Source organism: Columba livia, chromosome 3 (genome assembly GCF_036013475.1).
Source record: "Columba livia isolate bColLiv1 breed racing homer chromosome 3, bColLiv1.pat.W.v2, whole genome shotgun sequence".
In the NCBI taxonomy this organism is placed as follows: domain Eukaryota; kingdom Metazoa; phylum Chordata; class Aves; order Columbiformes; family Columbidae; genus Columba; species Columba livia.
The window spans coordinates 7,165,594-7,309,772 of record NC_088604.1 but is presented as its reverse complement, the minus strand read 5'-3'; the positions used below and the strand labels follow the sequence as shown (position 1 = coordinate 7,309,772).

At 40.7% G+C, this 144,179-nt stretch overlaps 2 protein-coding genes across 6 annotated transcripts; both read right to left on the bottom strand.

Annotated features, from left to right (window-relative positions):
* Positions 1-17,854: 17,854 nt before the first annotated feature.
* Positions 17,855-30,615, bottom strand: ADGRF4 (adhesion G protein-coupled receptor F4). Of its 4 annotated transcripts, XM_065055736.1 has the most exons (10): positions 30,081-30,615; positions 28,618-28,795; positions 27,050-27,151; positions 26,062-26,098; positions 25,761-25,921; positions 24,889-25,179; positions 21,890-23,254; positions 21,042-21,083; positions 20,884-20,943; positions 17,855-18,838 (listed from the first exon to the last, which is right to left on the bottom strand). In XM_065055736.1, the coding sequence occupies exons 3-10, from the start codon at positions 27,125-27,127 to the stop codon at positions 18,833-18,835; spliced, it is 2,040 nt and encodes a 679-aa protein (XP_064911808.1). In that variant the 5' UTR covers positions 27,128-27,151; positions 28,618-28,795; positions 30,081-30,615; the 3' UTR covers positions 17,855-18,832. The 4 variants fall into 4 exon arrangements, with proteins under 4 accessions (XP_064911808.1, XP_064911807.1, XP_064911806.1 ...); XM_065055735.1 differs by lacking the exon at positions 28,618-28,795 and having other exon boundaries at positions 27,050-27,160; positions 30,081-30,614; XM_065055734.1 differs by lacking the exon at positions 28,618-28,795 and having other exon boundaries at positions 30,081-30,613.
* A 2,413-nt stretch (positions 30,616-33,028) lies between these two features.
* Positions 33,029-119,839, bottom strand: CD2AP (CD2 associated protein). Of its 2 annotated transcripts, XM_065055738.1 has the most exons (18): positions 119,616-119,839; positions 96,558-96,718; positions 75,910-76,063; positions 71,973-72,073; positions 67,519-67,639; positions 64,854-65,038; positions 62,771-62,879; positions 58,596-58,687; positions 56,218-56,322; positions 53,450-53,486; positions 53,017-53,079; positions 49,102-49,261; positions 47,239-47,381; positions 39,989-40,104; positions 38,175-38,261; positions 37,361-37,545; positions 36,461-36,524; positions 33,029-35,321 (listed from the first exon to the last, which is right to left on the bottom strand). In XM_065055738.1, the coding sequence occupies exons 1-18, from the start codon at positions 119,617-119,619 to the stop codon at positions 35,280-35,282; spliced, it is 1,929 nt and encodes a 642-aa protein (XP_064911810.1). In that variant the 5' UTR covers positions 119,620-119,839; the 3' UTR covers positions 33,029-35,279. The 2 variants fall into 2 exon arrangements, with proteins under 2 accessions (XP_064911810.1, XP_064911811.1); XM_065055739.1 differs by lacking the exons at positions 96,558-96,718; positions 119,616-119,839 and adding an exon at positions 90,173-90,489.
* Between the last annotated feature and the right edge of the window lie 24,340 nt (positions 119,840-144,179).

The window sequence follows — 144,179 nt, the reverse complement described above, 5'->3', positions numbered from 1 at the left end:
CATCAAACAAAAGGATTACCTTTTAAAGACTATTTCTTGTTCATGTTATACCAAGTACTGAACAGATAACATTGTTACTGTCCTCAAACTTTGAATGATCATTAAATCCCAAAATCTTTAATATAATATAAATGAAACTATGGATCACGGTAAGGATTCATTTACTTTAACATGCAAAGAAGCAGAGCATCTACTTTCTGATGTTATAATATACCAAAAATATTAAGCAGATATTTATCATAAGGAAGTTCAACATGCTTTTAAATTATTCTACTACAATATATACAATTTTAACAAGATGACTGAAGTTCTGACTCCAAAGTAGATTAATTGAGAGATGGTAAAATTAACAGAGTGAGAATTACAGAGTGAATAAAATAAAATGAGGCATTGCAACTATATACGATACTCATAGTAGATTATAATCACTAAGAGACATAGACCAAGAGGTAGAGCACTGAATGACCACAACATGGAGAGGTGAAGATGTAATCAGAACTCATGGCCATGGTATACAGCTAGGCCTGGTTCAGTCCTGTAAAAGTCAACAAGAACAGACCAAATTCCCTTTTTTCTGAGCTCTTCTTTTATGACTTTCTCACTGCAGCATAAACCATACTACCAGAGGGATGGAGAAAACTTCTGCATAAATAAGAGAGCCCTCTGCACTCAGTGGATTGATTTTAGTCTTCACACTATGAGAGCCTAATGTCCCACATAGCAACTGAGTAAAGTTCCACTGAAAATGTGTAATCTGAAGTGTTATCCTCTAAAAATATTTTCTTCCTAAAGGAATAAAAGATTTGAAAACATGCAAACCCACGATGCTGGATAAGCCTTCATCTTAACCATTGTAAGTGTTCAGAAGAGGTCTATATATTTATTTTAAATCCCTTGCCGTTCACAGTCTCTCTCTTTCTAAATGGTGACATATTAATGTTACAATCTCAGCTGGGGTACTGGGAGCTCCTAGCCAGAGGACTGGACCTTATAACACGAACTGGAACTTGAAAATAAAGTCTATCAAAGAAGCAAAAAAAGCTTTGACAAATAACTTATTTGTAATTGTAAATACATCGCTTGAACATAATATTCCCTGGAAGGCACAGAAGGAAAAAAGATAATTACTGGAACACTAGGTAGAATTTTCACAACTTTCAGAACAATGTCTTGAGGACTGGTAAATGGCTAACACCTTCCTATTGAAATAAAGGGATTAAAAAAACGAGAGACTCAGTCATATCATGACAGGGAATCACACACTAACCAGCTACTGCTGAACTTGCTTAGATTATTTCAAGGGTATCAACATAAATTATAGATGCACTGCCCATCTGCACACAAATATGCTGGTAGGAGCTGGTGTGATACTTCATTCCAAGTTCACTGAGCGCTTCTCCAGGAAAAAGTGTTTTGTCATTCACGTTTAGAGTGAAAAAGAAAGAAACCATGAGTAAATTCCCTAATTATATCAAACCCACCAAAAATGGGAAATGCAGATCAAACTGACTGGAATGGCACATTGGCAATTTCTTTCACCAATAGGAACAAAAAGTTTTCCAATATTTTTTTTTTTCCAAGTGATAATAACAAAAGTGAATTATAGTGCTACTATGGAAAGTAGCTCTGGAAACAGAAGCACAAATACAGGAATGAGTGAAGCATTCAGGAGGCAGAGTATTTTCCTTTACTCCTGAGAAACAAAGATTGATAATATGAACTCAACTTTGTGTTTCAGAGGAGGGATGGGAAGCAATGCAGCCAGGGAGAAAGCCAAGCAGTGCGCACATCCCATACAAAACGCAATAACAGGATCCTGTGTTCATGCAATACTGCTCCAAGGGAGGAGAAAGAGATATTCGGATATCCTGTGGGAGAACCTGAGCCTTCCATATCTTGAATTCAGTAGGAGTATTAATGCTTTATAGTTCTTGGGGCATTTATCTGCCATATTTTGGAAAATGTAAGAAATGGCCATTGCATTACAAAGAAAATTGTAATTTCCTCTGCACATCCCAATGGCCCTTAGCTCAACCTGCCAGCTTTGGGTACCCAACAGAACATCCCAGGGCACTGTGATGTCCCACCTTGAGCAACAGCAATCAAACACAACTCATGGGGAAGAACACCTGACACCCCTGTGTACTAGCATGTGTCATGATACACAAAAAAGGGCAAGAAAGTGGGATCCATTTCCCTTAAACCTAAGACATCCAGTTCAGGGTAGTCCAAAGAATCATAGAATCATTTTGGTTGGAAAAGACTCTCAAGATCATTGAGTCCAAACATAACCTAACTCTGGCGGTAAACCATGTCCCTAAGAACCTCATCTACACATCTTTTAAACACCTCCAGGGATGGTGACAGCACCATTTCCCTGGGCAGGCTGTTCCGATGCTTAACAACCCTTTTCATGAAAAAAAGAATTCTAACACCCAATCTAAATCTCCCCTAGTGCAATTTGAGGCTACTTCTTCTCATACTATCACTTTCTACTTGGGAGAAGTCCATAAGCTCCATAGACAAGAGGACACCCAGATACCTCCAGACCGAGGTTCAATCCCAACTCAGCATGGAAGCACATAACAATATCCCATGGAGAGGACTTCTGTCAAGAACATTAAAGTTTATAAATAAGGCACTATTACAGAGAGGACTTTTGGAGAAGTTTGCAAGGAATTCAAAACATTCAAAATATAGGAATATTTTGCTCCTGTCACACAAATGTAATTCCTGCTTCACAAACTCATTATCTAGGAGGCAGGCCCTCATGCCACAATGAATATTTATAGGTACTTCCCTGAAGTATTTTTCTCCGTGCTTTGATGAGGTCCCTAGTCCTTCTATGCCAGGAAGAGAAAATTGATTTACTTTTGCACTCTCACAAACAAATACGGTTCAGCCATTAAAATCCCTACCAGGGCAGACCAACTTACTCACCACCTGACAGCTACTTGACAACATTGGAAGCCGTAGTCTCCAATTCATCACTGGAAACATGTCCATCTGTCCACATGCACAAGGGAGAGGATTTCTTACGATCATTTTATTTTGGTCCATTACCACATTATGGTCCTCTAAAGTACTGGTAAAAGAAGTGTCCACTTACGCTTGAAAAGGTCTTCTGGCTAAAATCTATAGGATGCAAAATAAATGTGCTTGAGAGGTGCAATATATATTTGTTTCTGAATCACTTATTAGGACACTGTAAGTCTTGTTTCTTACTTCAGGGTGTAAACCTAAAGAGACTACTCTCAAACTCTCTGGAACAGAAAGATGCATGTAATATTTTTTATTTTTATTTTAATTCTCACGCAACTCTATTGTTCGATTGAAGACTCACAGACATTGCACAGAAACATTTTCTCCTTACACCTAAAATTAATTTCAAAATTATTTAAGTGATTATTTTCTTTATCTATGATACTATCCATTTAATTACAGGGTGTCTCCTCTTCATTCAGTCTCCTTGAGATTTTTGAAGTCCTGAAACACAGTTATAATATTTCTAAGTTTCTGAGTTTACTGTTCCCAAGTCATCATAGACAATACTACAGAAAGAGACACTTCTCAATACCATTGTGATTGGGTTTTCACAGTTTTGCTAAACATAATTAAGGTTTGTTTAATCAGCAGTTTGCCAGCAAAATTAGTGCATACCAATTAATGCTAAAGTTCAAGATGATCAGTACATTTGGGAGATTTTTCTGAAAAAAGTTCACAGTCAGAAATGTTGCCTCAAGAATGTTAATTTAATCAAGTCATGCTGACATTTTCCCCTAAAGAGAAATCAGATAATAATAGCAAAGTCACATCAACTCCTATTTCTAATGAAAACAAATAAAACATTTCTAATGTATCTCAGTACAAGTGACATGCCTGTACAATACCAACGGCATAAAATATTTCCCTGATGCAGCTATTTTACAAATACAAAAGTGAAATCATGCATTAACTTGCCAAGACAAAAAGATGTTTCCATTATTCTCCCTGAGGAATTTCTTTAAGCGTTTTTTCCCTGATACATGGTTACATCTTATACTACAACAGACAGCCCCAATGAAAGAGGACTTCATAAAATCCCAAATAGCACAGAAAATCTAGGAAAAAAATAAGATAAGGTGATTTTCTGAGAGTATATTTAATGCCAGAGGCAAATCAGCAAAATCATATCTTGATACTAAGAAAGAGAAGAACATGTCAAGTGTGGAGGGGAGGGAGGTTATGGATTAATCAGAAGGTGTATGTTGGGGAATTTTTTTTAGATTAGATGCACTTTTACTAAATTTGAGTTAAACCTTCAATCAGACAGACACCAAATTGTTCTCAGTTACTCCACGTGGGAAAAGCCTGGAACAAATACAGGTGTCAAACTAAAAAATGGAGCAAGAGAGGAGTAGCTGGCCTTCTAAAACATCTGCTCATAATTGCCCATAATGCAGCAAGCAGAAATTAAGATGACATTTGTTCTTCATGTAACATGTACAATCTGTGGTAAAACTACGCTGCCAAATCTTTCAAATTCTCTCTGGACTTTTATTAAGAGCAGCCCCAATGACATCAGTGAGGAGCTCAGCACAACACAGGTATGCAAGTTGAGTTCCAGTAGCAAGTAAATCTGAAAATTAATGCTTTCAGAGGGAGACTGCAGACTTACTGTTTTCATTAAGTCTTCACAAAAATGTTCACAAATTGAAAAGAACCCCAACTTTTTCCACAAAGGATTGGTGACATGAAATTCTGAATAAGAGTTCCAGTTCTATTCAAACTCTTTGTTCTGTCTTTTTTTTAATCATCAATCAGGATACAGAGAGAAGACTTGTGAGTCATATTGGACAACATCCACATCGAAAATTAACAAATCCATATGTAATGGCTGTAGATCTTCTTGTGTAGATGATCCAGGATCCTCCTTCTTCTCCCTGTCCATCATTTGGCCCATCCCATGGCACCAGCAGATATACACGGTGCACACGACTGCCCATGGGAGAAAAATGCAGTTATGCCCTGGAGCATTACCAGGCTCATCCCTGCAGGAGGACAAGACAGACATGTATTTTTTCCAGGGCAATCGCATTTTATTCATATGATGCTGCATAATCACTCACACAGCTGAGGAAGGGCCAGAAGGGCCCCTGCCAAAAGCGGAGGAAAACACTCAGCGGCAAATGCCTGCATCTGCAAATTTCTTAATTTCGTCAAAATTTCCCTGTGGGAAAAGGCAATAACACATATGTGAAAGTCCCAGGGAGAGGAGGGCAAAGTGCAGACTGAAAGACAGGTGAGGTTTTTTTTTCCTGAGCTAGATGTGGCTTGGGATCTTCACCTCATCACACTCACTCTAAACAGACCTATATTTACAGAAAATACAAAGTAAATTGGAGATATCAGAGGTTTTTGGAAGTTCCCAGTAAAACACACTGAATTTACTACATATTTCATACCAGTAGTATCATGCAATATGTGAAATAAAATATTACCAACTGTACTGATACTTATATAAGGTCCATCATTCAGTTCTCAGATTTTAAGTCTGTAAATCCTGCGAACTCCTCAGCTTAGCTGGGCTTTCTTACCTTTTTGTGCAATGCAAGTTCTTTGATAAACATTATGAAATAAATGCAGCATTATAAGGTAAATCATAGAATCACAGAATCATAGAATGTCTTGACATTGACAGGTTTCACCTTTGGATGAGCGAGGGGAGTTTTTTCTGCCCCATGGTAAAGGCACAAAGAGCTGTAGGTGCCACTAAATCATCTCTACAAATCCTGAGCAAGGGAGTGGTGCTTGTTAGTGCTATTCTTGGTATATTCAGTTAGTGTAGGAGATCCTTAGCATGGATTATTACCCTACGTACCAACAAGACGACAATAATAGATTATTGAACATTTAATAACCTCATGAATGTTTTTCAGTACGCGATCCCTGTGAAGAATTGGACTCAATGAGATGAAGAATTGTTTTACTGGGAAGAATGCACATTCCTTGTATTTTTCTTACAGACATATGGGGTTCATAGAATAACAGAATGGTTTGGGTTGGGTTGGGAGGGACCTTAAAGAGTCAAACCCCCTGCCACGGGCAGGGACACCTTCTACTAGACCAGGTTGCTCAAAGCCCCGTCCAACCTGGCCTTGAACACTTCCAGGGATGGGGTTCCACAGCTTCTCAGAGCAGCCTGCTCAGTGTCTCACCACCCTCATGGGGAAGAATTTCTTCCTTGTATCTAATCTAAATCTCCCTTCTTTCAGTTTAAAGCCATTACTCCTTATTATATTCAAACTGGAACACAAGAGGTTCCACTTAAATTTGAGAAGAAACTACTTCTCAGTAAGGATGACAGACACTGGAACAGGCTGCCCAGGGGGGTTGTGGAGTCTCCTACTCTGGAGACATTCAAAACCCGCCTGGACACCTTCCTGTGTAACCTCATCTGGGTGTTCCTGCTCCGGCAGGGGGATTGCACTGGATGAGCTTTCGAGATCCCTTCCAACCCCTGACATTCTGTGATTCTGTGATATGACTGACATGAACAACCTGGATAAGATCTGAGACTATAGCAATATCTGATACCTCTCCAAAACTGTTAATATGGGAGAGAAGATTTAAGGTTATGGCATGGTCCCAGGGATTAAAAGATCCATCATTTTGGTTTAGGGTCTGGTCAATAAAGAGGGCAAGTTTGGGGTTTTGTGTGCATTATCACTTCAAATATGTATTCCTGTGGTTTAAAAAAGATTACATTTTGAATTTCCTGTGTGTAGATTACTCTGGTTGATAAATGAGGTGCTTCACAGGATGGAGAGCTCAGAGCTCACACTGCAAATCCCCTGTGGGTCTGTGCTAACACCGATGAAAGAGAGGGAAAATCTATGACATTAAAATGACAAATTCCATTATACTTGCACCTTCAGTGGCTGTCTGGTCAGGAAAAAGAAAGTGTGAATGTGCTGAGCAAAATGACTTTGACTTTTAAAAATGCTTTTATCAAGGTCACGCAAACAGCCCAAACTTTAAATTGGGCGTTGTTCCCTGGCCATGGTGATGCTCAACCTGCCCTTGGCTCATCTCTGGCTTTGCACAGTGTTAGTGAGATGCTCTCAATACGACAGAGAGACAGAACAGCCATTTCCAAAGGTGCTCAGCTCACAACCCAGCACAAAAAGATGTTTTAGACATGGTTGTTATTGCTGTATCGAGCACAGGTGCATAAGTGATCTGAGAAAAACTAAACAAACCTCGCATCTGAAAGTATATCAGAAATTGCAACAGTGGCCCAAGGGTAAGAAAAGCCATTATTGGGTTCACACTACAGACACATGAAATATTGAATGAGAATTCAAATTCAGATTTTCATCTCAAATTCAGTGCTGTCAAAGGGTGCACAAGATTTGTTTCACTAACTTTTTCTCATTATGAAGCTGCTTTCAATTCTTCTCTTGAATCATTTCAGAGAAAGGGGAAGAGCCTTCTACTCCCCCAGAAAACTGCTTTTTTATTATTAATAAAACAGAAAACCTCTAAAACATTCCGTTTGCTAACCAAAAGTTAAGAATTTTGTGAGCGAAATGTTTGATTTTTTTTTCCATATTGTTTCCATATTTTCTTTCTTCCTCATGGCTTCCATTTTTTAAATTGTTCAATCAATTTTTAGGGAAAAAATCTTGCCTTCACTTCAGCCTCTCCAAGAAGTTACTGTCTGTGTCTCTGATGATAAAAGAATTAGAATAAGGAAATTAATTCATGATTTTCTTCATCTTTCTCTTACACAACTGCAGGCAACAAATAATCACATTACTCTGTAGCCCCAGCCATGCATGGTCTAACAGATATCACATCTTTACTGCTGGCCACAAATTGGTACATTTTAATCCTATCAGAGATATTTCACTTTGTTGATGCAGTGGTTTATTTTTAATTACTCTACATATCCAAAGCCCCATAAAGATGTTAACAAACAAAAGAATGTATTCCCTGCACAGACGATATTGATATTGCATAGAGAGATTTACTTTCTCCTGCACACAGAAAGGTTGTGTAATGTATTTTGGTACGTGCTCACACATACACACACCTTCAAGTCTGGTGATAAGGCCAAAGGCTTTCATCCACAAATAAATCTACCATTTCATATCTTTACAGCATCTTAGTAAAAATATGAAGTTAATGCACTGAGAAGTGTGTATATTTGTTTCTATATTTCTCATTTGCATGGTTATCTTTACCGCACCAATCAAATATCTTTGGTCTGAAATGTTTAGTAAAGCACGGTGTAAATCATAGGTTTACCCTGAAGAAATCCAATAATTTGTTTCATACTATTTGCTTTTATTTGTATTGTCATAAGATCTGTCTCTGAGCCTTACGACTTGTTTTCATTTCCTGAAAACAATGATTTAGTTATCTCAAATCACATCAAGCTAACTGGAGTTCAAGCCCAGATTTCACCATTCGAAAAGGATATAATTTTAACAGTTTCTTTCATAAAAACACAAGACTCCAGACATGTCTGTGGGATTCCCTTTGTCCCTTGTATCAGGAAAATTAACAATTAAGTATCTTGGTGACTGTTAATCACCTGCTTTTCTGGCTGCAGTGGAAGATTATCTTATGTGACTAAATCAAATCACTTCTACTTAGAAATGCACAGGGCAACAGTTTTGTTAGGCAAGTTCATATTTGCAAATATTTCTCTTACCTGACACTAACACCTTTCAGAGTCAAATTTCATAAATACATGCATAATGAAAAATTTTCAAGAAGCAGCTTTTAAAGTTACTAGGATTAGTATTATTCACTTATACTGTGACATGTAGGATCTTGAGCTACAGTCCAGAATTTCAACATGCTGAGCTCTGTGCAATCATAGCACAAAGTAATTGGTCATATTCTCAATATTTATATCTGGTGCTTAGGTCAGGTTTGTGTTACCCCATTTTACTGAGGGAGAAGTTAACAAAAGTCAGAGAATACAGCTACCAGTTCAGAGACCTTCAAGAAATAAAATGCAAGTTTATAGTCCTAATGTCATAAGTAATTACCCACATAAATGATTGGACTGGTCAACTTTTATGAAAATTGGGTTATTGAGTTTTCACTAATATAAATAGCACACCTATTTTTATTTTAGCAGAGTTAAAATATACAATCATATGTAAGTCCTTGTAAAAACATCTAGGTAGATCCACATTTGAAAGTATTCATGCCTTTCTACAGGAATGATTAGATTAATAAAACATTAAGATTCTGAATGGTTTTAGTATGAGACGTGGCTTGTCCCAGCCCTGATTACGCTCAGCCTGGTGTGTCCAGCCACGCAATCAATAAACATTTTGCTTTCTTTCTGAAGGACTGCATCCTGCTCAGGGAGCTGCACAGCAGGACTGGGCTTGCGAATCAGTATCCCACCTTCCCCATGGCAAACATCTTCTTTTTTTCTCCAAAGAGCAGACACCAAGATTTCAGCAGCTCTACCTGTGAGCATTTCTGCTTCAGGGCTGGTGGTCATGTCCTATACATCCAGTGTTAAATTATACAATCAGATCCCACATACCTTCTCCACAGAGGACACTGGCCTTGAAGCTATTCTTGAATGCAACCATCCATACTGATTTTAGAAAAGGAAGACTCAGGCTTATGTCCCACTTACTTCTTGAGGTTCCCCAAGAGAATTCACACACTGGGAAAAATTAGAACGGACTGACAGTAGTTTAGATAATCTCTAAAAAAAGACAACTATTTCCTCATGAGATCAGTTATATTTTAGGCATATTTCAGCTGAAAGTCATGCTCATTTGGCTTACACAGCTTTCCTTTACATTTCTCACCTGCCTGCAAACTGGAATTCATAAAAGAACTGGAAGCAACAATAGTGTTCCTCACTCAGCCCACCTTCTTTCTCCCCTCTGGCTCTAAACTTCCATTTCCATAATGCACCTTTATTTTTAAGAACCTTGTAGCAGCTCCAGTGAGCAGGAACACACATCAGTTCTTTATACAGCTCTGTAATTCAAGTAATTAAGGATTGTGACCAGCAAAAAGGGAAGCATTTCTTTAGAAAAAATAAGAGTCATGCATTCATCCAAGGCATCCCATTTTGGATGCTTATTCCTCAGAACGACCCATACTAAAGTGTCTTACACAGAGGCTGAGTTCTGCTGCTGCTGAACAACTGCAGAGAACCAGATTAGGGGAGAGAAAACTCTGGACATCTCATCACCTTTTGCATCACCCTTACTTTTGGTTTCAGGCATCTGCTATCTCACATCATTCTATGCTATCACCCATTGAGCCCTCAGACATCCCAAATGCCTTGTGACAAAGCTCCCCTATGCAAAGGTCTCCATGGTCGTACCAGCTAGTAGACTTCCCACCTCTCCCCCACAGCACACTCCCACTTTGCACCATTGCAACCTCTGTTAACCTCACCGGGAAATGGGCCTGGGGCAAGTTAGGGCTGCACAACCCAAGATGATCCTCACTACACAATACAGAATCATAGAATCATAAAATAGTTTGGGTTGGAAGGGACCTTCAAAGCTCATCCAGTCCAACCCCTGCCATGAGCAGGGACATCTGCACCCAGATCAGGTTGCTCAGAGCCCCGTCCAGCCTGGCCTGGGATGTCTCCAGGGATGGGGCATCCACCACCTTTCTGGGCAAACCTGGGACAGTGTTTCACCACCCCTACTGGAAAAAATTCCTTCCTCATAATGTCTGGTCTGAATTTCCCCTCCTTTAGTTTAAAACCATCACCCCTTGTCCTGTTGTAACAGACTCTGCTAAAAATTCTGTCCCCATCATTCTTATCAGCCCTTTTTGACCGCTGAAAGGCCACAATAATGTCTCCCCAGAGCCTTCTCTTCTCCAGGCTGAACAACCCAAACTCTCCCAGTCTGTCTTCACAGCAAAGCTATTCCAGACCTCCAATAACTTTTGTGGCCTCCTCTAGACCCTCTGAAACAGGTCCATGTCTTTCCTGTACTGGGGGCTGCACAACCCAACGGTGAGTTACACAACAACACACGCTCTTTTGAAGCAGCCTGACTGCCAAAACCTTGCATCCAGCTACAGTCTGGTTATCACAGAAGGTCCCGGATTGAGTTTCAAGTGCTAGCTGGTGAAATGCAAAGCCTCCCATGAGCTAGTAAAAAAACCTTCAGGTTTTCAGCTTTTTTCTTTGCTAACAACACGATTGGGTTGTCCTGTATCTGTTTCAGATGTCAGCCACTGATTTTTATAAATTTCACCCTGTATTTGCAGCTTAAGACTCCATAACCAAATATTTTGTCTCGACTCTCCTTTTTATTTTTCTTGCGGGTTTTCACACACATTCATTACAGGAAGAAGAATCAAATTCCTGTTAGTTTAACACAGCTTGTAACCTGAAGGATGCATTTGTGTGCTAAATTAATTCTTCTGTCTGCTAGCAGAAATGGAAATCAATACAAATTCAATACTACAACTACTCCTCTTCTGAAAGGAAAAAGACAAGTCAATCTATCTAGCTTGCCCGAAAGAAGGTGGAAAGGTGGTTTGGTCACGTCTGAGAGGAGCAGGCTCTCATTAATCTCAACAGTTTCTTTTGGCCCAAAATAAATTGAAAAAAAAAAAAAAAAGAAAAAAGAATAGAAATAAAAGCTTAAAAAATTTATATTAGTGAACCTTTTCCCAAAAGCAGACATTTTCAAGATACTTACAGCTTGGCAGTTTGTTTCTGATGTCAGTGGGAATTTTAGTACTAATCAGCACACTTCAAAGTCAGGCTTCGAGTCTTGTCTTCAATAGATCTTTTGGCAGATCCTGACACAGCTTATTGATAAAAAGGCCAAAACCCTGTGTTCTACTGCCCTATTCCTGCTGTGCCCAGCAGCCCCTCTACTTGCAGTAGAGGAGATAAAGAGGATTTCTGCTGCACCTCTCCAGCTGGCTGGATGAATACCTTGGACTCTCTGCAGCGAGCAGAGATTAAGATAAAATTTTGCAAAAATGCAGAAGCTAAGCAATCCAGGTTGTCTAAGAGGTCCCAAGCCAACCACCTCAGCAATGTGGGAGATTTTCAGATACAGCAGAGCAGAAATTGCATGAGTAACTGTCATTATCTGGAAAAAATGAATTCTTTACTGTGGAAATAGCAACTGCTCAGAGAGACACACAGCAGTGTAATAGATCTGATGGGATTTAAACAGGCAAGTCGTACCCTAAATGCAGTTCTCCTCTCTCATAACACAACAAGTCAGGATTAACTACTACCATCAATGGAGTATTTCTGGAAGAAAAACATTCTAACAGCAAGAATGGGGCCCAAAGATACTGCTAATCAATAACAGAGTTTGTTAAAAAGGTTGTCACCAATGCAATTATGTCCCCTTCGTTTTCCTTACAATTGCCATCAGAGCCAGTCAAAGCAGAGAGCTCTGCCTCAGGATGGTCACCTACAACACTAGAAATCCACATTTATCAATACTGCAATGGAAAGAAAGGCCTGGGATAGTTATGAAGTGTTAAGGGCTGAAAGGATCATTCCACAGACTGGAAAACTGCTTTCACACTCTTATACAGATCCCAATTACTAGTATTTACAGAAAGCCTGGTTTAGCAACACCAGAGGAAGGAAAACTCACTGCTTCTCAAAACGCTTGCTTTACTACTAACTTAGTGCTTAAAGAAGGGTATTTAAAGTCAGACAAATTCAAGCTAAACATAGCTCAATCTTCCAACAGCCCAGTAATTGCAAGTGTCCCTGTTCCCTGACCACAGGCACTGCATCATGAATAAGAAGTAAATTATAATACTTGACTTGCACTCCCCAAGGGTGAGAATGATCTTTCTAATCAATCTGATGTTCAACACTTAATGTTCAAACAGCCCAAACAGATGATATATTACTGGGATCAACCTGAAACAAAAGTACCCAAAGTGTACACGTACATCCTTCATGTGGGTCGAAGAGGTATAATTAAACACTGATGTTCAAGTAAGCAAGAGAGCACTGGGCTTTTCAAGTTTAGCACTGCTGAGGAAATAAAAGTGCAATTCCATTTACTGGCTGCAGTTAAGTAAATAAATTGATCTAAGATGACTTTTTGCAGTTGTGAAAAAGAATGACCTTAGCACATGGTTGCAGTAATTAGTGACAGATGAACGAATTTTGTAAAATCAGAAGAGGCACGCACCTTCTCCCAGACCTTGAACTAGCCCCAAGGTGCCACTAAAGTCAGGCTGGGTTTGAGATACAATGGGAACCTGAGGGGCCTGAAGAAACCTGGTGTCCAACCAAATTTGTCCTGAAATATAGATTACATGTAAACAAATTTACAAATGTTACAACATTAGAAAGTTTTGTCTGCTATGCCAGGATGAAGCCATTCAAGAAAAACAGCACTAACTACAGTGTGCAGAGCAAAACTATGGAGATATTTGATTACATCAAAAGATAACAAAAAAGTTAAGCATATATATAACTCCAATAGCATTTTATATTGATTATGTCCCCCTTGGCAGAATGAAAACTGAAAAAATAAATCTAGTTTATAGTGCAGAACATGTTAGAAATCATAAACTAAGTCATTAGCATCACTGTATACAGGACACAAATAGGATATCTAACTTGGGTATGGGGAAGGGAGATACTGTTGGGTTTATAATTTTTACCTGATCGCATTCACAAATGTGCTAAAAATACACTTATACAGTGCTATTAGCCTAAACAAAACCATTGAAACTGGAGCCAGGGAAGGAGGCAGTGCTCCCAAGGGGCTCTCTCCTGGGAAATCACCCACAAAATACTTTAGGTGCATCTTCACTGTGGGGCCAGAAGTGAAAAAGTGCTGGGTGTCCAAAACTGTGCTTCCCCCTGAATACCCTAAAATGAGATTTAATGTTGGGAAGGACATTACTATACAAACCATGCTTACCTAACACTGTGTACTGTTCACACCTAGCACCAAGCAGACTGACCTCAGGGTATCACGACACTTCTCAGCAAGGCAAACCAGCGAGCCAGACACGGAGCCATGCGATGTCTTTGTGAAGGACCACAGGCCAAGGACCACAGGTTCTTGGAGCTGTGGGCAGGAGGCTGGAAGCGTGCCTGGAGTTAGCAGTGCTGAGCACCTACCACAAGCACATTTTACATGGCAGCCCCAGCAGCCTTGTTAACAGCCTGCCAAGTCTTTGCTTGTTTGGCACCTTCCTCTCTTTTGATTCACCAGCTGTGAAGGAGATGCCTGCGTTAGATAGAAAAAGAGGGGGAAAATTGCCTGGCTCTGGAAAGGCAACATAAAACTTGAGGTATTTGAGGTAAATTAATGTTCTGTCCAAGAACTTTTTTAAGGTGTCAACCTTGACACAAGAAAATTCTGTTTTCCTGCCTGGCCAAGTAGCTCTTGATACAGAGAATTAACAATTAATTAACTAACAATTAACTAATTAACACTTAAAGAAAAATAATAATTAACTAACTAACAAAGACACTTAGAGAGCTAACCCTTTAACCTACATCACTATTGCCTAGCCTTGCTTAGTTTTGTGTAACTTACTGTATGAGAAACAGGACTTCACTGACACCTTGCAAAGATAATAACCCTTGGGTGCATCCTTGGGTGAACTAGATAACAGAAACTTGGGCACAGGACAGGAGATACACCAGTTTTAACCAACTCAGCAGTCTGAGTCTAACCAACTCATCACACTGGACTAAAGGTGAGCATGTACAGAGAAGAGGATTCGGGTTCACGATCACTGTGCAGCTGCAAACAGGAGGAGCCGGAGATGGAGACTATGGAAATGGTCTCCCCGAACTTATTGTAATAAGAACCGCCTTCTGGGGGAAAGGTTATGAATATGTATAGGCGTTCCTAAAACTTTCATGAATATGTAACAGTTTACTGTATTTAACCAAGCTCACAACTACTGTAAAATACACACACATCTTGGGTGAAGATATTCCCTGTGTGTGTTCAACGTTGTAAATACATACCTTCTTTACAATCTCAAGGGTTGTAAAGTAATTTCTGCGCCTCACTCCGACATCTCTCTATGACTGGCCATGCAACCAATGCTTTAAGTCTACGGGGACAAAAACAAGGGTTGTCCCATTAATTGTGGCACTTTGTGAAGAACACTTGGGGTTTTCAAGTCTGAGCACTTGACAGGCAGGGTAGAACAGCTCCAAAACAAGTTCCTGCACATCAAGGTGCCTATCTAACCAAATCAACACTGATATTAATAAGCTGTTGCTACATCAATAATTTGGGAAACTGGCAGAATTCCAGCTCTAGTGATTTTCCACTTCTCCCTGCCCCAGCTACAATTAGAACTTGACCATCGGCCCACAGCATTTAAAGAAATACCGGTTCACAACCCATAGAGGACAGCTACAATTTTCACCCCTCAGAAACATTTATTCATTAAATGCTCTCGGTCATTTCAATTTTTGGGTATTAAAAATAAAACTTCAGTGCTCATTCTGTACCATTAACTGGATCTCTGTAAACCCCCAGTTATTTTTAGATAGCTACACGACCATAAAACATGGGGTAAAACACTTCTCTGTATGTCAGCTTCTGAAAATAAGCATAGTACTTCAAATACCCTTTCATAAATCACCTAGATACTTTTCTCAGCAAACTGCAGGTGAAACAGATTCCTTCTGCAGTGTTACTGCCTGGACAAGACTCCTGCTGAAATTCCTGGGATTTTGGAGAAGGTATATATAATACATAATATGGGAAGCCTCATCTGAGACTGTCTGTAAATCCACGTTTGGACCGTGTTTTCACACGCACATGTGTGCACATGTGAGAGAAAGATTAAGTGTCCGGCTGAGGCAAGTTTTCTTAAATTTTCAGGTGTTATCAAAAAATCCCAACATTTCATTGAATCATAGAATAATTTAGGTTGGAAAAGACCTTTAACATGAACAAGTCCAACCATTAACCTAACACTGCCAAGTCCACCTCTAAACCATGTCCCTAAGCATCACATCTAAATGACTTTTAAACCCCCCCAAGAGATGGTGACTCCACCACTTCCCTGGGCAGCCTGTTCCAATGCCTGACAACCCTTTCTGTGAATAATTTTTTCCTGATATCTGATCTAAACCTCCCCTGGTGCAACTTGAGCCCATTTCTTCTTGTCCTATCACTTGGTACTTTGGAGAACAGACCCACCACCTCCATGCTACAACCTCCTTTCAGGTAGTTGTAGACAGTTATAAGGTCTCCCCTCAGCCTCCTGTTCTCCAGGCTGAACAGCCCCAGTTCCCTCAGCCGCTCCCCATCAGACTTGTGCTCCAGACCCCTCACCAGCTCTGTTGTCCTTCTCTGAACTCGCTCCAGCACCTCAAGGTCTTTCCTGTAGTGAGGGTTCCAAAAATGAACACAGTATTTGAGGTAAGGCCTGACCAGTGCCCAGCACAGTGGAATGATCACTGCCCTGATCCTGCTGGCCACACTATTCCACACACAAGCCAGGATGCTGGTGGCCTTTTTTGGCCACCTGAGCACACACTGGCTCATGTTCAGCTGCTGTTGATCAACACACCCAGGTCCTTTCTGCCAGGCAGCTTTCCAGCCACTCTTCCCCAAGTTTGTAGCATTGCATTGTATATTTCATTAACAAAATTTCACTGTTAAGAGTAAATGAAACAAACAAAAAATACCAGCCAAATTAAATGTGGGCCCAAGGGCTGGTGGGAAACAGAGGTCTATTTAAATACATTGCAGCAAATTCAGGTGCAAAGCAGTTACTTTCTCTGTGCTGCAAACTGCACAATGTGCACCTTCCTTCAGAGGTGACAGCGGTACCTGTACAAAGGTTCGTGGCTGCAAAGGATACATGCTGGACAGTGACCAGCACCTTCACCCGACTCTACACATCTTGTGTCAGCCTTTGAACTATTCTTTAAAATACAGCAGCTGATTCAAAAATCAGGTGTACAATACCACCACAATGAAATAAAACCGTCATGCATGAGAGGCAAGTAGCTCTGATTCCACATTAAAAAAGTCCATGCATGGACTTGGAGGAGATGCTAATGATGCTAAATAGGTTTAACAGAGACAATTCCTAGATAGATGTAACTTATATTTAAGGGCAGAAAGAGAGGGAGGGAGGGAAAGAAAAAACCCTCTAAGCACTTCAAGGAGAGAAAGAAGCTAAAGCACAGAAGATGCTGCTTGACACTAAGAAGCAGACTTTGGGGTAATGGTCTTTTTAAATTTATGTTACAGCAGAACACAAGCCCAATTTTATCTTTATTTGATCAAAGCTCTCCAATGTGCAAATGCATTGTATGAAAGAAGCAGGGAAAGTCACTTGTAACAAGGAGAGGAAAACGTAAGGAAACAGCAGAGTCCTGGGGACAAGAACGGTCTGATGGCCCAGGGCAGAGCTGTACCCTCCAGAGCCCCAGCTTCTCCCCCTGAGACATCTGTTTGTGGGTTTTTCCATGGCACGTATCACATGCCCCACATCCTGCAGTTCATCTGCCAGGCCATTTTTATCCACCTTCAATAAAGAGGTGTCGGTGATATTAAACAGTATTATTTTAATAAAATCTTCTATATTTTCATAGAACAGTAGAATCCTAAAACGGTTTATGTTGGAAGGGACCTTAAAGATCATCTGTTTCCAACCTCGTCCAACCTGGCCTTGAACATCTCCAATGATGGGGCATCCACAACACCTCTGGGCAGCCTGTTCCAGTGTCTCACCACCCTCACGGTGAAGAAATGTATGTGAAACCACAGGGCAATGAGCAATTTCTGACTACAGTAATTCCAGCTAATTTTAAAGGACATTTATCTACTCCTTTTGGTAGAGGGAGATAATGACCATTTATTAGAAATAGTCATAAAATTTCAACTTTATTTCCATTTGAAAGTATCAATTTGTCCTGACAAGAGACAATAACATTTTTATCAAAGCTTTCATTAGAAAGGGTTTCTCAGACCAAGAACTGTTTTTCTAATGAACCCAGATGAACTACTGAACTACATAATGAACTACATGGATGAACTGTTTCCTAGGTTAGCATGTTGCGTGGGACACAGATCTCCATCCTTCTGATTCAACTCCGAAGCATATGCAAAGCTTGCCTTCCCATATCTAAAGAGGGAAGCTAATCATTTGCAAAGTGCTTCTTCTTGTTTATCTCTGCCATCATCTTGCAGAACTGGAAAAAGAATGAAAATTCTGTCCAGACAGACCAAACAAGGGCTTTGTACAATTCTTCTGGAGTGAACAAGTATTGAAGTGGAGATGAAATGCAGAAAGAGAGTTACATTGTCCATCTGTCTGGGAGAACAGATGAAAATTTTTAATACAGTGCCACCTGATAGAATTGCTTCTGAACAAAGATAATCCAAACCAGCTAGATAATGCTTAACATTTGTATATCACATTAAAAATGAAATAATTTTATAACAGCCTCACATGTTGTACTGTTCATTATTGCACTGACATGAGGGAAAAAAAAGGAAAAAAAAAAAAAAGAAAAAAGAAAATAAGAAACTGAAGTGCTGAAATGGCAAAGAAGGACAAACTGTCCTCACAGTAGTTTTCACAAGGTAAGAAACAACTTTCAGGTATCAGCATGTTTCCTCCAAGAGCTGCAGTAACACTGATGGTTTCCTGATCCCAACAGCAGGTTCAGGGCCTTTTCTCTTCTGGTTTTCACGACACTTCCCATGGTAATGTTCTAAGACATTGCTGTCCATGCTCTGAGCTGCTCACCCACTTCAGCTTGTCTCAAACCAGGATTTCTGCACAAGAAGTGCTCCTTTTCCTCTCACTGGTCAGATCCACTGAAGACAACTGTCCACTGCTAGGACTAGGAGAAAATAAATCAGCAGGTCAGTTTACATATATCACCCATGTAGGTGGAGGTTCTATTTCAAACAGAAGGTGACTCAGTGTTCTTCTGCAAGGAACACTACCAGTCAATTTAAAATCTGAGCCAGAAGAAGGGCTCTAATGTGTCTGGAGAAACTAGGAGACCTGAAGCAAGAGTCTGCAACACTCTTCTAGATGTTTTATGTACTCACCATTAAACCCCCATATACAAAGTCCCATTATGAAGCTTTCTGAAATAAGATTATTTTTTTTTTTAAACAATTGTTTCAGGTGTGACAAACTTTTCCAGCTCTCACGAGTTGAGTTCCACGTGTACACCCAAGTTTACAAAAGTGGATGACTAATATTTTCCCCCTCTCTGTTATGCAATGGTAAACTTCTACATGCGGTTTCTTCCACCCAGGTGAGAACATTGACCCAAGTCCTTAGGCACAGGCACCCATGGTTTCCACATCAAGTCGTGCCCAATGAGATCACTTAATACTCTTAGTAAATGTTGCTGACTTGTGGCACTAGTGATATTTCCACCTGTTGTCTCCAGAATATTATGTTGGTTGTGACTTGAGAACATTTTAACTTTAAAACTTTCAATCCTGACCTATAGCCTGATCATTTGTACCTTTACATTATTTGGATCTCAGATCTGTAAAAGTGGGAACTATAATCCCCATTTATTAAATATGGAATAATCTCAAATACTTCCCTTCTCTTTTTCCTCTATTATGTAGGAAACAGTTAATTTCAGCACAAGTTTTGAGGCTGGTCTTGTTGCTAATTATTTATTTTTATGTTTTGTTTTGGGTTGTTTTGTTGGGGGGCGGGATTTATTTGGTTTTAAGAGAGGACCTTCTGCAGTGCATTTAAACTTAGCACATAACAGCAGTGCTGGATGCAACTGAAGACCAAATTGGAGAGGAAAGATGCTGGGGAACCAGAAGCTGCACAAACCCATGGCCTCTCTCAAATCAAGTGACCCAAAGAGCACCAGGCAATGCTAACAGCAGAAAGGAGGTATAGTTTCCATAACCCCTTTATTTTATCCTCATAAACCAAGAGCATTTGGACACACTATCACTAAAAGACACTATGCAGCTTTCAATACTTGAGACAAAACTGATTAATAAATAGATTGTAGAAAAGCAAGGAAATAGCTTTATTTTTCCAAAGTCCAAACTGAACTGACGGTTTCTTTTGGTGGATAGCAGGAGCGCTGCAGGTGACTCCTGTGAGACAGATAAAGGGAACTCCCTTCCATAAATACATTGTGAAACCATTAAAGCCTTGGTACCAAAAGAAATCTAATAGCAGATGAAGTTTTTCCAGCAGAGATAGGAAACACTAATTCAATGTCAACACATCAATTCTGCCAGCATTTTCCTAGGAAGTAACTCAAACACAGTTGTTTCCTTAAGGTTTAAACATTTCCTTTTAATTATTTGCCCTGATATTCAAAAACACTCAAGATCCTGTGAGTACACAATATTATCACCAAACATACTGACTGGGGTCTGAGTGATTTCCATCGTGAGCTGACATTCAGCTGGAATTAGAACAATCCTCTGATATCCTAGAGCAGCCCTGCTGTCATACAGATCCATGTTTTTTGTGAGGGTGACAAACAGGTCATTATATTGGGATTTTGGACTCCCAATTCTGTTCCTTACTTAGGCAGTAACCTTTAAGTAGATCTATTATGCAGATGGGAAAAAAAAGTCATGGGCATTTTCACCTACAGGTGAAGAGAGTAGATTAAAATAACATTTTTCTTTTTGTAACTGCAGCAGTAGGTTATGTAGCGTTCATAAAAATCTATGGATTGCGACTTCTAATATTTAGAAGCTTGAGAACCTCAACGTACTTTGAAATACCTGTATTCCCTTCAGCAAGCACTTGCCTTAGAAAAATATCAAACTAGGTATGTTTTAGTGCATAGTTCCACTCTCTCCATGTACAAATAAGAAGGTGTGTAAGTTGGTATAAATTTTAAATTAAGCCATTAAAGGGGAAAAAAAGAATCCTCACCTTTGCTAGACTACACTTTCGCTTTGATGAAAGGCAGTTCTCTCGTAAGGCTTCTCTTGTCTGTAGATAAAAGAAAAATAAAAAATAAGGGGAATAGCTTCTCCAAGTGTAGAAAATGTTCATATAATCCAGAATAAGTGCTGAAGTGATCCCAGTACCTTTCTGTCAAGAAGTGTCCCAAACAACAGGATGAAGAATCCCTAAAAAATTGCAAAAATAGTTAACAAAACCAGAATAACCACACAATGTTTCTTAAATCTGGGTGCTATTTCCTTAAGGACAGATAAAATAATGCTTTTGTCATTGTAATAGATCTCAGCACCTATAACTCAGAAAACAACAATGTGCAAAATGAGTCTATCCACCCAGGTCACATGGGCTCCCTGGGCATGTCAGGAATGGGTCTATAACAGATGCTAATCCTCATTACTAACTGGACTGATGGGTTACATACCAGGACTTTCTCAGCCCACTCAGTAACTGTATTAGCCAAGAAGAGCTTAGGCAGCCTGGGTATACAACGGGATGTCAGGCAACATTGGATGTTTATCCTGATGAGTTAAGCGAGAATTTTCTGTGTATAATTCAATCATAGAATAGTTTGGGTTGGGAGGCACCTTCAAAGCTCATCCAGTGCCACCCCTGCCATGAGCAGGGACGTCTTCACTCAGATCAGGTTGCTCAGAGCCCCGTCCAGCCTGGCCTGGGATGTCTCCAGGGATGGGTCATCCACCACCTCTCTGGGCAACCTGGGCCAGTGTTTCACCAACCTTATTTTAAACAATTTCTTCCTCATGTCTGGTCTGAATCTCCCCTCCTTTAGTTTAAAACCATCACCCCTTGTCCTATCTAACAGATCCTGCTAAAAAGCCACACTCCACATTGACCAGTTTGTTCCAGTACCCATCTGCAATGTCAATGCAGGATGCCAGCCCCTCTTTGATCTGCTGCCTTTGACAGGGCTCGAAGTTTGAGCACATGCTATTCCCAGTCTCTCTGTTTTTACCTGGAAGGCGTTCAGTAGTGCAAACGTAATGTGAAATGGCAGAGAGCGACTGTCGACAATAGTTGCTAATCCAAACCCCCAGGTGAGACCGAGAAGAGGTGTCAGAAGGGCAACGTTTTTGCTAATTCGGATCATGTTGCTCAAATCTTGTGACTTGCAGCTTTCTCCAACAGAGGATCTCCCAGTCTTCGCTACAACCACCCCCACCACCACTACATTCACAACAATGATGCTCAGGGCAGGTACAATAAAGGCCAAAAGGGCTTTTGTCTCATACCAATTGAGCCAGCAGGCTCCGCTCCTTAAATACCCGTTTTTTGGTTCAGTAATAGCAACAGTGAGGACAGATATGACCAAGGGACATCCATATCCAATAGAGAATGCTGTAGCTATGAATACCGGTCTTGTTATCTTAAAAAAAACTAATAATAATCCATAGAGAATCAAAAGGCCCAGGGTAAACATCCAGAAAAACAAGGCAAGATAGAAAAAGTGCAGGAAAAAAGTGGCTGCTACACATAACGGGTAGTTTAGGGCTGTATTGTGCACAATAGCTGCCAAGATGAACAAAACATCAGCAATGAGAAGCGATGTAGCAATGTTGACCAAACAAAAATGGCGCATGTAGGTTATTTCAGTTTTTGTGACATGCTGCCAGACGACGGCCTCGATGGTGAGGCAGAGAGCCAAGCTGAAGATGGAAAGACCCAACCCTATGCGTGTAATATAATCCAGCACCGCGTTTCGCAGCACGGTGGGGGACATCAAAATGGAGAAGGATTTGTACGTCCGCTGGTGATGCCTGCAGACGCAAACGACACTGCTGGTGTTGTCCAACTTCATTGTGCACGCCCTGGTATCCCATCTCCTTTCGGTAGAGTGCCACCCAACACACTGAGCCTCGACGTTCTCCACTTTGTTCACCTTTTCGAAGGTGAGTAAAACATGCCGTAGCTCTTCCGGCAGAGACACCGATAACACCATTCCATTCACAAGACCAGGATCCAACCTGCTGGCTTCTATAATGGCTCCAAGCGTTGGAAATGCAATGCTGATGGCTTTGGAAGTCTTGGGTAACTTCAAAAGCTCTTCTTCTGGAATGACCAGGTGCCCAGTGATATTGGCTGTGCTATTGAACTCCATAGAAAAATCAAAGCTCTTCCCTGAGGTATTTTTATGGATGCTGTAGCCTTTGGTAGAGATGAAGTGTTCCTGTATACTTTCTGATCCATTCCTTAGAAGAAGTTTCCCAGCAAATGCATTCACCGAATCTAGTAATATTGAACCAGCATTTCTGTCCCTTACAAAAGCCCAATTGGAAACAACAGAGCTGTTCAGAATATGGTTTGCTATCCTGCTGTAACTCTGAAACAAACAAGAAAAAAATACGTTATTTTTCATGTTAAAAGAAATCAAGCATTATTCTACTGGCAGAGCCTCCAGAAAGGCTCATTTAATTTTAAAGTGAATTTTACGAAGGGAGTATTCTTTGACAACAAACAGGTTCTCATGATCCATGTTGGTCAAACCTGAATACCTTATTGGCACGGTTACTACCAGAATTGTCCTGCCCTCTTGTGACAGACTGCAATTCCCCCTCCTTTGCAGCACGGCACTTCTCTCTCTTCCTCTGCTATTTGAGGCTAACAGCTTCTTTTGTCTGGCCCAGAGCACCCTGGCTCCTGGGACATTAGCAGAAGGGAATGCCAAGGCACACTGGGCCGCGCCCAGTGTGGGGGATGTTTGAGGGCTTCAGGGGCACCCACACTCAGTGTGGGGGGTGCAGAGAAGCTTATACAATGCCTACAGTCAGGTCTGATCAGATAACAAAACGGGACTCTCGTCGAGACTCCGCCCATTGCCGCGGGTCTCTTGGAGCACGAGCTTAGCCACTGCCGCCAGGAGAGCCCCCTCCCTGGGATGGAGACTCCGCTTGCCTCGCCGCCACGGTGTAAGTAAAACTTCTCGCAGGATTGCGAGTATATTTTCTTTCCGTGCACACTTGCACAAGTACTTTATTTCCTCGCACAATCGCGAGTATATTTTCCTCCCGTGCTTCCACATAAGCACGTGTAGGATTCCGTGCACATTTGCACGTGTAAAATAACTCTCGCAGGACTGCGAGCGTATTATAAATTTACTCTCGCGACATCGCGAGTGCACACTTTCCGTACTCACTGCGAGTACGTGTATCTCTATAAAAATAATCCCACACCGTGCTTAGGCAAGTGTGTACTCCTCCGGGACTCGGGGACGGCTCCGGCACTGTTTTGGTGAAGCCACGTGCATGCACTCTGTGGACCTCCTGTTGTATTAGTGGCTGCCCCTCTCAATAATTTCCTCCACTGATATCCGAACCTGTATTTAAGTCACATTCGGAGTGCTAAAACCCTGTGCCTCACTGGTCTAATAAAAGTTGGTTTTGGACCTTGTGGTCCCTAAAATTGACCTGTGGGTTGCTCTGTGACACCTCTTCACATCATAGCTCAAAAGGCGCTTGGAGAAGCAAATAAAAGGCAAAAATCAGGACATTTAAGTTCTGTTCCAGATGCAGACCCACTAAGCAGGTCTGCCTGCATCACCCTCCCTACATTTCTTTCCCCACATCTCTGATTTCTGAGTTCATCAGGGAAAGATTCCAGTTTCCGTTGTGCAACACATACCAATGCAGCTGTGGGTCAGCTTCTCCAAGGCTGCCTTCCCTACAGTGTCACACTTTGAAGATTAATCCTTCCTTCTACTGCTCTCCCATGTCTATAATAGCAGTTCCTGAAAACTTTTGCTTTTAAAGAAAGTAAATTCGCAGAGTATTTTCACCATATATGAGTAGGTCAAACAATGTCTCTGACAAAACCTGGCCTTCTCTGGACACTCCTTCCAGGTGATCTCCATGTGACTTGCAGTCACCACTTCATTGGATAGTGGCTATAAGGACAAAACACTGTATGGATGCTCTGGTAGGCTCAGAAACACCTCTTGAAACCCATGAAAGTACATACCTGCATTTTTCCCCTATTGACATTCTCTGATAACAGCTGGGAAATCTTCTTCAGCAATTCCACTATATCTGCAATGTTTCCTGGAATGGCTGGTGAAGACAGGATATCTGGGATGATGCATGAAAAATCAGCTTGGCAGTTACTGCTCTCATGGTCATCAGCACCAAAATATTTTGCTCCATCTCCAGGCTTCCCAAGCACTGGCTTTCCTCCCCCAACAAAAGGAAGGTGTCCTCCAGCAACACTAACATGTCCACCAGAGCTTGGAACCAGTTTATGTTCAAAAATCCTCTGGAGAAAGGAAAATAAATTTGAGAAAATTAATTAAAATGAAGCTACAGTTACAACCAGGCAAGAGGTACAGTGCTGGGATGTGCAATGAATGTGTCAGATTGTCTGAAGTCCAGGACCAAAGCTCACCTGAGAAGAACATCTTGCTTGTAAAACATGCGTGAATGAAGAGGCCACAACTACACACAGTGCTTTATTCTTGAAATGACTTGAATAAGGTTCTTTATTTTGTAGCTGGGGGAGAATTTACCATGAATCATCTGATTGTTACAGGTATTTGTGTTGCTCCTTTCTCAGGTTCATAATAATGTATCTTTGTCTTTATTTAGATCCACGTGAAGGACACTAACGAAGTGAACAAGGCAACTTCGTTTCTAAATTATGTTTCCATACAGGAATTTCCCAAATTCATTTCCCATTACTTGATTTAAGATGAAGTCAAAGCCTCTTACCAAATTAATCTGTATTTTAGGATCTCACCTTCTTCCCTTTGCTCAGGATTTAAAAGGTATGGAGGAATGGGTTGTCTTTGCAAGAAATTACAAGAGCAGGTCAAAGTAGATGCGGAACAGTTACCTCACCTGAAAAAGCGACTGAACATCCAGGCTTGCACAGGCATCCGTGAACATTTTCCACTTTGTGTCTTCACAGACAAAACTTGTCTCCCCATGGAAGGAGGGAGAACAGGACTGAATACAAATAGCTCCGTTATCTTTGCAGGGAATTAGATTTATACACTCATCTGGAAAACAAGTCAAGCAGATACTATTACAAGATGTAAGACAGCATACTGTGGTCCATGAGGTGAGTATCAGGGGAGTAAAGTATTGATAACTGATAACACTTCATTAAATTAAAAAGACACATAGATATTCGCTGTACCTTGCTGATTACCACTCTTTGATTCCTTACTGAGAACCTGAAAAATAAGGAAAAGTGGAATGTAGATTGAATGTTAATATAAACAAGTAAAAGATGACTCCTTGGCACAAAATAGAAAAGTGATTTCAAGGGCAAAATAGTCCGTTTGAGGTCCAGAAGTCTTCTCAAGGTCCAGAATGCAGAGCTGATGGCCCCTTGCTTGTACAGATCAATTGAGAACTCTACTCACGGTTTGTGTCTCTATATCAAGCCTTTGGTTGCATCCTTTGACTGAAGTGACAGGATCACACATGCCTCCAGCAGTTATTCCTCTGTCAAAAGGCCTGTATTAGGCTTAAGCTCTTCAGTATTTCTCATATTGATGAGAATACATGACTTGTTGGTGAGACTATATGATCTACATGACTTTTGCCATAAGATAGAGCTGTAGCTGCACAGAATTACACTGTACAGAATTAGCCACTCTGTTCCTTCCCAACTGGGAAGCAACCCCCAGGCAGGCATACCAGCCTTTCGCAGGTAGGACCACTTGCTGGGACTGCATGTCCTACAGCCAGATGCAACTAGAATGGCTGGTCAGACCTGGTTTTCAATGCTTGGTTAACGTTCTATCATCTATAACCAGCCAAACCTTTCAGTCTGGAGGCAAAGCTTGGCTACACAATGCCTTGGAAATCAGAGTTATTGCTGGAAAGAACAGGCCGAACAGGAGATGTCTAACACTGCAAGAGTTGTGCTGGAGGTTGCTTAGCACATCCAACTTCTTGAATACTTCAAAGTATTCTCTCCTGTAGTGACAGGACAAGGTGCAATGGTTTCAAACTGAAAAAGGGTAGGTTTAGATTGGACATAATGAAGAAATATTTTACCATGAGGGTGGTGGGGCACTGGAAGAGGTTGCCCAGAGAAGCTGTGGATGTCCCATCCCTGGAAGTGTTCAAGGCCAGGTTGGATGGGACTTCAAGCAACCTGGTCTAGTGAAACTTACCCTGAGAGCTGTGTGTGGCACGGCTGGGAAGACGTGCAGAGCCCAAAGGACGAGGCAGTGGGCTACCCTCACCATCATCACTTCACATTTGCTGCTTTCCTCCTGGAAGAACTAGATGTTAATGAAGTTTAGACACATCTGTTTTCACGTGTGAACTTAGTCCAGATCCTAGTAAGAGAGCAGCTAAACCTATCCCAAAGACTGTCCTTACTGGGTTTGCAAGGTGATTTTCAGACATTTACAATTTATTAACTTTATTAATGAGAATTATTTGTGAACATTTTCTTAGAAATAATAATTAAAAACATCTGTTTAGCACTGTTACTGCATTAATAATTTATTGTAAACTGCAAGGTGGAAAGTTTATGAAAGCAGTTCAGTCTGTGGGTTCCTTTTGGAGTGATCTAAGGCAGCCTCATCTCCAGCGGGTTCAGTGCTGATATTCTCTCTCCTTGGGCAGTTCTTGATGAGATCTGCCATGTGAGGTAGGAAACTTGGGCCCCTGGGGCTCAGATATCCAAATCTGAGAAAAAAGTACCAGATTGAAGTGTTATTTTCTTTGCAGGAGGATTTGGGCCTCTGCCGCCTCCATGAAGTTTCCCATGGTCCTTGATAAAGGCTTAATATCCTGGCATGCAACTTGTTACAGGTATATTTGCTGGAGGAAAATAATGCAGTAAAGGGAATGAGAAGAAAATCTGCTACCTCAAATCTGATTATTAGATGCCAAGATTATTAGATACCCAAGGCAAAAGCAACAGCTGCTGTGGATTCAAAAGAACTGAGACACTGATCTTCCACCACTGGATGTATAAGGAGATTAACCCATGTACTAAAAATAATAATATCCATAAAATGGATGCAAGGCAACAAGGCAGGACAATGGGTGGTTTTCACAAGCTGCACACAGAAGGCTTGTTGAAGCACCATACTTTGATAAAAACCACTCAGATTTCTCCCTGATAGGTACTGATCAGGACAGAGGATGCTGAAACAGAAAGGGTCCTGCACTGATGGAGCAGAGAGGTGTTTTCCTACGCAGGACACCCCAAGTTCTCACCATCTGATGGCATCAAAGGGCCAAACACACAACTGGCTGCCCCTTTCATCTGTGGCATTTGTTCACCTCACTGTATTTGGAGATCCACAGGTTTATTACTTAGTTATGAGAAGACCTAAACTGATGCACTGAAATTTTAAGTTAAGTCTAAAGGAGAACCTTGTGCCAGCCTCTGGAACTCAACTGATATTAGTAAGTGTTTTCTGGCTTTAAAGAGAGTTATCATTAACTCCTCTAAGAAACTAAAATACATAAAAAGAAGTGAACAGAAGACCTGGATCAATATTGCTGAAGAGCAGAAGGCAGCTGGGAAACACCTACAGGTTTGAGACAAAGGATTGTATTGAATTCTTTTCTGATTTCTGCAGTCATTAAATGTTTATTGTAGGCTTATAGCCCTAATTCCACTTCACAGCTGGGAATCATTGAACTCATCATGTTTCATCATTAATGAATTCATATTCATTTTGTATTTAATCACCGATGTGACTCCACCCAGGGCTGTTACCTTCAAGGGAGGCAGGAATCTGGGACAGCTCCAGGTATCTAAGGCTCATCGAGATACCGGCCCAAGTTGCCAGCTGAGCACTGATCTCGCTCACTTGCTTTGCTTGACTCATCATGGAAACCACCCTGTCTCACCACCACAAGAACTTGTCAAGGTAGCTACAGTGCAGCAATAGAAACTGAGCAAAACAAGAAATACGGCAGCAAGTCACTGTCACTTTAGGGAAAAAACATGGATATACAGACATAAGGCCATGTGGAAGCATATACAGGTATTCTTGTCCCACCAAGGCATCCAGTTATGGTACTTTAGATAGAGACAATATGTATCTAATCATAAACTGTCTGTTGCCATTAATAGGAACACACAGTGTGGATGCAGAATACCAGACAGTGATACCGGTGTGAACACAGGCAATGCACTTATTTTGGAGAAAGGTTGAAAAAAAGAGCAACTGAGCTGTTAATCCAAGACAACACAATTAGAAACTGAGCACTTGTTGAAAATCATCCCCTGGATGAAGAACACCTTGCCCCTCCATGCACCCATCCTTGCTGGGATTCATTCACTTTGGAAAGGCAATGGCAGGAGCACTAGGCTATTAACTTTGAGTCATTTTTTAAGAAATTGTAAACATGTTACTCCTCTTTTCCAGATGTTTCTGGTCCATCAGGGCACACGTAAACAAGCAGCTGAGTCACCAAAAACCTCTCACCTGGAATGGACTTTACTAGAAAGAGGAGAATTCTGTACCCTCAGGTATCTCCCACCCAACACAGGAGATTGTCACCAGCTGCTGACCCTCCTTCTCCAGCTCATTTCATTTGGTCTCAGCACCTCAAGGGGGAAAAGCCCTCAACAAGAGGGAAAGAGTGAGAAGTGAGTGGCTAGATGGTGGTTAAGAGAGAGAAAAGAACCTCTTAAAAAGTAACCTGTGACAGAACCTTAGCTATTCTGTTTAGGGCTTGAATGGCCGCATGGCTAGCTTAAAACCCTATAAACCACCAGAATGCACTTGCCATTGCTGTCTAGCAAGTTGAAAAGTGTACAGTAGGAGACTTAAGTCTTTAACATAGTCATCTAAGGATAAAAGTTAAAACTCTTAATTATATAGAATGGTATTAGTTGTATTTTTTAAAGGGATCACACTTGGAGAATGCAAATTTAAGTAAAGCAAGATCTGAAAGTGATCTTTACAGTAACTTTAGCTCTAAGAAAATCTCATATTTCCTTAAAAGTGACAACACTGTGATTAGAGACCAATTACAAAACTATGAGCAAAAAGATCAGGGGATAAGTAAGGTAACTAATTATTACCACTGATGTAAGGAGAATATAAAACTGAGGAAATACGTGCCAAATAAATACAGTTAAGTGCATTTGAGTTTGCAAAAGAACCAAGTTCACAGATCACTGATAATTTTCAAGCAGTTCTGGATAAAATGATGTGTGTTAGTACTTACTGTTTTCAGAAGTCTGGGATCTGCTGCGAGCAAAATTAACACAGGCAGAGATGCTCAAGATACCACAGGCAAGCGTCCGACCATCCCTCTGCTGTCAGCATGCTCCAGTCTCACGGTCTCACCCAGTGTTGCTTGGGCGCTCCGATGCATTCAGTTTTTCCATGAAGAAATAACCTTGGTCATCAGGATGTTTCTTTTCTTGTCCAACTGGATTAATGCTGGGGAACCTGCAGATGACGGTGAAGGTGTTGCACTGCAAAATGACAAAACAGGTTACGAACACACCCACAAAACTGCTGGGTTGCCGCCTTTGCCAGGAGTCCACAGGGATGAATCACGCCTGTGTGGTTTGTATCCTTCCCCCTGGTGGATGAGGCATCTTCTGCTCTGTTCTTAACAGATCTTCTAAAGACCAAAGGGGAAACAAAAGAAAAAGATAAAAAATACCAAAATCTGGCCAAGTTAATGCATTACCCTTCATAAATCAAAGATGACACTACTAACAGTATCTGCACACCTCAAAATCTCAATGTGCAAGTAATAATCTTTTCTTTATGAGCTGCACCCATCTGCTGAGCCTTGTGCCATGCTCAGTGTTGGCTCTCCCAATATCACCTCCATTTCCAACAGCCAATAATTTGCAATTAGTAGTTATTCACAACAGAAGAGCAATTCTAACACTCTTTCTACTCAGAGCTGCTTTGGAAGAACTTACCACTATTCTTTTCCCATAGTCCTGCAGTGTGTTTGCTATCAGCTTACAGGGTTTCCTGAAGTAACGTCTTTTTGTTTGCTACCACAACTTCAGTCAGTTCCCAGCCACAAGGTGGGTATGATCTACTGGTCTGTTTTGATACAGCCCACCTTGCATCTCACATTGGTATCAAGTAGAAATTAAGCCTAGCACAATCACACTCAGCCAACACAACCTACCTCAGGTTAAATGACTTTCTCTTGATACGGTATCAAGTAGAGATGAATTGAAAGGTGGCACCTTGGCAACTCTAAGTCAGAAGAAAAGGGGCAAAGACCAGATCACGTCAAGGTATGGACACAAAAAGACTTTTTTCCCCAAGGCACCAGGAGCTGTGCTTCTACACATGCACACACACCCCAAACCTCTGCTGTGATAGCAAGACCAAACACCTCGTGATTCTCAAACACCTTCTCAACCTGAACATGAGCTAGTGATGTACCCAGGTGGTCAAAATGTCAACAGCATCCTGGTGTGCATCAGAAATAGCATGGACAGCAGGAGCAGGGCAGTGACCATCCCCTTGTACTGGGCACGGCTGAGGCACCTTGAATCCTGTGTTCAGTTTTGGGACCCTCCATGACAAGAAAAACCTTGAAGTTCTGGAGCGAGTTCAGAGAAGGGAAATGAAGCTGGTGAGGGGTCTGGAGCACAAGTGTGATGGGGAGCAGCTGAAGGAACTTGGGGCTGTTCAGCCTGGAGAAAAGGAGGCTGAGGGAGACCTTATCATTGTCTGCAACTGCCTGAAAGGAGGTTGTAGCATGGAAGGGGGTTGGTCTCTTCTCCCAAGTAGCAAGTGATAGGATGAGAGGAAATGGCCTCAAGTTGCACCAGGGAAGGTTCAGATTGGATATTAGGAAACATTTCTTCACAAAAAGGGTTGTGAAGCAGTAGAACAGGCTGCCCAGGGAAGTGGTGGAGTCACCATCCCTGAGGTGTTTAAAAGACACTGAGATGAGGTTCTTAGGACATGATTTAGTGCCAGAGTTAGGTTATGGGTGGACTCAATGATCATAAGGGTCTCTTCCAACCAAAACCAGTCTGTGATTCTAACCTAAGCAATGGTGTTCTGAAGGACACAAAGGCTCCAACACTCAGACACAAGCACATGTTTCTCCCGGAGGGGAGAGGTGTGATCTCACCTCCTGGGGCCTAGGGAGATACTCAAACCATGACTTCCATCAAGCAAGGAGAATACTTTGAACTCAGGAGCATCATTCTCACGCTTTACAAGTTGGTGGAAGCTGTTTGCATTCTTCACGCTGGGAGGGATGTGCCTGGGCACCCAGAAGGGAGTGGTTTGTCTTTTTAGCTCTTTCTCAATCCGGTTACCCAAGAGAGATGAGCAGCAGCTTTGACACTGCTCTGAGAAAGCAAACACTCAGTAATTAGGAACATCTCAGACAACTTCAACAGCAGCCAGAAGTAAGGCAGCTCTAAGAACCTGTTACTATCATTTCCTTTGGGAAGAGTTAACACTTCTGATTTATTACTTTGGTGCATACAAAGTATTCATTTAAAAGTGTATTGAATACTTTGCTACACAACTCAAAGTCAAACCTTGCAATATATTACATCTTTTCATCAGAAACTTAATTCCCCTGAAGCAACATTAATGAAAAATGTTGTCTTTATGGTGATTGTTTAAATTAAAAAGAAACGTAGACCTTTTTATTATTATTTTATTTGAAAAACTGTAGCTCATATACCAAGAAAAGCTATATAGAGGATGTTATGAAGACTGAATAAAAATGCTGCTGTTTAAAAATGTGCTTCTGTTTTTCCGTCCTTTGATTTTTCCCTCATCCACGCCCCTTTTAAACACGTCATACTCAGTCATTAGTTCTTCACTATATATTTTAAAAGTGATTCAAACACGCATTTATCCACAATGGCAACGGGGATCTAAAAAATGGCTTCGAAGATGCACAGCAAGGCCAGTTGAATATGAACCAAGAAGTTAAGACTCCCTGCCGCACTTGCAGAGAAAAACATTAAGTTTTCCAACTGTTTGGATCCTAAGTTATCCTGACAGTGGGGAACCAGAGCATCCCAGTGAGTAAATTAAAATCTGAAAGCCTCAAGGGGGGTTATGTAAATAGTAATGCACTTTCCTCCCACCCTGCCCCCCCATACTCTTGCTGCAAAGAATTGAATGGCATACAAAACGTTCCTGAACAGAACCAAGACGACGTTTCAATGGGTTTTTAAACTTATTTTATTTGCAGATTTTGGATAGCATGCGTCATTTTACAGCACCGGTAAACAAGTCAGTGTAGCATACTGCTTTTAGGAACTTGAACTGTGGAATGTCTTCAAAACTATCACCCTCCTCCCTCCGCTCCAGCCCATAATACTCACTGAAGACAAGACAGACATCAGGGCAACTTCCTTATGGCTAAAACACTCATAGCAGCAACTTTTAAAGGAGGGTTTTATAAAATCAAGTCATTGCACTTGGATAATTTATTGCTATAGCAAAACAAAGGACATTATATAACAAACACTTTTTATTTGTGGCTTTAACTGATTGTCTCGTTCTGTTTGTCTGCTACAACCTGACGCACGGACACAATTTCTGTAGATCCATTCTGAGAATTGTTTCATGCTCTAACCACAGTGACGAGCCTGTGTAACAAAACTGGCTATTCCATCAGGCTCAACTTGCGCTTTTTGTCATCTGACCTAGAGCTACAAATTCTAAGAGTTTAGTGTCTGTCGAGAACTGTTACTGCCGCACGTTATTCCTCAGGATAAAGATCTGGCTCAAGTCTTCATTCATGATGCATCTAGTCATTCAGAATCATCTTATTAGCAATGTGACTAGCAAATATTACCTAATACCTGCATAGTATATCGATCAAGTTTTATGAACAATTTAAGTCGGTAACTGCGAACATCCTCCAATTGACTTTCTGATGTTTGTATTTTATGATGCATCAACTGTGAAAAAAGTAGTATATTCTCAAGAAGTAACACTGCCACGTCACTTGCTCGAGTGACACATCAAATGATTTCTATATATATATATGACTGTTCCCATGAATGGAAACTTAATTACTTCTCTTACTGGTGAAGCTGATGAACTACGTGATATGTATTTGCAATTTCAATTCTAGTAGACCAAAAGGAGATAAGGCGGTTACTAACAGAAGTAACGCATTTGACTGGCTTTCTGAAGTTGTGGTTTTTAGTTCTTTAATCAAATGAATATAGCGATAAATATAATTGTATCTCCCATTACTCTGCACATTATTGGTATATCATTTTGGTGCAATGTGTTGAGCTTAGGGGTTAAAGATAACGGCAAACCACAAGATTTCGACTGTTTTCCATAAAATGTGATGCCGTCTTGGGACCACAGCGCAATGCTGTCAAAGCAATTGTTCCAATCACACAGGTGTTATTAAATTTAGAGGTACACAATATACTGAGAAAGTTTATGGCATAAACAGATAAATATTGAGACCTTTTGAGAGTATCAAAGTTCCAAAGGTATTTATTTGGAGACATATTATAAACAAAACCTGACTACTGTAAAAACACATCAAGATGCATTTTTAACCACCCGAAAGACCGATGACTTCAGTTTAGATACACAGAAGCACAGACAGTGTGATTTAAGGTTTATTTTTTCATGCTGTATGCTGTAATATTTTAGGCACAACAGATTAAGACTGGATTCTAGCCTTGTTTCTGTATTTCTTGCATTTTGTAGTTTTAAAAGTTAATTTCATCATCATTTCATGATTCTGTCCTAAATCCCTTTTTAATCCAATAGTGCAAGTGACAAAACGTTCTGCTACTCAGACTAGGTCATTCCTTCTTGATACAATGCACAGGAGTTTCACTTGCTTCATTGCATTAACAAATTCCTATCTCATGACTCAACTTATAAACAGCTTATTATTAACATTCTCACTGCAGACAGGCACAACAGCATAACCCTGGGTAAGACGGCCAAAATTAGACAAATATCATATATTCCCTTTTGCGTGTAGAGGAAAAGTAGTGCCTACAATTACAATACCGGTAACTCCATCCCCCCAATAGACTATTTTACAGATTAGTTGTAAAGATAGATCACCCTATTTATAGTATAGATCTCTTTAAAAATTAAGCTACAGGTTTTCCATAAAAATCTATTAAGAATTCCCTCATCTTTCTATACAGATTCAGTAGTATTTTCAAGCAAACCAAAAAATAAGGTCTGCAATTCCAGCACAGTAAGAAATAAGGCCTCTTTTATATTGGCAAAAAAATTACACCATTATTCTTTTTTGTTTTATCTCTCTGAATAAAAGACTATATTCCTTTTCTTTATTATAATTTTTTTCTTTAAGACTGCAGAACACCAGCATCCGTTATTATGAAATAAGAGTCAGTTCTCCTTGTGTTCAGCTTCGAATTCCTGGTGAGTTAAAAACATTAAGTCCATAGTTGTCTCATGCAGACATCACTGTTTTCTTCAATTTTTCTATTTCAAGCTGAAAAATGGACATTTTGAAAAGAGAGTCAGTACTAACGCAGCAATTATCCAAAGTCTTCAGAGCTTTCAACAAAATTATAACCTTAATATTTCAAAGACACTTCAGTAAATAAAATCATAACACAGAAGCATTTCACAGCCCAGCATTTACATTTGATTTTAAACTATTATATTGTTAAACAAGCAATAATTTAACATCATTAAAAATGTGCCTATAGTTCTGGTACATCAAATTGGATAAACCACTCCAATAAACCACTCAGTTAGAGTCGGGTTGTGGAATCACCTGACATGTCCCCATGTAATGCTGCATCATCACACCAGCCTAATTTCCTAAAGCAGCCTTCACGCAAAATATTGTGTCATAATTAATTTGTATTTCTTGAAATGGACTTAGAGGATACATGGAAGTTACCTCCTCTTCATCCCCAGTGCCTATTTCAGGCAGCTTCGCTGATTGCTTTAGAGATCCATTAAATAAAAGGACTTGAGAAGTTCTTCTCAAGTTTCCAAAGTAGCTTTGTAGTCAATAAGAAACACTGTTTCACAAATAAAACGCCCTTTTGTACCAGTCTACAATGATCTCATCCTATTAACTACTGAATGGAACCATATTGTAATGCAGGCAGCCTCCTTCATTAAGGAATTGAGAGGAGTGGCATCCGTTCATAAGGAAATTTTTCAGATGCATTCTGTTCTCTCTGTAAATTATCCACTCAATATTTAAACAGTATCAACATTTTAGGCAAGTTTATGTAATCAAAAGAAAACACAAGGAAAAAGTAAAGTAAATTTGTTCTTCAAGTCTTACAAAAGCAAAGTATTAATCTCATCTCCCTTGGAACGTGTCCAGTTGGACACATCTCTAGGAAAGAACAGAATCTAGTAATGCTAAACTGAACTCACATCCTAACACCCAAATATATTGTTAAAAATAACTTTCCAGATAAAGAAATCTGAACTACGATGAACTGTGAATCTTCTACATACATCCAACTGCCTCGTGAGGGATTCACTCAACCACACAGTAACACAGAGATAAATCGGAGGTTGAGCGGGTTTGTTAAGACCTTCCTGTGGCAACAAATTCAGAATACATACTTCTAAACCTCTCTCTCCATTAATTGCTAATATTACCTCCAGATTACTTCGCAACAGCTTCTCTTCTTCCAAATCCTTCTTTAGTTTTTCCAGTTCTCTCCTAGTAGTAGTTAAGATAAGGGAAATACAAAAAAATCACATTACCGAGAACCAGAAGCACAGACCTAGTCTGAATTTTACAAGAGGAACTCAAATAATAACTGTCTGATGCTACATCTTATAAATAAAACTTACACATCAGTATATGCCAAGTGGTGAACAGGTACTCAAATCTGGGGGAGCACAAGCTTCTACCAACTCTCAACACTTCTTGCTTATTACTGTGAAACTACCTCTAACTTATAATCACAATTTTAAGTAGGCTAATTAAAAATCTGTTCTCTTAATTTACTTGGAGAGTCGAGTTTTAACCAAAATAACCCTGCAATTTCTATATATAGAAGAGAAACTCTTTAAAACAGAAAGTTCCTAAGACACGTTTGGTTTTTTTTTCAGGCAAGAAAGTGCTAAGAATTATCGTCAAGTTGCTGAAGAACCAGTTCATTAATCTCCAGAACTCATAACTTATTAGTTTGCTTGGGAGACCAACTGATCTAGATCCTTTATAACCTCTCAAGAGGGCGCTCTAAAAGCCATTTTGGCTGGCAGTAGTCATCATTTAAATAGTACCAAAATGAATGTTTGCGCTGTAAAACTAAATAAATAGAAAAGAGAAATTTCCCACAGATCAGTCTTTACTAAAGGTACAAATTCAAAAAATAATCAGACATCAAATTTGTACACATTTAAGACATCTAGTTGGATCAACTTCTAAAGAAACAAGTTCTGATAAATATTAGTATACTAATATAGTTTTTTTTTTTAAGAAGCTTAGCATTAAATACATTTGGAAGATGTCTATTTATCCCTTTGAAGTTTGAGACAGAAAATATTTACCTGTGTTCTTTCTTTAGTGCATCTACTAAACTCATCAAATCATTAATCTGAGTCCTGAGCTCTTCCACAGAAATCTTTTCATCATCTGTTTCTCCTTTAAGCTGGTTGTCTCCAGGAAAAAAGTTGAGGATAACAGAACTTGGTCTCTGAGATGAAGATGGAATTGGTGGACTGAATGCAGATGGCTGAAAAAATACAGCAGTAGAAAGCTAAGAAATTAAAATCTTTATGAACTGACCACTTACAGCATACGTGTTGTGCTGGTATGGGTGCTACATGTACACAGATTTCCTTCATTTTCTACCCAAAAGGTAAAACACGATGTTCAGTTCAAAGGGAGTATTGTAGTATACGAGATAGTTATTTTATACAGCTCTTTATTAAGCGTTTTGCTGAGGTTCCTGTAGTCACTAAAAAAAGTGCTCACGGTGCAGTTCTCTACAGTTAAAAAAATAAGTGATTTATTAGAGCCCATTGGTTCATCACAAACAATATCTTGTGCATCTTTCTGATCTGCTCAGTTGTTCTGTCTGTCAGGAGGACTAAAGGCTGAGCAGACATGAAGCTTATTTGTCAAATGACACCACAGTTTCACGCTACCTGACACAACAGTTCTCATCAGAACGGGTGAACTTTATACTAAAATTTCTAATATGAACTCTACACCGAATGACATGGCTCATTTGCATTTAAATACAATAATTTGTATTTAGGCGGTTGCATCAATCTAAAGAGGAAACATGAGCAAGAGGAACAAATGACCAAGAAAAACAGAACACCCAGCGGTTGGTACTCCAGCTCCTTGGTATCATACCTTTTTTGTTTCAATTTGCTTTGGTTTGGCACTTTCTTCTTCTTTCTGCACCTTCAAATTTTTTTCCGGACTCACATTTTGACTTGCCTGGTAAACCATTCATAAAACATGAAAAAGTTTTCAGAATTAAAAAAAAAAATTAAAAGTAAATAAAAAAGAACTGTCATTTTTCTAAAGATGCGATAGACAAAAAAGGAAAAAAAAAAAAGAAAAAAGCACAAGCAACTCAAACTTGAATTGCTAGACCACCATGGTTTTCTTTTCCTGCCAGTCAGAACTTTCGTTCCCCACAATACTCTGAATTCATCTGAATTTAAATAATCTGAATCTAAACCAAACATAGGAACCTTGGGAAGGATTTTCAAGCATCTCTGCAGTACTTAACAAGTTCTTGATGCTTCTGGGAGCCCGTGGGTGCTTCCATAGAACAGCAGTATTAACAGGCAGCAACTGCAGATGGTAATGGGTATGACTGAACTATACATCATCCAATGACAGAAATAGATTTCAAGGTCTCTGCACCACCTGGTTCTCCTGGCCTGAGAATTTCACGTCTTAGCACATGAGATAACAAGTCCTGCTTTACAGCAACATTAAATTACAAATTTGTTGTGGCCACAGACTGTATATTGTTAGGCTTGTAAGGCACTAAAGACACTCTCTGAGTTATGTGTGTGTGCACATATGTCTGTGTCCCATAGACAGTGGGATCAAGTGCATGCTCAGCAAGTTCGTAGATGACACCAAGCTGAGCAGTGCAGTTGACACACCTGAGGGCCAGGATGTGATCCAGAGAGACCCGGGCAAGCTCGAGAAGTGGGCCCATGTGAACCTCAGGAGGTTCAACAAGGCCAAGTTGCTGGGTCAGGGCAACCCCTGGTATCAATCCAGCCTGGGGGATGTAAGGGATAGAGAGCAGCCCTTCTGAGAAGGACATGGGGGGTGCTGAGGGATGAAAGATTGGACATGAGCTGACAATGTGCACTTGAAGCCCAGAAGGGCAATTGTATCCTGGGCTGCATCACAAGCAGCGTGCCCAGCAGGTGGAAGGAGGTGATTCTGCCCCTCTGCTCTGCTCTGGTGAGACCCCACCTGCAGTTCTGTGTCCAGCTCTGGAGCCCTCAGCACAGGACACACATGGACCTGTTGGAGAGGGGCCAGAGGAGCCACAGAAATGATCCGAGGCTGGAACAGCTCTGCTGGGAGGACAGGCTGAGAGAGCTGGGGTTGTTCAGCGTGGAGAAGAAAAGGCTCTAGGGAGACCTTATTGTGGGCTTTCAGTACTTAATAGGATATTCAGACCAGACATGAGGAAGAAATTTTTTACACTGAGGGTGGTGAAACACTGTCCCAGGTTGGCCAGAGAGGTGGTGGATGAACCATCCCTGGAGACATCCCAGGCCAGGCTGGATGGGGCTCTGAGCAACCTGATCTGGGTGAAGATGTCCCTGTTCATGGCAGGGGTGGGACTGGATGAGCTTTCAAGGTCTGTTCCAACCCAAACTATTCTATGATTCTATGACAACACCTATTTCACCATCAGTGATGCCAGAAGACGTGAATACTTACTGCAGTAATACACCAGAGTACAGAAATAATCTTTCAGCCACAATGCAGTCACATTGTCTCTCTTATGTACACTTCCCTCCTGGGAACGGATATTCCTCCAGACAAGGTCTATAGGAACTGAACCTCTGCGGCATTTTGCATTTCCTTCTCATGTAAATAGTTAATTAGACTTTCCCAGTTCAACCCTGTTTCCTGGGAAGTTAGTGCTTAATTCGCTACAAGGAAAACACACCCAATGTACTCACAGGACTACTGCTATTGAAACGTGAAGGCAGCCTCCTACCAGGCATCTTGGGTCGGTTTGCAGTAGGGTGCGATAGATTATCTGAGGTAGCTATTACATCATCAAAGCTTAACAGATCTAGAAGAAGATGAAAACACAGACCACCATCAAGACCAGTAGGTTTTGCTGCTTTCTTTTTTATCACTTCTTTAAGCCATATGAAACAGCTACATGACCTTGGCATATCTGGGAAACCACATTTTACTCCTTAAAGAAGAGGTGATTCAACTAGCATTTATATTCAAGTTCTCAACCGAAAATGTGCTGCAAAATATGGATTTGTCTCTGGAGAAAAGTATATTTCTGACTGTTTTTTGAGAGGTGTCATATCCAAATATTTAGGAGAGCACATTTTCTTGTTGCTAAACTTGCAGGAAAAGCATGAAAATCCAAGTTTGGTGACCAAGAGAAAAATAAAAGCAACATGCTAATGTCCACAGGATCACTAAAGTAAGTTAACAAGACATTAACTGCAAATATTTCTGTGTAGGGTATTTTTTTGATATGTAGTTATTTGCCTAAAGAAAATATATGACTTCATAAAGTCTGTAAAAACATTGCAAAATGCTTTTCTCATACTTTACTAAATCATATAGATATCTCTGCTGATCGGTCTCTTCATGATCACAGCTCTAGGTAAACTCTCTTAGATCAGTAGAAATTCTTTACACCCTACAGGATGAGGCAACTTTAGAAAAAAAACAACCAAAAGTAATAGAAAGAACAGAACATATCTACACTAATAATATAAGCAGTTCATCATGTTCATAGCTGGACTTCTTAACAATTTCTCCACAAAAATAACAATAATACTTACCTGTGAACAGATGTGCAATGAGGTAAGTTTTTGATTTAAGCACTGACATAAGATTTTGGATACTATGTACAATTATACAACACAAATTCATTCGACTCATTTTAGAGACTCAAAATGTTCAACTAAAATACCACACAACATTCGCTGTGGGCATCAAAAGCAACATTAAAGGTTTGGGTTTTATTGTTGTTTTGGGGGGATTTATTTTGTTGTGGTTTTGTTTGTTTCTTTTGCAGGGGACGGGGTGGGGGAAGGAGTAGGATGGCATTGGGTTTTTCTTTGCAATCTCTGATTTTTACATGACATTATGATTTATCAATCAGAAGCTATGACACTTTCCTTATTTTTTCATTAATTTTGAAGCTACAGCAAGAAGTCTGATAACAATAAAATAAAACAAAACAAAACACCCTAAGGACACTAAGCCAAGACCATTCATGACACTTGAGACCATTCATGACACTTTGTGTTCGGATGACTTAGTCTGAAAACTACAAGTTCTACTCAAGCCTAGTCAAAACTAATCTATACCTATAGGAATTAATTTTTGCACAGTTTAAGTGATTTTTATGTCTTCTACTCTGCAAAATTATCCATGAAGTTCTTAAAATATTAACATCCTTTGGACATCCCTGAACTTGCCTACTTCTTCACCTGCTTCACCTGTTGGCTTGTTGAAATGCAAGCTCTTCTAACACCATCTGTTACCAATCAGGTTTGCTGCTTTTTAATGCTATTAGAGAGAATGTAAAGGCAGTGTTTTGTAAACATGTGATCATATTTGCAATGTAAAAAAGCAGGGGAGAAAAACAAAGTAGGAAGAAACAGAACAGTGATGAATGGCAAGCAGCTGATGGAAAAGAGGATGAGAGATAACTAACTATCAAGGTATTCCTGTTGTAGTCTGTGTCAATAAAATATTTAACTTACTAGAAGTCAAGCAAGAGTGACCAAGGGGTGTATCTTCATGTTCTTCACTCAGTGGTCAGTAATCCCAGAGCACTAACCCATGCCAAAATGTAAATCAGGATTTACGTTAGTTAGGCATTATTGAAAAACTAACAAGAAGGCGGGAAAAAATATATATGCTTTTTTCCCCCCATCTCAGAATTTTTGCCTTTAAATGATCCTTCTTTTGTCATTCTGCAGAAATGAAAAACTCACTGGGCACTAAATTTAAATAAAAATTGTAAATTGAGTTCCTATTAAGAATGTAATGCCAGCTCTTGTTTCCATGAATAAAGCAAACATCAGTGTGCTGGTTCTTCTAGGATCAAGTTAGTTTTCTTCATAGTAATTAGAATCTTTTTAATAGCTAGCACAGTCCTGTGGTTTGGATTTAGTACATGAATAATGCGATAACAACTTCCTGTGCTCTTTCCAGTTGCTAAGCTGTGTTTTGGAGTTGGTATGAAAAGAAAGTGAGAACCCACAGATGTTTTGGCTGTTGCCAAGGAGACCGAGGCCCTTTTCCACTGTCCAGCTACAGGGAGCAGCTGCGAAGGGGAATAGTGGGACAGCACCTAGACTGGCACGCAGGTTGGTCAATGAAATATTCCCTACCATTAATGTCATGCTCTGTATAAATGTCACGCTGGCTTTTCCAGTTGGTTGGTTCATTACTTTGTTAGTTTTTGGCCTTTTGCTGTTCTGGCCTTTTTAGTGTTTTGTGATTTTTTTGCTCTCTTGCTGGGATCGGCCACTCAGGACCAGGGTTCTCTCTTTGCCAGGACAGGCTGTTTGGCATTAGTGTGTTTGAGCACGAACTGCTGTCCAAGTCACCTCTGGGATCAGCTGCACGGGACTGGACTTCAGGAGCAATTGCCTTGTACATCAATTATTTTATACCTATCTATCTAGTTAGGGAAAAATTATAATATACTATTATTACTACTTTTTGCTGTCTTAATAAACTGTTATCCCAGCCCATGAGTTTTTCCCTTTTTGACTCTCTCCCCCATCCCACTAGGGGAGTGGGGATGGTGAGTGAGCGGTTGCTGTGTTCCTAGTTTCTGGCTGGGGCTAAACCACAACAATAAGGCATACTAAGAATATTCAACACGTATTAAGAAAAAGGGTACTTCTAAAAAAAACAAAAACAAAAACAACAAAAAAACTAAAACAAAACAACCAACCAAACAACACAGTATTTGACAAAGCTTGAACTGGATGTGATTTTAATATAGATGGTGGGATAACACTAAAGCCTGGGATTTTTTTCCTCTTTGTAAGAGCTTCTAAAGAAAACTGCTCCAACTGAGAGAATTGCTGAGCATTAAAATATTACAAGCACATTACAGTCAGAGGGAATTCTGACCATACTTGCAGTCTCCTTTTTACCGTTCCATTTTGTTGCTTTGGTACAGGGAAAAAAAATTGAAACACAGGCTGGTGGGAATTAGGGTTTGTGGTTTTGGTGGTGGTGGTTTTGGTTTGTTGTGGGTTTGGGGGTTTGTTTGTTTTTCTTTTCAAACAGCATTCTTGGTTATTTTAGGAGAAAGTTTGGCCCCACTGAAACCAATAGAGGTACTGATAAAAACCACTGAAAGTTCACAATTTACATCCATTTCAATCAATAAAGTAATTTATCAATTAACTTTTTTACAGACAGCTTACGAGTTAAAGGAAATTCCATCACAGTGCCAAAAGAGCAACACTATACATCTCGGGATAAGTTAAGTAAAAAAATATTTTAAGGCAGAGAGAGAGCACCTTTTACTCTAGGAAGATGGGCTAAGCTTAAACAGTTTCTTAGGACAGACTATTAAAAATGTCTCTTCTGCAAGTTTAACATGGATCCATACATCGCAGAACCGTTAAGAGCTTTAATAGGCACAATTAGGTGAGACCTTTTGTTACAATCTGTGAATGCTTTAAGTGTATTCACAGCAGTTTGTCTTAAAAAGCCTTCACAAAAAGAAGCAAAGCTGAAAGGGTGTCTAAAGAAATTATGGTTGTGACATCTCATGCGGCTGGGGTTTAGAAATCCATAACAGAAGTGAAATGTATCCAATATTTTAGAAGACAAGAATTCACATTAATCTGCAGAGTAAGAGCAGACGGCAGTACTTTTTCCTGTTACTCATCTTCCTGAGATCACACCCCCAAAATTTATGGGACAGATATAAGCTTTAGAATGTTTAAATTTGCAGTTGAGCAATAGTTAGGTATTTGCTGCAATTAAGCACGTGCCTAATAAGTGACTTTCACAAATACTGTTTTACAGGACTCATAATATTAAACAAGCAACTATGCAACCTCTGGCTAATTTGTGCTACAGCAAGATAAGGCCATTTGACCTAAATACACCAGAAGTCCTACAGATATTGAACATATTTCACTATAAACACCAGGTTGGGCTAATCAATACCTGGACTGTGAAGTTTTTAGTTTTATTTTTTAACCTCTACAAATCCCTAATTTAAAAGTATACTTAAAATAACTCCTTGTTTAACAGCTAAGGAAAACAGGCATTCAAACAAACAAAAAAAAGCATTTTAAATTGAAACCCAAAAGTTTTAGTATCAATAACTGCAACTGAAAATTACGTTTATGACGTTAAGAAGAGGCTATGTGTATGGCATAAAGCATTTGGATTTCCTTATAGATTGTTATCTTACCAAAATGGAGAAGGGTAGGGTAATTTCCTGACACGTAAGAAGGGAAACATGGCAAACAGGATAGGAAACAAAATCTGGAAAGAAAAGTCAAGGAGAGGAATGTCTAGAAAAAGATTCTGAACAAAAAAATTATTTTACAAAGCAGGAAAAAGAAACATTTGTAGAAGAAACAGAATCGCTTTACATGTTCAGCATGCTAGAATTACAGCTTTAGTCTTTTACAACACTTTCATTCTAATTGAACAGAGAAACATTTACGCAATTTTTCAAATAAATCTTCAAGAGGAGGTACTTCCACATGATCAATGTTTCTGAATGTTTTTGAGTATTTGTTCTTATCTGATGGCTGGGGGTGTAATTTTGTTATGGGGTGGGTTGTTTTTACCTATTGATACCTATTGATATTTACAGCTTCTCCTTGGGATAAATCGGTGGCTCAACCTATACCACACATCATGGCCAAACTAAGTTGCAAAATAATATAAAACCTGTACTTAAAGATATTGGTTTTCTAAAAATTCATTCACTTCAGGTTCTCAATCTAAAAGGGGAAGGGTGGGAAGGGGAAAGAAGGAAAAAGACACTCCGGCAACGCAGTTGTCAACCCCAGCCATACATTTTCCCCCATGTTTTAGTATCTATTCTAGTTCTCCTAAGATTAAACACTCTTAAACTTCATATATGGACCTAAAATCTTTGCAGTTTTATATAGTCTTAGCTGCTGCACAGAGTACTATGTCTTTAGCAGCACAATTTATACACAGACATAAACATGAGGTTATTAATTTTAATGGCAGGAGTTTGGATTAGTCCCTTTTCACAAGAGTAGCAAAACTATTTGTGACTTACGTGGTTCATTTTAAATACGGGTAATTTCGCATAACAGAGGATTTTTGAAGCTTTCCCTCAAGAGCTGCATCCCCACACGGACTGATGGAGCCTCCACCACTTGCTCTGCACCAAACTGAACACACCTCCCCACTTCTTTGTTATGCACCCCTGTCCCTGCCCCACCTAGGGATTAAAATTCCCGTTTTCTCCATGAGCCTGTAAAATCTCATGCTAGCAAATCAGAATATACTTTTGTTTCCCAAAAAAATCTCTATAAAATTAGGTTTTGTATATATATGAATATCTAATATCACAGCTACCCTGTTTCCCCAAAAATACAACCTACCCCAAAAATAAGGCCTAGCATGATTTTTCAGGATTTTTGAGGATGCTCAAAATATAAGTCCTATTCCAAAAATAAGCCCTAGTTACGGTTCATTTAATAAAAAAGCAATTTAAGTAGTGTCCAGGCAGCTATATATGTAAGAAAGTAAAAAGTTTTGAAGCAAAAATTTATATAAGACCCCATCTTATTTTTGGGGAAACAGGGTATGTCGCCATTCTGGTTATCAAAGATGCCAAGACAATTGCAATGAAATTGCAATTGGGGATAAATGAGATTATGCTACACTGTAACACATCTAGCATAATCCTAGAGATTAACACGTGAGTAGTAGGACAAGGTTCACATTTTTAACACTAGGTTGTGCATTGCTCTTCCAACTCTCAGCTTACTTTGGCCTGAAAGTGTTTCTCCTGTACTCTCACTCAAACTCAACTTTAAACAGAGAAAAGAGTTAAACTGCCAATTCAAAACCTTTAAAACAAGGCATATCACAGCACATGTATAGATTTTACTGGGGAATTAACATAAAAATAGCTTATAAATACTTTAGGGTAACACTGAAAGTATTCATAATATTTCCAGGGTATTTTAATACTTGCTGAAGTCCAGCTTTCTCATACATGAACCAACCTGTCCTATATAGAGCATTTTAGCTTAGAAGCACTTGTAAAAAATGCTTAACAGAAAAGTCAGGAGTACTCTTTTCTATCCATAAACTGCTTTAGTTTTTAATGCATTATTTTTATCTCCCAGGTGAACTTATTACACTTTAGGACCAACTAGTCTACAACCTAAATATCCTAATTAGCCTAAAAAAAAAATAAGTTATACTATTTTAAAATGTATTATTACTAAAACCTTTTCTGAGGTGAAAGGTTGCATTTGAGCTATGCAAGTCAAACACTGCAGGTACAATTCACTACAGTTTTTTCTGCAGTGTTCAGTCCTACAATAAAAATAAAGGCGAGATGAGGACAGGAATCAGTTGCGCTGTCAGTAAAGGACAAAAGTTACCTATATAATAGCTCGGAGAGCCTGATCAGTGTGGTTGCTTTAACCAATATCAAGATTTTTACTGGACAATTTGAGATTTAAAGAGGTGCCAGGTTTGGCTCAAGGCACACTGCACCATAAGCATGAAATTCAAGTGATATACCATGCTGGCCCAAATTTAAGGTAAAAGCGCTACTAAAAATACACAAGTTAGCTAGAAAAGCAAAAGTTATCTGAAATGCAAGAGCAGAACAAACAGAACTGGTCATTCTAAAAAGCAATTTAAAAAAAAAAAGCGAGATAAAAGTCACAGCAAAAAACAATGCTTTTGAGTTAGAAGAACAAACCGTTACCTACATTCCTCCCTTCCCATCATCTGTTACAACACGGAGCTCATCACCTGCCTCCAAACAGCCTCCTGACATCTGCTCATGGTGTGCTGACTCTTATCTCCAGTTACCTACAGCAGTTCTACAGAAATGGAGATTTTCCTCCTGAACCAGAATAATTGCATTGTGGCATTTTGAGTAAATCACTTAAAAAGCTTATTTTAACCCTGTAAAACACTGCAATCCAAACAGAAAGATGTTTTATTCTTTTCTTACCTGATTCTTTAGAGCTCTTTAGCACAAGCGAATCTACCTCTACTGATTTTGGTCTAAGTGGTAACAGTTCAGAGTCTAACTTTGGTTTTGCTACTGGCTCAAATTCAGATTTCGGTCGAAGAGAAACAACCTCCCCGTTAGATCTGTATAAGAAAAAAAAAGATGACAAGACATACTTAAAATCAAGTATTTCGGAGAGCAATTCCAGCCCTAGAAAAGCCAATTCTGTTCCAGCTATTGCAGAGATGTCAAATACCCAAAATATTCTATACCCAAATACCCAAAACTTCTACTTCAAGGCACATTTTGGCACTTAAATCTAAAATATTACACTTCAGTGCAATAGAGAACATGAGAGCTGAGTAGCACCTGGGTAATATCTCTTGAAATATTCAGAAATAGACTTCCTGGCATCAAAATCTTCTTATACAGAAAAAAAGCTGCCAAGAACAAGATATTTCTTTCTGGGTACAGAAGTACATTGTATATAGGGTCTTTATTCTGCCATGCATTCTTTGCATGTCTGGTCACATCATCCAGGGACAAAAAAAACAACCTCCCAACCAAACCAACAAAAATAGAATGGATGACACTGTCATTTACAATTCTTGCCATCGTTTATGTCACAGCATAAAAATAAAGTACATAAATGGACCAGCTGCCAGCTTCATTGTGTCCCTGTCATTAACTCCTCTCCCAAATCCTTTATTTGAAAGTTTTATTGCAGTAGAGGAAGAGAGAGCAGCCTTATCTTTCTAGAGCAATGTTAAACTTTCAGACACTTAAACATACTTAAATACCTCTAAGATCTAAAGTTTTCAGTTACTAAAGGACCACAGTTTACTACAGACCTCTATTTACTGCACATGTGTAACCCTTTATATCCATAATTATTTTCTAAACTGAGGAAGGGGCAATTCTGCTCGTGTATTTGTACAAGGTCAAGTCCATCACGACCTTACTTCCTCGTGGTTCTTTCAAATCAAATAAACATCCCAAAGGGACAGTTATCCATCAGTAGTTTATTTACAGTTTTGGGTAAGGATCTAGCCAATATTTTAATGGAGGCAGAAAGGGAAACTGCATGTGGGGAATTGTACCAATGCAAATTTGTCTTAGTGAAACACTGTAAATAATTGATTCAAACTCATGTGAAAAGAAAAAAAAAAGTGAATCTAAAAGAAAAAATGAGTGATTATTTGCTATTACCTTCCCCATTTGTCCAGTTACTCAACTGAGAATACTCAAGACAGATTATAGAGACTGGATGTGGTTCTGTAATAAGTGTTTTCACCCCCAGAAGAGCACGTGACCTACAATGAGAACCTTTGGCACAGGTACTAACTGTGCTCAGCTCTTCCTTTCCATCTGTCTTACTCCACAGAAAGTGTTGGAACCCTGAATGCTGATGCACCTCAAATCTTGGGCGTTTTTTCCAATACAATAATAATTCTGCATATATATATAGATATAGATATAGATATAGATATAGATATAGATATAGATATAGATATAGATATAGATATATATTTTACACCATAGCTACTGTAGCTATGACTTTTTCATTATGGAGCAGGCTTAAAGCAAATCAGCCCACAGACTTGTACCTTCAGCTGCTGCATGGTTAGTTATGCTGTAATACTTACTCCAAGATGGATTCAACCTCTTAAAGTATTTGAAAATTATAAATTCATATGGTTGAATATTTGGAGAACCAAGACACTGGTAGGTGTAGGTCAAAATTGATCCTTGCATCCTTTCCACCCTTAAAACACACGTTTCCTCCTACCTCATCCATGACGGGTAACAGAACAACAAACCAAATAAAATATACTTGGTGTATATGAGTCAAGTTATACTAACCTGGATGTAGATGATGGCAAAACAGGTTTCTCTGGACGTTTAGGGTGCAGAATCCCTGCTCTCAGTAAGCTGTTCGTCTTGCTTGGAGGAATAGGCTTCTTGGGTGGTACTTGAGGAGCCTGTGGCTTCAAAGGCTTCTGATCCAAAGCTGCTTTTTCATCTGACAAAATAATTCACAGTAACATTTTAGAAACTCATGTTGTGTAGAGTTCTTACAGTGCTATTCCATTAGAAAGCAACTGCTGTCAGAAATACTTCCTTTGAAGATCAAATAAAAGAGAAAAATAGATATGCAAGTGCATAAGTGATAACAAAACACACAAACTACTTACCAAACTTAAAAAAAAACATTATGTTGGAGTAAGCAAAATGTCTTTCTACTGACATGAAACAGTACTAAGAAATCACGGATTCACATTCTTGCCTTGTGTATAAAAGAACCAAGAATCTCTTTGTGCTGCTGCTACTGCTTTCCCTTTTCTATGAAAACCCCTGATTTCCTCTTAAGAAAGCAGGGTTGTTTTTTTATTTTGTCATAACTATACTTCTTCCACACACAGAAAGCATCATAATTATCTAGGGGAAAAATGAATATTTATCTGAATAACTGAATTTATTTTAGATAGAGTCTATCTTCCTACAAACTCAAGATACAAACGAAGTGTGGTAATCAAACAAAAAGAAAGTTATATTTATTGTTCTATGACTGCACGACCTAACTGAATATTCAGAGAAGCTGAAAAGTTACTGAAAAAGTCAAGTTGCTTCACAAATGCTGGTTGAATAGTCTTCAACCTATGTTCCCTAACCAGTGGGATATCGAGAGCACATCTACTTGTCCTTGTACAACTATGATACAGCTCAGTCAGGCATGCATAAAGCACTAAGGATTTAAAGATCATTGTTAGGTTACAGTAGGAATTACAGTCTTCTACAGTTAGGGCAGTAAATCAACAAACTGGGAGGGAGAGAATGATCTTCACCTTTTGTTCCACCCCCATTCTCTCCTCCTACAACTTTGCTTTTAACCAAGCATTGGTCTAACATAAAATGTTTACAGATGCTATCGGTTTGGGGGTAGGGTTCAAAACTTGGTTCAGCTCCATCTCAGCCAAGTGCTTTAATTGCCAGGTCTACAACTAGCAATTAAGAGTTGGGGTTGTTCAGCTTGGAGAAGATAAGGCTCCAGAGAGACCTTACTGCAGCCTTTTTGTACTTAAAAGGGGCTGAGAAAAAAGATGGGGACAGACTTTTTAGCAGGGCCTGTTGTGACAGGACAAGGGGTGATGGTTTTAAACTAAAGGAAGAGAGAGTCAGGCTGGACATCAGGAAGGAATTTTTTTACAGTGTGGGTGGCGAGACCCTGGCCCAGGTTGGCCAGAGAGGTGGTGGATGCCCCATCCCTGGAGACATCCCAGGCCAGGCTGGACGGGGCTCTGAGCAACCTGATCTGGGTGAAGATGTCCCTGCTCATGGCAGGGGTGGCACTGGATGAGCTTTGAAGGTCCCTTCCAACCCAAACTATTCTACAATTCTACGACTGACTCCCTTTGGACAAGTCCTGTAGCTGTTGAGTGTCAGCTCTCCAGCCCTAAAATGGGAAAACACCAATTTTTTTCCCACAGGAATACTTGGAACTAAACAGATCATAGAGATTCTTCAGCAAAAAAGCATTATTCAGGGCAGAACTGTCTTCCTGCTTTGGGATGTCTGAACCTTAGGAGGAAACATGAACACCAAAAAATCCAGCTTTAAGTGGTTTGTATCTCCTTCCCGTCTCTCTTAGTATTGAGCTAAAAAAATAAAATACTGAAAATAGAGGAAGGTTTTTGCCACACGGTGGTGCTGACTGTCCTGTGTAAACACAGCCCGTCAACAGGGCTAAGTCGCTTCCGCCCACTGATACGTATATATGCAAGATTTAAGTTTTACATGCCCAACAGCAGTCGGTATTACTGAAGATCAGCTCGTTTAATTTATCTACGCTGAGCACAAGTAGAACATTACGCCTTTTGTTTTCAAGAATAAGTGAGTTCCTAAACAGGGCAGAGAAAATGCTGTCGTCAAGTCGCATTCCTGAATCATCATGTGTCAGTCGTCCCTTCAATTACTCCCACTCAAAATCTGAATATAAAACCCAACCGCAACTAAGTAGAAAAACTTAATACCAGAAGTCAAGATTCACCATGAGCATAGAAACTGGACAATTCTCTTGGACAAAATGGCAAGCTGCTTTTTCCGCAATGAAAAAGATCAGGGTTGGCTAAAAATGAGCAATTTAGTAATGGAAATACAAACACTAATTTGAATACATCGACACAGGACAAAAATTCCTACATGATACCACTAAGTGTCCTTCACTATAAATACAGAAATACTTATCGGAGTACTGCTTTGAAGTTTTGATTGCAATGAAAGTCACACTTATTATTTCTCCTAAAAGGCATAAAATACTTAAATGGTTTGATGCTGTGTGATTAGAGCTGCTCAATTATATATTTTAACTAATTACAGCACAATTTCATACTTCATGGATTTAATCACTATATCAACATGGTTATTTTTCCACAAGTAAAACTGCACTGATAAATGGGCATTTCTTCTAGTAACACACTACTGCTATCTGAGTAATTAACTTTTAAGACTCGACCTTCAACTGGATACAAGAAAATTTTCCTGCAGCATTTCCTGTACCACAGGAAAGGACAGTTCTCTACCTTACTTAATTTTTCAGAAGCTTTCATGTTGCTAAGCATTTTGGATACTGTCGCTCAATATTCTTCCTCCTATATTTCTCCACAAATAGTTAACTATGCAAAGGTTAACACTATAGTACCAACAGAACCAGTCTAAAGTTAAACTTACTTCAGTTTAATTAAACTTCTAAAGAGCCAAGTGATCAAAACTTCTAAAAATCATACAGCTGAAGATACTGTTCCAACAGATAAAAAATAACTTGTTTGCTTGCATGTAGAGGTGACACAGCTGATTTTAACACATATTCTTCATATGAAACACCTGAAAACATGCTCTATTTTATATATGGATTATAAAAACCACCCAGGGAAGACAAGGAAGCCATTGATCAGGCTCACTTGTTGGAACATTGCTTAGCCATGGTCAGCCACAGTTCAGTATTCACAGAATAGAGCTTGGTTTTGCAATATGCTTTTGTCAGTAATACCAGAATTTCTTCTTGAAGACCCAACCAGCATGTTTGTTTAAGATTCTGACTTTCAACACAGTCAAAACAGTTAAACAGTTTGACTTCGCAAGTCTTTCAAATATGGAAAACAAGTGTTTCAGAAATGTCTTTGGGTGATAATAGTAGCTTTACTTCAGAGAAAACAGGTGTCCTTTAAATTCGAGGAAAAAAAGTGGTAAATATCTGCAAATTCTGTGGAACCAAAAAACATTGCATATAGCAAGAGTTAACAGGACAAGAAATCTCAATTTCTGAGCATCGTGACAGTTAACATCTGTATAAGGACTGTTGTAACTGGTCTGTGTCTTTCTTTCTGTTTCCATCAGAGACTGATTTTGGCCAAAACATTAAGAAGCAGCAACAAATGTTTTCATTTCTAACAACTTACTATTCAAAACTGCCGTTACTATCACAGAACTACAGTTAAATGAATTAAGAAGCAACTATGTTATTACGCAGTGAGATAAGTGTTTCAGAATTTAATGTAATAAACAAGAAATACACATTTTGTAAAAGTGTAGTTGTTGTCCTAATCACTCCAAACACATTTCCATAACACCACAGACACAAGAATAGAGTAGATAGTATCAAGAGAATCTGTAATGATGTTTGTCAAACACACATCTACTGTACACAACAGCCAAGCTCAAAACAATAACTCATTTACAAAAGCATAGTGTGAAATTCACTGTGAAGAAAACTGGTCTCACCTTTTTCTTCAGGCCTCAAAGAAAGGAATTTCTTCTCTCCAGTTGGCAATTCAGGCTTTGGAGCTGAAAAGCAAACACAAACCATAGACATTTCTCAAAGAGCTTTAATTATCTTAGTCTAAAAATATGGCATACACCAATTTGTGTTTATACTTTCTCCTTTGCAAGGGGCACAATACCATTTTTAAACACTTGAGTCCAGTAAATTGTAGGCCTGGATTATAACATTCCCAAAGTGGGCTCTAGCATAATTTGGGGAAATATATAGCAGCAGCAAAATAAATAAAGCATAAATGTAACCTCAAATGGTGACTACAAGTAGCTGCACTGCTAGGAAATACAAAGCTACTTCTGAATTTTCTTTTCAAGTCATGCACTGCTTCTGAAATTCAATATTTCCTCATACAAGTACCACCATACATATACGACATACCTGGAGCTTTAACAGGAGGTGGAGGTTTCTTTGGCTTCTGCGAAATAAAAAATAAAGTCTAATAAATAAACAGATATTCTCTATTGAAGACAGACTTATTTGTGTTTTGTTGTATATATTTTGCAATGCCTAGCCTGTTTACTAGCCCATGTCAAAGCATTTCACAAAGGAGGCAATCAACTCACAGACAAGGAACACAGAGAATTCCAGTGATTCCTCTGATATCTCCCAGACAACCAGGTGCAAAACCAGGAACAAAATGCAGGTTTCTTCAAATCTCAGATCAGTGCTGCAGCAACGTGCATAAGCAGAGGCACAAAGAGCTAAAAATTAAGAACTTGATCTTTTCTAGTCCAAATAATTGTTCCAATTGCACCTATTTTAATTGTAAGCTAAATATCAGCAGAACTTTTTTGATTGACTTTTAAATTACAATATTGTCAGACAAAAAGAAGAGTTATGTTTGCAGCAAACAGTGCGGTTGTATGAAAAACACTATTCTGAGCTTCTTTATTACTGTATATTTAAGTGGGGAAAGGTGCACGAACTGCTCTAAGCCATTAAAAAATGTACAAAGTGTTATGGTATCACAATTTGTAGACTGAAAATAATTCTATTTTAAAATGCGGTCACTTATCACTTTCCTTATAACTAATAAAACTGAATTTGACTCTCCATCCTGTTGAAGCAGTACTGGCAGCTCTCAGGACAGACACCTCAAGCCACTTCATCCTCAGAATCTGATTCATTAAAATACTCTAGAAGAAGCATCTTTGCAGGAAAAACACTGATCACAAAAGCCTACAAAAACCCCTATTCTTTATGCAAGCGCTGCTGAAGTTGTACAGCCCCTCCACAAATTCATTGTAGTGGGTATTTTGGAAACAGTTGCTATGGATGGATTTCACTTCTGTGCCCCTATTGCTATTCCATAAGTTCTTAATGCAGGAAGATTTTGTTCTGGCAAATGAAACGTAATTAAGCAAGCATGAAAACCCATATTAAATGTCTTTGTCTAGGTTCAGAGAAGGAAGAAGCTACAGAACTTAAGTAACAAGACAGTATTTTCTTTTGTTTCTGAAAAATACATTATCCAGCTGTGCAGCACTGCTGCCTGCATCAAAAACCGTAACACTGAGTTCAGCATCGCTTATAGTTACATGACACTGATTTGTGTTTTTGTTAAGTTGATATCAAATAGCTGATTATAATTATCCACCACGCAATGCCTTGAACTTCAAAGCTACTCAGTACAAGGTGAATCCCTGTACTGAGACACACTACACAAAGCAGAATAAAAGATCAAAGCAAGGTCTGACTATAGGAAACACTGTTTATGGTAAAAGAATATTTTCTTTTCCCTCTCAAGGGAGCAATTCTGTATTGTGAAACAGTGGTACTACCCACCCACCCCTCAAACCAACTAAGACATTTGTTACAGCGTCTACACTATTCTTGCAAAGCTGAGAATAAAAATGAAAAGAAAACAATGACTTGGAGTAATTAAACTTGCTGAGTATGTAAAGCAACTGTAGTTAAATGCTAAATGAATAACAATTTCTATCAGCTCATATCTAGCAATCCCCATTTCCAGACTAAATGACACTAAATCACTAGGAAACTCTGAGATGCTGAGACACAGGTGTCTACATTTAGATGTCCTGATCTGGAGATGAATCCATCCCATCTTTGGGTGACATACGTTTGTGAATTAACACAACCATCTTTGCTACACAAACTTGCCAGAACCAAAATATCACACTAACTTCAACCAAAAAAAAAAAAACAAAGAATAAAAATGACAAGCCCAAGGAGTGCCACATGAAAACGTGGATTCTGTAGGTTCACACACAAGATGGTGGAAAAAAAAATACATATTTCTAGATCTCTCGCAAAGATTATCCTCCACACACTGCAACCTACTGGCAAGCCAAATCCCAGGTGCTCCCACAGGGTCATTCAACATCTTGCAATTATTGTTACTTAAAGAACTACAGATTGAAGAGACTGATTGCTTATCCCTTTCAAAACAGTAAGTGTCTAATTTAGTATTGAGTTACACACAACCCACATTATCAGAAGTATATCCTTTTCTATATGTGTGGAGTGGAGCATCTCCCTTATGAGGAAAGGCTGAGGGAGCTGGGGCTCTTTAGCTTGGAGAAGAGGAGACTGAGGGGTGACCTCATTAATGTTTATAAATATGTAAAGGGTGAATGTCACAAGGATGGAGCCAGGCTCTTCTCGGTGACAACCAACGATAGGACAAGGGGTAATGGGTATAAACTGGAACACAAGAGGTTCCACTTAAATTTGAGAAGAAACCTCTTCTCAGTGTGGGTGACAGACACTGGAACAGGTTGCCCAGGGGGGTTGTGGACTCTCCTACTCTGGAGACATTCAAAACCCACCTGGACACCTTCCTGTGTAACCTCACCTGGGCGTTCCTGCTCCAGCAGGGGGATTGGACTGGATGATCTTTTGAGGTCCCTTCCAATCCCTGACATTCTGTGATTTTATATGACCTAGTCACCCTCATTAATTACAGTTAATCTAGAAAATCATGTCTCAGTTTAATTTTTAAGTAGTTTAACACAAACATTAACCTTTAAATCATTCTTCTTTGTTAGTGCTAATTCTACATAAAGTAATAAAATGCCACGATTGTATTAATATTTTAAGCAGGATAACATGCTGTGGAGTCTCTTATTCATCGCACTTCCGTCAATACTTTCTTGTGATTCTGCATAATACGCTTAAGAACTTACAGGGAAGTCTTTATCAGACTCTTGAATTTGAACAGCAAAATTATCTGGGAAGACTCCTTCTTTACCATTGAGTTCTCCTTTCCACCAGCCTGGCTCTCCAGTGTCCTAAAACAAATAACAGGACATTTCAATCAGATACAGATCAGATACAGATACAGAACAGATACAGTTACAAGAATAAGATTTTTGCTCTTACCCATAATATAAAATAATTGTTTGTTTGAAACACCACATTTATAAGAGGAACAGTTTAGCCACCTTAGCAAGGGAAAACAGCTACAGGTTTGGTCACTTTGTTTTCTAAAAAGCAGGATACGAAATCGTATTACATCATATGTAAGATAAGGGTATAAAGATAAGGTCTGCAAGGGGAAGGAAAGTACATAAAACCAGCTATAACCCGGTGCACAATATCCAACATTCTAAACTTCCTCGACCAGCAACTTTTTCAGTAAATATGTCAAGTGTCACTGCAGTAACACACAATTCTACTTAATAAAAGTGATTCTGATGTGATTGATCAGGTCCACTGGTCTGCAGAGGGTGAGGCAGCAAGAGGATACACCCTACTGAGGAAACAATAACCGCATTAAGACATAATGGAAAAAAAGAATTATAGAGAATTATTTCAGTGGCACAGAAATCCATTAACAGCATCTTACTGGATCAAGGGCTCAGTTTGTCTGAGTATTTTAGCAACATAAATACAGTTTTCCCCTGGGCCATAGGTGCCAAATACTGTACATGTCACTCCCCCACACAAGTCCAAGTGGATTCCTGTCGGTATGTGCCACTGTCTGCAGCACAAACAGTTCATCCCAAAGTTCTGTACACAACAAAACCCAGCACTTGGTTCAGCTGAGACACTGAACAGGTAAAGGAGGCAGGGGGGGAAATAAAATATAAAATAACTTTAAAAAAATCCCACCTCATATTCAACTAAAGGAGGAAGAAGAAGGAAAAAAGACCTGAGAAGGTGATTAGCACTGAAAGTAAAAGTTTGCTAAAGTTTTCTTTCATTACTCCCTCTGTCAACCCTTTCAATTAAGTACCATAGAGTCCAATTTCTGAACAGTTTGCACTGAAGAATGGAATAAGACATCTATTGCTAAATCTCCTTTAGACATAAAGTCAGAGACAACTCCATTGAAAATGATCACATGGAGAACAAACAGAAAATAAATGGCCAATGGACAAGATTTACACAAAGTGCCTGTGCTAAAAGAAAAATATCTTAACACTTTCCAATCCCTAACATTCTGTGAATCTGTGACTTGGCGAGATCAAAACCACGGCCTGAGTCACCACCTGACAGTTACATCAATAGACTCAGACTTCAAATGATGGTTTTACGGAAGGGAAGCTCTGCTCTGGATAACTCTTCTTTGCTCCAGTTTGGACCAGCATATGGCTTGGGTAAACTGGTTTACAAAAAGGCAAGAGATTCAGTGAAGATAATCCTCTGTGGCAAGGGCTGTGGCACTTTAAAAAGCACCTTCCATAACTGCACTTTTCCACCGTGATCACAATCTATAATACTGATAATATCATTTTTCTTGTTAAGGAAAAAGCCATCTTGTCCACAAACTTATAATCCTCCTAAAGTGTTGCTTTTTTTCTGCAACTATGTGAAAGCCGAAAACAAAAGAAGAAACCTTCCATTTTTTTTAGGGAAGTCATTCTTTACTATAGCAGCATATAAACGAACAAAGGCTGCAGAGTACTGCAGGGAGCTTAAATATGGGTAGGTTCATTTCTTGTTTAAAACCCTTTCTGCAACAAGATGACCTTCCAAAAAAGTGTTTTCAATATTCAACACAAATAGGAACATTCAATTAAATAATCATGTTTCTCTGAATAGCCAGACAGTATCATTAACTTCTGTGTGGTTATTCTGAAACACCACGTGTCTCTAACACCTGGACTTCATTCTCCTACTGAAACATTTTCCCAGTTTTCTCCACAATACCTACATCAAAATCAGTAAGTACAGGTTTTAATTTCTCACCTTCTGACAGAATAATACTTTCCAACCATCACCCATAGGTCAGCCTGATAGATCACCTTTTTCCTTTGGAAAAAGGGATATTTGCAAAGCTTTTCCAGTTTCCTCACTGCAAAGACACTTGGCACTGGGTACATACTGATCTGATGGCCTTTGAGGAATCTAAGATAATTCCCCACTCTGGAATGATGTTTAAGGACATCTGTATCTCCACCAAGTAAAGGGCAAAGAGTTGACCCTCACATGAAAAAAAAATCAGTCTACGAGAATATCTACTCTAACAGAGTCTCCTGCTTTCACATTTTACATATTACCTAATTGTACAAAACCCACAGAAGCTGATTACATGGTTGAAGCAGAGCGAACATCTTACCTTACTGATTATTTGAATGATTTCACCTTCTTTAAAGCTGAGTTCATCATTCGAGCCTTCGTAGGAAAATATTGTCCTGCAATATTCCTTTGCTGAAACAAAGCAGCACGATTACCACACACTTGCATACTATGGGCAGTAACATACCTAATTCCATGAAAGGAGAGCTCAGAAATTGTCACTATAACCCTACTTTCCTTCTAGACCAGCCATCTGAAACTGCTTTACAAATGTTCACTGAGTCATTCATACCACGAGAAAAATAAGACTATATATTTACAGAGCGATAGCAATAAATCTTTGTGAAGTCAATAGTTTAAGTTCTAGAACATTTTTTTCCATAGCAACAACTTAATTCAGGTACTGTGACTTCAGAAGGAGAAGGGAGAAGCCTACTCAGTTAAAATCATAGCAGCCTATCTCTCCCCATAGCATTATATATTCAATGTTGAGCTACTTTAGACAAAAATAGTTTCAAATTTTTATTGAGTTTACACATTTTCTCAAAACTGACCTAAATTTCAAATATGCAATCCTAATCAAAGACATGCAACTGTTTCAATGGACATACTTTATTAACACATATAATTACAGAAACTTCAAATACCAAAGTAGAACATGTGCTGGAATTTTGCAGCGAAATCAAGTAACCCAAGCACAGGAATTCCTTGGCCAAACACATGAAAGCAGAGCCCATCTGAGTGATCAACTCAGACAATCACAGCCTCTCCTTCCAAAAGAAGAAAGAAGAATTTATTTCTTTCCATTTGGTACCGTTCAATAACTAATCCATTTAAAATTGCGCTAAAGATTACAGGTGAAAAAGCAGGAGGATTTGTTTTCCTTCCTTTCTCGCACTAGAATAAAAACAACATCAGAAAGGCCAAAATACATCAATACAGAATCTTAACTGCAAAACTATTTTTGCACCTTTTTTTTTTTAACCCCAGCACAATTTAAATTAATTAGCAGATAAAAAGGCTGTATTTCTGCATCTGACAAAATGAGGAGGAAGCAAACAAAAAAGACTCTAATTTGCTGCCACAACCTACTGGGTATTTGGCACTGACAACATGCACAAGTGAGCAGCTGGATCAGCCCCAGTGAGAGCAGCACAACATCAAATCTTAACTCATAAATGAGTTGCAGTTGAATCTCTTTGTTGTTGTTACATTTTTTTAATTAATCTACAAATCTTTAGTTAAAAACGGCACCAATTGTATTCTTAAATAAAAACCTACCTTGGTCAGCGACAATGACTATGTTACAATACAAAAGTACGCCACGCTTAAGAGATATATAGAGAGATATCTGTATAGATATATATGTAGATATGTAACCACATGAGTAATCATAAGTACAAGAACATGGGTTATTTTACTGCCTTATCTAGTGATCAAAAATGTTCAACTATAGACTGACTATGTTATGCTTCTGTAATTCTTCACAGAACATAAGAACCATGTCAGGGAGATGCATGAAAACAACCAACAACAACAAAAATCAAGGGAAAAGGGGGGAAAAAAAGAAGGGGGTGGGGGGGGAACAAAAAATATCAACAGGTGCACTAACTAAAAATAACTATCAAATTTCAGGATTTTTATGAATAAGTGTAACACAAGTGTATTATATTTCTATACATCCTGTGTAAAAATACATGCATTTCCTTACTACCTGGGGATTTGGCCAGTACAGATAAACTGCACAATCCTTCCTTCCCATCCTCACATACACCAAGTCCCGTAACAGACAGAAAACTGGGCCAAAAATGGAATATTTCACCCTCCCCCAGGAGGCTGGAGATGAGGAGCCTTCCAGACCACTGAGCTTCCCAAATGTGCGACCCCAGCACTCAGCATCACCCCAGAAATCCAGCCACAAATGTTAACAATATCTACAATTTTCCACTGCAGCATCTTATTTTCCAGCACTTAAATTTCGGATTTACTGTTTTGTAAATACTGTCTGAACTTCAGTAAATATTTTTGATAAAAGGCAGTTTAAAATTGAATCTTTTCCAAAGACTTGAGACTCGTAATACAGTAGCAGAAATCACAGATGTTGCAGTCTAACATAGTGGGGGGAAAGAGAGGTCAAATTGTGATTATTTTATTCTTTAAACAAAATATTTTTACATACTTGCACCTGAGGCCAAAACAAGCTTTCCAGAAATAGCAGAGCCACAGCAAAATGAGCCACACTAGTCTAAACATTTTAGAGATCTCTGTTTATTTCACAGAATCCCAGAATGTCAGGGATTGGAAGGGACCTCGAAAGCTCATCCAGTCCAATCCCCTGCTGGAGCAGGAACACCCAGATGAGGTTACACAGGAAGGCGTCCAGGTGGGTTTGAATGTCTCCAGAGTAGGAGACTCCACAACCCCCCTGGGCAGCCTGTTCAATGAGAAGAAGTTTCTTCTCAAATTTAAGTGGAACCTCTTGTGTTCCAGTTTGAATACATTACCCATTGTCCTATCATTGGTTGTCACCAGGAAGAGCCTGGCTCCATCCTCCTGACACTAATCTTTCACATATTTCTAAACATTAATGAGGTCACCCCTCAGTCTCCTCTTCTCCAAACTAAAGAGCCCCAGCTCCCTCAGCCTTTCCTCATAAGGGAGATGCTCCACTCCCTTCATCATCTTTGTTGCCCTGCGCTGGACCCTCTCCAGCAGTTCCCTGTCCTTCTGGAACTGAGGGGCCACAACTGGACACAATATTCCAGATGTGGTCTCACCAGGGCAGAGTAGAGGGGAAGGAGATCCTCTCGAGGTTTTGCTATTATATTGAACACAGTTTATTTTAAACTTGCTCTCTCAAAACTGAGGATGATATACGTGAACTGTAACATGGTCTATATCAAAATTAAAACACTAAGGAAGAAAACTAAGCTTTCTTCCAAAGGCTGCAAGATATTTTTAAATGGTGTCTGTAGGTATTATCTACTGTTGTGCTCCTATAGCATCTGTAACTACCTTATTTAAGTTCCTCTTTGATGTATGTGTTTCACTGGGGAGCAGAGACTCAGCATGACTACTGGATTAGCTCAATTTCTATGCCATCACATCAAACACTTCTTGACACTAATCAGTTGTTTGTAAACATGGTTTTAAAAGCTACTTATAGCTACCCAGCTCCACAGAGTCAAAATATGGCTAAAAGTGTACGGATCGATATAGGATGCCCTATATACTTCTGTAGATACAGATAAACTAGGGCTCTAACAAATCTGCAATTTTAAGTATCCTGTTGTGCCAAATTACACAACTCCTAAACACAGGCAAGAAGCCAATTGTTTGTTGCAGTTTTCTTATTTCTGCAAATTATTCGTTCCATGTAAAACAACCCACTGACACCAAAATAATGTATTTCCGTACAAAACAAAAATATACTTGAAACTACAATACCGAAGTCGGAAAAACGTCCGCTCTGGAACCAGGCAAAATGAGCTGTCTACATATGATATAACTGAAGTTAATTTTTATATGGGGTTGGCACTCCCACAAGATTATTTTGGGCTGGCTTAAAAATATCTCTGTAGAGAAAGAAAACTATGCAACTTGGTAGTTAAATGAAGTCATAAATTCTCAGAGATAATAAAAAAAAAGAAAAATAAAAAAGAAGTTCTTAGAAACAGAACCACAATGGAACTGGATTATCTAGTGAATGGAGTCAACAAAACACATACACCAACTTTCTGATGCAAGAAATTTAACGTACAGTTACGACAGCACACTGGCAATTCCATAGTAAATCCTGAGCCTTAACAGTCACTTCTATGTCTTGGGGACAGCACCTGGGTTGGAGACTGTTCCCTAGCCATGGATTTCCAGCATCCCAGCTGAACACAAAAAACTGGGCAGAAATAAGTCAATTTGAGCATGTGATCAATAGCATATCAATAGAAAGGGGCTGCTGCAATAAAACTTCATACCTTAGCCATATTTTGTTCTGGGAGACAACCCTATAAATGTTTTTGATTCACTTTCCACAGAAATGCAAGCAAAAACTCCTTCAGACTCTTTTGCATTTGCACAACTCCTCAAAGGTACAGAACATTACACAAAAAAACAGTGTGAAGAAAAGTTTAAGATCTTAACACAAAAAAATTGACAACTAAATACTTGTCTGCAGAGGACTACCAAGGAATAGGTGTGTATTTCCATCAGCCTTACCTTTTGGTTTACTTTCAGTTTCTGATTTTACTGCTTCTGATGAGTTTTCAGTTTTTGTTGTAGCGGGAAGATGAATTAGCTTTGTTCCAGGGGGATGGTTAGGTGATGGCTGTATGAACAAAAGAGAATTTCCTTAAAAAAACCAAAACAAACCTCATTACAAGTTTTACTTTTTATTAGGCTACAAAACGTCCTCAGGTTTTCATTAGCTGAGATGATGCGAATGACCATCTCCAAGAGACTCAATGAGCCTTCCCATTAAGTACTTACAGTAGTTACTTCATTATGGCCCCTGCAATTAGAATTTTGTCTATCGATTAAAGACACAGCACAGCTTTCAAACTCTAAGTCAGTCTCAGGACATTTCCAGATATACTTTCACTATAGTATCTGAACAGCTCCAAGCATTACTGCTCCATTATCCTGAAAATTGCCTCCATGTAACAGCTCTGCAGAAAGTAACTTGCTGACCATGCACGCCTTGCACTGGAATAAGTCAGGAATATACAGTAGCCATACATCACCTCAGCTTAAGAGACAATCAGTTCTTAACTACTCAGACAAATATAATAGCACATGAAAGCTCATCGCAGCTTCCATTCACTCTGAGCAATTCACAGAGAACACAACCAGAACACAGGAGTATTCTCCTGAACCAAAAAATCACAGAGGCATTGCAACTGGTAACAAGTTTCAGGATTAACAGCTAACCAAAATAATTATTCATATATATATATATATATAATATTTTTTTTTTTCCTCTCCAGGATACTTACTGAGCTGCCAGGAATACTGAAACAGCTTCAGTTCCATACACTTCTTCACAGTCCTATGAGCTACAAATATAGAATATGATCTTACAGCCAGTACTTACCTGAACAGCCCTAATTGTGTTACTGATGCAGAAAATCCCATTGCCTTTAGTTACTCTGTTCATTTTCATTTACAGTTAAACTTTGCAGACTTCCTACTGTCAAAGAAACTAGATTTATTCCCCCTAAAACCAGATGATGCCTGTGGGCTGGGCTTTGGTACCTCTGACATACCATAGAGGAAGTCACGGTCGCTCGGGATGTTCTTGGAGTACATATGCAATTTAACTCGCTCCAGAACGCTGTATGAAGGAAGCACTAAAATAACCCACCTATGAGATTAAGCAAGCCCAACGTGAAAATAGTTCTCAACATTTCCCCCTTCCAAAATGAGAAGCAATTAGAAGCGCGAGAGGAAGTTTAGGCAGACGGGCTATAAATAGCCTGAGCACAGGCTGGATGCTGGGACCAGCTGAAACCTCTCTCACCAGCTCCTGCAGGAGCACCTAAACCCCTGAGCATTTCATATATAATACATCAGTGCTCAGCCTTTCTATGCTGAACAGTCTCTGAATTCCCCAAGGAAAAAAAAAGCCCTCTCTGCTCCTGAGTTTCCTGACGACAGCTTTTTCCTTCATTGGCTTAAAGACTGAGAATGCCCTTCCAGCATCCCTGCATCTAACCCCAAAGCAAACTGAGCACAAATCCAAAGAATCCATTTTTGCAAGACCTTCATGAGAATAATCTCCCTAGGGCTCTCCGTGCTGTTCTGTAAGTCTGTCCAGCTTCAGCATGAGTTTGGCAACAAGGTAAATGGAATATTAAGCACTAAACTCAGCTGTCTATTTCATTGTCTTTAAGCTATGCAAGAATGTTTTCTCACTTCATCTCCCCTCTTGCTGAGAAACAGCCTACGACAACTTGCCAGACAAGCCAACAAAACAGAGTGACAACATATTTTAGTGTTTATACACAGTCAAATAACACAATTCAACACTGAGCACACGTCATATTTACTGAACTTATTTTAGATAGTCTCTTTATATTCCCAAGTTACAAGGTGGAAAGTAGGAAAACACTTTTGAATGATTAATCTCATGACAAGAAAGCAAACAGAGGTAGGTTCTGAAACTCCAGTATTCACACGAAGATGTAGTGAACTCGCAGACTCCTACTTTGAGGGACAAAGCCTGGACAAAACCTTCAGATTCCACATCTTCTAAATTATTTTTACAGGAAACCCAAAAATAACAATAGGAACCGCTACAAACCTTATCTGGCTTTTTATCTTCTGATTCAGTACTGGATGATCTTGTCTTAAGTTTCACTGAGCCTTCTTTAAAGATATCTCCGAAGCCAATACCTCGGATTTTCTTTGGCTGTGCTGGTCCAGATGCAGGTTCAGCCCCGTTTCCTGGAGAGGGCACAGGTGAGGTAGGACCACTGAAAACAGACTCTGAAAGTAAATTCAAAAAATAATAATAAAAAAAGGTTAATACCTGAACCTATTTATATGGTCTTCTGAGAAAACAAGTGGAACTAACATTGCTGTGTGCACTGCTCTTGCTAAAGAGCTTTTCTAGGAATGTTACTGTAGCTGTAATACCTCATATCTGTTCTAGTTGTATATTTAGCATAACACTGTATGAAATGACAAGAAGATTGCATTGGACACTCTGGCAACTAAGTAATTACATCACCAACATTTCTTGCTATTTCAATTGTCATTCAGGCTCTACAGTCTGTCAACAATGTTGTGTTTTCCATCAGTTTTATGAAACATTGCTTATACATTTTCTGCAAATGTGTTTTTAGGCCAACATTTAAAAGCCTGTCATTGCACAGCTACAGCTGCTGAAAGCGATAATCAATAAAGGACAATAATGAGTTCTACCATGTTTCAACAGGAAAAAATGGTTTCAGTAATAGAGTGATGCCTCACGAGGCACCAAAGTGAATTTTTCCTATTGCTCAAAATATACTATCAAGACTCATAGAACCGTTTGGATTGGAAGGGACCTTAAAGATCACCTAGTTCCAACCCCTGCCATGGGCAGGGACACCTTCCACTAGACCAGGTTGCTCAAAGCCCCGTCCAACCTGCCCTTGAACACTCCCAGGAATGGGGTTCCACAGCTTCCCTGGGCAGCCTGTTCAGTGTCTCACCACCTCACAGTGAATAATTTCTTCCTTATATCTAAATTAAATCTATTCTCACAGTTTAAAGCCACTACCTCTTGTCCTATAACGAACAGCTGGAAAGAGTGTCTTGCAAATTCATTTAAACAGCTTTCTAACCTGATAACACTTAGAACCTATTTTAAATGAGATAAGCATACAAATGAGCTATAGTTGTTTAAGATTAATCACTGGTAGATAAGAGAAGTACTTCAAATTCTTTTAATCTTTCAGGTTTAAGGGACAACATTTATTCCCCCCCCCCTTAAAATTAAGTTCAGAAGAACTTAAGTTAGGGGTTAGAAATCTTAGAAATCTTAGAAATCTTTTTAATTTTTAAATTATTGTTACATCTGTTAAAACCTATGAGATAGTATTCAGGGGCAAAATATTTCCACGTGCAGAATTCTAGGAGATAGTAATTTGAAAACACGCAACTTTTATAAACCAAACTCAAAATAGCCTCCACATCTTTTAGCCTTTAAGTTCTTTCCAGAGTATGCACGCCTGAGAATTACAATAAAGATTAAATCCTCTTCCCTCAACCATAAATTGAAGGGGTTTTGATAATACTGTTAAGTGACGTAGCCTCTTGACTTCAGTTTCTCACCTTTTCTCAACCGAGTTAACGCTTTGTTTAGTTATAGCCCTCTAGATACATATAGATACATGTAGGTATATATAGATATAGAAGCTACATGTTTTGTTGATGGGTAAAGTCCAGGTTTCACATTTAGAAGACCATAGCTCAAGTGAATGAGGCATTTACTGTTACCAAGGAGTGAGGAGAGAACTGGCTGATCCTGGAGAAACCGACTGTGAAAGAACTGAGCTTTAAATACAACCCCTTGGGGGCTGAAAATCATAACTTGTTAGTTACTGACAGAAAATACAATCACTTCAAATTACTGCTCAGTCCCACTGGTCTCAATATTCAGGAATTAAGACCAACACATACCCATGTGTCAATTCACCCCACCAGACACCACTAAACTCAGTGAACTTGACCTCCAAGGAGACTGAGCTATTTGGGACTGCTTAAACCAAACAACTCTTGTTGTATAATACTGCAATTATTTCCACAATTTACTGAATATATCTACATCTCCAGGTCAGACTTTTTTTCCTATGTCTGAGCAAATCCTTGTTAGAAATAATTAATACAGAGCATATTATAAATGAAGGTGCACATTACTACAAAGAAAAAAGATAACTTTTTTTTTAATCACTTTTTCCCTTGAATATTACACAGCCATCTTAAAGCAAGTTAATTGATGCTTAAAGATGCTGTTCCCAAAGCACACTCGCATTCCAGCAGTATTTAAGTTGAGGATCATTATGCTGTTTTAATTCAAGTTTTAATTCTCAATTGACACGGTTAAACATTTAAGTTCTCCATGTTGGACAACTCATGTCTATGAGAATAAGACTGAAAAGAGAAGGTATTAAATGGAAGAATAATTTTATATCCAATACTAAAAACAGCTCAACTCTGAGCATAACATTCCTAGTGATAAAATTCAGACTATATGACTTCAAGATCAAGACCTTCACTGTAAATTTATTGGCAGTGTATTGGTAGCAAGATAGGGATCTTCATACTTAGCATCAGTATTTTCTGGAATACAGTTAACTACTTAGCGTTCTTCCGAAGACAAAATTCTTCACAACTTTTGTAGTACTGCAACCATAATACTCCCAATTTTGCCCAAGATTTAAAATTACTTTGCTAAGGGTTTACAACAAACAGAAGAGCACCTGTGTCATCCAGAGTGTCCTGTGTTTCCCCATCCTCCGTCAGTTCCAATTCTTTCACAAAGTTTGAAGGAAACAACCCTGACTTCCCATTTAGTGTTCCACTCCACCAGCCTTCTTCTACCTGGATAGAAATATTTTGCACATTAACGATAGAGCAAAAGGAAATACCTATCATAGCATCTATAAAACTGTACGAACAACTTTGGGAAAGTTCATATGACCACGATTTCTCTTTCAAGAGACCTACCCAGATGTAGAAACAGCAGACAAAAAGAGCAAGAAAATTATGTACTGTCACTTCTACCAATGATCTTGAAACATGAGACCAGCCCTATGCCAATTAATTCAGAAGACCAGCAAAATGTTAATCAACTTACTCCAGATAAGAGAATACACATTACACATCTAATGGAAGAAGAAAATATTAAACTGTTTATGAAATAAAGATGTAAATTTTAGCCTGGCTTTCTAAGGAAATGTGTATGTAGTCTTGCTGTCCATCTGTCTTCTCTAGTTTCTACCAGTCCCATTCCCACTGGCATCATATCCATTGAACAGCTTCAACCAATTTTGGTCAGAAGACCTGAGCTTCAAATATGCGATTTCTATAGATGATGTTGGGTAGAACAGAGAAAAATCCTTAAGGATATCACGGAGTAATGGAAAATGAACGCCAGCTCTAGTGTGTCAGAAGACACAGATACTTTCCCACCCGAGATGGCCAGATGACAAAGGCAGCCAAGACGCATGAGGATTTTGTGGTGGCACACAGCAGCCCTAAGGACAAAAGTCCGTCGGACGCCAAATTTTGTTGAGTTTGCTTTCACAAAATAACTGATTTTTGTACTAGAAATAAACCTGTTCAGGAATTAGGGAAAATAATAGCTCTAATACTGCTTAAATACTCAGTTATGTGCCTGGATACCGGTGGGGTATTTATATTGCAATACTCCCAAATTTAATGGAACGTATATCAGGAATATCGTACAGGTCAAAGCAGAACAAGCAAAACTGGGGCATGCGTAGGTGACGGTGTAAAACCATGCCAGAAGACTGAGCAAGAATTGTGCTCCTAAGTAGGAGCAGTTTTCAAAATGCCTTAAATAAATCAAATGTATTTACCTAATAAGCACTATTTAAAATTATAAATCAGAATAATTTTCAAAATACTTCATTTGAATTGTTCCGTTTCAGGGCTGGTAAGCTGCTTTTAGATGAGCAAGAAAAGCGGAGGCGGGGGTTGGAAAAGCAGTTGTTGACATTATCTTTTTTTAGCCCTGTTTTATAGGTCACTACGCCTGACACACAGGCACAGTTTTGAAAGGCCGGCCCAGCCCCAGGCAAGCGGAACACACACAAAACCTGGCAGCTACGGAGACAGGCGGGCACTGAAAAGAGCGCTGTTCTTTTTGAAGACATCCTGGTGTTTAAATGTCGCTTTGCTGCGGATGGTTCAAATTCAAAGCCTGGTCCTCTGAAATAAATTTTAAGCACAGATTACTGACAAGTGCTGCCCAGGCTCTGGCACCTCAAGCTTCACACAATATATTACAGAAAACTAAAATTCAATGCCTTGACTCACTCAAGAGCCATGAGAAAGGGACTTCTAATGAGTAGGATACAGAAAAAGACTTGAGCATCCATTTATTCTTCTGCCAAGAAATAAGGTCAGCAAAGTACCTCACAGACTTGCAAGGCAAAGCGACGCCAGTTCACAGTCAGTGAACCAAAAATGTATTGAGTGTACTTGCTTTAGCCTCCTCACCATGCTGTCTTTAAAAAACCTGACTATATACAAACTAAATTACCAGAAAAGCTATCTTTAACTGACATTAAAAAACAGGTTAAAAAAGTTCTATATGCTTTGATGGACAGTATCTGTGCATCTTTGAGCGCTAGCAACAGAGATGATGATTTCCCAACTCTCATTTTCCATTTAAATCTTACCACATGATACAATTTCCACAAGAGGGAGTTACAGCTCTGGTACACGCATCAGCATTTCTGAGTGGCAATTCCATCAACTTATTTCTATAAAATGATGAATACTCAGACTTGTAAACAAAGGGCAGAAAAAAAGGCTGAAACAAGAAGCTTTGCCAATCTGATGATTATTTTTTTGAATAAAAACTCCATGAATAGAGTTCATATGAATTTCGATTATGCTTGATAACACAGTATGCAAATACTACAAATATAATACTACAAAAATAAATCTATTTAGTGCTGCATCTGGTGGGGGGGGAGATATAAGGAAGTTTTACAGCAATGACAGTTATCACATGCACTTTGTACGTGTGTTTTGCACGCAAAACCCACAAGTTCTGTAAACAAAAAGCCCTGCAGATTCAACCAGCATAAACTACAAGAGTTTTCCTCCATAGAACCTATTTCTGATCCTTGTAGCCTGATCTCTTCAACATTAGACATTTAATTTCTGAACACATCTGCCTCCACCTTTGATTTTACAATCAGTAGTGTCAGCTGTAACTACTCAGTTTATGAAAACAATTGCAACTGGTAGAACTGATCCCCTTGTACAGCCGGTTTTACCTTATTTTCCCCATGAAAAGGGTGATCAAATGATCTTTCCTTGAAGTAACAGCTATGAGTGATCTAAATATGTACAAATAGCACCTTTTACATATAAATGAAAGTTGAGACGGTCTCACAGTAGTGAAAACAAGTTTCCTAAGACAACTTACTCCAGCATATTGCACAACCAATGGATGGTATTTTCTACCATCGCTCACATTTCTGGTCCATCATCTTTGTGAAACAGACTCAACCAACATCTGTCAGGTCTAGTGTAGACCATCACAAAACCAGTGCACAAACAGCTATGTGCTTGTAGCTCACTGCAATATTCTTCTACCTGGCAGCATTTGCCTAAAAATGCGATTGACAGTTTTTCTCAGAAGCAGCGAAGGCTGGGTACTACAAATATGCATTGTCAAATCATTAGGAAAAAAACACGGGGACTGACCAAGAAAAATTAAAGAAATAAAATAAAATAAAATCCACGTTTCCTTAAGGAACCAGATGAGGAAATGCTTTGATCTTTTTGTTTTGTTTGGCTACTTGGCCATCTCCGATACATCACACTGAACGCCTCTCTCAAAGTCATTCCAGATGTTGACATGCGTGACCTGAAATGACAGTTCTTCACAACAGTTTACTGCACAAGCATGTTACGTTGGACCATTTGAAGTCACGACTGCTGTGTACAGGCACTATCCACAAATTAAACTAGTGAGGTTATCCCTTAAACACACCCCCACACAATGGTATTTACGAAACTGTGAATTTAGCGAGCAGGTTTGACAAGTCACTTGCTCTGTTTATTGAAGGAGAACTAATTCTACAAGTCAGCGGTGCAAATGAATCTAAAAGTGTAACTTTTTCCTTGCTAGGAGAATGGAAAAGTCCTTCCTGGCAATTGTTGGGATCCCTAGAGCGAGTACTCTCTTCAAAAGAGGTCATGCATGTGAAAACACATCCTCATAAAACAACTTCAAAAGCATCACCAGACACATAGATGGCAAGAAAGGCTCAATTTTCTCCTTCCTCCAGCCATCAGGGAGGTGGGAGGAAGAGATGGCACCAGTGAAGGTCAGACCATGCTGTGCAGACTTACACCTAGTTCTGAAAAGGTTCTTTCCATGATCGCTCTGTTCTTTTCTGCATTTTTTCTGACAGATTTCACTCTTACAAGAGATGTTCTTCCCACATACTCAACCCTCCCACAACACAAGTTGCTATTGAATGGAACAGATACCAAGGAAGCATGTAGGTAGGAAAAAATAAGAAAATCCACCCCCGCTCCCAAGCCCACACTCTAATATGTATTGGCCTTTGCCACCAAAGTATAAATGTCAAGACATATTTTAAACTGTATTTCTTATCCGGTGGAAAAAGAAACCAATATAAATAATAATGTGTTGTTGAGTTCTTTTGTATGCTCTGGAGTTTTGTGCAAGTGGGTTGATGTATATTGTACTATGGGTACAGGATTCTGTGTTGAATAGTGTTACTATTAGTTCAAAGCTTCAATAAGTTCACAAAAAAGCATGAAACAGGAAAATCAGGTCAAATAACACTTTTTACCTAAACCAACTCTCAACTTAAAGGCAACTGGTCAGTTTTAGCATAAGCATCCTAGAAACAAGGATCACATAGACAGGGTCAAAGAACTGTAAAAGTCTTTTGAAGAAGGAATCTGTTTAAAAGATCACAATTTATTGGTGCAGTGATCATACAGTTCCCCTAAGCGCCCAGCATTCACTGATTTAGGATTAGATCCTGAGAGAAAGAACTCCTAAACCATCAGCTTTAGCTTCAAAAACACTTCCTACGCTGTTTTTCCAACATCCTTGTAATTCAAATAATCAGCTAAAAAAACAGGTTGACTTTTGGCCATGCAAAGAGACAATCAGCTCTGTAGAACAGCTCACCTCTTCAGTGATGTCGATCACATCCCCCAGCTTGAGTTCCAGCTCATCCTCGTTCTGCGGGACGTATTCAAAGAGCACTTTGCACTGCCGCTTCTTGGACCCTGATTCAAGGGAAATGGCAAAAGTAAGAAGGCTTGCAAAGAAAAACTACTCCACTCGTCTCCCCAGGATAAAACGTGTCCAGAACACCCATAAATCAGCCCCAAGAGCTACGCAGCGCTTGCTGCTGGTTTTCCAGTTTGCTTGTGTCACTTTAGGCTGGCTCTGTATCTTAGAGCTTGAAAACCATTGAGCTTCACAGACTGCTGATTGCAAACGAACACACACTACACTGCCAATTACCAACATGCCATAAAAAACATGTTGACACAAGCAAGTCAGATAAATCCCCAGCACAATAATTTTCAAGCTATTTCCTGACCAAAATCTGCAAGAATGACAGTTGTGGTTGCTGACATTCTTGTGGTCGCTGCCAGTTGTGGTGTTAGCACTTGCTTGGAAGAAAATGTGCAAGTTTAAGCCTCCTTAAGGAACGCTAAACGGAATAACAAATGTTTTGTTCTGCACGACTCTGAAGTGCAAGTAACCTTTCTGTCCTCTAACAAAGACCTTGCTAATTACAGGTCTGAGGTAATGTGGACATTAGCTTGGATCATATTTCAAAATCCTAACTCATTTTTATCTGTGAATGCAAAAAACCCCTCCCTTTTCTCTGTGTGGAGTCAAGAAATGAAACCGAAATTTCAATTAGCAGTGCCTGACACTGGCAAAGTTAAAATAAAGTGCAGTCGTTAGATGTTTGCCACGTATCATGAAAGCTTTGCAGGCATTAAAATGACAAAATGACATCCTGAGAGGGAAGAGCATTGACGTGGCTTCCAACAAGCCCTCGAGCCACAGCAGTGCAAACTTAACAATTGCCCGATTACTCTGCACATAACCTGGAGTGATGCTGCTGCTGCACCTGGAGAGTTTAGGCTTTTTCTCTTCCAGAAAAGGCCACACCAAACATGAGTTTAGGTGAAAATATGAATTAAAAGCTTGAACTTGTAAAGCTTAAGCTTGTAGGAGCTGTATAATTTCCATGCTCTCTCTTTTACTTTGCACTCCTTCCATAGTCAAGCTTCAGCAGTTAGGATTAGCTGGGTAAAAACATTTCAAACACAGATGCTGCCTCCAAGATTGATCCCTGTTTTAACTAGAACTGCATTGAAAGTCCAAAGATGGATGTTTAGAAGACAAACACACCCGGTGTCCTCTGTACCAAACACACCAGTAGCCGAGTAATATTCGGCATGTAAAATTTCTGAAAGAGTACTCAACAAATTAAGAATTTTCTACATGCTGGTATCCTGTCTCTGCTCTAAACAGCTTAAAAGGGGCAGGAAACAAATAAAGCAAAAACATGAAGCTCAGTGGGTTATTTCTAATAATATGTAATTGCCCGCTCAATACTCTCATCTTTTAACTCCACTGAAACTCAAACATCAGCCAAGGGGGATTGTTACGTTAACAGTAATTACAATAAATGGTTCACTGGCCTTTACTACCTCCTACAGCGCTTTCAGGGCTCCTCCTTTGTAGGAGATTAACTGATAGGAAAAATAAAGACGAATTAAAAAGTCATGGCCATTTAGTATAAATCTGATCTCAGCATCCCTTCTTATATTGTAACTCTATCTAAATGGGGAAGACGGGGACAAAACAAACCCACAGATGCATTTCACATCCAGAACTGTCTCTCCCTTAAGCTCTGCTTCCATTAGTACCCAGTTTAGGAAGTACTGCCCTTCCAGTTTTGGAAATCCCTGGATTAATGCAGGAAGCCAACCAACCTGCTCAGAAAACAATGTTCCAGCTTCACGTGGTGCAGCAGAACCACTGGGCTGGCAGCCCCCAGGTAATTCCGTCCCTTTCCAAAACAAATTGCCTGGTTTCAGGTTTTGTTTTGTACAGGGTAACCCAAATTTAGCCCTTTGTTGCCATAATTTAGCACACCTCCTGCATTTTCCTTTTCCTGAATAAAGGCAGCTGTCTAACTGATAGGAATACTGCCTGCAGCTCACAATCCACCTGGTATAAAATACCTGAATTCAGCAAGAGAACAGCACAAGGAACTTCGCAGAGACAACCTACCTCACTGCACATGGGAAACTTGCTAGTATAGCAGCTGAACTTTGTTTTTAACGTTGTTAACCTCATTTTACCAGGTTAGGAACCAGAAACGGAAAGATGATTAAGCACTGGAAAGCTTTTGAAGGGAGTGAGCGATTGCCCAGGCGCAGAACAAACAGGATCTGCAGGCGCTGTGTAAACAGCCTTCCAGGAAAAAGGGAACAGCAAGTAAAACGGAAACGCAGAGACTGCCGTTGTGCCAAGTAAACAGTTGTGTGTGCTTAAAGGAAGGTGCTTGAACACCATTTGCTTCTACGCTGTTTCCCCAAAAATAAGACAGGCTCTTATACAATTTTTGCTCCAAAAGATGCTTACTTTTGTACGCTTGGGCACTGTTTAAATTGACTTTTTTATGAACTGTAACTAGGGCTTATTTTTGGAGTAGGGCTTATATTTTGAGCATCCTCAAAAATCCTGAAAAATCATGCTAGGGGTTATTTTTGGGGTAGGTTTTATTTTTGGGGAAACAGGGTAGGAGAATGAGACAAGCCAGAGCACTGAAGAGTTGAGACCAAGTTGCACCTACTATCCTGGTCACAGCCACCAGCGTGAAGACAAGACATACTGAGTATGGATCATTCTGGGATTGGGGAGACCAGAATGAGTAGCTGACACTCAAACTTTCATCAGATCATGTTCATAGAATCATAGAAAACTTTGAACTGGAAGGACCCGCAAGGATCATGTTGATTCCCTTTCAGAGCGTGATTGCACTAGTTTAAGAACAGCGATAATCTTTCAGACTAGATTTTCAAAAGCCTGCAGATGCAAATATCTAGCTGGCACATATGTGCTGTTGCCAAGATGCATATACAGATCAAATTCACTAAAAAGTGATTTTAAAGTTAACATCCTTAGTTGCCTGGAAGAAGTTTTCAGCAAATTTGTAAATCTGGTGGCCCCATTTCAGGGCTTTAAAAGAAAATCAGTGACTTTTCTTCTTTTACAGGAAAAAAAAAATCAGAGCATAAACATCCCAGAAACAGTAAGTTCTAAATGTCTTCTTTTAAAAAAGCGAGCTTGAATGATAAATGACTGCAAGGTCTTATAAGAGGATAGAAGCCAGAGTAATTTACAGCAATTTACAGCAAGACTGAGGTGTCCAAATACAAATCAGAAGCCATTTTATGGATGCAGGGAACACTAAGCTTTCTGCTCTAAGTTTCAGTCCTCTTAATTTAAATACTGGCATTAAAACATAGAAACCACAGATACGAAGGCACCAAGTCTGCCCTCCTGACTATCCTGGAGGCTGCAGTTACAATCAAAGGAAGATGACTATTTTTTCTTAGATGCCACCAATTCAATTCCACCTTATTTGACACTAGAAGCAAGCCTACCGAACAAGAGGAACCTGAACTAGAACATCTTTCTTCATCACAAAGCCCTGAATTTGAAGCAAATCTTACATGTTTACAAGCAATGAGCACAGGAAGATCTTTGGTTGTTATGAACAGGCCTGCAGGTACGTGACAATAAAAGTAGAGCTCACGTGAAGTTACAGAACAGCTCTCTGGAATCTGGAAGGGGCCTAAATCCTGTTCCCAGGAAAATTCATCCCTATTGCTGCCATTAAAAATACATATAAGCTTCCTGCCCATGCACCCAGGAGCAGAATTTGGCTTAGAATCGAAGTTTTTCTCCTATGTCTCTAGTTTTCCATACAACCTTAAAACTAAGTCAGATATTAAATAATTCATGTTTACTAAATAAGTGCACGTCAGCATCTTACGCAATTGATTAAATTGGAAAGACTACATACTCTTCTTGAAGCTTTTGGATGGGGGATGAGGCTGAAATCCTCCTGCTGGAAGCCCATAGGTGCTCATGCGCTGCACAAGACTCGCTACATTTCCAGATTTCTCCTTCCTGAGTGGTACGGCATCATCCTTGGGCTCTATGTCCTTCTTAACCTCCTGAAACAAGAGATTGAAAAGACTGAGAGTCTATTTAAATTACCCAAGAGGTCAGTGTTTTTAGACAGGCACTAACAGATTTCAGGTACTTACCATTTGGTGTGTAATGATGTATTCTACTCAAAAATTACAGCATCCTGCACCAAAACATACTAAAGGCTTTAATAAACTTGACCCTTCTGTACAATCATGTTAGTAAACAGGTAAGCTGATGTGCTGATAAAATTCAGGAACGGGGGCAGTACTTTAGCCATCTAGTCCAACCTTAAGAAAAGCAGCTTTGAGCCCAGAAATCCCATATTACAACTTGTAAATCACAGCTCTTAATTCATAGTAATTGAGTATTACTTTGATAACAGACCCATAGGGTAGGGCACTAGATAAAATATTTTAGTACATAAAACTGCATTAGGTTATCACCTCTGCCTTGGAAAGCTCAAGGGTTGTTTACAGATAAGATTTAATCATGGTGCTGAAAGACGAGTGGAAAATAAAGTGAGATACAAGAAATTAAGTGGGAGGAAGTGAGGTGAACGGTGGAAGGTGGAAGTAACAGAGACATCATTTTTCTGATAACTGTCTCCTACCTTCCTGTCTTTCTAAATTAAGGTGCTAGCACTGGAATTGAACAGGCCAAACAAGACTAAGAAGCCTATAAACAAGACAGCATCAGTTCTTGAAGGAAAAGGCTGTGTACTCAGCAGTTCCTCTACTGCATCAGCTCCTTAAATGAGGCTCCAGGGGAGAATAAATACTCTGAAAGAACGAAACCATCACTTCGCACAAGAAGAAACCCATTAAGTCAGATCAATGGCCCATCTACAGCAGAACACAGTTCCCAGCAGGCACAATCCCAGGTGCTCTTTAGAGATCCAGCCTGCAACCCAGATCCTCCCACACTCCCAGGGCACCCATAAGGGTTTCATTAGGGAGACACATCCCTTCTCCCTCTCATGTCTGTGGATGAAGCTGTCTAATTCCTTTTGCATCCATGGTCCTGTCTCCTTCCACAACTTCCTTGGGGACACACACCAGATATTCACATAAAGAAGTTCCCCTCTCTCATCTGCTTTAAGACAACACCCTACTAATCCCAGTGCATGCTCCCAACCACAGCATTGAGTTTATCTCTACCTCCACAACTGCGCAAACCTTAATTATTTTCCCCCTTGGCTTTATGCTCTCAACTGAAAAGTCCCAGCCTTGTCAGCCCCCATCTCACCAGGCAGCTGCTCCATCCCCTTAACCCTCTAACCACTCATCCCCACCCTGGTCCCAACAGATCTCATTACACATAAAAACATAGAATCATTTCAGTTGAAAGAGACCCTCAAGGTCATCCAGTCCAAACATAACCTAACTCTGGCACTAAACCACGTCTGAAGAACCTCAGCTATGTGCCTTTTAAAGCCCTCCAGGGATGGTGACTCCACCACTTCCCTGGGCAGCCTGTTCCAATGCCTGACAACTCCTTCCATGAAGAATTTTTTCCTAATATCCAATCTGAACCTTCCCTGGTGCAACTTGAGGTCATTTCCTCTTGTCCTATCACTTGCTACTTGGGAGAAAGTATTCTGCCAATTATTTGAGCTGTCACAGCACCCAGAGATGAGGCTTTATGAAAACTGAAAGCGACAAAACCAGATATTCAGGAGCTGATGCTCAGCTCGCAACTGGCAGTTGCATGTAGGCATGGTATGGATTACCTTTTCTTCTATGCATTACTTGACACTTACGTACCTCCAAGCTCCTCTGACAGCTTTTCTGCCTGCTCAGCCTCTTGCCATCAGCGTGGCACTGGAATACTGAAAAGTTTAACAGCACTCACAAGACGGGAGTTAATTCCCTCTCTGGAGATGCTGAACAAAGCTGGTACTACCAGCAGCTCCTGGGAGATCCCACTGCTGACTCTCCTCTCTCCTGACAAGTCACCAATTAAGTCCTTTGTTTCTTATTCTTTAAGCAGCTTTCTATCCATAATTTTTTCCTCCAGTCTCAGAGCAACTTCATTCCTTCAATAACTTGATGGAAAGCTTCAAAGGTTTTCTGAAAACCCAAGTGTGTTACATCCACTGGTTCTCATCCATCTGTGTGCTCAGCAAGACCCTCAAAGACCAACAGCTTTCCCATCACCTCAGCATTACTTTACAGCTTTTTATGATCCACTTCAGAACAATTCTTGCATCCACCATCAGTAGCCCCTGGTTAACAACTCCATTAGTCATTGCAGCTGTAGCTGCAATAGAATATTTAATAACCTTTGAAAACAATATTGATAATGCATACATATATATATACATATATACACACACACTTACTAATGTCATGTGAGGTCTTAAACATGAGTTTTAAGACAACAAAACGCATGCATTAATAAAATACCAAGAATATGAGAAACTTATTCACCAGGACCTATCTGGTGCTTTCTGGAACGTTAAAACAAAGGTTATTTACTCCACCTGCCCAGCTGGAAAGCTCAGCAGGTCTGCAAAGCTACTGCTGCTTTCAAACCTACCACAAAAACCTCAAGTCAAACAGTCCAAAGCATCTCCCAGTTTCCCAAAAGAACAGATGAAGTAGAATAAGCAAGCCTACAGACAGCACAATCTTTCCTCCCCCTCATCTACATTACATGAAGAAGCTTCTCATCAAACAAGCAAGTAGATTCTGCTGTTACCTTCCTTCACATGCAGAGAATCCTGCCCTGGATATCTGAGTTCTCTTGAGATCCCATCTTCCAAATTAAAAAACCAACCAACCAAACAGAGCTCTAGAATAACACAGCATCATGTCTACTCCTTGTTTGAGTAGACATTTCACATTTCAAACACTTTGCTATTCTCAATCTTATAGCTGTTTTTTGGGCAGTTATTTGCAAGTGTGACAAAGCCTAAGGAATTAAATTTGGCTATCGGTGAAAAGGTTGCCACCTCCAAAACACCTTTCTAGCTCCCTCACTGACACAGCCATTCTGCTCAAAAGAAAAGCACTTGAAAACTTGCCTAGAGTGAATCTTTCCCTGGTATTTTATACAGCCTCCAAAAGCTTCCAGCGCCAGGAACTAATGCTTCCCAAGTTAACTGGTTTATCAATTATAACGCTGTGAGGAGTCAGCTCCAGGCTTTGTACTTCACACAAGACTTCAGAAGAGGCTGCTGCAATGATTCTGTGAAAAGCAGAGGTGCAAAAGCAAACTAAGGAAGACACGCAAAGGCAGACTGGTCAAAACCATGACATATTTCTAATAAACTAAAAAAACAAACCAAAACCAAAAAAAAACCCACAACCCACCACACCACACCAAATCACACACACAAAAAGAAAACCACACACCCACACACAAATCACGTCCAAATGATAAAACAGGTTCTAGGGTAAGCATCACCTTGACCAATAATTTGAAGTAAACACACATTATACTATTAAGCAAAGGTAAAGTAATTGATAGGTTACAAACAACAGGAAATGATTTGAGACAAAGGAGGGACCACAACAAAAGACCAAAGACCCAAAAAAGGAAAGGATGAATGCTTGAGCATCGCCAGGCTTGAGTCAGCAACTGAAGTGGTGGCAGGTAGGAAATACTCAAAAGCCTAACAAGAGACAAGCAATGGCAAATTTTAACAGTAAGCGTAGTGGGATTAGAAATTAAAAACTGAAATAATTATGTGATCATTACACGAAGAAAATCTTCCAGTCAGATTCAGAGGCTGAAGATTTATCGATGAAGAATTTTATCAGCAGAAACCAGAATGATCGGACATTGGGAGAGATTGTTAACACCCTTTCTTCCTAATACGGCTAAAATGTGAAAGCTGAATACTTCAGTTTGTAGTTAGGAATAACTGTCCTAATCTAAGCCATACCAAAGGAGAGAGGATGCAAGGAAAAGATCAAGGTGACTACAGGATAAAAACAGGAGTAGGGAGCTGCACATGGATCAGATTTAGAATGAACAGACATTGGTAATGGACTGATATCTGCTGCGTTTGACTCAGTCAACAGCGACATTTTAGTTCATGTCTCAGAACGCATGCCATGACCATAGCCAGCACGTGAAGCTGGTTTGCAACATGGGGAAGGAAGATAACAGAATCACAGAATCACACAATCGACTGGGTTGGAAAAGACCTCAGAGATCATCGAGTCCAACCCTTGGTCCAACTCCAGTCCGTTTACTAGATCATGGCACTAAGTGCCATGTCCAATCTCAGTTTAAAAACCTCCAGGGACGGTGAGTCCAGCACCTCCCTGGGCAGCCATTCCAATGCCTGACCACTCTCTCTGTAAAGAATTTCTTTCTAATATCCAGCCTAAATTTCCCCTGGTAGAGTTTAAGCCCATGCCCCCTTGTCCTATTGCTAACGACATATAACCACATAACCACATAAGAGTCTACTGCTACATCAGCTAGTGATAAACACAGAAAAAGCAGTTGTTGGCTCATTCATGCACTGCTTACTAACCCCTTCTTCTGTACTTCTTTGTCAAAACTAGGTTTAACTTATTACCCTTCAGAGCATCCTTGTAAAGTAAGCACTTTTTTTTTCTTCTTGTTAATGAGGAGCTGCAGCATTAATTATCCTTCCTCAGGGCATTAAGAAAAACACATAAAAAGCAAACAAAGTTGAAGTAAAGGCAGGAATCCCTGGTCTCCACACCCACGTGTGGTCCACTACACCACAAACCTGCATTTCACATCAGTCCTGTCAGCAGGAAACTGCTCTAAGAGTCATTTTTAAAAACACATGTGAGGATCCTCTGACATTTGTACCCATCACCACTGACAGCGACTTCATCCTGAGCATCATCACGATGACTCTCTGACCTTAGGACACACTGAGGTTTTACAAAGGCAGTCACTTCTAAACGAGACATGTATCGGTTTGGATCTCTGAAAATTGATGCTAATCGATACAAATTTTAATACATGCCCTATTAATAATGCTAATAAGAGTCTTTAATTCTTGCATCTCTGCCACAACAGCTGGCCTGAGTTTCAGTGGTTGGAAAATGACTCCGCCCACAGGTCTCATCTCTATAGCCAAACTAACAGAGAGAGCCTGTGCTGCGACAACTGCAACAAAAAGCCTCCAGGGCCTTTCAGCTTGTTTTGAGATGAGGCCACCACCAGCTGCCCGCCAGGAACAGTGACATGAAAATCTGACATTAACTGCAGCTGGAGATTTGAATATTTTTATTGTGCCAGTCTGCAGCAGCTCAAGGCTTGTCAGTGTTTCCATTAGCAACACAGATTTTATGCATCTATGACTTGGCAGTAGAAGGTCAATACAGACTGTCTCTTGGCTTAAAGCATCCTCAATGGGGAAGTAACCACTCTCTCCTGTTACAAACTGCAGCACTAGTTATAAAGGTTTGAAGTTTCATAACACAAAATCTGCCCAAGTTACTACATGTTGATACACAAAAATGCATATAAATCTAACTCAAGAGCAAAAATAGACTGGGATGATCCTAAGGGGCTTTTTTTTTTTTTGATTGCACCTGTTTAACAGTTCCTCAGTGAAATGGATATGTTTATATATAAAACTCTCAAAATCGTTTAGCTACAGAAATGCGTGAAATGAGAATTATTCTTCTTTACACAGAGACAAAAGTCTAACACATCTAAGTTTATCTATAGCCTCATGTAGCCCAATAAAATAAACAAATTAGCAAGTGGTCCTGACCTACTCTAAGCAAGGAAGCAAGAGGCCCTCCTACCATTAGCCACTTGCCCAAGCATCGCTCCTGGGGGGTCAGCAGGATCCTCCCCACTTCCCTCACCAGAAGCAAAGGGCATTAAAATCAGTGGGGCACTGGCGACAGAAAAAGGAGGTCAGACCATCCGAAAAGGCATGAGGAATTGATTGTTATAAATATGAAGTCTATTCCTGAATTATGGGGCACAGATAAGTTCATTACCCAGCAAACCTAAATCCTTAGCTAGATTCGCAAAGCATAAATATTAAGACTTCAACTGCCCAACTCTTTCTATATATGTCATTATGTTGATACCAAGTAAAATCATCTTTAGACTTTTCACATTATTTCCACTGTAAACTGCGAAACATCAGCTTGTATGCCTCCACATATAATTATCTCATCTCTTTTCTTATCATTTGCTCATCTCTTCTCCATTAGAACAGCAATAAGGAACCCATGGACTGGCACATTCAGTACATAATTCATATTTTACTGGGCAGAAAATAAGGAAGTCAGAATTGAACTCATCACTTACTTTAGGGCAGAAGGAGGAATTGGAAGCTTATGTAAGGTCCTCCACCCGGGTCAGGGCAACCCCGGTATCAATTCAGGCTGGGGATGAAGGGATTGAGAGCACCCCTGTCAAGAAGGATGTGGCAGCATTGGGAGATGAAAGATTGGACATGAGCCGGCAACGGGCTCTTGCAGTCCAGAAGGATAATTGTATCTTGGGCTACATCACAAGCAGCGTGTCCAGCAGGTGGAGGGAGGTGATTCTGCCCCTCTGCTCCGCTCTGGTGAGACCCCACCTGCAGTTCTGTGTCCAGCTCTGGAGCCCTCAGCACAGGACACACATGGACCTGTTGGAGAGGGGCCAGAGGAGCCACAGAAATGATCCGAGGCTGGAACAGCTCTGCTGGGAGGACAGGCTGAGAGAGTTGGGGTGTTCAGCTGCAGAAGAGAAGCTCAAGGGTAAACTTACTGCAGCACTTCAGTACTTAAAAGGGGCCCATAAGAAAAGATGAGGACAGACTTTTTAGCAGGGCCAGTTACAACAGGACAAGGGGTGATAGTTTTAAACTAAAAGAGAGGAGATTCAGGCCAGACATAAGGAAGAAATTTTTTACAGTGAGGGTGGTGAGACGCTGTCCCAGGTTGCCCAGAGAGGTGGTGGATGCCCCATCCCTGGAGACATCCCAGGCCAGGCTGGACGGGGCTCTGAACAACATGAAGATGTCCCTGCTCATGGCAGGGGTGGGACTGGATGAGCTCTGAAGGTCCCTTCCAACCCAAACTATTCTATGATAAATCTACAGGTAATACATTATAAAAGTTTGCCTCTTCTCACAGACTGCAAAACCCCATCACTGAAAAATAACACATACATATATGTGTGATTATATAAAGATATCCAAAAATCTGTACAGCTGCATACAGAGGAGATATTGCGAGCCACAATCTGTTTTAAGTTGAATGAAATATCGTGGTTCCTGGAACACAAACATTTCACATAGCTAATTATTTAAGCAACCATCACCTCTTGTACGTAGAGTCCTAGTTACAGCAGCAGACAGGCAGGCACAGCAGCTTTAACATCTCCAGTCTCTTAAATGTAAGATATCCCACATTCTTTCATTTTCCCAGTGTCTCCTTCTTGAATAGAAATCATATTTTCTTATCCTCAATGTAGGCACCCACAGAGGTGAAATATTTAGTAAAGGCAAAGAAAGATAGATTAAAATTTGCTACTCCTAATCTGCATCATTCCTTTGCCACACTTGCCATGAAATAAAGGGACAGATCAAGTCAATTTATGAGCCAAAACAGCTGAGAAGCTCCCAAGCTCTTTCCCTGGAGCATTCAGGTCGGAGCAGGTTCCAGCTCACACCAGAAGAGCTCGGCTGGGAGAGGTCACAAACCGCCCCCAACTCCCCAGTGGATTTATTGTTATTCTTGAAAACAGAAACAAATCACTTTGAAGATGAAGTAGTTCCTATCTGAAGAATGGACAAACTTGATAACCTTTGTTTTGCAAGACAAATTACCTCCTGGGCACTTTAAGATGTGCCATGGGTTGATTTTTTTGGGTTGTTTTTTTGGCCTAATTTATGGCTGGAGTGGGGACTGTTAAACAGTAAATCACTGGCTTTATTTTTCAGGTGCTGACCCACGATCGGGCTGAACCAACAGTAAGGCAGCATCACTTTCCTCATCTTTGCTTCTTCCAAAACTGAAATTGCTTCATATTCTGACTTCTGTATATCCCAGCCAAAGGCATTTCTGTTCAAGACTAAGGTTAGAAATAAGTTTCCAGCTGACATGAATCCTCAGCAGCTTTCACAGGAGCTACAGACACGCTGCTGTGGGAGCAGCTCTTGCTGTAGTTCCTCAACACAGCACAACACTCGCTCAAATGCCATTACCTCCCAAACACGGCTTTGGAAATTACCCTAAAAGCTTCTTACAAGAGTTCTACGCAGAGCTATCCATTTACAGCTGGAGTTTTCGCATGCTTCAAACATTACAGTGTGCAAGGATGCAAAGTCCTGGTAGATAAACATCTCCACCATCAAGCAATGCTAGAAGACATCTGTGGCCTCTCTCTGCATAGCAGCTTCATAAATGATTGAAAAAATATTTTCAGAAAGTTGAATTATTAATATCTGTGCCTGCTGAGGATTCAAATCACAATTTCCAATGTTTTCACCCAAGAATAAGATATAATTACTTACAGAAGTGACTCAAGCCAGGCTCACAAGTCTCCAGTTTGCAGATAGAACCCCTATGTTTCCTTCTATTAAATCACGCCCACATCACATCATTCAGCATGAAGTTTAACCAGTCACCAGTATTTTTATATATGTTATAATCTATGCTAAATACAGATCAGACAATCACAGTGCCTCTCTGTTAGGAAGAAAGGCATCAATCAAACAAGGTATCACTTGTTTCTCACAATACATAACACATGGAATAAGCAGGTTCTCTTGGAAGCATAAAAGAATTACTGAGTCACTTCAGACTTCCAGACCAAAACTTGAGCCACTGAATAAAGTTAATATTTGAAGGTGAACAACAGGCAAACAACTGGACTTTCCTAAATAAGGAAAATTCCTCTCTACATAAGGAATGTAGAAGCAGGCTTGGAAATTTCAGATCTTGATACAGATTATATATATATTATTATTTCACATGTATATATTTTATTTTTATATACATACAAACAATTAATGTTTATTGTTGATAACTGCATAACTATAAAGCTTTTGCCAACAGTGTCAGAACAAATTCTAATCTGAAGTCTTGCTAATATTTGCAAGATACAAAAGACCTAAAGTTGTGTAATAACTTATAATCCTAAGAAGCTTTTGCCAAACTTAAAAGGACTCTCCATCTGCATTCAACAAGGACCAAAGCCCAGATGCAGAAAAGCACAGCAGTCAGATCACCAGACCGACCAACAGTGGAGCAGAGAATCCCAAATTAACAGGAGTAACTAAAGGAAGCACAGATGTTTACATCAATGTTTTGCAATTATTACATTAAGAAAAAAAGTTACTCTTAAAATACTTCTAAAAATAATACCTAAATCATATTTTATGGTGCTGCCACATTCACAGCCAGATAAAAACATCTTAAAATGTTAATCACATTTCTCTTCCATTCTACTTGCTTATACCTATGGAAATTTAATTATATTTCTTGTAATTGTTTTATAGCCTAACAGTTAATGTCCTGACAACCACCAGCCACAAAACAGTCCTGTAGATCACTGAAACAAAGAATCACACATGGCAAAGGGTGAGACACAGACCCGGCTTCCACAGCACATGGTGTTTTATCAAACTACCCACACAGGGGAAGGCACACGACACATTTACTCCCCTTCTCCCAGTTAAGTGCCTCTAAGAAGCCCAAAAGGATGTGCTGCCATCCAGCAAGACCTGGACAGGCTGGAGGGCTGGGCAGAGAAGAACCTGATGAAGTTCAACAAGGGCAAGTACAGGATCCTGCACCTGGGGAGGAACAACCCCAGGCACCAGTACAGGTTGGGGATGGACCTGCTGGAAAGCAGCTCTGCAGAGAAAGACCTAGGACTTCTGGTTGACAACAGGTTGACCATGAGCCAGCAATATGCCCTTGTGGCCAAGAAGGCCAACGGCACCTGCGGTGCATTAGGAAAAGTGTGACCAGCAGATCAAGGGAGGTTGTTCCTCCCCCTCTACTCTGATCTGGTGAGGCCGCATCTGCAGTTCTGTGTCCAGTTCTGGGCTCCCCAGTTTAATAAGGACAAGGAATTACTGGAGGGAGTCCAGCAGTGGGCTATGGAGATGATGAGGGGTCTGGAGCATCTTTCTGATGAGGAGACACTGAGAGAGCTGGGTCTGTTCAGCCTGGAGAAGAGAAGCTGAGAGCGGATCTCAGTGTTTACAAATACTTCAAGGTGGGTGTCAAGACGATGGACCAGACTCTTTTCAGCAGTGCCCAACAATAGATGAGGGGTAACAGGCACAGACCGAAGCACAAAAGGTTAAATTTAAACATGAGGAGAAACTTCTTTCCTTTGAGGTGCCAGAGCCCTGGAACAGGCTGCCCAGAGAGGTTGTGGAGTCTCCTTCTCTGGAGACATTCAAACCCACCTGGACACATTCCTGTGTGATCTGCTCTGGTGAACCTGCTTTAGCAGGTGGGTTGGACTGGATGATCTCCAGAGGTCCCTTCTAACCCCAACCACTCTGTGATTCTGGGATTGCTGGTCCAGAGAAATGTGTGAGCCATTAACCTCTACACCATCCATCATCCTGGCTTCCTGCACCCACTGATGTATTTGGATTTCTTCTTTCCTGTCTCCCTTTTCCAGAGCACCCATCTCTCTCCATTCCCTATAAAACATCCAGCACTTCACTCGCGGCCACCTCTGCACAAAGGTTAAAACATTTCCATATCTACATCCCATCACAACTCTTGCCTAAGACACAAAATGCTTAAGACATTTGACAAATAAGGGCTAAAAATACACATCTCCAAATTGCCACAGAGATTAAGAGAGGTTCAAAGGTTAAATTTTAATCGAAGATTCGCACATTAACATTTTCAACTGAAAACGGCCAGGTGACAGGGTAGCTGCTGTCATCATCAGTTTCTAACTGTTTGAAAGCTTATTACACTAAGTTCAAAGTTAACGAACTCACATACACAAACAAAAATAATACTTTTAAGAAGTATTAAAAAAGCTTGTTAAGCCTGGAAAACATTTACAACATCTAATTTTGAGATCAGCTCATAATATTAGATAGAGCTTAGTGTTTAAGGACGGAAAACATACCTAAAATAACTTTAGTACTGAAATACTGCAGTAGAGGAAAGCTCACTTCCCCCTTCCAAAATGATAACCATCCAAAAAAAATATGCACAAGTGGTATAAACATTACAAGACAACAGGCCTGGTGAGCTCACCTCACACAAGTCTAAAGGTTCACAAGTCGATTACTTCATTCAACCTCATTTGAAAAAAAAGGCAGAGAAGAGATTTAATATTAACTGTGTTGGGTGTACACACGTTGATTTATTAGACATACTGTAAAGTACTAAAAATACAGGGCCGCAATGCACACCCAGAGCCTCCCAGGATATAACAAACATGACATATTACATTGCCTGGAAAACTGATCTTTTTGGTATTATATATGTTAATTCCAGAGTGTGTATTTATGGCCGTATTTTAGACTTTTGTATACGGTTTAGGTCCAAACTTAGAAGTAAATTTTCTGCATGTGTCCAGCCAATTATTGGTGACCAAGATGCTGGTAATGCTTTATGGAGTTGACTTAACAATGGTAACGATAGCAAATGCCATCTGATGCAAAGCGCCCCGCTTGCTTCCAGCTAGAGAATAGTAGAGGAAGTTATAAAATTGCACACAAATCAAGTGTAAAACTAAATAACAAAGGGCAAAAGAGCAGACTGTTTCACGTGGTTAAAGGAATAACTACCTGTATATATACCTGTGGCTCCTTCCAGACTCACTTGTGCAACAAACCATTACACTCAAACTGAGCAGCACTACCAGACAGAATAGTATCACAAGCCGATACGCCACTTAAAAAAGTAAGAAGCGTGTGTATAATCAAGAATCTTGGATAACTCAAATCAGAGAGAATTATTAGCATATTAAGCAGGACTCACACGAGTCATTAATCACGTTTTATCCTGCTCTTCTTCAGAACAGTATCTCAAATTTCCTCCTATACCGGTACCACCACTGCAGCAAAATTCAGCTCTTTCCATTTCTCCTATGGTCTTGACAACACAGTATTTCAAAATATAGCACAAAGAGATTTAAAATACTCAATAGTAAAAGAAACACAAGTGTTTTCTTCCTTCTATGTTCGCATTCAACCATGGAAGATTTCACGATACTACAGATTTTTACTCTTACATTGAAACAGCAATTTTCAAATGCAAACTGAAAACTTTTTGACATGTGATTTTTTTTTTAAACGTTTTAAACCACATGTGCTCATCCAGAACAGGGAAGGGCCACATCATTTCACCAAATCTTTGGTACTTAAAACTTTTGAGGAAAGCATCTGTGACCTTTCAGATCTAACAATCCATCAAGAAAAATAATTTGTATAGCTACATAACTTTCTCATGTGATATCTTTACAATCAACATACCTGTACTGCCTTGGAATATGAAATGATTCACACAGCCCCAACCAACACCAATATGGCAATAAAATCCAAGTGCAGACACAGGGATCAAACAAAAAGACAACGTGTGTCTGCAACAGCAACTCTGTGGTGCAAAGTCTCGGACCATCCGCAAACTCAAACCAACCTCAAGACTTCGCTTTTTCCCCTTTCTTGTCAGACACAGTCAGTTTACAGAGGGAACTCACAGGGTCAGGGCCCAACAGATATAACCGCAAACAGTCGATCTAATGATTCAACCGAGAGAAAAACATAAAATAAAATCACAAGAATATGTATAATGCATGATGAGCTCTGAATCCCAGCAGAACCTCTTATATATATGACTACATGCCTATATATCAGGACCACTGCCTATATCTGGCAATGCTCCCTGCTGTTCAGGTTTTGTATGTTTGTTGTTTGTTTTGGTTTTTTGGTTGGTTGGTTGGTTTTAATCCTATTTTAAGAAACAATGGTTTCCCCAATGGCTCACCCAAACCATTTATCCTGACATTCCGGTTGAAATAAACCTGTTTCCTTGTTTATTCAGGCCAAAATGGCTGGTCAGTAGAGATCCGGCTCTCACCCCACAAGCACAAGAGTAATGGTCCCCACTCTCGCAAATCCCAGACCTGCTGATGGATGGGACTGACGGGGGCAGCTCAGGCAAACCCACGTGGCACCCCCGATAACACATGCTCCAGTGGCACCATTTTCTCCAAAAGCCAGAAGAAGAAGAAAATCAGCAGGAACAACAGACAGCACCATCCTATTAGCAGCTGTATAAACCCCAAAATCATTTGACTGATGGGACTGATAAATTACCGGGTATCTAATTTTGCATCTAGTTAAGGCTTGGAGAAAGAATTCAGAGAAAAGAGGTGTCTGGTGTAAAAGCCAGGAGAGGAACAAACCCCACAATTGTGGAAATAGGTATGCGTTTCATTCCATTCCATAAAGACACCCTTATTACTTCAAACTAAATGCACATGGCTTATCGTATATACATCATTTTAAAGCTTACAGTTATTAATCTGTTGGTTTTTTTAAATTAATGTTATACTACCTAACTGTGTCTGGGTTAAGGAACGACCCAGAAGAGAGAAGCCCGTGATACCTCCCGACACCACGATTCCTGTTTAAAGGTCTGGACGAGGCCACTTTCTATTTTTGACGAGGAATTACAGAAGACGCTGCACCTGAAGGAGTTTTTCATCGGTTCACAGCACCAGCGAGAACACGGCAACCAGGCAGCAGACACAACCTTAGGAAGGTAGGTCAGCTGTGCTAACACTCTTAACTTTTTGGTCTAGGGGAATTTTAAAGGAAGGAAAGGGACGTGGGTTCGGTTTTGCATGGAAAAACACATAGACCAGGAAGTTGAACACAAAAGTAATCCTAAAGAAAAAAAAAGAAATCACCCTTTTTAAAATAAATTCCTTATACTGCACCATGGTTATCCACAGTTCTTAGTCCTCTCTGTATGCTATAGAAGGACAGATAAGTTAAACCAAAACCAATAATTTTATTACAAAAACAACTCTAAGACCAAGAATTCACACTATATATTAAATACAATTGAAAAATTGTATTACGATCACAACTTTAAAATCTGTGCTGCTGTTCACATTTGTGACCCCAAAACACAAAGTCTGCTTACAACCTATTTGATATTAAGAACATATGGAAAATAAAGCAAGCTTACCGCTTCCAAGGACATATTTGCTCGAACACACCCAGTGTTGTAGTTTTGCTTTTTTTTTTATTTAGGGGGAGGAAGAAAAAAAATGTCACAGCGAGCAAAGTTCATGTGTTAACCTGAGAAAGATCCAGGCTTGGCACAAAGTGGGGGTGGCCGCACACACCTGCACAGGCAAAACCTTTTCTCTGGCCCAACTCTATCGCAGACCTGACCTCTGCCGAGCGGTGGCCAAAGCGGTGACAATCCCAAATGCACTGGTAGAAGTGTCCAGCTTGCTCACCAGAATGTCACCGGTGCCTACCGGCAAACTTTTTCTATCTTAACCGATGAAAGGTACTAATTAATCTATTCGCCGCTCCTCCCTCCTGTGAGTTACTGCCTTGCGCTTACGATCAAACTGGTTTTACTAGCGTGAAAAGACGTATTACTCAATAGAGCTGGTTATATAACTAAGATGACAATAAAAGAAATAAAACAAGGAACTTAGGTTCTTAAAAACCTTCTCAGCTAGGCATGGACAAAAAACTTCAAAAATGAGCAGAAGCGCGAACGCCAAAGCATCACTTCCAGCTTATCGACTGTTTGTTGGCTGGAGAGACAATAAAGCTACTCAAAATAAACTAACAACAAAATACAAACAAACAAAAAAACCCAACCCAAAACAAAAAAGCTTTCCACATCTCACACACCTTAACATCCCCCAAATCCTCACACATTCAATCTACCAGCGTTACCGCACTGCTCTGACCCACGCTGGAGATGAATGACCGTGCGCACGTTTTGCACCGTGATGAATTTTAGAAAGGAAAAGCCACTCTGAAAGAAAACAATAAAAGTCTGCTGGGTTTCCATGGCTAATTCCTTTCAGGAATTTATTAAGTTGTTTATTTTAAATTGCCCATACAGGAAGAGGGGAAAAAAATGGCAATAACAATGTCAGGAACAAGAACTCTAATTCAAATATTTCAATGCCAGTAAAAGCATATCTGCACACAGTTCGAATGGGCATTTCAAAACAGGTTTTGCTAATAAAACTGGAAATCTATTCACTGCAAAATCCAACAAAACCATACATGCAAAAAGTCTTTAAAAAGACCTGTCACTGAAAAGTGAATTAAGTGAAGTTAGCTTCGCAAGTGGGCAGTGTAATTGCTTGTACTTTACTTACTTTTCAACGACACAGTGACCGCAAGCTTCTCCACCGCCCCTGAGCTCTGCTTTCAAGATTCCTTTGGACATCCCATCCACTGATTTCCCTCCCAACCTCTACAACACCTCCCACTCTCCGTCCAACGCAGTGACACTGCCACACGAGTATCTGAGGATGTTTTGGAGGCTTTATGGGGATGCCCTTAACTGAGTCTACCTGTTCTCTTTCTTTTAATGCAAACCAAGCAGGTGAAAGCACCAAGAACTACACGTTTTGGCACAGACCATCTCAGACTGCTGGTCAACCTGACAAGTGACGGGTCCATGGTAAATGCCCAGTCCCAGCTGGCACAAGGAACAAGGCAGTACCAAGCACGATCCTTCTTCAGGATGTCACCATGAATGGGCAAAAAGTTGGGGTAGAGGCTAAAAAAAAACCAACCAAAAAGTCACCGAAAGATACTATAAAATACCAAGCATCAGCATCCCATCAGTAATCACAGGAAGCTTCCATACAATCCCTTCTGCATAGGAGTATTTCAAAGCCATATAGTGCTTAGCTCACCTACTTGTCCATACAACAGATAAACCCATTTGAAAACACAATGTGAGATTCATTTGCTGAACTTCTGACAGCAAAGACCCAATCACTACTACTACACAAAACATAAACCCACTCCACTACCACTATTTAACACTATTCCACAATATTTCGAAGACTTGAGGAGGAAAAAAAATAGGGAGACTTAATCACAAAGCTATTTCCTGCACAACTTTAACAACTCAAAATAAAGTTGACAGCACTTGGTCGCACTTCAAAACGAAAAGATGCATTTGTCAAAGCATGTAAAAGTCAAAGTATGAGGAGCAGTGTAAAAAAATCAGTAAATCCTATGTATTAGGAGAGCCCAGAAGGAGGGAACAGAAGGGGATTGATGTGCTTTAGCAGCAAAAATACAGTCCGAATCTGGGGCACCCAACACGTCCAGGCAGCCATAATCCTCCTGTCCACGTTCTGGTTGTCCTTCAAACAGGCAAAAAACAGCAGCCTGGCAACCAAGGAGAGCTTGCAGGTGCCACCAAAGCAACACGCTCTTTTCCTGCCATGGGATGGGATGAAGCAGAGGCAAACTAACAAAATGGGCAAAAAACAAATTAGCTGGAATTAGCACCTCCCCCCCAGTTTTCCTGCAGTTGTCTTATGAAAACAAAGGGCTTCTTCTAAAGAACTCATTTATCTTCTCAATAAATATCTAACACTTGGAAAAGAAAACATGCCCATCTTCACCCAGTTTAATTTGTCACATATCACTATGTTTTTAAATGTTTTATACATGAAGAGGCTAAGCAAATCTAGTGAATAACACACGCATTTTCAGCTTCAAATGCTAATCCTTTTCAGATAAGCACAGATTATAATTTACCATGCAAATTCTGCATGGACAGATTATACCCTTGCCTCAGTTCAATTCTTAACAAGCCACCAAACAGATTTTCTCCATGTAATGAGTTCAGGCCAGATCTCCACATAACACATGAAATTACACTTGCAACAAGAGAATAAGAAGATCCTTTCAGGAAGGAATAAATATTCAAGTACAGTCCCAGAATCTCACACCCAAATGTGCAAACCAGAGCAACCCTTGGTCATGCCCATATGAATTGACTCTCATCACATTTCTACTTGACCAGACCTGAGCGGGCCATCCCACACACCTGAGTTTCCCCCAGCACAATGTCCTTCCAGCTGTTTCCTCCTCACTGCATCCTTCAGACCTTCAGCCTCCTTTCCCTTTCGTGTGGGTCAAAACAACCTGGCAGTATCTGTCCCTCTTCAGCACCCTTCTTGTCATTACCCCTCCAGTCAACTTGCTACACTTCTCTACTCTCAACCCTACTCCATAAGGAGTCTCCTGTTCGGAACAGTAAGACACAGAATCACAGAACAGTTGGGGTTGGAAGGGACCTCTGGAGATCATCCAGTCCAACCCACCTGCTAAAGCAGGTTCACCAGAGCAGATCACACAGGAATGTGTCCAGGTGGGTTTGAATGTCTCCAGAGAAGGAGACTCCACAGCCTCTCTGGGCAGCCTTCCTATAGGAAGCCCAGAGGACACACAGGCCACCACCACCTCACCGAGCTACTGGGTGAGGTAATGAATCAGTAGATCCATTTCTCAAGGGACTTTCCTTGATCACAAGGCCAAAGTACAGCCCTGCTTCAGATTGTTTCCACCTCCCTCCTGCAGTTTACCCACACCTCGCGGGTGTTCGCATTGCGCCAGGCCAAGCTGGAGCATTTGAGCTCAGCTGTTGAGGTTGGTATTTGCAGCACTCCAGTCACAGAATCGCAGAATCATTTCGGTTGGAAGAGACCCTTAAGGTCATCAAGTTTAACCATAACCTAACTATGGCACTAAACCACGTCCCTACAAACCTCATCTATACGTCCTTTAAACACCTCCAGGGATGGTGACTCCGCCACTTCCCTGGGCAGCCTGTTCCACTGCTTTTCAATCTTTTTCATGAATAAATTTTTCTTAATATTCAATCTGAACCTCCCCTGGCACAACTTGAGGCCATTTCCTCTCATCCTATCACTTGCTACGTGGGAGAAGAGACCAACACACTCCATGCTACAACCTCCTTTCAGGTAGTTACAGCAGAATTTCATAGACCTTGCACTATCAACAACCTACTGCAGAGGGAAAAAAGAGAACAGCTAGAAGGGATGAGGGGATGGAGGCAGAAAAACCCCACATTTCTGCAACAGCTTTCCCAGAAATAGTCCCTCAAACTATCAGTACCCGTAAATTAACTTGTAAGAAGAAACTACAATCACATTGGCCATGAAGAAAACCATGATTTTCACTTCCCTAACAATTAATACTTCCTCATCACTGAACGAGCCTTCCAGCCTACACATACCATCATAAAAGTTCCCAAGATCAGCCTCATAACTGTGTTCAACTCCAGCATCAAGAAGGCAAGATACACCCCGTTGTCATGAAACCAAAGAGATAACTTTACACAGCTCGCTTTTCACTTCTCCAGATCCCTACATTTACTGGAAAACTTAAGGTCCACTGTAACTCAGGATATACACCCATGCCATGCACCTACTGAATAGCTGTACAGCTAAGAACACCTGGAGCTGAGATGCAAAAAGATTTTTCAGGATGAAAATAATTTAAAATCAAGTTTAGAAAAGCCACAGCTGCAGAAGGGCAAGAAAACACCCAACAAATTGAGTATTTAACATGGAAACAAGCTACATCCAACCCCCACCTCTTCGCCATTCAGCAGAAAGATGGTCTTGACACAAGAACCAGAGAAGAGCCATGACTGATGTTTTCTTCCTCTATGCCACTTAAGTGCCAATTAAGGGCATCATCAACACAGTAATCATTAAAACATCACTTAATTTCACCTTAAGTTACTGTTTATACAGGACTCAAACCCTAAAATAGTTTTTGAACTGAACTACAAACAACTTAAAAATATTAGACCTAAGTAAAAGGCATCCACACAAACTTTTCTTTAGTAAAAGACCCTCTCTGAAAATAACTGTATTATTCACATCAATTTTAAAAGGTAGACTCCTAAGTCCCTCTGCAGTAAATCAAAAGTGACTAAGTTTGGTTTTTTCATTAAGATAAACAGAAAAACTGGCAAATTGAACATAAGTATAAAGAAGTGCTTATACCACTGGACAAATTTCCTCTTACATGTATTGATATAGAAGCATCTCAGTAGGAGACATTAAATAATTATGTTTTGCAAAGAATTAACTTCAAAAGAGACAGGAATATCTAAATTCACTTTGATTATACGGAAGTTACAGTAATGAACACTTGGAAATTACTAAAAAGGTCAGAAATTATAAAGAGGCAAAGCATAATATCTCTGTAACACCCGCACAGTTCACATGACAAAATACCTGCAGCTCAGCAGGCTCTGAATTTCAGGAGGTACATGTGGAATAGCACACCTGGCTGCTTGTCAGACTTCATTGTAAGTAACTAATAAATAGGTGCATACTCACCATTACATTTAGAAACTTCACAGAGAAAACAAGAAAAATATCTAAGGTGCAAACAAGAACCTCAATTAAAATAGGACACAAACACAGAATAAATACACAAGGTTAAATAAAAGGTGTCAGAAGCACTAGCTCACAGCAGAAGACAACTACCACAAGTCAGTTGCACAGCACTGAGACAAATATCCCAGAAAGGAGAATCAAGTCTAGGGAGATGATGACTAATCCAGAGACACGACAGTGCTGCAGCCAGGGGAGAACTTGCCTCACACCCTTCCCATCTCAGTTATTCGCTGGTGACAAATGAGGAGCCCAGTCAGGAAACCAAACAAGCTGAAAGCCAACTTGATTTCAGAGTTGCCTTTTAGCTGGACAAGGGGTAATGGTTTTAAACTAAAAGACGGGAGATTCAGGTTAGACATGAGGAAGAAACTTCTGACGCTGAGGGTAGTGAAACACTGGCCCAGGTTGCCCAGAGAGGTGGTGGATGAACCATCCCTGGAGACATCCCAGGCCAGGCTGGACGGGGCTCTGAGCAACCTGATCTGGTGAAGATGTCCCTGCTCATGGCAGGGGTGGCACTGGATGAGCTTTGTGGGTCCCTTCCAACCCAAACCATTCTATGACTATGATTCCCTGCCCTGTCCCTTTGCATGGCCATGGAAGAGTCAGTGGGAGCAGCCAGGAGTCCAGGGTAGGGTAGAATTGCTCCTTCAAACAAAGGAGCTTCATCCAGGTTGAAGTGCCCACACAACCACAGCCCAAGGACGCAGGTTTTCATTACAGCTGAGTTGACTGAGCTGTGACTCCTCTTCCCATGTCTCTCAAGACCTGATGCCTTCTGTAGGGGTAGGTTTGGGGGTTTTTGTGGTTTTGTTTTTTATATCAGTTCACCTCACTAAAGCAGGTCACCATGGCTACAGACAACTGTGAGTGCACTGTACGAGTAGGAATGAGACACAACACACAGCACAAGGGTAAAGAGCAAAAGAAATCCTGAAGTGAATAAGAAGAGACAGCAGAACTTACTCAAAAAATGGCCTTCAAAAGCATAATAAGAAAATGCAATAATCTAAAAGGTCTTCCAGCTTAAAAAATGTGTTATTACAAATACAACTGATGTGTATTCTAACCATGCCAATAATAACTAGCCTGCTGTATGATCACTGCAAAACCAAGTCAATGCTGTAAACTCACCTTCACAAAGTTGTCGGGGAACATGCCCCTTTTGCCATTCAGCTCCCCTTCTAACCATCCTTCTTCTTCCAGTCTTTTCACATTCCTGATGATTTCTCCAACTCTGATTGTCAACTCATCATCGTGCACTGCGTCATAGTCATATTCCACAATATAGTCCACTACAAAATAAAAATCAACACACACAGTGAATGTAACTTCAGGGCCACGCATGTACAAAAAGGCAGGTCTAACGACAAGTGTTTCCCTCACAATAACTGTCATTTGTGAACTCTAGTGTTCCCAATCATTTTGGAGAGGGGGAAAAAAAAAATGGACAGTCACCTATTAGAATAAAGTAAATTTAGGAATATGATGCTAGATCATATTTTGGTGGTGGTGAGTAGGTTTCTGTGCACATGTGGTGGAAGGGATTGCTGGCAGTGTTGGTTTATTGCTTTTTGGTTTAGGTTGGGTTTTTTTATTGTTTGTTTTTTCCACTGCCTTGCCAAGTCCCAGCCCAAGAACTACCAATTAGGAATCACTGCCCAGAGGAGAAGCGTTTGTTACTCATTTTGGGGCCAAGGAGGGGAAAAAAGTTCTAATTGTGCACATACTGTAGGTATACACAACGCTTTGTTAACTCTCATACTTGCATCTGCTACTACATCTGCAAAGAAACCTGCTTGCTGTATACACAGTATTTTAGCAGGTTTGATCCAAGAAACGTAATATGGCCAGAAGGTGTACAATTGACAATATAAGACAACTTAATTTGCACAGCCATGTAAAAGGCACCCTCCTTCAGATTCATCTGGTTTTGTATGAAGAAGAATAAGCAAGCGAGCTTTAATTTTGATATAATTAGATTTACTCAGAGGAGCGTAGCAATGTATTTATATACTTGTCCATCTGTTGCACAAGATCCAGGAGAGCTGCTTACGGACAGCTTAAGGTTTGTTTAGCAATAAAAACTCATTTGTTCATCAATAAATTGTTTATACCAGAGATTTCAACAAATCTGCAGCAATCAAAGAACTTTCCCACTCAGTCAAATCTAGTCAGGACACCCAGGCACTACCAAATTTAACACTGTTCTCACCAAAACCTCCCTCTCCTCTGCAGATCACAACCAACATGCACAAAGACAAGAGCACAACAGGGTTAACTGACAGAAATTCTGAATGGTTGTAAACGTTTTTCCCCAGGTTACTCCTTATTCCATCAGTGCGTAATAACATCCAACTGTTAATTTACAAATTAAGGAAGCAAACAGAAGAAAGTATTTCTTCCCGGTATTGAACTTTCAGCTTCATTAAATCAATGTGTAATTCCGATCTGTGGACAGTTTTGATCAAAAGTGCCACTGAATGCATGTTGCAATGTAGCCTGTATCCCTCTGCTGCCTATAGATGAAGTCAGAAAACCCTTATTATTAATAAAACACAGAACAACATGATTGTGCCACAAATACAAGAGAAGCTGAAATGATCTGTCTGGCAAACTATTTTCTAAATACACCCATTAACAAAGGAGCCAGTCAAATATAAACATGAAGACTTAGTTTTGCGCTTTTTTTTTTCCTTTAAGAAAGAAAATTTTATTTCTTCATCATAAACAGAAGTCATCACCAGAGTTATGTGCTCATGACACACACCCTGGAACACTTAGATACACTTTTTTTAGTGTATACTTTTATTTTTGCCAAATATATTCTCTAAGCTTGCTTCAAAGCATCAGATTTCCCCATTAGTGCCTGCAGCAAGCATAGCAGTTCTGTCTTGCTCCTGCACTGAATTTATTTTGAGTGGCTGACATGAAATATTGCCCAACAGGTAGGAAATTCTGGCAGCCACAGATCATAAAGACAACTGCCATTCATCACCTACAGTCTGGAAATAGAAGTGTCATCTTCCAACCAACTCAACCCAACCGCTTTGGAAACCTACAAAAGCATAAAAAAATGTACCAAATATCCATGTTGCAGATTTCTCTCACGATAAAATCTGGATTTAAGCACAGCAGCAGGTATTATATTTCACCATATACACTACAGGGCAGTGGGAAATGGATCAGAACACGTCGGTCGTGGTTAACGTTCTAACAGCATCGCAGGGTACAACTCCAACTGCCAACCACCTGGTCCTTTTTCCACAGAAATAGTAGGTACTCACAGCCACACTGTGTCAACATGAACTAATTATTTAGAAAGCCTCTTTATTTCCTTGGGGGAACATTTCTATATTTGTGCTTGAAATGCACATGTTGACTTTGGTCACCTTTCCAGGCTGTAAAACACGGTCAGGCCAACAACCGAAGGAAGATCTTGAGACCTTCCCAGCCATCATCCATTAGTCTGTGTCCCAAAAATAAATAGCAGCAAATGAATATCAGCTTTTTATTTTTGAGATTCAGGTGCTGAATTCCCTCTTGTATTTGTCAGGACACTCAATACCACCCTCATTCTCATGGATACATATACAAAACAGATCTAAACTCTCATCTGAAAAGCGAGAGGGATCATGGGGAATTTCAAGATGGTTTCATCCCATACATTTTAACACAGAAACATCAAGATACTAAACATCTCTCTACTATTTGGTCCTCAGTTTTGCTTTTCAACTTTAGCAAGTAGCACTAGACAAACCTCCAGGTAATAAGGACTGCGGTGTGATAGGCAAAAACCAATTCTACTGCCAAAACACTCCGGACTAAATAAGCCCCTGAAGGGTCCTCAAGTATAATATCTACCCAAGCAAAAACAGTGCTCAGTGGTGACAGAAGATGTTTTTAAGGAATCACAGTTCCTTATAGTAACAATAATTAGGAATCGTGTCAGCCCACAGATTATACTTTTGAATGCTCTAAGTAGTTCTGAATGTTTCTGAGTTATACTTCTGAAGGCTTCAAACTCTCACCTAAAAGACTTACACGAGAACAGACATGATACTACAATCAGTCAGCAATAAGTTGGACTGCAGTAACAGAAACTGGCCAAAACTTTCAAAAAACAGAAAGTCTTAAGTGATAGAAAGTGCAGCAGAACACTCCAGCAACACAAACTACCAGAAATAGTAGTTGACAGAGAGAAGTTAATGGTTGGACTCCATATTAAAAGTCTTTTCCAACCAAAATGACTATATGAAACACCTAGCTTACCTCCCCTCTGCTTTTTACACAGCTTTCTCAGTTTCAAACCCAACCCAAATCAATTATCTGGAGATTAAAAGTCCATAACGACCAAGTTTTGGATGAAAAATAGTCTTCTCAAGCTTGAGCATGAACACTGGGAAGGTAACCATGCTTTTCTTGTACATCCAGTAAGACAAGAGCTCACCTGAGAGGGAGACAATGCTTTCCTGAGTTTCCATAAGCAGCGTGAGCCATCACAAATCACCTCCCATACTGTGTGCAAAGAAGATGTCTTTATCCTAGATCTCTAACAAACAAGCTGCAATCATGTTTTGGCAAGAATTCAAATATAAACATAAGACATCACCTGGCACACGCTTCCAACCAGGGAATGAGGGAAGGAAACAAAACAAAAAAGTCAAATCACAGTCAGGTTGATTATGGTATTACAGAAAATAAATTATAACAGACTGTAAGAACCGATAGAACAGATTTAGAAACACAGGAATACGTTCAGAGCCCTGGTAGCAGTCGTGGGGCTGAAAGCTCTTGTTCTATGAGACATGGCAGGTAGTTGAGCCTGTGCCAGGGTGGTGAGAGTGGGAATCAGCAAAGATGTATGAAGAGAAAAATCACACTTGACCAACCTGATGGGCTTCTACAACGAAATGAGGAGTTCACTGGATGATAGGAAAGCAGTGGACAGTGTCTCCCATAACATCCTCATACACAAACTGGTGGAGTATAGGCCAGATGAGTGTACAGTGAAATGGACTAAAAACTGTCCAAAACATTAAAGCACTGTGATCAATGACACACAGACCAGCTGGAAAAGAGTCACCAGTGGCATGCCACAGGAGTCAACACTGAGTAATTCAATATCTTCATTAATGACTTGGATGACGGGACTGAATACACACCTGGCAAGTCTGCGGATGATACAAAACGGTGAGGAGTGGCTGACAGATCAGACGGGAGAGCTGCTGCTCAGAAGGACCTCAAACAGGACAACAGGAAGCTCATGAAGTTCAAAGGAAAATGTCACGTTCAGCCCCTGGGGAGGAACAACCCCATGTACCAGTACAGGCTGTGAACTGCTTGGCTGTAGAGCAGCTTGGACACCAAGTTGACATGAACCAGCCACACACCCTTGAAGCAAAGGCAGCCATCAGCATCCTGGGCTACGTTAGGAAACGTATTGCCAGCACGTGGAGGGAGGTGATCCTCCTGCTCTGCTCAGCTTTGGTGAGACCCATCTGGAGTGCTGGTCCATTCTGGGCTCCCCAATACAAGACAGATGTGGACATACTGAAGCAAGCCCAAAAAAGGGCCATGAAGATGACTAAGTATCTTCACACGAGGAAAGGCTGAGAGAGCTGGGACTGTTCAGCCAGAAGAGGAGGCTCGGGGAGATCTTATTGGTGAAGGTATGGAGAAGACTGGGCATTTCCAGTGAAAAAAGGGGAGGCAGAGGGCAGAAATGGAAACAAAACAAATTCCACTTAAACATATACATACACACACAACCACTTTGAAGGTGATCAAACACTGTAACTGTTCGTCCTGAGGGGCTGTGTAGTCTCCATGAAGATACTCAAAACCCAACTGGACATGGTTGCAGCTGACCCTGACCTGAGCAGGAGAGCCAGACGAGATGATCTCCAGAGGTGCCTTCCAGCCTCAATGGTTCTGTGACTGATTCCAGCCAGAGATACACTTTAGGTGGCAGCTTTCTGTCATCCAGCCATGACAGCTTTCCAGCATAACTGCAGAACTTTCCAGATAATGCTTTTTGAGGGGTTCAACCCATTTTCAGGGGCAGGGGACTGATTAAATCAACAGCACTAAGTAAAAAAATACTGTCTGTGTTCGGTAGAAAGGGGGTTACAGTAAGTTTTATGGGAGGGGTCTGTTCAGCTCTTTGTTTCAAGTTAAGATGACAGCCTGACTAATGAAACAGTAAAGCAGACCAAACACGTCAAAACCAGTCAGCCACATCAACAACCACAGACTATGTTGTTGCCCATGGCAAAGACAAAAAGTGTACTATCTCAGAAGAGCTTCTTTGACAAAATAGCTCACACTGTCAGCAAACACAGCAACAATGCCTGCACAAGGCATTCGGTCACCGCTGGCACAGGTAGACTCGCCATTTCTCCAGAACCCACAAAACCAGCTGTTCTGCCAACCACAGCCAAGGGTTGATGCAGAAGACAAGCCTCCTGGTAAGCATGGCCACAAAACATCCATCTTAACTGTTTTTAAACAAAGGATGGGCTATGAAGATTATGAGGGATCTGGAGCATCTTTCTTATGAGGAGAGACTGAGAGAGCTGGGTCTGTTCAGCCTGGAGAAGGGAAGCTGAGAGGGGATCTCATCAGTGTTTATAAATATCTCAAGGTGGGTGTCAAGAGGATGGACCAGACTCTGTTCAGTGATGCCCAATGACAGGATGAGGGGCAACGGGCACAGACTGAAGCACAGGAGGTTCCATCTGATTATCACGAGAAACTTCTTTCCTTTGAGGTGCCAGAGCCCTGTTACAGGCTGCCCAGAGAGGTTGTGGAGTCTCCTTCTCTGGAGACATTCAAACCCACCTGGACACATTCCTGTGTGATCTGCTCTGGTGAACCTGCTTTAGCAGGTGGGTTGGACTGGATGATCTCCAGAGGTCCCTTCCAATCACAGCAATTCTGTGATTCTGTGACATTTTCAACTAACCAGACTCCTCTGAAGTTGGCTGTTATAGGTAACTAAGGCTCTCTGAGAGCCCTACAAAATATACATAACAAAAGAAAAAAGGGGAAAATATAGCAAAATTCTAGCATGTCTGGATCTTCAACAGAAATAACCAAGTGTCAGACACTCGCCCAGCGAAGAGCACAATTTCATATTCTTGGTACTTTGTTTAGGTTATTACAATACTGTCAGAATTCAGTGACCTTTCTATAGTAGCCAGAAAAAAAAGACACAAACCAGATATTCAACAAATCCCACAAAAAAAAAAAAACACATTTAATCACTTATAAAATGAAAAACATCATTCAGGGAATAACTTAAATCCTTGGATATCACTCTCAAGCTGTTCAAGAAGCCTTGCTGAAACTTGCAGTAGACCTGGAGGGACAGAGTCCAACATCAAGCAGCAAGAGGAGCTTGAGTTGCATGCCCTGCTTCATAAAGCAGGTTTTAGGTCAGCTCAGATTAAAAGCCATTTATTGGAATGTGAGCCCTGGAAAGTTGTGTGGCCTCCAAAAGCATCTTGCCAGCAGAACTTCAGTTATGCAAGAAACTGATTTTGCTTTTCCAATTTATCATTACAGACAGTTGCTAGATGACCAAAACAAACTTTATTAGTACCATTATTTCCACTTGTACATCTATTGCAAAAAAATGTTTAGTCTCTGATAAAACCAAGCTAATGTTTTTGTCATTATGTATGAACACATACACAGAGTTACAAAAGTATTTAGTTTTATAGCAGACAGCAAGCTCACACTAGAGACAGAAGACGATCTCCTTTTAACTATCACACTTTCACAACTATCTCAAAATCAGGTGTTGGACTGAAGGAGAAAGCTCATTCCAATTTCTTTCACCCAGAAAAAATCCTATGGTTTGTAAGATGTAAAGGTTCCAGCTGTTTTAATTGTAATACCATAGTATATGTTTGGCCACTGAAAACAGATCTTAACACTGAAAAAGTAATTCAGATGTTTAAATGCTGAACAATGAGAACACCTCCATAGGTCTTAAACTTGTGTAGTGGTTACAAGAATGTTTTTTTCCACTTCAAAACCACGTAATTTTCTGCTACCCTGACTTGAGTCACTGATGACAACCCATATGTTCAAATAAAGAGACCTGGTGGACTCCCTATTGCCCTTAAAATTCTAGCCCCTGCTTCCAAAACTGTTTTTTGTCCTACAAAGACCTCCTGGCAAGAGAAATGCACAAGGTGAGCACCAGGGTTTGGAAAACAAAGAAAAATACCTCCTGGCCAAGACCCTCCATTGCTCTGCAGTCAGGCTCCTTCTTCTGCACCCTGCGTCTGCTCCCGTGATTCACACTCCTGTCGACACAATGACCCACAATGACCATAATAACCAGTTCCCCAAAGATTCTTCTGGAGCAGAGATGTGGGTTTGGTAGGGAAGTGCCTTACATTTCCCAGTACTGGGAAATCCACTTTGACCACTGCTCTTGTATGAAAAGGTACTTCGTGTCACACAGCATGAGAAGCAGCCCAGGGGTTGAATCTTGAACAGATGGAAACAAAGTATTTCCTTCTTTCCATCTCCTGGTGCCCAGGACAGATGCAGCGCTAATGGGAAGCTGGAAATCTGCAAAGTTTTACTTCCACGATATTTAACCCAGGGATGCTGTGATCCTGTCCTCTCCTCTGGGTGCATTCCCTCTGCTTTGCACTTAAATTAGGACTTATTTATACCACTGGTGAATCACAAGAAGAGAAAGCAGCCTGAGAGAAGACTATTTAGTGCCAACTTTCTGCTCACAGCATGATCAGAGGAGCAGGATCAACATAAAATCCAACTTAGATCAACATCTACATCATTGTGACTGTGTCCAGATCAGGAGTACAGTTCTTTTCAGGAGTTGGACTTGATGAACCTTCCCACTCAGGACATTCTATGATTCTATGATACTCAGAGAAGCTCCAAACCATCCTCATTTATTGTGCTTCAGTTCACAATGCAGAGCAGTCTCACAGCAAGTAATCTGAATATCTTTTCACTGAAAGTAAATCAGAGATACGCAGCCCAGGAGCACTCTTAATGCATGCTTATCTTTAATAGGCATTAAGTCCATGGAACGAGACTAGTGCTAGGATGATATAAAAATGTCCAAAACATGCAATATGAATGCCAGGTGCCTAACACCAGCAGATTCCCTCTACGGATCCACTCGTCTTGCCCTTCACCACATCCTGCTTTGCCCGTAGCCAAAATCTGACATGAAACCACATCTCAATGTAATCCATTAATGATGCGAGGCCACTGGATTCCTGTCAGCTCTGATGGTAGGGATGCGGTTCTAAGCTATTAAGAAATTAAACAAGGAAAGAGTATATTTAACTATCAGAGACCATCTTAGTCTACATATATTTCCAGTGTACTTGGCACTGGTGAGGACCCACCTTGAAAACTGTGTTCAGTTTTGGGCCCCTCACTACAGGAAAGACCTTGAGGTGCTGGAGCGAGTTCAGAGAAGGACAACAGAGCTGGTGAAGGGTCTGGAGCACAAGTGTGACAAGGAGCAGTTGAGAGAACTGGGGCTGTTCAGCCTGCAGAAAAGGAGTCTGAGGGGAGACCTTATCACTGTCTGCAACTACCTGAAAGGAGGTTGTAGCATGGAGGGGGTTGGTCTCTTCTTTCTAGTAACAAGTGACAGGACAAGAGGAAACAGTCTCAGATCACACCAAGGGAGCTTCAGATTGGATATTAGGAAAAGATTCTTCATGGAAAGGGTTGTGAAGCATTGGAACAGGCTGCCCAGAGAAGTGGTGGAGTCACCATCCCTGAAGGGGTTTAAAAGGCACATAAATTAGGTTTTTAGGGACATGGTTTAGTGCCAGAGTTGGGTTACAGTTGGACTGGATGATCTTGAGGGTCTCTTCCAAGCAAGATGATTCTATGATTTCACAGTACAGTTCACCACAGCCTTCAATAAGGCAATAGGTTTAAGTCACATTATACACAACAAAAAACACTTAACCAAGCTGAGCCATGTGGAGCCACCACATTCCTGCTCCACGTGGAGAACCTGTAAAACATTTGCATCACGAGCACTGCTGGCAGGGTCGAGCATCACGAGGAAGATGTTCCACCTTCACAGGATCTCAAAAGGAGGCCGGGCACCTCCCGCACGGCCTCGGAAATACCAGTGACACATGGCAGAGCCATTTCTACCTGTGCCTACGCCCAGGTGAGCCACACCAGTCGTGCCAGCTCCAGTCCTAATAGCCAGCTCTCTACCAAAGCAGCCAGGCTGCTGCCAAAGCTTTGATCCGCAGTACACCATCCAAGCACACTGCTGCTGCCACAAGGAAGGGATGGAGCACAGGAGACATTCCATGGTTTAAGATAATGCTGACCTTGTATGTTCAAATCCTGACTTAAAGTCTTGTTTTAAGCCAAGTGCCCTGAGCCATCAGGATTCTTTCATTAGTTCATAATAAAACAATATATAGACAGTGGAACTGATAGATTTTCAAGCCATTCTGCATATGTTTTCTTTTAGGCATGCATATATATATATATATATATGTATATATATATATATGTATATATATATATATATATAATGAGCATATATTTTATGTATTTTAAGCATATAATATAAATTGGATATAATGGGGAAAATTACTATGAGAATTGAGTACACCCTGCAGTGTCTGCTACTTTTCCTTACTCCTTTTATAATTCGCTCTATGCTGCATCACTCTGTTCCAGCACAACCAATTTCTGCTTAGAGCAACAAACCTTCTACAGCAACAGCTTTCCTAAAAAAGGAAAATAAAACCAAAAATAGCAGCCTACCCATGAGACAGTCAAAAGCCAGGAGCCCTGGTACGGTCAGCAGAGAACTGGTCCATCTGGAAGCCGCCCTGGATCTGCTCGGCATTTTTAGATTAGGCAAGTCAATGTGTGTTGTCCAAGAAATGACTTGCCACACAATTTTAATAAAAGATTATGTCTCATTTTACAGCTCAGTAAGAATGGCTGAAATAGCCAGGAAAACAAACAATTCAAAACTGTAAATAAAACTATTTCGAGTAATGAGAAACTCATTGCATTCTAACTGTAACCATCTCAAACAGCAGCTTCTCGAGCTCACTCTGGTACAATTAGCAAGATACTTTGTGAAGGAAATTAAACAGAGCAGAAATCCTGCCCAGCAAACTGCCCTGAAGCATCAAAAATGCAAACCACACATGCCTCATTTTCCTACTCCAGGCTCCCATAATTTCCAAATGCTTACCACTGTGTATAATAGAACATCCTTAAAAACCTAAAAGTTTGTCAATTCTCACTTCCTTAAAGCAAACCATTCCCATAATTCTAAAACTGCATCCTGTAGATAAGTCATGATTTCCAACCAGCTGGGAAAAAGCATTTCAGTGATTCATTGTTCACCACAGGTACATGAAGCTGACTCTGAAAGAAGCAACTGATCACGTCTTCTCCAATATTATCAGAAATACTTGTCTTAAACTCAGCCGTAAACTTAATAAATGTTAGAATTGTGGATTTCATTTACCCCCTTGTTTCTATGAGCTGGAATTGTCAGACTCATCCCTTCACAGCAGAAGGCATGAAATGGGAAGTATTAGAGTAAAACCTGTACCACCTACAGGTATTTGATGCTACCTTCTAAGGACACAAAGGTCCAAATGTTTCACCTGGGAAGTTACACTAAGCAGAAAGTGACTGTTTGTTCTACTTGCTATTTCCTTCAGTCCGAGCACAGGTCACTGCAAGAAACCAGCCTGGAAATAAGAGGAAAGATAGAAAATGCCTTCATAAGCAAAGGAGAAAAACTGCTACTAATTTAATACGCAGAGAAAACCAAACCAGGGATCTTAGAGGACACAAAGGATGGTACTCTAAAAAAGCACACCACAGTTTAAGTCATGACTCAACCCCTGTTCTATGTATAGATTTACACCTCTTCCTTAAGTTAATTTTATCATACCTATTTGGCAAGGCATTCAAGGTGAGTCAGAAAACACCAAATTACAAAAGCTGCTAAAACAAAGTCACGTCAAAAAGCTCTGAAGAACAAAAATACCACACCTCACGTAGATTTAGTTCAAATCCAAAGCAGCAAATAAGCAGTAAAAGTACCACAGGGTCAGAATTGTATTTACAGGTTTTTCCCTTAGAACCTCCACTAGATAATTATTTCACAAAAATACACTTGAAGCTTAAGATTCTGTTGCTTATGCTTGCTACAATTCTTTTTATAAAGTCACCCTGCTCTCCAATTCCCACCCCCCAACGCCCCCAAAAAAAAGAAATAACAAAAAACCACACAACTGTATTTCAATTATATAAAAGTTTCCTTCCATCAATATAAGGACCCCATGTTACTACAAAAGCTTCAGCTCCTTCTGCAGATTATTTTCAGGACTGTTCTCGCCAAAAATGACAGTGTGATCATAGCTCCAGGTTATGAATTCATGAGTTACAAAAACAATAATGTCTCAGAAAGCCTTTTGGGTTTAAACCAAAAGACAACTCCCTTCACGCTCTAAAAAAAAGCAATAATGCTGTGATGGATGCCCTACAATTTGGCACATATCTAATTCAGAATGACAATTTGTATTTCTGCAAACTTGGCAAGAATCTGGCTTTGAAATGAATTTATGCAAATTTAAAAGCATCATTCAAAGCATGTACAAAGTGTTCCCTTCATCTTTAAAAACAGACATGATGCAATAGGCTGAATGGTCCCAGATTGGGATATTGCAAAAACCACAAAATATGTTCCTATTCGACTTCATGCTGTCTGGATGCTCCATACTAATTATGGCATCAATAAAGTTAATTTAGATTTTAGTGTGGACATTTTAGTCAATACAAAAAAACTGAACTGTTGATAGAAAAGCACAGAAATTCTTCTGCAACAGATTTTTAGAAAAGCCAGTCAAAACCACAAATGCTCAAGGGCACCATACAATCTCAACCCGATAGTTTTAGAGGAGATAAAATTGCTTTCATTACCTCAATTATGTTCTAAAAGTTAGGAGATCAAGTCCTTTCAGCACCCGTTTGTAACTTCAATTTCAAAAGATTTAAGCATATCTTAAGATCATTATTTAAACCTGCATGGCTTGCAATACCTCCCATCACAGAAAAACACAGTTTGACAGGACATCTGGAGGTCACGTACCACAAACTGGTCAGAGCAAATCTAACCGCAAAGTCAGACCAGGTCACTCAAGGCACCGTCCAGCTAAGTTTTGAAAGTCTTTAAAGGATGGAGATGAAATAGCCACGCTGGGCAACTTTGCTGTACTCAATTCCCATAGCAAGTTTCGCCATTATATTCAGTAGAAATTACTCTTGTCCTAGCTTGCAGCCATCAATTTACATTTTTTCACTGTGCCTCCAAGAAGGGTACAGCTTTCTCCTCTCCAGGCTAGACCAACTTCTTTCACACTATATGCACCAGCCTCTTAAACACGCTCTACTCGCCGGTTTGTCAGCATCCCCCTTGCATTTGAGGAACAAAACTAAATGTGGTATTTTAGAGACAGCCTCGTGAGTGCCAGGTAGTGGGGAACAACCACTCCCTATGACCTGCAAGCTCCTACCCTGCTCATGCACCTGGCAGACAGCGAGGTTGTTCCCTCCTAGATGCTGGATTATGCATTTGTCTTTCCAAAACACAGGAGGTTCCTGCTGGCTCACTCCCCCCGTACCACTGCAGCGCATCAACCATCCCTCCTTCATTCACTGTGGGTTTTTTTTAGGGACCTCGACATAATCTTGAGCGCTGTAAGAAATTAGGCTTGCATGTTTGGAGAGGAAGCCATATGAGGGGCAGCTGAAAGTCACTTGGTTTGTCCTGCCTGGAGAAGAGAAGACCAAGGTGAGAGCTGATGGCGGCCACAGCTTCCTCACAAGGGGAGGAGGAGGGGCAGGGCTGAGCTCTTCTCTTTAGAAACCAATGACAGAACGAGAGGGAATGGCAGGAAGATGTGGCAGGGAGGTTTAGGTTGGACATTAGGAAAAGGTTCTTCATCCAGAGGGTGCTGGACACTGGAACAGGCTCCCCAGGGAGGTGTCACGGCCCCGAGCCTGACAGTGTTCAAGAAGAGACTGGACAACGTCCTCAGACACATGGTGTGAACTGTGGGGTTGTCCTGTGCAGGGACAGGAGTTGGACTCCATGATCCTTGTGGGTCCTTCCAACTCAGGACATTCTGTGATTCCATGAGTGTCCGTGTCAGCCTGTCCTCCTCCTTCACCCCCAATAATTCTTTCCCTGTACACTCATTTGGTCGGAACATGCCAGAAGATTAGCGTCTCAAAAATAAGAGCTGTACTTTTTTTGTTGTTGCAGAGTCAGCACTGAAGCACCTAAATCACAGTCCTCCCTGAGAAACAAGGATTCCCCCAGCACTCCTGCTCTTTTAACCTGATGGTTGGCTGATCACCAAATATGCAGCTTGGAAGCAGCTATGGCATGTGCTGTGTCTTGCACAGCTAATTGATAGTAACACACAACAATCGGTATTTTAAGAATTCAGGGAGGGAGCAGAGGCATTACAGGAGGTTATGAAAAGCTGTCTGGGGCAAGGGATACTGGTGGCTGTGGTCAGAAGATAAAGCACCCAAACACACGTTCATAGAAAGCTAATCCTCACCTCCGCCATTCTCAACATATTAGCTCGAATTAGTAGTTTGGGTTCCATAATCAAAGGAAATCCTTTTGACTGTCCTCACATATTTCACAACTACCAGGCACAACCCCAGTGACTCAACTACACACAGGAAAAAAAAAGTTAATCAAAAGGAGAAAAAATAAAATCAGCAATATAACCTCAGCCTTTTTAAAAACACAGGTCAGGATTTACCACTCCAATCGGTGCTCAGAACCACAAAAGCACAATACAGGAGCGTACAGCAAGGTCCAGCAATTCTGTCTTGATGGGAAATCAGAACTGCTGCATGGAGCTGGCAGGCTGTGTCTAACTCCACTGACAGCACATCTTGTGTTTCACAAACAGCTTTATTTCATCTGCTATTTCATCATGCCAGAGGCTTCCTGGCACTGGTTATCTACCAGGGTGGGTCTTCTTCTACTACCTACACATTAGAAGCCATCTACATTACAGTCCATATATATATTTAATGATTCTCTCTCAGTAAGGATGCAGCAATAAGATTGAAAGTGCAAACCCTCTCCCCACAACATAAGCACCTACTAAGAAGAGGAACACACAAAAACCGGAGGAAACAATTTCATGCGCTCTCAATTGTGCTTTTGCTTGAGAACAACCACAGTGTGAATTCACATACAGCCCTATAGCACACACAGCTACAAGCAACACCTTCCAGCGCTCCTCACACTGCAAAGGGTTTCATCCGAGACGGTTTCCAATTTCCCCGCTTTCCTGCACCATATCGTTACACAGATACTGGGATGCAGTAAACACAGATTCTGTTATACTTGGGCTTCTCACAAACAAACTACATTAATATGTTCACATTAACTACCATCTTCTAATTCACAAATTCTCCATCCCTGCACTGAAAGACAAGGTATACTTTTGGTACCACGCATAGTCTAAGGCAGGCAAACAAAGTACCGTATTTGATTTTCAAGTGCAAAACAGAGCGGTTTATAATAGTTGATGCTTAATAAAAAGATTTTATTCTGCTGTTTGCACTTTTCTGAAAGATCTGCTGGCTCCTGAACTACCATAGCTGTGATACTATGGGATTAACATGTCTACAAAAGACTCACTCCCCTCAGCACTTCCACTGCCCCCATTTCAGAACAGCATCTCACTTTACCTGACTACAGCACTCACTCAGACAAACACAAAAAGAAGCGTTGTTTGGGACACTGAAGTTTCATACAAACAGCCCATGGGCCGCTCTTCAGACAGCCATCTGAAACTGCCGACACTCCCAGGCAGCTTGCAAATCCAGCTAAATTTGTGAAGTCTTATATTAAAAATTCTGAATAAAATAATATCCTTCACCTAACCACTTAGGAAAACAAACAGATGGCCTCTGCTTTTCAGAAATAGTTGTTTTAGTTGTTTACAGAGAAAACAGTTTCCAACATCTGTTCCAACAACCTGAGGATGAAGGAGCGACCCTGCATCCCCCTCTCTGCTCATTCCCATTCCACTGCCTGTTCCCTTGTACTGGGCTCCCAGTTTCACCGCTCCAGGGTGTGCCGGGTTCATCTGCTGCCAAATCAGCCCGCTGGTTCCCTTCCAGCTGGATTTAACTCTGGCCAGTGTCTTGCACTAGATCATCCCATCCACACATGATCACAAAATCTGCCAAAAGGGAAGATTAAAGAACGCACTGATACGGGCATCATCCAAGGAACTGATCATATCAAGAAATGCTGGATCAAGCACTTCCCTTGGCAATTTGTTCTAGTAGTTAATAACTTCCCCAACAGAAACATTCAGATGTTAAAATGAGCGCAAACAGCAGTACAATTTACCTTAAGTTTTAGGCAGGCTTATTCTAGTCAACCTTGCATTTATTGATTTATGACAATACTAAATAAGCCCATCTCCATAAAAGCATTTAAGTGATGGGAACATTAAAGTCGAGTCTAACTGTGGAAAATCGGGATACAGAAGGACAGAGGTATATTTTTAAATATGGTGCTCAGTCTCCTTCTCAAAACATATATATTAATGAGGACAACCAAAACCCAAAATCTACAGAAATACAAAAAGCCCCTCAATAACAAGTTCTAGCTGTTTAGAAACTATATTCTCTTTAAAGGTGTTATGAAACAAATGGAAAAAAAGAATGCACATTAGAGGCACAGTTTAAAAAGGGTGCTTGGCTGGCTTAAAATGGATGGGGGAGAACGACAAGGAGTTTACAAAAAAGGCATTTTAAAGATAAGGAACAGAAAAAGCTGTGAAATCAGTTTGCTGGATTATGAACACTTAGGTAGAGCAATTAATATAGACACTCAGAAGAAGCTTATGAAATTTCAGCTTGGATCTAGCACAAAGTAACTGCAGGCTAAGACAGAAAAGGAGAAACACTCTCCCTTCCTTGGCTCCCGAAATACAGCCCCACCACCTTTTTGCAGTCACGACTGTGCCGAGTAAGGCCATTCAACCTGCTGACATGATGGCAAACCCTGCACAAGAGTTTTTTCCACACGAGCCAGTTTATCAGCTCACACTGTGGACTCACAACCACTTGCCGCAACCACGAGAGGCATCGCAAAGCTCTGGTCCTTTTTGGCAGCAGCCTGAAGTTATCTCTGCTGAATCACAGCGGGAAACTGCACCCACAGCCTCACTTCAGGACAAGAGAGATTACATGCTAAGCAGCCTTAAAACAAATCCTTTCATAATTTAAACTACAATTCCAGATTTAAGTGATGTGATTGTCCCTTACTAGAGAGTGAAAACTTCATGAAAATGGCAGTTTCATTTCTTCAGTCAGAAAAGATGAACACTTTTCTCCCCTTAGTCTCAAAGACGCATTGAGTGGAAATGACTTGAACCATCTGGATAAGTTTGCTTATTGTTCTGCTCTTGTATTTTTCCTGAAAACTGAAGAAACAACATAGCTCAGAAAAACAAAAACAAAACCCCCAAACCCCAACAAACAAACAAAAAAAGAAAAAACAACCACACAGACCACAAACCTAAGCAGAATTACAGTAAACACATCTCCAGAGGTCCCTTCCGACCCCAGCCATTCTGTGATTCTGTTCCCAATAAATCCATAATTGAACTAAAGAGCTAAAATCGGGAGACAATAATTTCTATCAGGCACAACTTTAACAGCTGCTGTAAACGTGCTTCAGCTAATACCGCTGTAAGCAGCATCCTCACCCTTCTCTTGCTTCCATTCACTCTTTTGCGACCATAAACTTAGTCTCAGTTTCTGGATATCCAGCCTGGTTGAAAGTTTATCCAGGAAGACAGGGAAGTTTTGGAAGATTCAGCTCATAAAAGCAAGGGAGGAGGACAGTTCTCGCTAGCCAGAGGTAAGTGAACGGTGAGACTTTATTTCCACGCCAGCTTAAAAAGATCAAGACACAAGCACAGTCAAAAACATTTGACTAAGACTGACCACTTTGTAATTTTATCCAAGAGGTAGAAATTGATGACTTAAGAGTCTTCTTTAAATGGTAAGTCGGGCAAGTTTCCAGGAACTTGGGTAAAACTGCCTTCTTAATTTAAAACTAAAATAAAAAGCATTAATAACTCCAATCCACAAAAATCTAGTACTTCTTAATTGCTTAACTCCAAAATCATTTACATATCCTGCACTGTCAAAAAGTCTCATGTCCATGGCAACTTAGGTTGCCATGAGCTTAACAGCATGAGCTTAAGCCATTTAAAATAATTTAAAATAATACTTTATCTGGCTAAAGCAATAAAGGTGATAAAAGGAATTTTTAGTTTGTTAAGCAAGAATGTTGAATTTAAACTCAAGGTTTACAATCACAAAGCTCTTTGGCACTACAGCACAAGAGCAGACTGATCCCCGCTTCATTCTCCAGAGTTCAGCAACCCTCTCCTGTAACATCACAAGTCAGCACTGTCCAAACTGCTGAAGTCAAACAAAAATGGTTCATTTTTTTAATAATTCAAAGTATTAGATTCTAATTTATTCCACTGAAAGCAATTCTGCATAATAGCATGAGCACGTTACAGGCAATACATATTCCTTTAAGAGAAGTTAACTTAATATTCTAAGTGACCTCATATTATATTCTCTGCAGTGTACATCACCCCCAAAGTGGAAAGATTTAACTCATTTGGCAGGCAGACACATACTGTGATTTCTCATTCAGTATGATTTAGGACTCTAGCAGTGGTAGGTCTTAAATCTTTCAGAAAACGCAGATAAACTCTTCAAAATATCTGCACTGCTTCATTTTCCTCATTCAAGACTTCTGAAAAAGCAATGTTTCATATTGATTTTATACAAAGAAAGTCAATTCTGCATATGGCTAGAGTGATAAGACACAATCCCACCCAAAAATACTTGTTGATATTAGTCACAGAAAGTAAATACCTGTGCTGGCGTCACATTATTCAAATCCATTAAGGTTACGCTAAGAAACACAGAACAATTTAGGGTGAGAGGAGCCTACAAAGGCCACCCATGCAAACCCCCTGCTCAAAGCAAGGCTCCTGTCAAAATTAATTCTTCAGTACATTTTTATTTAGCATAGCAAGGGATCGCTCTAGAAAAGAGGCAACTGAACAGGCAGTTTTAGTAGTTGACCTGTGCTGACAACCAGCACAACAGGACAGCTGAGGACAATGCACGAGCGGGATTATGCTCGCACCATCGCAGCGACAAAGTTCAGTAAAACTATTTCTCATCACTGTACATCTGAGAAGGGACAGCAAAGGCACAGGCATCACCCTCACAGGGAGCAGGGCACCTGTTAGATCATTAACAAATCCACAACTCAGAGTAGAAAAAGAAATGTTCATAGAAAGGAACAGTGTCGGGAAGAAGAAGTTGAAAGTAATTTAGTTGCATTACTAAAAATAAAGTAAGCCAGTTTAAAAAGAAAAACAACAACAAAAAAAACCTTTATAAGGAACAAAATAAAAGTGCTAAACCCCTGCAGTGAACCAGAGATGTGTTCTAAGTGCTCAGGTTATAAGCACAGGTAGGACCAGTTGTGAGAATTCACTACACATCAGATCCACTAGCGACTAATTTCACTTGGTGGACTCACCCAATTTTGTTCAAAATCACCCAAAGTCACTTTAGGCGCTTCCATTGCTCCTCTCTCGTAACAAATCATTTTTATGAAGCCAGGTTGGGGCATACCAGAACAGCAGTCACATGTGACAGCATTTCCGAGTAAGCAAAACAGATGGGAAGAGCAGAGCGATGACAGCCAGGGCAGGACAGGGCAGCCGCCTCGTGTGGCCCCAGACAGCACAGCGTTCCCAACCACATATTTCCTGTGTTTATGAAGCAAAAAACCACTAAGGGACAAAAAACCCCAACAGGGACAGAGTGAGGGAGGCCAGGGAAGGTAAAGAGACTTCAAAGAGAAGATCCTACCTAGCTGAAAGAAAAACTCTAAGAACTATTACGGAAACAAAATAAACCAAGACAGCAAATATAATTAAACTCCTGCGTGACGTTAAGTCTTGAATAACAAATACACAGTCCTGAACTGCTCTCCACAATAAAAGTAAAGTGCTCTTGAAATTAAATAGCCAGCCAGTGAAGATGACCTGGAACAGCCAGCACATGAGGAAAGCAGATGTAGAGAGACTTCTCAATGTGAAGCCACCAACCATCCACTATTTCTCAAAAATACAAAGCAGTCAGGTGGAAGAAGCAGCAGCTTTAGGAAACAAAACCCTCACGCTGAAAGGACATAATTCCCTGACACACCGCTATTTGTGCTAAACAGGGACTCTCACTGCCACAGGCAGTTTGGGAGGGCAAGAGCCATGTTCCTCTTTGACCCCCTGTACTTCACTATCTATGAAACTGCGAACATCTTTGAGCAAGTCCATAAAAACATATGATCTGGCAATTAGTAGTTTATAAAAAAAATAAAGAACTTGCCATAACAAGGCTGCTTTCCATATCCTCTTCCTCCCTGTTTGCCCCACAGACAGGACTCTCAATGCAGCAGCTCTCACATTCTTGGAAAAACAAAAAGTCAAGAGCTGAGCTGACAGAGTCTTTAGCACCTTTTTGTGGGATTTCTCCCCTACCTTGACCCAAACCCAGTATCCATCAGCTCTTCCCAGTTACTGTAATTTGCTTTCCCAGTATCTTAGGCACCTCTCTTCCAGAGGTCAACTTGCCATTATCTTCCCTTACAGCTTTGTCTAGAAAAAATAGAATTATAATAAGAAAGCACTTAGCTCAACATTGCCAGCACAAGCACAGTGAGTCTGCCACCATGAGGCTCGTGGAGCACCCTGGTCCAGACAGGCTGCAGTAACTTGTACTTCTGATTAAGTCATCTTATTCTCCACTAGTTTACTGTGAATAAAGTTCATTGCATCTTACACATTTCTTGATAAAAATAGTAGCTGAAGGACTCAATCTAGCCTACTCCTTTGTTGTTTTCTAGTTGGTTGGTAGTTTTTAAAATTAGAGAAAAAACCCTGAAGTGATGTTTTAGTTGGTTGTTGTAATACTACTGGTGACTAATGAAACCATCTGTCACTGTCCCTGTGACAATGCTAAAAGTACTCAGTCTGCTTATGAAAACCTTCTAGGGCTTTTTTTCTGTTGCCAAGACAAAGTTGGAAAAAGCAAAAGGCTTCACCACAAGTTTAATGTTTGACGAACTTACTAAAAAGTTCTATAGAACAAATATTTTTGTGTATATTTGTACTCATTCTGTTAGCAATGAAGATGTCTAGCTTCTTAGAGTATTTCAAAATTACAAAATTTTCTAAAGATGATATGCAGCAAATTCAAAGCCACCAGCTCATAGGACCCACAAATCAAAGCTTGCACACATTTTTGGGAATAAAAAAAAAGTGTGGGGGAAATGCTACGAAGATACTGACAGAAGCCCAGCAGATTTCAGCATGCCACTGTGCAATTTATCAGCTGTTGCTGGATTATTTCATTCTGAGTTGTGATCCCATTAAAAAATTAATTGAAGGCTGCAAATAGAGCTAAACCTTCTTGTTAATGTGCAAGTTGTATAATCAAATGACTTCTTGACTATAATTAGGAAAATTATCTGTTATTGAGCCATAGAAGTAAATTGGACAGATGTTCCAATGCATGGACACATGGAAATCTACCTTCCCTCAACCCAATGCAGCAACAAGATAGCAGACTCAAAGTTTTTTCCCCAGAACCTTTGCACACATTTTTATCTATTTGTAGAGCCATATATGGAATCCCCATGATTAATGTAATAGAGAAGTCAAAGAATTATAATGACAGAGCTTAAGGATGTTACTTTATACAGTCTAGTGTTTGTCACCTCTGACAACATCCTCCCCTCCAGCTTTCATGCATGTGAATGACACATCCTTTTGCAACATTAATTTCCAGCTATTACAAGAGCGTAATGTAACCTGTTCCAAGGCATTTAGTATTTCTGACCTCCTTTTTTGGTTCCTCCAGAGTTGCACTGTACTGTTCTTTCTTCTCTATAAATCTCCGAAATAACTGACCTAATTTGTCAACCAGATGCCTCAATGGCCCCCTCAAGCCACCTCTTACACATAAAACCTCCTTCATAAGCTGACATACAAGACAAACAATCTCTTATCAAGACCCAGCTCTACCATGATGTCATTAATAAAACAATCAAATAATGACTTCTCAAGGTAAACATGAGGCCATCACTAAATACAGTGAGTGCAGCGCAAACTACAGTTAGGTTTTTTCCCCACTCTTATTTTTAGAGATGTTTTACCGTACATTCCTTCCCACTTTCGATCACAAGAGAGTAACACTTGAAAATCTGAATAAAGGACCACACCTTCATAGAAAATCTATTTAAAAGGCTCTGGAATCATTCTGCAATCATTAGTAGAGGTCTGTCAGCATTCTGGCAGAAGCAGTTCTATAATTGCCCACGCACACAAACTGTTATGGTTATAGCAAGCCATGCAATAACAATATTTGACACTGAGTGTATGCACCCACTCAATTCAGTCACCTCTGAAGAAACAATAATATGCTCACCACTGTAATCAGAAGAGCCAGAGAAAGAAGACACACTTAAGAAAAGGAAAGCATACATAAAACAATGTCATACAGTAATTATTAGTCATAAACTGGACCGAATCCTTTATTAAAAGTCTTGTGCACTATTCCTAACTGCATACTAACAATTTTAATAACTCTGACATACCATATCTAAATCCTCAAGTATTTCACATTTTAGCATTACAGAGTCTGAGTTTAAACTGTTTTTAATTTGCATACTAAACTTTGACGCTCCAGGAACTACCATCACAGGCCACTGCAATAAACCTTGTCACTTGCAAGTACGATGATGCAGCCCAAAAAGAAACGGGAGTTCTAAACTATTCTGATCAGAAGTAACCTCAAAAAGTCAGTTCTTTAGAGTTTGGTTTGCATCAGAACCCAGAACACCAATTTCACTTTATATTTTCAGACTTTAAGCATGCTTTGACCACGTAAGACAACTTTCCTTAAGATTAAAACACTGAAATAATATATTTATAATCAGAAGGAACACAAGTCAGGAGGAACATTTATCACTTCACCAAGTGCACATTTGATCACTTCTCCCCTTCTTTTTATAGACAAGCGGGGAGGAAGCAAAGCTATGCAAAACCTAGGTATGCTTCCACTTAAAAAGCTTAAATCACACCTGAGCACAGCACTGGAAGGATAGACACGCTCGAAAGCCACTGCCCCCCGCACCCCTCCCTCCAGAAGCACATGAAGCAGCTGATATTACACGGGACTGAGGAGCAGGGTGCGATATGAGTGGAGATAACCGAGACAGACAAAACAGTCAATGGACCATTTGGACCCCAGTGGGGGAACTCTGAATAAGGAAGGAAAGCTCCGAAGAGTGGGGTTTAAGTCACACTTTCACACTTCCCTATGCAGACGCTCTTACATTAAAAATTAGACCCAGCACAACTGATTGTTTTTAGTGTAAACCTGAACTGGCACATTATGAAAATAGGAATATTTGAGTGGTTGTATGCTTTTTTTTAAGTCAACACCTCGGTGGAGCAACGGGTGAAGGCACAGCTCAAACTGAAGCAGAGGAAAAGCCAGAAGGGCTGGATTAAATCAGGATAACTTTTGCTCTTTACTAAGCTACTGCAGCCAGGTTCCCTCCAAGATCAGTGCTCACCAGACGGCTGCAAACCCCGCTCATCCCACCGAAAGCCATGTATCCCCGCCGCTGCCCCCGCCTCCTCCCGCCCCGGGCCCCGCCGCTGCCCCCCGGGCCAGGCCGGGCAGGACGGAGCGGCCCCGGCCTCTCCCAGCCCCGCCGAGGAAGCAACGCTGATCCCAACACCTGCAGCACCTGCCGGTTCCCGCCGAGACCGGGCGGCTCCTTCGGCCCCCGCCTTGTGCAAAGGCACCGGGGAGCAGCACCGCTCCTTCCCCGGGGAAACCAGGGTCTAACCTGAAGCGGCGACGCTTCCCGGGACCCCATGGCCGCGCCCTCCCCCTCAGACAAAGGGCGGCGCAGGGGACGAGGAGCCGGTCCCACCGCCCCCCCGCCGCGCTCACCCATGCTGTGCCCGCCCGCCCGGGCTCGGCGGAGCGGCTCCGGATCCCGCCGACGTGCTCAAGCCGGGCACGGTGGCTCCATCTGTGCCACCCCGAGGGCGTGAAAGAGGCTGCTCCGAGCCGCCGGCGGCCCGGGGGGAGAGGAACCGCGGACCCGTCCCGTCGCTCACCCGCCGCCGCGCCCCAGGCTCCGGCACCGGCGGCACCGCCCCCGCCCCGCCCGCGCCGGGGGTCGCCAAATCCCGCGAGAGCCGCGCGCCACCGCCCCCACGCCGCGGCGCCGTTGCCAGGCGGGATGACGTCACAGCGTGTTCCCCGCCCCGCGGGGCCGCGTCCCGGTGCGCACAGGGCGCCCGTGCGGGGGCGGGAGGAACGGGCGGCCCGTGGCTGCTTCGGTTACCGGGTCTGTTTACCTCTTCCCCAGGCGGGTGTTCGGCGTGTCCGCCTCGCAGCCATACAGTCATAGAATCACAGAACAGTGCGGGTTGGAACAGACCCTCAGGATCATCAAGTCCAACCATAACCTCACACTGGCACTAAACAATGTCCCTAATAACCTCGTCCATGCGCCTTTTAAACACCTCCACCTCCCTGGGCAGCCTGTTCCAATGCCCAACAACCCTTTCCAGGAATAAGTTTTTCCTGATATCCAAAGTAAACCTTGCCTGTTGTAACTTGAGGCTGCTTCCTTTCATCCTAATGCTTGTTACTCGGGACAAAAGACCGACCCTCTCCACGCTACAACCTCCTTTCAGATGGGTCTAGACAGTGATAAGGTCTCCCCTCAGCCTCCTGTTCTCCAGGCTGAACAGCCCCAGTTCCTCAGCCGTTCCTCATCACACTTGTGCTCCAGCCCCTGGTCGTTTCTCCTCGGGCCCTCCTGAGCAGACCAACCCCACACCTCACACAGGCCATGCCATCTTCCCCTTCCTGGGAAGGAGCTGCCTCACAGCTCCACAGCAGAACCCTGGGGGCTGCCCCCAGCACCCTGGGGCTTCCCCACCTCCTCCCCCAGCAGCCCTTACCCCAAAACTCCCACCCTAGCATCATGTTGGGAAAGCCCCTTCTTAGCAAGTGTTGAGATTTGAGGTCAGTTCTGACTGTGTTGTCCCAAAAATCAGGATTCTGGGCTTTTTCCCTCCTGGCTCAAGGAAGGTGACATGGGTGTGTTTAGGGAGACCAGGGAGGGAAAACTGGCCTGTCCCCTCAGTGTCCTGTGCATGTTTGTGGGCTTGTGCGTTGCTTTTGGAGAGTTTATAGGGTAGAGGTATTTTTCGTTGGTTTGTTTGGTTTTACTTAGGGAGTTTTCAAAGCTATATCAGGCTGCCACTGTTTAGGTTTTTGTGGGAAACTCAGGAACAAGTGAAAATGACTACTTAGAACTAAACCAATTTACAGAAAAAACAGCGTCCCTGAGGCCAAAAGGACAAGTAAAGAGTAAACATGGTCTGGTTTTGATGAAAATCAAGGAATATAACACAGCAGGGCTCTCTGAAATGAAAATATTCTGTCTTCCCTGCTGCAGACATCCTTTTATGAGTGGTTTAAAATGAGGCATCTCAGCCAAGCTCAGGACAAAATTAGCCTAAGAAGAATGTCAAGTATTTCCAGGAGTCAGCTTTTGCTTAGTATCTTTCTCATGGAACATAAACAGAAAAATAAGTCAGATGAGTACTAAAGACAAAATGTGAAGCCTGAGGGTGTAAACAAGCACATACCATATTGTAGTATAATATTTTATCTCCTTTGCTGTACTTCGAAGCAAACTGTGCTTCTGTTACTTCTGACAGCAGAACTGGAAACATGCAAGTGATAGGGAGAATGTCTTTGAAGTAGATATAGCATTTAACTCTGATAAATGGTCGCATTATACCCCCCCTTAAGACAATAATCTGTTTTTTTTATAAAAATACAATCTCTCCTTGCCCCAGATTTACAATAGTTAATAGCAAGAGGAGATTTGGGGCAGAAAAGAAACATCCTCCTTAGAGTTTGAAGCCACTCCCAACAAATATTCAGAAAATAACTTCCATGAGGATGAATTATCCTCAGCTGTCTTCTCTGCAGTTTTTTTCCACTTCCTCTGAAGAGCTACGTGCTAAAAAAAGGATGATGGATTAGAAAAATTATAAATTTGGTCTGATGTAGCATGTTTTTTCCTTTTTAAGCCCTGCCACAAGGTTAAGTATGCACGTACAAGAGGTGGGGAAATACTAAATGCTAAAATACTCTTTTACAGAGAGTTCAAGGAGCTCCATGTAGCCTTCTTTCAAGAAGCTGTTCTGAAATGGGGCAAAAGCTCATTCCAATTTATTTAAGCATCATTACTACATTTGTCTCAAACCTAGGTGACTAATCCTCACATGAAGCCACCTTTGCTTTTCATTATAGTGAAGATGCAAACTGCAGGAGCCCACTCATGTGTAACTCAAGGCAGCACAGGGACACATATTTAGCATTCTGGTATGAATTGGCAATTAAAATACAAATAAGGAAAAGACATCTGTGCTCGGCTATTAACTATTATGGCTCAACCGTTAAGCCATGTGACTACTTCATTTCTTTTCTATATGCTCGATGTCTGGTATAAATGCTTTTTTACCAATTATTACCTTCTAAACCACCTACAATGAGTTGCTTCCTCACTTCCCACGGGAATAAAAGCTGGAAACATTTAATTAGCCATTTTCACTTGGATATTATGCAACGATTGGTGTTAATGCAGTCCTTTGAAAATATAGCCTTGCTGTTATAGTGACAGATATACAGGGAGCAATGGATCTTGCTTTTTACTCAATCTTTTTTTTCAGTTCAAGCAGAATGTAGAGCACAAATATTCTGACAAAAATGCATATTTGTCGCAGAGTGTTTTCAACTCCCAAAAATGGCTGTGATTATTTTCTCCCAAGGTGTAATTTGTTCAACAGAACTTTTAAAAATGAAAGATTAGATTTTTAAATGTTTTAGGGTTGAGCTTAATGGAATATCTGAATTTGTTACTTGCTTTTGAGACAGGAAGTTGTGACACGTCCACAGATCAAGAGGATACTCACTGTTAACATGAGTAACTGCTATAATTTTATATTACAAGAGAGATTGTATAGAGCGTGGTAGGTACACTTATAACATAAAATAAAAATGATACTATTTGTCACCACAGGAGATGCTTTTTTTTCTCTCACAAAAAACCCTATGAATAATGATAGACTCTTTTCCTAGTAGCACGACAGTGAACATTTCACTTGAACTTTTTTGCCACTGTGGTGATCTTAAAATTACTCCATTACTTCCAAATAAAGAAACCTAAATGAGGAACTTGCAAAACTTCTCCCTAGAGCGAAAAAAAAAAAAAAAAAAAAAAGAAAGGAACTGTCTTTTTTTTCAAACAAAAATCCTATGTCAGCTGTTACCAACTTATGGTTTCACGCACATTTGAGTAGCACATGTACTACCATAATTCTACATTCCCCTTTAAGCAAATATTATGCTCCTAAACATTACAGCTGACTTATTTTTTCATGCTTTTAATACAATTTTGCATTTCTCATGACAGCAATTTCTTGCACAATAATACCCATAAAAAATGACTGGAACCATGCAGCCTCTAGCACTAAGGAGTTAAACAGCCTTAATTGTAAAATTTCACCTTTTATTTTCAGTAGCACTTCCTACTAGGTAACATAACATTACTGAAAAAAAAAAAAGAAAAGATAGAGTTTTGTGTTTCAGAAGTTAAAAGATTATTTAGATGAGAAAACTCCCTCTGCTGGTTTGAAGATGCAGCAGATATATTTCAATTAAAATATTTCAATTAAAATATATTTCAATTTCCTTCGGCACGAACAGTATTTTTCCCTTCACTGCATACTCAGTGGAGGCTGAATCTACATATTCCACAGAATGAGTCCAGACTCTTAAAAAAACAACGAAGAAACAAGCCCACACCACAGAGCAGTTGTTTTGTAAATAAACGTGTAAATTTTCAAGGAGGGCACAAATTAAGCTTTCACACTAACATTTAATCCTATTATTTATTTTAACTGTTCAGGGGGTGCATTATTTTAAGAAGCAAAACCATTTTTTTCTTTCTTTTCTTCCTACCCATTACAGACACTCCAGTATGTGACATCCCAGGTGGGGATTGGTCTCTTCTCCCAGGCAGTCAGCAATAGGACAAGGGGACATGGGCTTAAACTCTGCCAGGGGAAATTTAGGCTGGATATTAGAAAGAAATTCTTTACAGAGAGAGTGGTCAGACATTGGAATGGCTGCCCAGGGAGGTGCTGGACTCACCGTCCCTGGAGGTTTTTAAACTGAGATTGGACATGGCACTTAGTGCCATGATCTAGTAAACGGACTAGAGTTGGACCAAGGGTTGGACTCGATGATCTCTGAGGTCTTTTCCAACCCAGTCGATTCTGTGATTCTGTGATTGATTCTGTGATCTCAACAGCTCTTCAAAAGGCTGGACCCTTTGCAACTACTGCACAACATCCATCCAGATAAGGAGCAACTAGTTGTAGCCTTTCTTGCAGATTATTGCTAAAGGAGAATGAAATACTGTGATATTAAGAAATTTGGGGTGCCAGTTTTCAGGCTATCAAAAGAATCATGAGCTAGTGCCATATTTTTCAAACTGTGGGCTATGGATCAGTGATGATCTATGAGAACTCAGGAGCTGGTCTGCAAAATAATGGAAAATGGCTTTGTAAACCATCTACACTTGCATTCTCACACCTCGAACAAGCAAGCAACCAAAATGGATGAAATAACATGGACACTGAAAGTTTATCTTTATTTTATTTATGTTTAACTGGAAGTTGCTGTGGAAACATCACACAAATGGTTTGATGTTTATTGGCTGAGTTCTTGGTTGAAAAGATTGAGGAACATCAGTCAGCGGAAACAAATTCCTCTGTCTTTTGTTCCCAATTTAACCACCCTTGACCTCTTTCCTCCATTATTATCAACTTCTTCAGTCAATCCCCTTCTCTTCTCCATAACCAGTTCTAGCCTTGACTAGCAAGTACATTTTTTTTCGTCTCATTTCTTTGCTTCATGGTAAAAACTCTTATGCTTTAGTCCATTTTCCTTGGTTGAGCCTGAGACAGGGAATCAGGATAAGTTTCAGTTTTGTGGCCTCATTTTGTTGTATAAAAATATTTCCCTCAAACAGGATCCAGTGTTGATTAAAACATTCTTGTAGATGTCCTTGTAGCTTGTCCAGTACTAAATATTTTTTAAATCCTGAATTAAGTCTTGGAAATGTCACTTCTGCTGCACAGGTATGAAATAAAGGACTTGCAACATTTGAATCTTGAAATAAAATAATTGGGGTTGTATGATATCTAAAATTCAGGCTAACTATAGGCACCAATTAATCATGTTTCTGCCATGTGGCCATTATAACAGTAATCTGAAAGAGTAGCTATCCTAATGGCAGCTATTATGTTTTTTGTTTGACATCACTTCAGAGGATACAATTCATTGATTCTGGGCTATTACAACTAATTAAAACGAAGCTGCAAACAGCAGGCAGTTTGTGGAGAAGCTCTGTCTGCATCATGCTGATAAAGCCCATTTTGTGTGGACGTGTCCTCATTAACGGTATAACCATATGTGTAACCATACATGTAGTTTCAAAGGTACTCTGATTTAAATACAGAAGAGTTTTTATCTCCACAGTTTGGTTGGAGTACATCACCCTGTACTTGTAACAAAAAGAAAACTGCTTTTCACTGGCAAATTTACTTTTTCTCTAATAAGCAACCACCTTCCTCCTTCCCTTTTAGGTACATTTGGCATTTTGCATCTGTATTAAGGCCCTTTGGCAGCCACTGAGTGGGATTTCCTTATGTTAACATCTAGCACAAAGAAATCTCATCTTCAGGGTCCAATGGGCTAATGGTTTCCTTCGGCAACTGAATAAATCAACAGCTGTGGCTTTCGGCCTTTTTTGTCTTACCAAAATAAAAGTAACTGAAAAACTGCTTGTTTTTGTAACAGTTCTCACATGAGCTCGGTGGGGATAAAAAGCCTTTTCTCTGCAGAGACGACTTCACAGAAAATGTACATTTTTAGCAACGTAAATTTTCCCTCACTCCAGCAGTAATAGTAGTGTAGTCCTAACTGCAGTGATCTAAAGAGATAAAGTGTGCTCAAAAAGTAGCAAGTTTTATTAAAGCATTTGTTACACCATCATGAATACATTTAACACTGTAACACATGCACATGTCTCCTATGAGGACACGCTGAGGGAGTTGGGGTGTTCAGCCTGGAGAAGAGAAGGCTCCAGGGAGACCTTATTGCGGCCTTTCCATACTTAAAAGGGGCCTGTAAGAAAGACGGGGACAGACTTTTTAGCAGGGCCTGTTATGATAGGACAAGGGGTGATGGTTTTAAACTAGAAGAGGGGAGATTCAGGCCAAACATGAGGAAGAAATTGTTGCCCCTGAGGGTGGTGAGAGCCTGTCCCAGGTTGTCCAGAGAGGTGGTGGATGCCCCATCCCTGGAGACATCCCAGGCCAGGCTGGACGGGGCTCTGAGCAACCTGATCTGGGTGAAGATGTCCCTGCTCATGGCAGGGGTTGGACTGGATGAGCTTTGAAGGTCCCTTCAACCCAAACCTTTCTGATACCTTAGGATGCATTTCTATGCCACTGGTGAGACAGTGGTGACAACTTGAAGTGCTGTTATGTTCAAATGGCCATAACTGATACCTGAACTGTCCCTTTGTGCTCTCAGTGCCAACAGCAGCTGAGTCACTGCAGCCATCATTGGAAAGTGTCACTGACACTCAGCTTCTGTTTCTGTCTCTCCGCTCTTGTGCTAGTTCCACTGCTCATCTGACAGCTTTGCTCAGTGAGTTCAGCTTCCAAACCCAGCAGGAAACTTTCAAAGCAAGGAACTGTTAACTCATCAGCGCAGTTTGGACTTGCAGTTAAACGATATTCAACTGTAATTTTAAAAATTCCAAATCAGACCAGTTGATCACCAAAAAGACTGTTCCAGCGCAGAAACTCTACACGTATAACTTGCACTGAGGGAAGTATTTTGAGGTTTATTGTCTTGGGGATTTTTTGTGGCTTTGTTGTGTGTGTGTTTTTGCTTTTTTAATGGTGGTGGAGCAAAGCCACCCTCTGCAAGGTCCAGGCCAGGAAGACATAATATTCTGTATAGTGATCTGCTACAGGGGACTCTCCGGAGCCTTTTGGAGAAAGGGATGTCATGTTACCTGTGTGTTTGCATTTTCCTATACTGATTTTTCTAAGCTGACAATGCAAAAGTAGTGCATTTTCATCAATACCACAGTCTTCGATAGAGAGGTGAAGACAGAGGAGTGCAAACATACGTGTCTATCGCTTCGTGCTTTAAGCTTAACACAATGCCTCTTCTCTCTTCATTCTCAAACAATGGAAGATTGTCATTAATTTGCTTGAAAGTGGCAGCCTTTTTGTGAGTGCTGTTCAGCTGCGTCTCAGTTTATAAATAGCATTCCCAAGGGGCGGTCTGTACATCTGTGGAATCGCCAGAGTTGACCAAATACCCACTGTTTAGAAAATACTATAATAAAATACTATTCCCCTGACAATTAGACACCTTCACCTTCAGTTGTACTACCTGAACTGGAGGATGTGTTGCTATAATCAGTAGATGCTTCTGTAAGGGTTATAACTATTTCCAGTGAGCTACTTAAATTCTACAAAAAAAAGTTGGTTGCCTGCTTTTTCGGTTCTGAAAGTTGTCAAGTAAATTACAACTGACGAAACCATTAGGCGTTACTGCAGAGAAAACATTGCCCAGATCAAGACAGCACACACATTTCTCCCTCCCCATCCCCCAGACAAACCAAACTCAATCAGTTTTGTTTGTTAAAAAAAAATCAGAATTGTGATTGGATCTGATTATTATTATTTTCAATTAGAAGGGTTAGCTGTCCTCTTACTAAGGTACTTGTGACTGTGAAGAAGGGCCCCTTGGCAGAGCTTTGGAGACTTTCACTGATTATTTTGTTGTTGTTGTCACACGCAGAGCAAGAACTCAGATATTTATCTACATTCCTGCAGGCTTGTATATCCTCTCCCTCGGGGCATTGATGCCTGCAGCCAACAAAGCACATCAGGTTTTCCAGAGACAAGCTCAGCCTAACAACAGACTGAGCTCTTCAGAAGCACCTGATTGCTTTATATTTTCCCTCCTAAGAAGCTGAAGTGCTGAAGATTATTCATATTCCCACAAAAACAGCAGAAGATGAGTTTTCTGTTTTGCTCCCTGGCTACAAGAGGAAATTTTGACTCTGTGTTTCCACTGTAACATCTCAACCTGAAGGAGTAAAAGCAGCTCCTGTTCTGCTTTCAGAGACAATGGAGTTAAAGAGACAAACAGAAGGTTGGATTTATATCTGGACAAGTAAAATGTGGTTTTCAGTTCTCATTTTAGGTGCAACAGTGAACTGAGATCATTTCTGCTTTTCCCGATTAAGGTGCAAAGAATTGTAGCCTTTTTGTGTGCAGTCAGAGAAAAACACCACAAAGCAACATGACTGGTGAAGGGACTTGAACACAAGACCTATGAGGAGAGGCTGAGGGAGCTGGGGTTGTTCAGTCTGGAGAAGAGGAGGCTTAGAGGTGAGCTCATCACTCTCTAGAACTACCTGAAGGGCAGTTTTAGCCAGGTGGGGATTGGTCTCTTCTCCCAGGCAGTCAGCAATAGGACAAGGGGGCATGGGCTTCAACTCTGCCAGGGGAAATTTAGGCTGGATATTAGAAAGAAATTCTTTACAGAGAGAGTGATCAGGCATTGGAATGGCTGCCCAGGGAGGTGCTGGACTCACTGGCCCTGGAGGTTTTTCAACTGAGATTGGACATGGCACTTAGTGCCATGATCTAGTAAACGGACTAGAGTTGGACCAAGGGTTGGACTTGATGATCTCTGAGGTCTTTTTCAACCCAGTCGATTCTGTGATTCTGTGATTCTGTGATTCTGTGATTATTTGGACTTGCATTTGCCCACCATGAGTGCAGAGGGGGATGTGTGACAGAAAAGGGGAATGTGCTCCAGCAACGGTATTTGCATCACCAAAAGTGTGTAACAAAATACACTCACAAACCTGAGTGTTTTTCTAAGAAAGCAACATCTAACTAACTGAGCAGCTGATATGTGAGCTGATTAACTACACATATGAGCATATATAATTCATACTTTTCCTACCAAAAGTTGAATCCTTTAGCTGGCACCCTCCCAAAAACACCCACTGAGAGACCAGTTTGCAGACACAATGTTTTCTATTATTTTTCACTTCTCCATCTGTGTTACTTCCAGCCCAGACTACTTGAAAGTCAGCATCCCTTCTTGAATCTAATTAATCCTTATGACTTGGCCCTTCACATCAAATTCCTTCCTTTATAGAAATTCCAGTTCATAATTGTTCCAGAGCTCCTGCTGTACTCAGGAACTCCCAGTGTCTCTTCATGACCTTTTGTCACAAACAAGAGTGAAAACAATAGCGTTTTTTTGAACACACCAGTCTGTTAAATGACCGTATTTTTATCAGAATGAGCTCTTAGAAAATAGGATCAGTTTGATATAAGGACAGATGATAAAATAGGATTGGTCAGAGGTAATTTCCCATCTCAGCCATTTTCTACACCAGTTAATCAGAGCTCTCTAGTGGGAAATCAGAATTACCAAGCTCATTCTTTTTCCAATTTAAAATTACAGCAATTCTTGCAATAAACATTCTGTAAAGTACTTCTTTCTGAAAAAAAAAAAAAAAAAAGAAAAAATCAAAACTGCTATGTTTTTCTTTCAGTGTTTGTCTCACGACATGTTGGTAATGAGCAGATTTAGGGAGTTTAGTCCTCTTAAGCAGTTCTCTGACACCCCAGCTGATGGCTCCATGGTCCATTTTCTTCTCAGTGCATCAAAAATCAAAGTGCCAAAGCCTCAGCGTCTTCCATTCTTGCTGATGAGCCTCCTGTGTTATACTGGAACATTTAGTTGTTCTAGAGCTCCTGGTAAAAAGGGACACAGGAGCACCCATGTATGAAATCCACCTTTGTTATAATGTTCAGAAAAGTGCTAATGTCCACCTGTAGTTTTACTGCCACATGGGGTAATTCAGGTACCCAGCCGTTTCAGTCACTGAATGGAATATTTGTTTGAATTTTAAGATGAACAATGAAGAGAGAATTTCACCTGTTTTTAACTGCATGCTTCAGCTGCTCTGCTGGTGCGGATTCATTTGACAATCCGTGGAAAGGAAGAAGCAGGCACTGATAGGAAACAGTTCATCAGATCCTAAAATAAGTGCGTAAGACATGGCTGATACAAACCCTGGAGAGTTGCCAGCATCTTTCTGGTGGTTGTAGAGGGAAACCACACAACTATCTTAAACTTTGATGACTGAAGTTTGATAAAGCGAACACCATCATTGCAGTGGATGGATACGTACTCCCCTTGCAGCACCTCTGTGTTATTTTTGCCTTTACATTCTGCTATTAAAATGTTTTCCTGGCAAACAAAATCAACAGTGCATTTTGGACAATCTAGAGTTAGATTTAGTTTGTGTTGCTGGAAATTGCTTCATATACCCAAAAGGGCGACAAGACCTAGACAAGGCTGCTTAAAGGGGAAGTCTTGAAGTGGAAAGTAAGAAAATACTAAATGCTCCCTCTATCTTTAAGCCTTTCAGTGTGGAAGATGCTCAAAGTGCAAGTCCTGCACTGGTCCTGCATTTAAGCTAATGGTGAGAAGTTACGTGTATGAAAGGCTAAATGTTGAGAAGAAAAATCAGAGTAGTAACTGGCTGTACCCACTAACACGTTGAAGCCACAAAAAATGACAACTATGGTTCTTCAGTTTATCAGGAGAGGTGTTTCCATTATATAGGGAAATGTTGATGCCATCATTTAACTAGTAAGACCTGCAAATGAAAAATGAATGTGAAGACCACATTCAAGAAGAGGAAATTCGGCTTGGAATAGGGACAGAACTTTTGAACTACATTGGTGTGAGCAGTCTAAAAGGGGTGGTTTAGTCTCACAAAGCAAAGATTAAGAAGGCAGGGATTCTCTCTCTGTAAATACATCCATGGGCAGATCTGAGAGAGAAGAACAGACTAAAGTTTACAGGCAGAACTGCTCAGAATCAATGGACACAGTATGGTGGTGGATGTTCTTAGACTAGAAATTAGAAAGGAAATATTACTGCAGAGCACAGCCATGACACTCTGGAACAACATTCACACAAGAGTTTGGAGAGAAGCAACACAGAATCACAGACTGGCTGGGGTTGGAAGGGACCTCTGGAGATCATCCAGTCCAACCCACCTGCTAAAGCAGGTTCACCAGAGCAGATCACACAGGAATGTGTCCAGGTGGGTTTGAATGTCTCCAGAGAAGGAGACTCCACAGCCTCTCTGGGCAGCCTGTTCCAGGGCTCTGGCACCTCAAAGGAAAGAAGTTTCTCCTCATGTTCAGATGGAACCTCCTGTGCTTCAGTCTGTGCCCGTTGCCCCTCATCCTGTCATTGGGCACCACTGAACAGAGTCTGGTCCATCCTCTTGACACCCATCTTGAGATATTCATAAACATTGATGAGATCCCCTCTCAGCTTCTCTTCTCCAGGCTGAACAGACCCAGCTCTCTCAGTCTCAGTTCTCAGGATGAATCTTGCTCATTTTATGTAAAGGATTATTATTATGTGACGTGCTTTACTAGCAGGAAAAAGGACTGGATTACATTATTTCCCAAGTGCATGTATACACACACACACATATATATATAATGTATGTTTGTGTGCGTGCATGCATGTGCTGTATGTATATACATATATGTTTATTTTTGAGAAGTTCTATGCACAAGGATCATGTTCTTACCATTCCATGAGAGGCAGAGGGCATAGGCACCTATGTACATTTATAGGCTGATACAGTATTTATGTGGCATGGACTTCACTTCTACCATTTTGCCTTTGACATCCAAATATTCAGGAGTGGTTGCAGTATAGCACACAGATGCCAGGGCAAGCTTAGCATCACCAAACCTGAGTACTGGTGACAGTAGTCAGTATAAAGGTCACAACAAGTGGAGATGAATAGGTTGGCCAGAGAGGTGGTGGATGCCCCATCCCTGGAGACATCCCAGGCCAGGCTGGATGGGGCTCTGAGCAACCTGATCTGGGTGAAGATGTCCCTGCTCATGGCAGGGGTGGGACTGGATGAGCTTTGAAGGTCCCTTCCAACCCAAACTATTCTATGATTTTATGATAAGTAGCTCTGCTGTTTCCAGTGAGTTATCATGGTCCCACTTTTACCCTGTTTCTCCCATTTTCAGGAAGGACAATCCTCAGACTGTCAGAAGGGCAACCCTAAAAGGGCAAGTAGAGGCACAAACCTGCAGTAGTAAGAAATACAACTCACTCTCCTTCCCTAAAAGAAAAAAAAAAGAAAAGAAAGAGGCTGAAATAAAGAACCGAAATCTTGTCTCAGCTTTGGCTGTGTTCACATGGCATTAACCAGGTGATTTACCACCATGGCCCAGAAGAATTGTTTGAACAGTGCTATTTCACAGCTGCTGATTGACCTGTGTGGTCTCACAGCAAAGTGATAGGTGCCATACAGAAGCCAGATGGTTGAACTATCACCACTTGTGCAAGCTGGGGGCCTGGAGTATCTGTTTCTGTGGAGCCACCAATCCAGCATCTGTCACTAGCATCTAGTTCATAGTGAGGAAACAAAGGGAGGTCCCAGTGACACATCTTCCAGCTGCAATCAAAGAAGTGTCATAGGAGGACAACAGAATGCCTCTTCTGCGGTGAAAGAGTGGGTATGATTACAAGGCACATAAAATATGCACAGGGTTGAATTTCACCTTTACACAAGACAGCAAACAGATGCAGGGTGTGTCTAACTGAAGGAAGCTCTGGAGTTTTGCTCTACAAGGTCTTTGAAGAAGGCTGTAGTAGGAAAAGTGCCATAGCTCTATGCGATAACAGCATTGTAACTTCCATTAGAAAAGATGATGTATGGGATGGGGTAGCCCCATTCTGCTGTGCTCCCAGGCTGTGTTTGCAGGGAGTTAGATAGAAAAAAACAAAAGCCATGATGTCATTTTTATATAGTAACTTCTTGGTTTAGAACAGAAGACCCTTCTTCCTTTAATTTACTTATTTTTGTAAGCACAGCAGCACTGCCCTATGCAGCCCCCCATCTCCTGCTCCTCTAATTTGTCTCCTTTCATGTGTATTTGTTTTTTTTTTGTTTGTTTGTTTGTTTGTTTGTTTTGTTTTTTAAATGGAGATTATTGTTCTTTGGCCCACAACACTTTTTCTCCTCCTCCTCACCTCCACATATGCTATTTTTGTTTAAACTGTGTATCCATTTTATTAAATTATGTAAAACCTTTTGGAAAGGACATGGTATTTAATCCACAGCTTTGTTCTGTGTATCTTGTGTGTTTGTAGTGGATGCTGATAATCTTCTTTGTAGGTAGGCTTTAAATAGTACTTGTTTTTGGAGCACTAACTATATACCTGTTGCCTTAAAAACTCGCTCATTTCCTAAAGAGGTTATAACAGTCACAAATGTATCTTAGTTGCTTCTATTTATGTCTGGTTGTTTTATAAATCTCCTGTTTTTCATATACTAACTTCCATAGCTGATTTCAGATAGTCAGGACATCAGAGCCCAGTTTGAACAAGGCAGCAGAAGGGGAACACTAGAGCAGAAGAATAGGATCTCCGTGGCCTGGGAAGGCAAAGGAGCTCTGGGCACAGAGGTAAACCTGAGACCAGATGAAAAGCCCAGAGCCTGAGGTCAGAGGGAGGAGAAGGCTGATAAGGAGCTGTAACTAATACAGCAAACACAGGCCAGGCAAATAAATGTCTTTTCCAGGAAATAAGCACAAGTGTTCAAGAGGAAACTTACCTCAGCTACAGGCTTTGTAGCAGATAAACCTGACCTAAGGCTCTGAGTCTCAAGCCTGATGGTTGAGGTCTAAAGGAGAAGGGTAACCCCATCCAGAAGGCTCTGAAAGGATGGAACCTGGAAGAAGGGAACCAACAGCTGGAGTCTGGCAGCAGGGAAGGGATCTAGGGAAATGGATTAACAGGCATGTTTGAGGTAGGCATCTGAAAGATGCTGCATTTTCATGTACATTTTTCATATTTACAGCATATCTGATTAACCAACAAACAACAAGCAAAGAAAAACAAAACAAACACACAAAATAGGCATGTGAAATTGGAGGAAATTTCACAGTTACTGTAGCACAAAAAAACCTGAGCTAATCAGCCAAGCCAAAAGGGGCCTGGAGTGACTGGTCTGTCCGACCTTTCACAAAGATTGTAGCTTTAGGGTATGAAAGTATCTGATTAAAAAAAAATAAAACAACGATAGTTAAAAGGATCCTTTGGGGAAATTTGGTCTTGTGGTAGAAGTCACTGAAGAAGAGGAAGAATAATGGTCAAAAAGGGACAGACAGCTTTCTGGAGGATCCAAAGGGAGAAGTAGCTCAGGTTTGCTGCAGAGCAGTTCTGACTTCAGGCATCAGCACTTTTATCCTGGGAGAAGAGATGGGGCTCACAGGCAGCCGGAGGGGTGTTAGTACTGGAGACAGAAACCAGCCTGCAGTTTGCTTGCAATGAAATTAGAGATGAAGACTTCAAATTGTTTTACTTTGTTTATTGTTTGACTCATTACAAGCTATTCTGCTTATCTTTTCTTCCCCACCTTTAATAAACTACTATCATTTTAAACACTGTGATTCATTATTGTGATGGGAAAGGAAATTTTCCCAGGTGTCTGGGCTGGGGCTCAAACCAACCTTCACAACAGACCTTCAGAGATAATTAAAGCCAGGCCTCATGTCTGCCAACCAGGGCCTTCCAGAAGTATTGCAGAAAGGCTGATAGAACTTCTGTGATTTACTTGGCTGTTGGACAAAGGCTGCAGTTGCAATAGGCACTGTGAGAGCGACACCTGTCCCTAAAAACCTTCGTGTCCAAACTGTAGGAAATTACATGGGGCCACAATTCTGCCCCGGACCAAACTTTATTCCAAGAAGTACAAGAAAATAGTGCTAGTTCAGTCCAGGTAGAGAACTGACGGGATTTAATGAAACAAGGGATCCAGCCACAGACAGATTTTGGAAAAGCAGAGGAGTTTAGCCCAGTAAGGTCTGGGGGCTGTAGGCTCCTCCTTCAAAATAAAACCAACAGCCTCAGTGTAGTTCTTGAGAAGTCTAGTAACACTATTTCCCTACGACAGGGTGTATCGTTGTTATTCTGACAAAGCTTCCTCTGTGTCCCTGTGTTTTTCTACAACAGATATTTATAGAAATTGTAGTCACAAAGCTGCCAAAACCACTTCCTGTAAATTACATAATGTGTCTGTCTCCCTTCCAGTGTCACAGGGACCTATTCACCAGGTTCCCATTGCTTTTGAGACTTTTCTTTTACAAGATAGAAGAGTTCTGGCTGTTACCATATGCTATACATGTGCTCAAAGAAAACACTGCTGATAGGAGAGGACTGAGGCAGAGAGTAACAGGCAGAGAGTAACTGGAATAGTGATTATGAGTGATTCATGTTGTCAAGGATGCTTTTGTTGTTTTTTCCAGATCTTTAAAATGTTTTCTTGAGCAAATTTTTTGTGAATATGTTTAATCAGATTTCCCAGCATGTTGTGCTGTTGATTTCACAGAAACATAGAATCATAGAAAGGTTTGGGTTAGAAGGGACCTTCACAGCTCATCCAGTGCCACCCCTGCCATGAACAGGGACATCTTCACCCAGATCAGGTTGCTCAGAGCCCCGTCCAGCCTGGCCTGGGATGTCTCCAGGGATGGGGCATCCACCACCTCTCTGGACAACCTGGGACAAGCTCTCACCACCCTCAGGGGCAACAATTTCTTCCTCATGTTTGGCCTGAATCTCCCCTCTTCTAGTTTAAAACCATCACCCCTTGTCCTATCATAACAGGCCCTGCTAAAAAGTCTGTCCCCATCTTTTCTACAGGCCCCTTTCAAGTATGGAAAGGCCGCAATAAGGTCTCCCTGGAGCCTTCTCTTCTCCAGGCTGAACACCCCAACTCTCTCAGACACTCTGTCCCAGGGCAGAAGTGCCTCTCACTGTAGCCTCTCTTCAGTGCCTATTAAAATGGTACATGCTTCCACCTCACCCAGCGTTTTCACGGTAAAGTACCTGTGCAGTTTTCCCATCAGGATCTGGGCTGTGTTCACCTTTATGGATGAGAAGTCCCTGGTGTATTCCCAGCAAAATTAGGTAGTTTAGAATACACAACATTCTAAAATAAAGCCTGGGTCGATTTTATATCCAACCAAGCACAAAATTGTTGATTATAGTGTTCAAGAGGAAAACATGTGACTAACGAATAGATCTAATCTGTGTTGTAGTTAATAAGAAAACATCCACTCATTTTAGTGGGAATGGGTTTTGGCCTAAATGTTCACGTTGTTTGGAGTTCAAAGGAAAACGAGGTCCAAGCAAAAGGTATAAAAAATGTGGAGAGCATATTACATAGCAAACAATCCCATGAACTCATGCTGGGCTCTTTCTTTGCCTGCCTTTGATGTTGCAGCTCCCATTTTATTCACACAGACTTGATCCTGCTGCCTTTGAATTTAGCGGGAAGACCTCTCATTGACTTTGATTGTGCGAAAACTGGCTTTATATTGTTACACAGCTTTTTGGAGAAACGAAGCGGTTTTGTACTTTCGTTGTGTGGTGGGATCCCAAGCTCAGAGGAAGAAAACAGAACCAGGGCTGTATATTTTGTGCTGGCTTTCTGCTCCAGGCAGGCCCAGGGGCTGGAAGGGAGCTGCACTCCCATTTCCCACCTGCTGTCCTTTTTCCTCACTTTACCAAAATGCCAAATCAGACAACAGCGCAAGAAGGAACCAGTGGGGGTCCAAGCAGGGGAAGGAGCAAAGGAAAGAAGGAGGGAGAGGGCTGTACTGGGTTGATAAAGAATCATACAGTAGTTTGGGTTGGGAGGGACCTTCAAAACTCATCTAGTCCAACCCCCTGCCATGAGCAGGGACATCTTCAACTAGATCAGGATGCTCAAAGCCACATCCAGCCTGACTCCGAATGTACAGTGTTGGTGGCAGAGTGGAGGTGGCTCTAATATGTCCCACGCTCTGCTGGCCTGAAGCCTCCTCTGGTCCTGCATCCCCCTCAGGGACTGGATCACCTGAGAGAAACCCCCCACGGGCAGATGCACAGATTTAACAGTGTTACCGTGTAAAGTAATAGCAGAATATTTTTGAGGGGGAAGGAGATACAACTTCACAAAATTCAAACAATATCACCCATTGTGGATATAAGTCAGCGTCCTGCCACTTCTCAAAGGTGTGATATAACTTCTTGTGCAGATAGATAGCCATGAACACAAGATGTGTGACACAATACATACGTTTCATAAGCGCTAGAGAAGGAATTTGACTCGATGTTGCTGCAGGAAAGGAAGGAAAAATAACTGCAGCCTGGAAAAAAAATGGAAATAACTTACCTTGTCCAGCTTGCTTGTTTCTCAGCTCTCTCATATTCAGAAAAGAACAAGTTCCCTTAAATTTGACTCTGCCTGTGACTCAGACTCCTGCCAGCAGCCACGTACAATGGTGACCTCCACCAAAAGAGCAATCACTGCCATAAGAGCCTGGGGCAATGAGGACAAAATCCTGCTGAGGCCACTCACAGAAGCAGACTAAGTGAGATCGGCCCTAGTCTGTACAGCTCTGTTTTGATTAAGATTTACAGCACTATGGCAAGGATTAGGAAGTGCCAGTGGAGGCCACTGTGTCCCAGCCCCAGCTCTGGTCCTGCCATCATTGTCCCACAGGAGACAAAAGCTCCTGGCTGTGGAGAGCAGGAGCAGGGCAGGATGGAGACCAGTGGGAGAGGAGCAGGGGGGCTGTGAGCATTACACAGCTCATTAGGGCTTGGGGAATTTCTGGCAACATCACACACTTCTAATTCAATTTGGAATCCAGGTGATTTCCCAACACTCTTTGTTTGTTTGTTTGTTTTTCCTTGAAACCTCTCCCTTAACTCCCCTTTTGTTAATTCATTAACAAATTAGGGTGGTTTCTCTAGAAGATGAAGCAACTTGCATTCACAACTGCACAACACTGGTTTAAAATAGTAACGAGAAATTTGATAGCTGAAATACAGGGTGTCTTCTTGGAGAATAAACATGTCCCCAGTGTTAGCTCAGCTTTTAAAACAAACTAATAATTGCTTCCAGAGATAAAAAATTTGCAAGCTATTATTACAGCACTGTTTCATTAAAGGGGAGGAAACACAGCTGTCTCTTTGGAGCAGGCAGACAGCAACAGAAAAAGTTGTGCTCCATAATTAGGCTTCAAGAACTGTCAGGTATCTGTACCTCTGACAGCTCAACATCAAAACCATATCAGCAGAGCATTCATCCATGCTGCTGTTTCCCAAGCCACCCACAAGAGGTTGTGAATTTGTTAATTAATTTCTGAGAAACACTATTGTTCGGTCTCCGAAAGCAAATAGCCTGGGGAGATGTAAAATGTCTTGAAGAGAGGACACAAGCCTGCAAGTGATTTAAGGGTTTGAATATTGTGTATTCTTCAAAAGCAGTGGAAGAGGGACTGTTTCTACAAGCTCATGTCCTTAAACAGAGACATGTTTTCTCTTGAAAGTGGCTGTTTCACATCAAAACATCTGATCCTGCAGCTGCTAAAACTGACAAACAGTGGAGCTGCTTTTTCACGGTGTGGGGGGTTGGACTGGGGGCTGTCTGAAGATAACAGAGGTAGCACGTTGCTTTCTAGAGATTTCTTAAGGTTTATGCAATATAACATACCACTGGCTCTTGTTGACTACAGACACATCCCTCATAAACAGCAGCGTTTCCGATCGTGGTTTTACTTCAGCTTCTCCTGTTCTTGACATCATTTGGAACAATTTTGCACTATAAATAACCCGGCAGGAAAAAATAACCAAAACAAAGAACTCAAGCATGTCATAAATCTACATTGTTTCCCTCGCAGGGGATAATAATATTGTGATATGGCAATAGGCCACAGCAGTAAATTGCCGCATATCTACACTGCACACATGCTGCATCAAAATGGCACATTTGTGCTCAGCAGCACAATCTCCAATTCACTACCAGGACCTCAGTTAAAATGATGATGTTTAAAGAATGAAGAGCCTCACTAGCGATGAAGACATCTGAAGTACACAGCCTTCTTGTGAGCTTTTAGTGTCTTCAGTGGGAATCTGGTACGTGTGAATCCCAGGATTACGCACATGTTTTACAGTAAACACTTGTCTGGATTAAACCTCTGTGGACCTAATTTTTGGCCAAGAGCTACTTAGATTTTAGAAATTAGGCAACCCTTGCCAGGGTTGATTCTCTCCGGCTGTATAACATACACTCCGGTGTTGCGTTACCAAACGCAGCCAAAGGCAATGCCTGACTTTTGTATGCCTTAATTTTTGCTCCAAAAGATGCCTTTTTTTCATATGTATAGCTGCCTGGACAGTCATTTAAATTGACTTTTTAATGAACTGTAACTACAGCTTATTTTTGGAGTAGGGCTCATATTTTCAGCATCCTCAAAAATGCTGAAAAATCATGCTGGGGCTTATTTTGGGGGTAGGTCTTATTTTTGGGAAAACTGGGTAATTAACTAGATCATCTCAACAGAGACTCCTCCACCACCTCTGTTACATGCCCATAAACATACATGGCATACAAACAAAAGGCTTTTTCTGACTGAAGGGTTTTTATTTGAGACTGGGGAACCACCATTTGCTAAAGAGCAAAGAGAGTCTATCAGGTAGTGCAGATGTGGGTTACCATCTTGGAATGGATCTGGAAACTTCCTAGATTTTGCACACAATCTGAGCATTGTGAGTTCTGCTCCTAAAGCATCAGTTACCACCACCAGCCTTTCCAGATCTGCATTAGGAAGGTAGTGTGGAAAGCAAACCAAGTTCTTTAAATTACCAGACTACTACTTTGTGCTTATTTCTGCCATCTGCCTTCTTGTGTACAGGTGCAAAGAAAAGATCTCTCCCACAGATGATGGACAACTTGTAGGAAGATAGTCTTCCACCAGGAGCAATAATACAGTATGGTTACCCTGGTTCTGTACCACTGTTTATTATCACAGAATCACAGAATGTCAGGGATTGGAAGGGACCTCGAAAGCTCAACCAGTCCAATCCCCCTGTCGGAGCAGGAACACCCAGATGAGGTTACACAGGAAGGTGTCCAGGTGGGTTTGAATGTCTCCAGAGAAGGAGACTCCACAACCTCCCTGGGCAGCCTGTTCCAGTGTCTGTCACCCTCACGGAGAAGAAGTTTCTTCTCAAATTTAAGTGGAACCTCTTGTGTTCCAGTTTGAACCCATTACCCCTTGTCCTACCATTGGTTGTCACCAAGAAGAGCCTGGCTCCATCCTCCTGACACTCACCCTTTACATATTTGTAAACATTAATAAGGTCACCCCTCAGTCTCCTCCAAGCTAAAGAGCCCCAGCTCCCTCAGCCTTTCCTCACACGGGAGGTGCTCCACTCCCTTCACCATCTTTGTTGCCCTGCGCTGGACTCTCTCCAGCAGTTCTCTGTCCTTCTGGAACTGAGGGGCCCAGAACTGAAGACAATATTCCGGATGTGGTCTCACCAGGGCAGAGTAGAGGGGCAGGAGAACCTCTCTGACCTACTGACCACCCCCCTTCTAATACACCCCAGGTACCATTGGCCTTCCTGGCCACAAGGGCCCAGTGCTGGCTCATGGTCATCCTGCTGTCCACCAGGACCCACAGGTCCCTTTCCCCTATGCTGCTCTCTAATAGGTCATTCCCCAATTTATCCTGGAACCTGGAGAAGAAGACTCTGTACAGAGGAAGGAAGTTTTAAAATTATTGTCTGCAAGGAATTCCAGCAATCAGAACTCATGATCTGCAGGATTTATTTGTAGTTTATTGTGTCCCTGATCTCATTTGTCCTCCTAAAGAGGAAGCTCAGTGACTCATTGTTTGAGGTATAACATGATGATTTTTGCCAGATCAACTTCCAACAAAAGGGAGCATTTAGTGTAAACAAATCAGTTATTGTAGAACAGGTCTTTGACTAGCTTGCAGTGAGAAAAAGGGCAGAATTTATTGTAGTGGATACCAGCTGGAACTGTTCAGTCACTTGGGACTTCAAAACGTTAGTGCAAGTGTAATTTCTGTAATTTAATCTGATTATTTTATGTCCCTTCACAATACATGGGAAGAACACTTCTTTTCCTCTTTTCAGAAGTTTTTTTGTGTACATAAAGGTTGTTACAATCGTCTGCATCCATTCTCTTTTCTAAAATTGTTGTTTCTAGAAATGGATGAATTGTCTACGTCTTTACTGAACTGTTTTTCCCATGCCAAGCACACTTATTCCATCTGCAGCCTGAGCAGTGCCATCTAGACATGAAAGATTATTTCAGCATCCTACATGCCATACACAGACTGGTTGAACAAATTGATTCTTTACAAATCTGCCTTGGCTGTTATTAATTGGATATTTTCTGCACTTAACAAGCACTAATTTTGATACTTTTGCAGGAAATGCAGTCAGAGTGATTAGTGCCAATTCCTACTTACCTCCCTTTCTTCCTGTTTAAAAATATTCGCCATGTTTGGTCTTCTCTGGTGGACTGGAACCCCATCTGTCCTCACCACCTTCTCAAGGATGATCACATCTCATCCTGCTTACACCAGCTCCTGAAACATTTTAAATAAAATTCCTTTTTCTTAAGTGACTGCTGAAGGAAAAAAGGTATTAAACCTCTCACCCGTTATTATTTCTCCCTTCCTATCACGTGCTGGACTAACTCTTTCGTATGCCATATCTTTAGGGAATGTCCTAATGTTATTCTTCATTCCGTTTCCTTGTTTTATCTCATTTTGCTCTTCATTTTTGTCCCTATGATTATACTAGTCATAGGAATTCAACCACTATCTCCATTGTGCCAAAACCCATTTGATACAGGACTTCAGTCACACAGTGCAGCAGCTTAGCTTTTGTCTGTTAGATAACAGTAAGCAAATACCATTTAAGCAAAATACCACAGATTTTTGCAATGATATCACTTCTATATTCTTGTTCTAGGGGGCAACTAGTCCTGTTCCCTTTGAACTCCTGAGGAAACTCCTCCTTACATCCAGGGAGGTAAATATGTTGTCCTGAGCCTCAAGTAAAATAAGACTTGAGCTTTTCTCTCTCACACAGTAAAATCACTGACTATTTTCAATGTGCACAAAGTCAGCAGGATGATGCCAAGTAAGAGCAGTAAAAGGAGAAGGAATATTGCATCTCCTGGGATGTGGGGGCATCTTAGTTGGGGAAAGAAAATGTAAGACTCAAGGTTAATCGCCAATGTTGAAAATAGTACTTTGCTCCAGGATTATTAATAAACATATGAGAGAGGTTCCAGTATAAGTTGGGGAATGACCTATTAGAGAGCAATGTAGGGGAAAGGGACCTGGGGTCCTAGTGGACAGCAGGATGACCATGAGCCAGCACTGTGCCCTTGTGGCCAGGAAGGTCAATGGTACCTGGGGTGTATTGGAAGGGGGGTGGTTAGTAGATCGAGAGAGGTTCTCCTTCCCCTCTACTCTGCCCTGGTGAGACCCCATCTGGAATATTGTGTCCAGTTCTGGGCCCCTCAGTTCCAGAAGGACAGGGAATTGCTGGAGAGAGTCCAGCACAGGGCAACAAAGATGGTGAAGGGAGTGGAGCATCTCCCGTGTGAGGAAAGGCTGAGGGAGCTGGGGCTCTTTAGCTTGGAGGAGACTGAGGGGTGACCTTATTAATGTTTACAAATATGTAAAGGGTGAGTGTCAGGAGGACAGAGCCAGGCTCTTCTCGGTGACAACCAATGACAGGACAAGGGGTAATGGGTTCAAACTGAAACACAAGAGGTTCCACTTAAATTTGAGAAGAAACTTCTTCTCCGTGAGGGTGACAGACACTGGAACAGGCTGCCCAGGGAGGTTGTGGAGTCTCCTACTCTGGAGACATTCAAACCCACCTGGACACCTTCCTGTGTAACCTCATCTGGGTGTTCCTGCTCCGGCAGGGGGATTGGACTGGATGAGCTTTTGAGGTCCCTTCCAATCCCTGACATTCTATGATTCTGTGATTTTGACCATTTAAAGCATATTTTTACTCTATCTGAAAACCTGAAACCTAAACAGCTGTTCTAATTAAGGCTGAATAAACCCAAACCCCAATATTTTCTGCATTTTGGCCTGTTTCCCACACTAACCAGGAAACGGCATTTTGACGGTTCTAAATTATTTCCTTAATACTGTCTTTCTCTGTTATTTTGCATTAATATGGTTTAAAATGTTTTTGTTTAAATAGAACTCAGAGTTTTGACAGCAGTTTTTGTAACATTTCTCTAAGCACGATTCAGAACACAAAGCCTGCTTTAAAATGTTTTTACTAATGAGCAAAAGTGTAAAAAACCAAGATACTTGGCTGCTAACATAAACCAAGGGCAAAGTCTGAGCCACCTGGTATTTACTCAGGACCAATTTTCGTGCTGCACACTTCCCATCTTCGAAATAATCTTCAATCATTAACTGCTTTCTTGCAGTTCAGCAAAGCAGGTATATTTCTTTCTTCCTGTCTCACAGACAATAAACTGAGACAAAGTGATACAGTGAGTTGAAGAACCGCAGAGGGGGTCGCTGTCAGCGCCCCCATTGAGAACATGATTTAATTAATCGTTACATGATGGTAAAAATGGCTGCACCTTCCCTTTCACTCAACGTCTCATCCATCTCTTTGACATTTTCTCATCTGTATTACACATCTGTCTCCCTTGCTTTTTTACAAAAGAGGTTATTCCTTTTTTCCATCTGCTTGGTCTCTTCTTTCCCCGTGAAAGCTCTGGCCCAGGGGAAAAGATCCTGTGTCTTGATTTTGGATAATTTTCCCATTTCTTGGCAGACAGTCAGGTAGAAAGCAAAGCAGAGAGCTTTGGCACAAGACAGAGGCTGAGTGTTTGGCTGTTTGGGAATTTTTTTATTGTTTCTAAGGTATTTTTTTCCCCATCTCTTCTTGGGAATGTTTCACTTTAGGCTGCCCTTTAGTCCAGGGACAGAATAGGAACCCATTATATTAAAGGCTGAGGGTTGATGTTACAGCTATTCACAGGAAAGTGGGGCTTTCCTTTTATTGTTCACAACAAACATTTTCCTTTATGAGAAGCATAATAGAAAGGCAGGTCTGAAGTTAGGGAAAATGATGTTTTGCCCAACTTTAATCAGATACGAACTGCTTGTGAAGTTTTACAAGAAGTTTATTGTTTGAGCTAAAGAGCACCAGCTGATACTTCCTTTTGGTTTTGGATGCATCATTACAAGATGAATATGGGAAAAGATAAAGTGTAAGTGTTCTAATGTTTCATTTAAAAAAAATAAAGAGGAAAAATCTTCTGTTAAAAATAACTAGAAATAAGTCGTGGTGCAGGATCTGTGCATATGAATATACGGGCTCTGGGTGAGCTGG

Excerpts from the sequence above, each read along its gene's own strand:
- ADGRF4 (XM_065055736.1), bottom strand. The coding sequence starts at position 27,127 with ATGATGGTGAGGGTAGCCCACTGCCTCGTCCTTTGGGCTCTGCACGTC. Across the intron at positions 25,180-25,760 it reads ATGTTCAGTCGCTTTTTCAG|AGGATTTTTGAACATAAACT; the intron begins GTGAGGTAACTG and ends TCCTTTCTCCAG. Across the intron at positions 23,255-24,888 it reads TCAATAGGGGAAAAATGCAG|AGTTACAGCAGGATAGCAAA; the intron begins GTATGTACTTTC and ends TGTTTGTTTCAG.
- CD2AP (XM_065055738.1), bottom strand. Across the intron at positions 62,880-64,853 it reads AAGATAAAAAGCCAGATAAG|CCATCACCTAACCATCCCCC; the intron begins GTTTGTAGCGGT and ends TTGTTCATACAG. Across the intron at positions 37,546-38,174 it reads AGCAAATTGAAACAAAAAAG|CCATCTGCATTCAGTCCACC; the intron begins GTATGATACCAA and ends GTATTTTTTCAG.